This window comes from Schistocerca americana, chromosome 2 (assembly GCF_021461395.2).
Source record: "Schistocerca americana isolate TAMUIC-IGC-003095 chromosome 2, iqSchAmer2.1, whole genome shotgun sequence".
Taxonomy (NCBI): Eukaryota; Metazoa; Arthropoda; class Insecta; order Orthoptera; family Acrididae; genus Schistocerca; species Schistocerca americana.
The window spans coordinates 437,572,446-437,716,624 of NC_060120.1; the positions used below are offsets into that span (position 1 = coordinate 437,572,446).

The 144,179-nt window shown below is 40.7% G+C and overlaps 1 long non-coding RNA gene across 1 annotated transcript; it reads left to right on the top strand.

Moving 5' to 3' along the window:
• Positions 1-54,274: 54,274 nt before the first annotated feature.
• On the top strand, positions 54,275-117,683 carry LOC124592723. The gene is made up of 3 exons (XR_006977607.1): positions 54,275-54,342; positions 97,797-97,910; positions 117,634-117,683. It is a non-coding gene; the product is annotated as an uncharacterized LOC124592723 (long non-coding RNA).
• The last annotated feature ends 26,496 nt before the right edge of the window (positions 117,684-144,179 follow it).

The window sequence follows — 144,179 nt, forward strand, 5'->3', positions numbered from 1 at the left end:
GCTGACTAGCGCATTTGGCCCCGGCGACTGTTGCGAGGGATGCGGGTTGTGTTTACGTCTCCGCTGCTGGGAGCCGTGTGGTGTTGGTGAGTTTAACGCCGTTGAGCGTTCATAACTTATTGCCACAAATCAAACAGCATTTTTGATGGCAGAACCTGTAAGGAAGGACACTTTGAAGTTTATGTTTGACAATACCTATGCACGACCTAAGCCGTTTGTGGTACAGGACTTCATGGAAGAAGCAGTTTACAGTTGAGGATATAGGTTCGAATCCTGCCTCGGGAATGGATGTGCGCGATGTCCTTACGTTAGTTAGGTTTAAGTAGTTCTAGGGGACTGATGACCTCAGAAGTTAAGTCCCATACTGGTCAGAGCCATTTTTTTCTTTGTTCGACCAGTAGTAGACTGTCTATCTTAAGCTAAAGAATCCCAAAAAATGTGATCTAATTGTGGAATTATACACTATGTGATCAAAAGTATCCGGACACCTGGCTGAAAATGACCTACACGTTCGTGGCGCACTTCATCGGTAATGCTGGAATTCAGTATGGTGTTGGCCCACCCTTAGCCTTGATGACAGCTTCCACTCCCACAGGCATACGTTCAATCAGGTGCTGGAAGGCTTCTTGGGGAATGGCAACCCATTTTTCACGGAGTGCTGCACTGAGAAGAGGTATCGATGTCAATCGGCGAGGCCTGGCACGAAGTCGGTTTTCCAAAACATCCCAAAGCTGTTTTATAGAATTCAGGTCAGGACTCTGTGCAGGCCAGTCCATTACAGGGATGTCGTGTAATCACTCCGCCACAGGCCTTGCATTATGAACAGGTGCTCGACCGTGTTGAAAGATGCAATCGCCATCCCCGAATTGCTCTTCAATAGTGAGAAGCAAGAAGTTGCTTAAAACAACAATGTAGGCCTCTGCTGTGATAGTGGCACGCAAAACAACAAGAGGTACTAGCCCTCTCCATGAAAAATACGACCATACCATAACACTACCGCCTCTGAATTTTACTGATGGCACTACACAAGTTGGCAGATGACGGTCACCGGGCATTCGCCATAACCACAGTCTGCCATCGGATCGCCACATTGTTTACTCTGATTCATCACTCCAACGTTTTTCGACAGTTCAATCGTCCAATGTTTACCCTCCTTGCACCAAGGGAGGCGTCGTTTGGCATTTACTGGCGTGATGTGTGTTCAAATGGTTCAAATGGCTCTGAGCACTATGGGACTTAACATCTGTGGTCATCAGTCCCCTAGAACTTAGAACTACTTAAACCTAACTAACCGAAGGACATCACACACATCCATGCCCGAGGCAGGATTCGAACCTGCGACCGTAGCGGTCACGCGGTTCCAAACTGAAGCGCCTAGAACCGCACCGATGTGTGTCTTATGAGCAGCCGCTAGACCATGAAATTCATGTTTTCTCACCTCCCGCCTAACTGTCATAGTGCTTGCAGTGGATCCTGATGCAGTTTGGAATTCCTGTGGATAGATGTCTGCCTATTACACATTCAACTGTCGGCGGTCTCTGTCAGTCAACAGACGAGATCGGCCTGTACGCTTTTGTGCAGTGCGTGCCCCTTCACGTTTCCATATTACTATCACATTGGAAACAGTGGACCTACGGATGTTTAGGAGTGTGGAAATCTCGTTTACAGTGACATCCAATCACCCGCCCTCGTTCGAAGTCCGTGAGTTCAGCGGAGCGGCCCATTCTCGCCTCTCACGATGTCTAATGACTACTGAGGTCACTTATATGGAGTACCTGGCAGTAGGTGGCAGCACAATGCACCTAATATGAAAAACGTATGTTTTTGGGGGTATCAGGATACTTTTGATCACATAGGGTTGCTGAAATTCATCCGTCGACCAGTAGTAGTCCGTCTATCTTGTGATAAAGAATCTCGAAAAATGTGACCTAATTGTGGAATTATACTGAACATTCTGTCGGCAATGTCAGTGATGTAACTGTTATGAAAACAAGACTTAGAATGTTTCCTCACGTATAATCGTCTGTGGATATACGGCTATTGATATTTATGAGGGGCAGCCCACAGCATGCACTGGATGTGGTTCCACGCGGCATGTACCCTTTCAGTGTCCGGAGCGCCGAGTGACACAACTACGGACGAGGGAGGCAGCTGTCCCACCCACTATGTCGCAACTACCAACTACTGATAACGTACGTCCCAGCAGTTCCTGGAACCCTAGCTAAGACATCAGAGGAAGTTACTGATGACTCTGCGGGCCACGTCGAAGAGGACACACGAATGGAAAAGACCAATGCAGAAAATGCAGACATGCGACCCCACGACAATGAACGAGGCAGTGGTGCAGATATTGCGCACAACAGCGCAAGCGACGACGACGTGACCACAGCTCCAAATACTCAACAGAAGTCCGCACATGAGACTGTATCACAGATGACAAACGACGAAACGACAGAAAGCTCCACCACAGAAAACAAAAAAACGGAGGATTGCCCATCACGGAATTGAAAAAACTGCGCCCACCTGAGAGGAAAAGCGAAGCAAGCACTACAGAAACTACATGACACACCACCGGAAAGCCAATAAGATCATCAATAAATGGCGAAGAAATCATGGGTGGCAGAACTGTCAGACCGTGAAATAGGAAAATTAGAGAAATACAAAAACACCATAAAAATTTTAAAAAAAGTTTAGCAAATATGAACAACCAACCTACGGAGGCACGAAATGAGAAAAAAGGAACACGGAAAGCCAACCATCCACAGGCATCGGAAGACGATAAGGAAGAAGGTGTTCAAAACTAAGCAATGGTGGCGACTCTAGAAGACGACGCACGAAGAATCGGAAAAAATTTCTGAAGAAAGGATTCGTAATAAATCCCAAAGGAAAGAATGCCAGATGGCTCGCGTAGAACACAGGGACGTATCGAAAATCTCACTCCGTACAGCAAGGACTTGTCTGCAACATTACACGACAACACGCCTAGGCAACACACGGCGGCGGACGCGATAGAGGGACGCTTGGTGGCATCGATGCAGACATGGAAGACAACTTCTATTAACGCACAGCTGTGAATCGAGGACTGACCGAAATGAGTACTGGCACTGATTTACAATCATATAGAACAGTTTATAAGACATGAGTTTCTCCTGGCGTATACAATTTTCGTATAACTTCCGGGATTTCAGCCAGGTACCACATTCAGCGACCGTCGACATTTCGGCGGGAGAACACCCTGCCATTTTCAAGGCAAACTGCAACGGACAGGCGACGTACATGCAAATTATGTTATATAATAACACAGAGATATTGACATGCACGTCCAGCTATTGGGACAGTGTTATTAAGGAGGCAGTTGAGATTAAATTAGCGAGCAACCTCGGTAACAGGGATGGAGGTTTTTGTTTAAACTCTGTTTGGAATCCGGCTCTCTCCCTTGTCAAAAAACAGAGGGACAGAGTTAATGCTACCTCACCTGCGAGTTCGTAGTCTCACTATCGACAACTCTGACTTTGATCATCTTTGGTGGCACCAGTGTTCAGTGTGTGTGTTATCTTTCCTGCATCAGGCCGAGAACCGAGGTTTTAAATTTGCATGTACGTCGCCTGTCCGTTGCAGTTTGCCTTGAAAATGGCGGGGTGTTCTCCCGCCGAAATATCGGCGGTCGCTGAAAGTGTTACGTGGATGAATTCCCGGAAGTTATTTGAAATATAGAAAAGCTACCGTTAACATTAACAGAATCTCTAATCTGACTAAAATAGAGTGAATACGAGATTTTATTTATACTTTCGGTAAGACAGTCATGTTGCACGAAGTGTGAGTAAACAGGGTGGGACATATCGCGATATACAATGCTATCCTCAATAGAGGACCTAAAAGCGGTACCCCCACGTTATTCAAGGATGGAACTGTACCTAGACGTGTTAAAAAGTTAGGAAGTGGACGAGGAATTTCTGCCGAAACAGACACAGCTCGGTTCGCAAGCCACACTGGCTAAAACTATCTTCTTTCAGGAAAGCATAGTTCAATTAATCAATCCTGCGAAACAAAACTCCAACCTTGCTGGAGATTTCAACTGTGTTCTTTCCGCCGCCGACAAATCACCCGATCCCAACATAGGATTAGAATGGTTCAAATGGCTCTGAACACTATGGGACTTAACATCTGAGGTCATCAGTCCCCTAGAACTCAGAACTACTTAAACCTAACTAACCTAAGGACATCACACACATCCATGCCCGAGGCAGGATTCGAACCTGCGACCGCAGCGGTCGCGCGGTTCCAGACTGTAGCGCCTAGAACCGCTCGGCCAACCCGGCCGGCTAGGATTAGATCTGGGAGACTTAGTGAAGGGATTGCACCTCGTTGACATCTTGCACAGCTAGCCAAGAGGGAACCCAGGGTTCACCTATATTACTAGCCACTCTATGAGCAGAATAGACCAAATCTACGCCTCTAGTACCCTGAAAGTGCATTCAACGCAGAAACTTGTCCTGTCAGTTTTTCTGCCCATTTGGCAGTTGTGTCTAATATTAACATGCCAAGGCAAAGGACATTTAGGGGTAGGAGTGTGTGGAAATTCAATATCTCACACCTGATGGACACGGCTTGAGCACGAGTTAAATTGAGGTTGGTAAATGTGCTTAAGGAACATACGGCGCTGCAGAACTAAGCTGGAATGGTGGGTAACACACACAAGACCTAATACACGAAATTTACTAAAAAGTTATGCTTTTGAAAAGAAATGATGGGAAACACACACAATGGAATTCTACTTCCGGTGTCTAAGAGAATTACATGGAGATGCTGCAAATATGCCACGTCACATCATGAAAATAAAACGGGTCAAAGCCAAATTTACGCTGTGAAACGTCAACAAATATAGGGAGTTAAAATAAGATCGAGAGACAAAAGCGACGTCGAGCACGAAATGGTGATTGATGACAACTTATCCACCTACAGTACATCAAAAATTTTGTTCAACGAGACTGTATTCTGCAGAAAACACTGACGACAACGACAATTTTGAGGGTTTTTTAAACTGCACTGAACCGACTATAACGGAAGCAGAAAATGCAGATCTGGACTTTCAGGTTACTGAAGAGAACTGTACGAAGCGTTGAAAGGAACCCCGGGAAACAAACACGCTCAACCTGATGGATTACGGGTAGGGTTTTACTTAAAGTACTGGAATTTGATCGGCAGTATATTGACTGCAGTGCTCAATGAAAAATGTACGTCTGCCGCCGGCCGTAGTGGCCGAGCGGTTCTAGGCGCTACAGTCTGGAACCGCGCGACCGCTACGATCGCAGGTTCGAATCCTGCCTCGGGCATGGATGTGTGTGATGTCCTTAGGTTAGCTGGGTTTCATTAGTTCTAAGTTCTAAGGGGCTGATGACCTCAGAAGTTAAGTCCCATAGTGCTCAGAGTCATTTTGTACGTCTGCCACACTTCCTCGTGAGTTTTTAGAGGAGCTCATAATGTTGATCCCTAAAGAGAACTGCGCTAATGATTTGCAAAACACTCGTCCTAAATCGCTACTAAGCGCTGACTACGAAACTAGCTGTTATCGTATTGCTTCATCGACTGAACACCATTGTTGGTCTCCTCATAGATCAGTATCAGACGCGTACCGTCCCTAGGAGGACAATACAGCAAGCGCTATAGCAATACCGTGATCTAACGGCTGTCGCTTCGGCATCCAACTGCAGAGTGACCATCATGTTGTTAGACATAGATAAAGCGTTTGACAGGGTCCATCACAACTAACTTCTACGTGTCATGTCGAAAATGAGATTGAAGCCATTTTTTGTAAATCAGGAGATTATACATTCATGTAACTTCAAGAATTCTTGTAAATGGACAATTAACATAAAGAATTCCCATTCTAGCATCGATACGACAAGGCTGCCCCCTCTCGATGCTACAGATCTCAATATCAGTCGAGCAAGTTCTACGACCACTATCTGAGAAGCTTAATGGAAATGAAAATGGAGGCAACAAATATCTTTGTAGATGTTACAGTGATGACCTGGCCGTGTACATGTCTGATCCAACCGATGTTATGAAGATACAAGACGTGATTCAAATATGTAGTTACTATTCTGGAGCTAAAGTCAATGTAAGGAAATCCAGCATTTTGCAGTTAGGTCGAGGGATATGATTCATTGAAACTGGACCAGTAGAAAAGCAGATAGCATCAAACTTCTAGGGATGTGGTTCAGCGAATGCCCTACCAATAGCCGCATCCGGTAGGCGCACGGTCTACGGCGTCTTGTCACGGTCTGCGAGACTCTCCCCGTCGGAAATTCGAGTCCTTCCTCCGGCATGGGTGTGTGTTGTCCTTAGTGTAAGTTAGATTAAGTAGTGCGTAAGCTTAGGGACCGATGACCTCAGCAATTTGGTCCCATAAAACCTTACCACAAATTTCCAATTTCCTACCAAGCCTTGAATTTGAAAATGAAGCTCAGTAACATCTGAGCGATATTAAGAAAGAATTCCACTCGTCTTCTAGTAATAATAGAAAAAAATCACGCTGATAAATCATTCTATGCTACCTAAGGTGTAGCTCCCTCGCAAGTATTTTCCCCTTGCCTCCAACAATACAGAAACGCAATGAATCTGTTCCAGCGTAGTTCATATGGACATGGTGTGTCCTTATGGCTAATTACCAAACCATGAATCTACCTGAAACAAATGGTGGCTTAAGGCTAACCAACGTTGGAGATAAATGCAGAACTCTGTTGATATTTAGGACAGCAAATGTCCCAGCAACAGGTGACGGAAATTCCACAGCAGACGTTGTGAATGTTGCGTCTCCTCCAGATAGCAGGTTTCCAGCTATGGTCGGCCATATTAGTTATAGGTTGTTGCATATTAAAACATATATTATAGAGAATAGCTACGTCAGATAAAGGGTAAGGAACTGAACAAGCAAGGAAGTCTATAAAGTGCTGGCAGAAGATAAGTGTATAAGCAAATTAGCAAAGAACTTCCCCACAATCACTTAGAGTAAAGTTTGGCAAAATATTCATGTTACAACCTTACTGTCGCATGTATGAGCTACGTGATTCAAATGGTTCTAAGCACTATGGGACTTAACATTTGAAGTCATCAGTCCCATAGACTTAGAACTACTTAAACCATCACACACATCCATGCCCGAGGCATGATTCGAACCTGCAAGCATAGCAGCAGTGTGGTTCCAGGCTGAATTGCCTAGAACCGCTAGACCACAGTGGCCGGCAACTACATGGTATTGCGCTTTATACAACACCACAAGCACAAATGAGCGTCTATTCAGGATCGGCTTGTCAAATACTGGACTGTCAGAACACTGATACACTCCTCCACCGTTTTATTTGCAGTGCTGCTAACGAGATATGGAAATGGACATGACATAAACTTGCCATTATGATCTGTACGACTGACAATAAGATATGTGCTGGCTTAAGCTGTCGCTAGCGCACCAAGTGGCAAACAGGTTGCGAGAAGATCGATAGTAGGCACAACCAATGCACCTTTGAAGAGAGAGGCCAAAAACAGACTCGCAGGCGACGCGCCGCCAACGGCCTCTCGGCCGCCAGTATTTAGATAGCCGCTGTAGACCAGAGGGCCTGGTCAATCCTGGGCAGTCATCCAGTGAGTCAACGAGTCGAGTAATCAGTCGCAGCCCAAAGGGAATTGCATTCGCAGTTAGCTCAGCCTCTAACTCAGAGTCAGTCAGTACTTAGTGACCAGGGTAGTGTGCATAGCGGGACGTGTACTTCACCAGCAGTGAGGCTAACGTGGACTATTACACAAGAACTGGTACCACAACACCTGGAGACACCGAGCGAGGTGGCGCAGTGGTTAGACACTGGACTCGCATTCGGGAGGACGACGGTTCAATCCCGCGTCCGGCCATCCTGATTTAGGTTTTCCGTGATTTCCCTAAATCACTCCAGGCAAATGCCGGGATGGTTCCTCTGAAAGGGCACGGCCGACATCCTTCCCCATCCTTCCCTAATCCGATGAGACCGATGACCACGCTGTCTGGTCTCCTTCCCCAAAACAACCAACCAACCACAACACCTGGACTGTCTTAAGTAACTTCTTGTTCTTATGAATAAAGAACCTTGTTAATACAAGCGTGCAGTTTGTGTTATAGAAGAAGATACCGGCCACCAAACAACATTGTCTCCTAGCTTCCCAGGGTACAAGCCTACAGTGACAACGAGTCGACACAAAAACTGGCGACGAGTGTAATTCAGTGCAGATTTACTTGCTTTTCTTGTGTTTTTACTTGTAGGACTGCTCGTATTCAAGTATTGCTAATCTCTTATTGTATTCTTACATGTAGTCCAGGAGGGGAGCCGCAGAACTAATCAAATTTCTCTTTTCAGAGGCTTTGATTGCTTTTTTGGTATAACATATTTGTGTAAGCCATGGTTACCCCACCCCTTCTACCCCAGCCCCAGCGCCTCAGCCGCAGACGGCCAGTACGATGGATCTAACACAAGCTTTTCAGTTTCAGAACCAACAAATTGCTGCTTTGATGACGACAGCACAACAACTTGTGGCTGTACAAGCCACGTCGGCCACACAACAGCAACCGACCGATTGACTAGCGCAACAAGTGCCGCTGCCCAGCATACCGGCGTTTCGGCAATTTAACGACACGGAAGAGGAATGGCTCGAATACCTGGTACAGTTCCAAGCACATTATCAATTTCATAGTGTAGAAGGTGCTGTATAGCTACCTACAATACTTTCTTCTGATTGAGGGGTCCCCATTGGTCAGGTTAATACAAAAACTATTCCCAACTGTATCTCCCTCTAGCACAGGCTCATCCAAGAATTGCGCCCGGCGGGCGCGCCCGCGCCCCGCGGGCGCACGGCAGTGTAGTTCAGCGACCCGGCCGCGACCGTGTGTCGCTAGTGTCGGCATAGGAGCGAGAGAGAGAGAGAGAGAGAGAGAGAGAGAGAGCTGCTGAGCGAGTGAGACTGCACAGCACTGCTCTGCGGTGGACTGTCCCGCGGTCAGATCCAAAGAAAACAGAATAACAGAGGAAGCGCACCTCTGTAAAAGAGGCCGATGAGCAGTAAAACAAGCAAACCATTTACCGTTTAGGTAACAACTAGTGATCGTGTGGCAGAGTTACTACGCAAAGCTTTAGAAAACAATATGCAAAACAACAATCTAAGAACATCTTTGTTGTTTTCTGACCCTCAGAATCATTCTATTAGTACTGCACATGTACACTCGTCATATGTACAATAGGCGTCTTGTGAAAAGTTTATCAGTTTCTTAAATGAACTAGAGTCATAAATATTCTATTTTAGAAATAATTTTACGTAAGGGATATAGTCTTATTCTTACTGTTAGCAGTTACAAGTAAATATTTTTTATTATACTTCGAGCTACATCTTTTTGTATCCCTTTTCAGAGTTTAGAAATCGGATCCTTAATTTGCTGTTTTCTACGAAATAATTTTAGCCGACCTAGTTTGAAAACTTATTACAAAATAGGATTAAGGTTATAAAGCTCTTTAATTCTTACAGTCAACATTGTTAAAGAAGACAATTAACGTTTTACACTTTTTTCTTTGTCGAGGAAACGATTTTGTCTATGTTTGGTACAATATTCCGTGAGACTGATAACGTCAAGTCAAATTTTTATCGCCAAGTAATGAACGGTTCTTAGTTTTAGCAAGTTTTAAAAGAGAGAAAAAGCGCTCACAGATATATGTGGAACCAAACATTGGGAGAACTTCGACCGCGTGCTTCTGCAAAAGAGGATATTTCTCCCCTGGAAGACAATTGTAAAAGTCATCCAAAGTTTGACACATAAGAAAGCGGTCCTTCAGGCGAATATCGCACTGCAGGTCAATCAGCTCTAGTTGAAGCACTTGTGAGACGTCGTCAGCCCGAAGGGAAATTGGGCGAACAAATATATCTAAGGCCGGTTGATGCTCACCTATCTCCAAAAATCTGTTTTCAAACTGTTCTTGTAATTCGCAAATGATTAGAACATAATCTGAAAAATCCACATCTTCTTTAACGCTGTCTAGTGCACGAAAGTGTCCACAATTCTCGCGCATTTGTTTTTCCCACAAAATAAGTTTTTTGTCTGAAATGCTTGACTCGTCTGCACTAAACTTTTTTAAACACATCAGGTTCCGATGACTTACTAAACATTTGGCACGATTTTCGACAGCAGTACACAGGAAATTAATTTCCCTCTCAGATTTAAATAGTGTGGATGCGCCGTTCCTTTTTCTTTTTGTCTGCTGGTGTTGACTATTCATCTCGATCCACTGCAGCCTTGCGTCTGTTGACTAACGGCTTTGTGTCGCTGTTGACGGCTGCTGGTGCAGCGGTTCGTCGTCTGTACGAAGCGCGCGTACAGCGGCATGGCGAGGCTCGGCGGGCGGCCCGCACAGCCAGCTAAGCGGCACGACTCGGCCACTGCGACAACACACGAATTCGCCCGGGGCGCTGGCCGCGGGCGATCGCGGGCGCTGGCGCCCCAGGGGCACAGTTTGGACGAGGCTGCTCTAGCTCTACAGAAGAAATTTGATTTAATACGAGCATTCTTATCTTAAAAGAAAGATATGAATCCTTAATATTGTATTGTATGTTAACCGGGGGTCTAGAAACGACGGAGGGGCTCCGTCCCCGCCGCAGCCGCAGTGGTCCACAACCCCACAACGACCACTGCAGTCCACTTCACCCCTCCGCCGCCCCACACCGAACCACTCTTTCAGGGTTACTGTGCGGTTCGGCCCCCGGTGGACCCCTCCCCCCATTGAACGTCTCACATCAGACGAGTGTGTAACCCCTATGTTTGCGTGGTAGAGTAATGGTGGTGTATGCGTATGTGGAGAACTTGCTGGCACAGCGATTGCAGACATAGTGTAACTGAGATGGAATAAGGGGAACCAGCCTGCATTCTCCGAGACAGATGGGAATCCGCCTAAAAACCGTCCACAGACTGGCCAGCTCACCGGACCTCGACACAAGTCTGCCAGGCGGATTTGTGCCGGGGACCAGACACTCCTTCCCAGTCTGGAAAGCCGTGGGGTCTACCGACGCACGGCTAACCGGGCGGGCATCCTTAGCATTCTTTTATATACACATAAGGAATATGTTTAAATTTTCAGGAAGTCTGTTCATTTATGGATGCATAACTCACTGTAAGTGTACTTAGAACATGTTTTATTTTTCGAGGAATGTAAGAATGCATTTCAGCTCTAAGGCAACAGAGATACCTGAAACCACGATTTCTGTTTGATTGTTGTAGTATCATCTGAGTTTATTTCTCTGTCGAAGGCCACATATGAAAAAAAAAGAAAAAAAAGTTCTAGCAGAGATCTTCATCATTATCAGCGGGAACGAAGATGGAAATGTGCACCTCCTGGCGAGTGGCGCGCTCCATGTTAGGAGAAGTGGGATTAGTAAACAAAGAAAGACTAGTCCTTCACGCATGTCAATTAATTGTACTTGAAAACAAGTGCATTGAAGCCAGGTGTGTGTGTGTGTGTGTGTGTGTGTGTGTGTGTGTGTGTGTGTGTGTGTGTGTGTGCGTGTGTATGTGTATAAAGTGTGGTATAATGGTTAGCACTCTGAATCCAAAGGAAACAAAAGTCGGTAGAGCACATGCCTGCAAAAGGCAACGGTTCCGATTCGATTATCAGTCTGGCATACAGTTTTAACCTGCCAAGAAGTTTCATATCAGCGTACACTCCGATGCTGTATGAAAATTTCATCTTGGAAACATCCTACAAGCTATGGTTAAGCCGTAACTCCGCAGTATTCTTTTTTCCACGATGCTAGTCATGCATGTTTCGCAGTAGAGCTTCTATGAACTTTGGAAAGTAGGAAATGAGGTATCTCCGCAAGCAAAGCTGTGAGAAGGGGTCGTGAATTGGGTAGCTCAACTCCAAGAAAACAAGACTAGATCCCTCAACTGCTTCCAAAGAGTGCAGTTTATAAATATGTATGTTCTTAGTAGAAAGTGTTACCGAAACCCACTGACACTGCTCACAAGCTTCTTGTTGCTATATATATATATATATATATATTTTTTTTTTTTTTTGATAAAAAATATCTTCAAAACTCCAGTTCAGATAAACCGCAATCGCGATAGGCTACAATCCGTCCTTTATCAAAGTCGGAAACGTGATGGTACGCATTTCTCCTCCTTGCATGAGGCATCACAACAACGCTTCACCAGACAACGTCGGTCAACTGCTGTTGGAAACGTTCCTCATGTCAGCACGTTGTAGGCGTCGCCACCGGCGCCAACCTTGTGTCAATGCTCTGAAAAGCAAATCATTTGCATATCACAGTATCTTCTTCCTGTCGGTTAAATTTCGCGTCTGTAGCACGTCGTCTTCATGGTGTAGCAATTTTAATGGCCAGTAGTGTATAAGGATGAACGCACTCAGCGTCTTGCGGTCTTCATACTTAGAACATCCAAAATAATCGGCAGCAACCAGACTGGGATATACGAGAGACTATTCACCTCCTTAATACCTCAGGATGTGACGCCGCCAATCAACGTTGGGCACACCAACCAAAGGCTGGGATACGTCAGCGTCTACCTCACGGAAACCAACTGCCTGCACCTGTCACCTCATCATTTTAGTACCTCTACACCTTACTTTGAACTAACAAAGAGACAACAACGAACTCCGATCGAAAAGAAAAACCCGGGTAGAACACGGAAACGTATATAGGCGAACATCACCAACCCCGTTCGTATGTCGGTCATAGCTGCTGTATGGTATGACATTGTAAATAAAAAGATCTCTACAGGCGAAAAATGCATAAAATTAAACTACGCCCTACACCATACTGTAACCAGTGTCAGTTTATAGACACAATGGCTCACACCTTCATTTGTGGAGAGAACATCGTGATATGGAACTAGATGAGGAAAAAGTTATCGATTATTAACAGGACGACAGAGAATGCGATCACTGTGGACGATGTGTTACACCCGGACTAGCACTTGTTCCCTGCCGCGAAGAACAATAGTTATACCTGGCCCCGGACAACGTGCGTTCTACATTGTCACCCAACAGCATGCACGCCTCAAAGCATTCATTTTGTAAGTTCAGGAGCAACATCGTAATTTGAAAAAACATTCTAAGTATAAACAGTTGTTCCAAAACTTTTTTATTTGCGTTTTACCTCAAAACTGACAGTCATTCCACATTGTATTACTTCATGTTCGGAAAAGTAACTTACACATAGCTGACGAGCGCAAGCCTGACTAAGTCACATGTACACACGCCATTCGAGGAAACTGTAAATAGTCAAACGAGAAATGTTATTCAATTTGCTGGATAAATCTTTTTTTTTTTGCTTTTATTTTCTTTGTTTTAAACTAACGGTTACATATTGTTGCGAAGTAAATTTCATTTCCAAATGGTGAGAAGCTACCACCACAGGAGAAGCAACTTTCCTTCCGTTTCTTTACGTTTATTTGTTGTGAATAGCATTTATCCACAACATTCATTTGGATATTAAGAGAAGAAACCCATTACATGAACGTGATACCCTCCTCATATCCTGATGCGCCGAAGCTGGGAGAAAAGATCTTTCAGAGTGTGACGCTGAGAGTTCAGAGAAGATAAACAGAGAAATCCAAACTCGGGAAACCAGAGTGTGGATACATACCTGCCACGAAATGGAAAACCAAGAAACTACCCTTCGAGAAGACCAACTTGAAGCAGTCACTGAGCTGGGATTTCTCGTGCAGCGAAAGCGAGCGTAGACGGCTGCGGCTACACTTCACGCGGATACAACATTCACCAGTCCGCCACAAAAAAAACTGAGTGAACGGATCAACGAACAACCTGAACGGGTGTCATGAGACGTCCGCCCTGAACGTATACAACGAACAAACACAACAAAATGAGGTCAACAAAAGAAAAAAAAAAAGTGGTCAGCACGATACAATGTCAATCCTAAGGGCCCGGGTTCGATTCCCGGCGGGGTCGGTGATTTTCTCCGCTCAGGGACTGGGTGTTGTGTTATAATAATTTCATCCCCATCGACGCGTAAGTCGCCGAAGTGGCGTCAATTCGAAAGACTTGCACCCGGCGAACGGTCTACCCGACGGGAGGCCCCAGCCACACTTATTTAACACCCACCTGGTCGACGGCTGTCCTTGGTAAGAAGAAGCCTGAAGCTGTACGTCTCCTGCAGCGATATTACAATGAAATAATGAAATGAATGCTGAATGTCATGTACGTCTTTAAAAGTGTAGTCAGTCTGCTGTTGGCCACTCTTGAACGACCTTCACTTCCAGGGGAGTTGGAACGCCCTATCCCGATAATGTTAAATTTATTGACTTGGTTTCCCTGTATTTAAGGAACTACTGTAGCCATTGGCATGAAGCTTTTACAGGGGATTAAACTGTATGTTCTGTGTCTACTGATCTACAATAATTGCATTTCAGCAACTGCTTTCGGAAATACAATTTTTTAATTACACAGTTAGAATTTTGTGTACTTTTTTGTATGTTATCCTAAATAATTTTAATTATACATAACATTATGTTCTTCTTTTAGTTCAGTGGACTCGGGATATGTATCTTATTACTCCCTGAAAATTTGAAAACTCTACTCGAAGTGGTATCTGAGATTTAAGGAAAATGCAACAGAAACTGTAAATTTTCACGAACGGCTTCTAAAGTTTCAAAAGACTGTAACTCACTTAATATATGCTTGATTTTTTATTTTTAGTCACTCAGAAGCACCCTACACCATACTGTATATCATCCTCTTGATCTTTTTCCAAGTTTTTTTCTTCTTTCTGGACTCCTCAGTGGCCAATTGTGCTGCGTACTCTGCTTTATCAATGCGAGCCTTGTCCATCCGTTCAAGTTCTCTGATACAGTTTGCTCCAGGATTAATTCCCATATGCTGTAGCACTTTCACCCTACCAATGTTGCCATCGTTAAAAGCAATAGCAGCATCTCTGACCCCCACGTTAGTGTCTTCATTCCAACAAAAACATTTTTTGGTAAGCGAGTCCATGTAAGATTATTGAACGACTCATTGGGATTTTGAGTCTGACAATGCAGACACTTCTTCAGCAATTCAGGATTTGCTAGGTCTCTGTAAATAGGTTTTATGATATCCATGACTGGTGTTGGAATGGAATGTTTACGGCTCTATGAACTTTTTAAGTACTGGGAATTGCGGTAATTGCACCATGAATTAGGTCCTGGAGGGTTTTTCATCAGTTGACAGTCTGTGGAAGACGGTAGCCCATACTGCCTGATTCATTTTCAACAAATCCTCAGTATTATTTCTGATGGTCATCCCATAATATTGCTGTAGTTCGTCAATCATTTTGTCTGTTAGCCTGTCTCTTATGGTTTTACGATCAGAAAGGTTCTTGTCTCTCAAACTTTGTTTCAACTTCCTCAACCTGGTGCCCATCCTGTTCTGGACATGACCAACACATTGCAGCCTTCTATATAAAAAATTAGCGATTTTATTAAATCTTGAAGTAATGCATGTAAAAATTTTAACATTTTCAACCAGTGTAGATTATATTTCAAAAAATAAAATAAAAGACTTCCCATGTGAGTTTATATATATATATATATATATATATATATATATATATATATATATATATATATAAGCTCTGTGATATCGTTGGTGAAAAAAAAAATGCCCTCAGAAAGTAAAGGTCCCGAGTTTGATTTTCGGTCTGCCACGCAGTTTTAGTCTGCCAGGAAGTTTCATACCCATGCACGCTCCGCCGCAAAGTGAAAATTTCGTTCTGGAAAGTGATTTATTTATTTTTATGTTATCTTACACTTGTGGTTCATCAGGACCAAACTGAGGAGCAAATCTCCGTGGTTATGGAACGTGTCAGTACATGAAATTAACATCAGAAACGTAAATAACAGTTAACGTTTACACGAAGTGTATGCAACTGACAAACTGATGAGTAAAAACTGGCATAATCAACAATATAACACATGAATTCCCGTCACATTAGAAGGAGGGAGCTATGACAAAATTCTTCATGGTGGCTTATTTAAAATGAATGCACTATAATACTGCACGCCTTTCTTCACAAAGAGGAAAGAAGGTGTGAGTAAAATGCAGGCTGGATTTCTGCCTAGTATTAACTGAGGGAAAGCTGCTACTTCTAGAGAATAAGCTCATGTTGTTAACAGGGAACAAAATTAAAGAAAACTTATACTGATAGGCCTGTCTCAGAATTCCAAGACTCTTGAACGGGGGCCGAGAAGAGGTTCGCGAAGGTATATCACATTTTGCTCGAACTCCCCATTTCTGAACCAAAAATACACTTTGAAAATGGAAAGAGTTATCCAAGAGTATAATACGATATGCATAAGCGAATGAAACTAAACAAAGTTGACTAATTCCTATGTTGGTCTATCACTTAGCTCAGATACTGTTCCAATGGTGGTAAATATAGCAGCATTACGTTTTTGAACAAGATCTTGAAAAGAATTCCATGACAGTTTACCAACTATCGGAATATCTAGGAATTTGGACTGTTCAAATTCATAAATCATATGCTCATCCTGTATAATCAAAATAGCAATTTTAGTTGAATTCTGTGTTGGAAACAGTGAAATCTGGGTCTTATTGTGATTTAGCAACAATTTTCTTTCTACAAGCCACGAATTGTACTGTTTGGTACTTTGCCTATGCTGCACTCGATATCTTTCACTACCGAGTTAACAGTAATGTTTCAGAGTCACCTGTCATATTAAAAAGTATAACATTTATACATACAAGAAGCGGGAACGGTCCCATCACCGAAGCCTGAGACTCCCTCCATAGCCGTCTCTCAGTCAGGCTCCACGTCTTAGCCGTTCTCATTACTGTGGATGTATGACCTTCCGCTGTATATTCTGAAAGTATGAGTGGAACCAATTGCGTGTTACTGGTCTTATTCCAACTTCTCCAGTAATATTTTGTGACCAACACAATCGAACACCTTAGTTAAATCAAAGAAAACACCTAGTGCCCACGAGTTTTTGTTTAATCCAAGTGACTCACAGAGAAAAAAAAGAATACATTATTTTCAGTTATTAAACCACTTCTAAACCCAAGCTCATCTTTTTACAGCAAATTATGTGAACTGAAATGATTAATTATCGTTATGTATACAGCTTTTTCCATAACTTTAGCTAACACCAATGGTATAGGATTACATCTGAAACTGTCTACGTTATCCCTTTCTCCTTTTTTATATACCTGTCTCACCACTGAGTACTTTAATCGTTCAAGAAACTGACCATTCCTAAAGGAAAAGTTCTAAATGTGGCTAAGTACTGAGTTAATATATGCAGCACAGTGCTTTAGTATTCTCCACGTAACCCATCATATCCATGAGAGCCCTAAGTCTCCAACGATTTAATTATTGACTCAGCCTCCGCCTTGTCGGTATCACGGAAGTATATTTCAGAGAATAGTCTTCGAAAGTCATTTTCTAAGAGAGTTATGTGAGTCTCCTTGGAAACTAAGGTATTATTTAACTCACCTTCTATAGTGGGAAAGTGATTGTGAAATATTGTAGCTAAATCTGACTTATCAGTAACGGAATCTGTATTAAATACTGATTTTATGTCCTTGGCATTGTGCTGCCGACCAGACACTTCCTTCAATACTGACCGTAAGGTTTTAATTTTATCCCGGGAATTAACTATTCTATTAGCATATCACATGCTTTTTGCCTTCCCAATAACATTTTAAAGTACTTTGCAGTACTGTTTGTAATGGGCTACTGCAATTCTATTGTGAATATTTCTAACGTTATATAATTCCCACTGCGTTCTACAAGATATCCTTATCTCACTAATCAGCTACCTCGAAATCCTGTTAGTGCTAATATCCGTATTATATTTACTTGTCGGCGATGTTATCAGCTCTACAGGGTGTTACAAAAAGGTACGGCCAAGCTCTCAGGAAACATTCCTCACACACAAATAAAGAAGTTATGAGGACATGTGTCCGGAAACGCTTAATTTCCATGTTAGAGCTCATTTTAGTTTCGTTCTTCCACCTACGCTCAATGGAGCACGTGATCATGATTTCATACGGGATACTCTACCTGTGATGTTAGAACATGTGCCTTTACAAGTACGACACAACATGTGGTTCATGCACGATGGAGCTCCTGCACATTTCAGTCGAAGTGTTCGTACGCTTCTCAGCAACAGATTCGGTGACCGATGGATTGGTGGAGGCGGACCAATTCCATGGCCTCCACGCTCTCCTGACCTCAACCCTCTTGACTTTCATTTATGGGGGCATTTGAAAACTCTTGTCTACGCAACCCCGGTACCAAATGTAGAGACTCTTCGTGCTCGTATTGTGGACGACTGTGATACAATACGCCATTCTCCAGGGCTGCATCAGCGAATCAGGGATTCCATGCGACGGAGGGTGGATGCATGTATCCTCGCTAACGGAGGACATTTTGAACATTTCCTGTAACAAAGTGTTTGAAGTCACGCTGATAAGTTCTGTTGCTGTGTGTTTCCATTCCATGATTAATGTGATTTGAAGAGAAGTAATAAAAATGAGCTCTAACATGAAAAGTAAGCGTTTCCGAACACATGTCCACATAACATATTTTCTTTCTTTGTGTGTGAGGAATGTTTCCTGAAAGTTTAGCCTTACCTTTTTGTAGCACCCTGTGTAAACGTCCTGCCACTTTTGTTCTTTAATGAAGTTAGAAAAAGTCTCTGTTGCCGCTGGATTAGCTTTTCTAAATGCTTTGCGATTATATTTAACATTTGTGTATGCACAAATATTATCTGTGGTTGTGCTACCGTACCCTGCACTCTGGTCAGAAAGAACATAATCAATGTCAGATGACATGAATTTAACAGATCTTTCAACATTGTTTTTATTGTACAGTCACTTGTAAAATTAATGTTAAAGTCGCCACATAAACTAATTTTTGGTACTTTATGTAAAGTGAGCCGAGAACCCTCTCTAGCTTGAACGGAAATTTCCTGAAATCCGAATTAGGGGACCTATAAATAATTAAAGTTTAACGTTAAGTTTCAATAAATTCAGCTACTCCTGCACAACAGTCGAAGACCTATACAGTGCAGTGCTTTGCTCCGTCAGTAGATTCAAATGGAATATCGTTTTTCATGTACATAGCCACTCCCCCACTCCGAAAAGAGCTCCTTGAAAAACAGACGGGTAACCTGTATCGTGGTAAAGGTAGCCTCTGAAATGTCACATAGCCGGCCATTGGGGCGGAGCGGTTCTAGGCGCTTCAGTCCGGAACCGCGCTGCCGCTACGGTCGCAGGTACGAATGCTGCCTCGGGCATGGATGAGTGTGCTGTCCTTAGGTTAGTCATGTTTAAGTAGTTCTAAGTCTAGGTGACTGATGACTTCAGATGTCAAGTCCCATAGAGCTCAGAGCAAATTGTAGTGCCCTGATATACCAACAATGTCTGAGTCAACATTTATAAGCAGCTCACTCACTATGTTTAGGCCTACATGAGGCTCTCAAATCCGGATTTCGTAGACCGATTTTACAATTCCATTTCAGGCTGATCATATAAACACTTCAAAATTTAGTTTTCAGAGGAGAAAACAAGTGTGATGGGCAGAGTATGTGCTCATCACAGGTAAACACCACAGCTCAAGCCTTGTTCGGTCCAGGTGCCTGCGCATTGCTTTCTTGCAGTGATACACATAACATACACTGCACACTATGGGGGCCAGGCCTAGATTCACAAAAGTCGTATATAGCAGCGTGATGAGCTCCTTTGTTCGTGCAGTCTTGATTTTACAAGCAGTACCATCCGGGCAAAACACATTTCAAAAGAACTGTGTTTTCTGCCGACGGTTCACCTTCTGATAATGCTGTGCAAGCCGAAGTCAGTAACAGACGGAGATTTCTGTGTTCCTTGAAAAGCGACTTAGCTGTATTGTGTTCAGGAATTATTTTTCCTTTGGGAACTGTTGGGCCAAATTTTCGGCGCCGGTTAACATGTGAGCACACTCCTGTCTATAAAGTTTTAAGAGAGCTCCTCTCTGGTTAATCTCAACAAAACAGTAGAGAGATTGGGAAATCAGGACGCCAATTTCCGCGAAATGTGAAAGTGGACACTAGCGTATTGGCTGAGGTGGAAAACTTAGGTGAAGAGTTGGAATTGTGTATGAACTGAGCAATTAGTACTGAAACGATTGGTTTACATTGTAAAACCTTTTGCTATGCGGGGAGATAGTTGTGATCTTAAAAAAAATTACATTGGTTGCATTTAGTAGAGCCTTTTCCATTGGTATGTTGCAATTGCGCAGACTTGTAGGGTGGAAGGAGAAGTCTGTAGAGAATACGTTCTACGGCAAAAGGCAAACGACGTACCACGAAGGAATTATCTGAATGGGACGGAAATCGGTAGACACGATGTACATGTACAAACAAACAAACGATTACTATTTGAGAAAAACTGGATGATTTATTCAAAAGAAAGGAAGAGCTCCACAAACTGAGCAAGTTAATAAAGTGTCGGTCCCTCTCTGACCCTTACACTAGCATTCATTCAGGTTAGCATTGATGGATGTCCTTCTGAGGGATATTGTACCAAATTGTGCCCAATTTGCACATTAGATTGTCAAAATCCGGAGATGGTGGGAGGGCTCTGCCCATAACCCTCCAAACATTTTCAGTTGGGGATAGATCCGGCAAGCTCGAACACAAGTGGTACAAACATCGTGTGGTCAGGCATCATCATGCTGAAATGCACCCCAGGATGGCCTGCCACGAAGGATAACAAAACGGGGCGTAGAATATCGTCGAAGTACCGGTATACTATAAGGATGTCGCGGAAGACAACCAAAGAAGTCCTCCTATAGGATGAAATGGGACACCAGACCATCACTCTTGGTATATGAAGATGGTATCTGTTCTTTCGGACATGTCCGAAAGAACAGATACCATCTTCATATAGTTAAGGCTAACTGGCCATTGATCTTCTTCTGTGCAGATGCCCCAGCGGAGGTTCGAGTCCTCCCTCGGGCATGGGTGTGTGTTTGTCCTTAAGATAATTTAGGTTAAGTAGTGTGTAAGCTTAGGGACTGATGACCTTAGCAGTTAAGTCCCATAAGATTTCACACACATTTGAACATTTTTTTGTGCAGATGCACACGCATTGCCCGAACTCTTACGAGCCTCGGTAAGATTGTCTGTCGCGACTAATGAGTGTAATGAGCAGGGGCACTATGAATGTAGTGTGTGGACATTAAGTTGGGAATATGGGTCTCACGGAGAGTGTGCAAGGGATAAATCCCTGCAGTCGCTTTATCCTCTGCGCTCTTGGTGGCTCAGGTGGATAGAGCGTCTGCCATGTAAGCAGGAGATCCCAGTTTCGAGCGCTGGTTGGGCCACACATTTTCAACTGCCCCCGTTGATGTATATCAACGCCTGTCGGCAGCTTAGGATCTTGATTTCATTATCATTTCATTACTCTTGGTTGTCGAGCTGTATCGCGGGCACACTCAGATTGGTATCCCACGGACGTCTTTGCCGGTCATCGGGGTTCAATTCTAAGCAGTTCTCGTCACTGAAACAATTCCACTCTGGTGAGTGAGATTCCAGACCAAATGTGCCAGACACCACTGCAAACGGGCTTGCTGATGTGCAGAGGTCAATGGTAGTCAGCGCAAAGAGCGCCACAAACTCAGCTGCCTTTCTGTGAATCGCCTATTTATGATACCTGTGGTCACTGAATTACTGGTTGCACGTCGAATCGATGATAATAATGACTTCGAGGCTCTGAGTGCTTCTCTGATGATTGTTCCATCCTCGCATTCTGTCGCCTCTCTAGGTCGATCGCTTACTTCTTGATGCTATATTCGCCACGATTCAACCAATTCTGCCAACATCGTCAAATAGAGGCATCACTCTTACTGAAATGTCGAGTGATTCGCCAATCACTCCAACCGGCTTCTTTGAGCCCAACTAAACATCCCATCTCAGGTGGTGACATCTGTGTATATTGTTCTCGCCCCTGTCTGCGAGGCATAGTTGCTATCCAACTGAGTACTCGGAATGACATTCGCAAAGACTTTATATCCTGGTTTTGTCATGCTCCCTGTTTACTATACGTGCCAGCAGCGTGGTGAAATTGCATTGCCCCGTCACATATTCTTCCATCGGCTGCCAGAGCTTACGATTTTGCATTCTCCGTCGATATCTGTACGGATATCTATTGGCGACCAATTTGCACAACTCCTTCGTGGAGCATTTTTTATTAATTTATTTTTTTCGTAGAGAGTATGTGCTCAATCGGTCGCGAAAGCGTTGCTGCGCGCTTAGCTCCCCAGGTTTGGTGTATCGTGAGACATAACAACAGATCGCGGGAAACAGTTTGAAAGCCAACTTTTCCACGAACTTCTCCTACTGTGCGGCTGCAATCACCTCCGCGCTACAAGCTACCATCCGGCGAACAATGAAATGGTAGAGCGATTCCACCTTACACTCAAAATGGGCCTTACGTGCAGTTCATCATCATGGTCAGAAGCATTGCCACTGGTTCTACTCGGTTTGAGAAAGGCAGTGAAGGAGGGACATCCAATGCTCACTAGTAGAAATGACCTACGGTGAGCGGTTGAGGATTCCAGGATAGCAGATCTCACCACCATCCGCACAGCCTCTCGTTGTGGAGATATGCATCCAGTTTGCACAGCAACTCAGTATTAGAATGAAGTCTATTCAACGTAGCCCTTTCGTCAAACACGGAGGCCGACAGGTGTTTCTGCATAAAGATTTAGGAAAAACAACTGACGTGTGGTTCAGGGATGATACAAGTCGCTACAAGTCGCTAGCAATCGCAGTTTAGTCAATAATCAGCCGCCTTTAGTGAATTAGCAGTCTAGTTAAAAGTTGATTAACTCTCTTCAGTAAATTGATTCCTTAGGATGGATAGGATGTGTGACTGCTGTGCACGGACGCAGGAGGAGCTGGCCACTGTTCGCGAACAGCTGAACGTGTTGATGGCCGCTGTCAGCCGTCTTCAGGCTGCTGCCTCGGAGTGTAGCGGCAGTAGGGAGTCTGGTGCGTCGCGTGGTACACCCCAAGTGTTACATGCTTCATCCACTGTCCCTGCTGTCGAGACATCTTCGCGGGTACCGGGCGCGGTTGGGCCACCCTCTCCCCAAGGGGAGTGGCGGGTTCAGCGGCGTTCGCGGCGCACGAGGCGGAGGGTAAATGTGGAGGCTGGCCGTGTGGCATCGCCCGCTCTGCCTGTGAGTGGACATGTGGCTGCTCCTTCAGCAAGGTCCTAGCAGGCACACGGGGGGAGGGGTTTATTAGTTATTGGGAGCTCCAACGTTAGGCGGGTGATGGAGCCCCTTAGGGAAATAGCGGAAAGGTCGGGGAAGAAGGCCAGTGTTCATTCTGTCTGCTTGCCAGGGGGTCTCATCCGAGATGTGGAGGAGGCCCTACCGGCGGCGAAGAGAGCACTGGGTGCACCCGACTGCAAATTGTTGCTCATGTCGGCACCAATGACTCCTGCCGTCTGGGTTCAGAGGTCATCCTCAGTTCGTACAGGCGGTTGGCGAAATTGGTGAAGGCGAAAAGCCTTGCTCGCGGGGTGGAATCAGAGCTAACTATTTGTAGTATCGTTCCCAGGACCGATCGCGGTCCTCTGGTTTGGAGCCGAGTGGAAGGCTTAAACCAGAGGCTCAGACGATTCTGCGGAGATCTGGGGTGCAATTTTCTCGACCTCCGCTATCGGGTGGAGAAATGTAGGGTCCCCCTGAATAGGTCAGGCGTGCACTACACGCCGGAAGCGGCTACAAGGGTAGCGGAGTACGTGTGGACTGCACATGGTTTTTTTTTTAGGTTAGATACTTCCCTCCCTAGGCCCGACAAGACGCCTCCAGAGACGCGGCAAGGTAGGAGTAGGCAAAATGCAACAGGGAATAACAATATTAATGTGCTAGTAGTAAACTGCAGGAGCGTCTATAGAAAGGTCCCAGAACTGCTCTCATTAATAAACGGTCACAACGCCCATATTGTACTAGGGACAGAAAGTTGGCTGAAACCAGACGTAAACAGTAATGAAATCCTAAACTCAGATTGGAATGTATACCGCAGAGACAGGCTGGACAGTGAAGGGGGAGGCGTGTTTATGGCGATAAGAAGCGCAATAGTATCGAAGGAAATTGACGGAGATCCGAAATGTGAATTGATTTGGGTGAAGGTCACGGTTAAAGCAGGCTCAGACATGGTAACTGGATGTCTCTATAGGCCCCCTGGCACAGCAGCTGTTGTGGCTGAGCACCTGAAGGATAATTTGGAAAATATTTCGAGTAGATTTCCCCACCATGTTATAGTTCTGGGTGGAGATTTTAATCTGCCGGATATAGACTGGGAGACTCAAACGTTCATAACGGGTGGCAGGGACAAAAAATCCAGTGAATTTTTTTAAAGTGCTTTATCTGAAAACTACCTTGAGCAGTTAAACAGAGAACCGACTCGTGGCGATAACATATTAGACCTTCTGGTGACAAACAGTCCCGAACTATTTGAAACAGTTAACGCTGAACAGGGAATCAGCGATCATAAAGCGGTTACGGCATCGATGACTTCAGCCGTAAATAGAAATATTAAAAAAGGTAGGAAGATTTTTCTGTTTAGCAAAAGCGACAAAAAGCAGATTACAGAGTACCTGACGGCTCAACACAAAAGTTTTGTCTCAAGTACAGATAGTGTTGAGGATCAGTGGACAAAGTTCAAAACCATCGTACAATATGCGTTAGATGAGTATGTGCCAAGCAAGATCGTAAGAGATGGAAAAGAGCCACCGTGGTACAACAACCGAGTTAGAAAACTGCTGCGGAAGCAAAGGGAACTTCACAGCAAACATAAACATAGCCAAAGCCTTGCAGACAAACAAAAAGTACGCGAAGCGAAATGAAGTGTGAGGAGGGAGGGCTATGCGAGAGGCGTTCAATGAATTCGAAAGTAAAGTTCTATGTACTGACTTGGCAGAAAATCCCAAGAAATTTTGGCCTTATGTCAAAGCGGTAGGTGGACCAAAACAAAATGTCCAGACACTCTGTGACCAAAATGATACTGAAACAGAGGACAGACTAAAGGCCGAAATACTAAACGTCTTTTTCCAAAGCTGTTTCACAGAGGAAGACTGCACTGTAGTTCCTTCTCAAGATTGTCGCACAGATGACAAAATGGTAGATATTAAATAGACGACAGAGGGATAGAGAAACAATTAAAATCGCTCAAAAGAGGAAAGGCCGCTTGACCTGATGGGATACCAGTTCGATTTTACACAGAGTACGCGAAAGAACTTGCCCCCCTTCTTGCAGCGGTGTACCGTAGGTCTCTAGAAGAGCGTAGCGTTCCAAAGGATTGGAAAAGGGCACAGGTCATCCCCGTTTTCAAGAAGGGACGTCGAACAGATGTGCAGAACTATAGGCCTATATCTCTAACGTCGATCAGTTGTAGAATTTTGGAACACGTATTATGTTCGGGTATAATGACTTTTCTGGAGACTAGAAATCTACTCTGTAGGAATCAGCATGGGTTTCGAAGAGGACGGTCGTGTGAAACCCAGCTCGCGCTATTCGTCCACGAGACTCAGAGGGCCATAGACACCGGTTCACAGGTAGATGACCGAGCGAGGTGGCGCAGTGGTTAGACACTGGACTCGCATTCGGGAGGACGACGGTTCAATCCCGCGTCCGGCCATCCTGATTTAGGTTTTCCGTGATTTCCCTAAATCACTCCAGGCAAATGCCGGGATGGTTCCTCTGAAAGGGCACGGCCGACTTCCTTCCCCATCCTTCCCTAATCCGATGAGGCCGATGACCACGCTGTCTGGTCTCCTTCCCCAAAAACAACCAACCAACCAACAGGTAGATGCCGTGTTTCTTGACTTCTGCAAGGCGTTCGATACAGTTCCCCACAGTCGTTTAATGAACAAAGTAAGAGCATATGGACTATCAGACCAATTGTGTGATTGGATTGAGGAGTTCCTAGATAACAGAACGCAGCATGTCATTCTCAATGGAGAGAAGTCTTCCGAAGTAAGAGTGATTTCAGGTGTGCCGCAGGGGAGTGTCATAGGACCGTTGCTATTCACAATATACATAAATGACTTGGTGGATGACATCGGAAGTTCACTGAGATGCTGTGGTGTATCGAGAGGTTGTAAAAATGGAAAATTGTACTGAAATGCAGGAGGATCTGCAGCGAATTGACGCATGGTGCAGGGAATGGCAATTGAATCTCAATGTAGACAAGTGTAATGTGCTGCGAATACATAGAAAGATAGATCCCTTATCATTTAGCTACAAAATAGCAGGTCAGCAACTGGAAGCAGTTAATTCCATAAATTATCTGGGAGTACGCATTAGAAGTGATTTAAAATGGAATGACCATATAAAGTTGATCGTCGGTAAAGCAGATGCCAGACTGAGATTCATTGGAGGAATCCTAAGGAAATGCAATCCGAAAACAAAGGAAGTAGGTGACTGTACGCTTGTTCGCCCACTGCTTGAATACTGCTCAGCAGTGTGGGATCCGTACCAGATAGGGTTGATAGAAGAGATAGAGAAGATCCAACGGAAAGCAGCGCGCTTCGTTACAGGATCATTTAGTAATCGCGAAAGCGTTACGGAGATGTTAGATAAGCTCCAGTGGAAGACTCTGCAGGAGAGACGCTCAGTAGCTCGGTACGGCCTTTTGTTAAAGTTTCGAGAACATACCTTCACCGAAGAGTCAAGCAGTATATTGCTCGCGAAGAGACCATGAGGACAAAATCAGAGAGATCAGAGCCCACACAGATGCATACCGACAATCCTTCTTTCCACGAACAATACGAGACTGGAATAGAAGGGAGAACCGATAGAGGTACTCAGGGTACCCTCCGCCACGCACCGTCAGGTGGCTTGCGGAGTATGGATGTAGATGTAGATCCCCTCGTTTCGCGATATTCAGGACCATAAACAGTAATCACATGTGGAAGCCACACTTTTAAGATTGAAAAAGAAGGTAAATAGAGCGACACAAGCCTGCCTGTACCAACGAAGGTACGTCTCCTTGGCATACCACAACATCGCGCTCCAGTGATGAGACAAGGCCTTTGGGTCTAGCTAGCAGAAGACTCCGAAGCATCAACCTTGGAACAGGAGTAGGCATAATCTTCACCTACACCAGTCATCTTTTCGAGGACCGCTAAAAAATTGGTGCTGCGAAAGAGGGGGGGGGGGGGGATGTGGTGACATCACATTAAAAAGTTCATTATCTAATACTGAACAACATTTATTGTGAATGCGAGAGTAAGATATAGTTCCAATAAGTGAAACTATCGTAGGAATCGCGCCGGAAGGATAACAAAATGAAAAAGATTTATATGTGCAAACCAGATAGAATTGGAGGTTTTGATTAATTTATCCGCAGCTCGAGCCACTTTCGTTCGTTATTAATTGGAATGCTTAACAAATTGAGGCGTTCAGTCTCATGTGGTGTGCATTGGGTGGTCACCTTCAGACGGCGTAAATAATTTTATTTTTATGAGAGAGGGATGTGATATGTTCAGTATCTACTCCTGCAAGGCATATAGATATTTCAATTCGTGTGGACATAAAGTCATGTATTTCTCTCTGTCTTGTATTAATTCCGAAGAAGTTGAATCTCACGGGGTGAACTACCTGTTGTTTTCGTGTCAGCAGTACCAACAGACGATGCACTGGAAATTAAATGACGTTCATCGTTTTGAGCAGTGTTGTGCATTACGCAAAAAATCCAGGACAGACTGCTTCTCTGGATTTAGGTGACGAAGTGTACACTTTTCAACGTTTCACTCGTTGATTTTTGTCCCAAACTGTAGATCAAAAGGCGGGTACCAAGGATTCTAGACATTCCATTTTCGACTTTCGATAGCTTTCGATGCCATGTAAAATTGAAAACAAGGGATTTTGGTTGAATGTAAACACACAAAATCCGAAGAAAATTAACAGAAATTTTGTCGGTCAAGCGCAGGAAAGTGGTGTGTCCTAATTTTGTGTTAAACATTTGTGAGAGGGCGATTACACGTAAGAAGGATTAGCTCGAGGGCTAAATTCTAGTGTCCGATACCACCCGTCGGCTTTGACCAATGACGTCATACGTAAGGCAAAGATGCTGCAATGGACAATCTATGAATGGAACGGATTATACTCGTAAAGAAACGAATGTAGCATGCCATAAAATAATACGTTTAACGCGACTATTATTTACGCGCGAATTTCATTTAATCGAGTTGAAGATGACTGAAATAAATAAGAACACGAGAACAACTACGAGTGCATATACTATATTATATTTTCCATACGTACTGCAAAAACGATGTGAATAATGAACCTTCGAATAGTTGGAATCGGTAACTAGAAGCGACCTATGTAGGAGGTATTTTCTAGTTACCGATTCCAATATTACTGTTTGTTGCGCAAAAATCTTATAACATATCAGAAACGTGCTTAAAAAATGATCTTGTTAGGGAACTACAGAATACGACTAGACTTTCAAAAAATGAAAACCTTTACACACATTACCGCACACTCAAAGAAATAAAACGCAAAAAAGACCAAACCTTGCAACCGAAAATTATACTATACGAAACTCACACTATCTACAGTAGCTCCAAATAACACTCACAAGGGGTGGCCGCCAATTGTGAAATTCAGATTCAAATGCATACTGCGCATGATAAAAGCTCATGGCCAGAGGTGTAATGTGGCAAAGCACCAAGATGCACCTCTCAGCCGTTGTCGAGAAAATCGACAGTTAAAATAAACGGTTCCGGTGAAATACTCTCAACGATTAATAATTATCGACAGCGTCGTGGCGCAGCTGTAAGCGCTCGGGTTCGTAATCCGAAGGTCGCCGGATCGAATCTCGCGCCATGCAATTTTTTTTTTTTTGTATTTGTTTTTTGTTATTCAAATGTGTCCATACACACACACACACACACACACACACACATATATATATATATATATATATATATATATATATATATATATATATAATTCCCGGTAATCAGTTGCAACAATTATGCATATAATAAGCTGTTGAAGGTCGTTTGTCGTGGAAAAACTGGCGACTTCGAACATCATTATGTTTTCCGCAAACAAAGTTGTATTTCGCAAATGTTATTAATTGTCTTCATAATGTTAACCACGTATAGTTAACGGAAGACGTAGAAACGATATTCCGAAACGAATACGTATAGCGTAAGTCAAACGTTCGCATTAGAATAGAAACCCCACGAACACAAATTTGCTGTGGCAGGTATGAAATACAAGCTCCGTTACTTGCTCGTTACACTTGAAGCACAGATGTTGAATGGGCCGAAACGAGCCGCCGCATAAAAGCGTAGTTGCCTGCTAACTTCGAAAGAAGGTAGATGCGGTCCCTAGCGCAACTTCGAAAATCAGTGCGGACATGAGAGCTTTGGTACACCCTGTTAAACAAACGGAAAAATGGAGGCGGTACAATTGGAGATCGATCCGCCTTCACCAAAATGCATAAGCAATTCATTAATAGTTATATATATATTATTTGAATTACAAAAAACTAATAATAAAAAATGTTGCATGGCGCGAGATTCGATCCGGCCACCGATCTTCCGATTACAAACCCGAGCGCTTACCGCTGTGCCACGACGCTGTATAAAACTATTAACCGTAGAGAGCGTTTCACCGCAACGGTTTCTTTTAACTGTCGATTTTCTCGACAACGGCTGAGAAGTGCATCTTGGTGCTTTGCCACATTACACCTCTGGCCATGAGCTTTTATTATGCGCAGTATGAATCGAACCTGAATTTCACAATTGGCGGCCTCCCCTTGTCAGTAAAGTCAATATACCAGGAGTGACAGTAAAAATAAGAAAAGTGTAGCAGAAACATCGAAAAGGAAAACATAAAAGTGGCTAGATAAAAGGAAACTTACCGCATATGAACTTCCAAAGGAGTCAAAGATCGAGACTGACAAGAGCGAAATAAGCCTACCAAGAAATAATAATGCTTGAACGTCAAACTGTAACGAAAGTGGCAAAATCCAGAATAACTAATGAAAAAAATAATAAGAACCACAAACTGCCAGGCACGAATGAGGTACTATTCAAATCAGTTCTTACCTACCACCCGCCCTCAATCGGACGCAAAATTTAAAATAATAAAAAAAATGAAACCACGAGTCAATCACATAAACCCTCCCGCAAAGACACAGCAATACCCCTCGGCGCACCATTGTAACCGGAAAATATTAAAATGACAGAGAAACCTACCTCCAAAGAAACCACTTGTGCACTTGCACAATACAGTAACATAAAAAAAAACGCAACGTAAAACAAGAAAAAAATTTCAGACCCACCAACACCTAACTAATAAAACGAGGCTTGTACATTTTGCTTACTACTTTCATAAATGCAAGAAATAAACAATAACCTTTAGGAATACTCTTCCTCCAACAGTATTCATCTAAATGGCATTACAACACTGAAATCCTTCTCTTTCCCCGCCAGACAACAGATTTTACAGCCCCTCCCCCCCCCCCCCCCCCCACCTCCAATACCCCTCGATAGTATCAGTACATGCTCCCGTTTTATAATCTGTAAACTGAATATTGTGATTCACGGCCAAATGATGATAACCCCTTTCACCCAACCCCTTGTACGAAGCAAACCCATCCGACATGACTACAGAACCTTCTTCCAAATAATCTTCTACTAAAGATGTCAAGACTTCCTTTGCCCGATTTGGTACAACCCTAAATGCAACGTCAGCACAATCTCGTCCAGAAATTACTACTCCAAAAACCCTAAGTCCAACAACCTCATGCCCCCTTTCGTACTTTCTCCTTTCAAAATGTGACTCATCTACTTCAATTATAACCCCTGCCCCCCCCCCCCCCCCCCCTCCCCCAGTCCAATTGACCGCCTATACTTTATAAATTCCCCGCAGACTTCTCTACAAAACGAGACCCAGTCGACTGCAGTGCCGCACGAAACCCCTGCTTCATGCATGACAGATTTGCAAAAATAATCATAGCAAAAATAGTAGGTTAGCATGACAATTACTTCTAAATTCAACCCCGATCTTTCGAACCACGTCTCCCTGCGTATGGATGTCCATATGTTATTTTTGCTGCACTTGATAACGCAACCTTCGTCAAAACCATATAATTTCCACAGACACTGCACTTGCAAAATTCAGCAATGACGCCCAATGATTGCAAGAGTTTTATAGTTGATTTCCTGTCAATCAGTAAAAACAACTGACTCATCCATAACGAACAGCGTGAGAAATCAAGACCTTATAAATCACGACTACTTTCATTAACAAAAGATGACGAAAACAAATTACTAATGAAAAGAAAACAATCTACATTGAATTTTCAATATACGCACGTAACGAGGAAATCCAGAGAAATCATTTAACGTTCATCGACAGCAATCTGCGGCACAAAGAAAATAACATCACACATTACGTCATTGGTCAAAGCCGACGGCTGGTATCGGACACTAGAATTGACCCAGCTTGAGCGCACCCCCGCAATATTTACGTTGGCAATTGTTAGTTTTGTCGTAATGATAAGTGATTGTATATATTGTGTGTAATTTGTTTATCAACATGAGCCTGAATTAGTGACAAATTCAGGTCGAAACTATTAAATATTGTTATTGCGAAATATGCGTGATGATAGGCCCTCCACATTTTGGTTTTTGGTGTTGGGTAGTTTATGATTCTGTGTTATTCACAGATTAGACCCAAGATGCACAACAAATGTTTTAGCTATGTGTAGACAAAGTGTTCGTTGTCATAATTTTGAATAGTGTGATTTTATATGACATCATTTGATCGCCTAGCTGCCTTAATATTGTGAGGAATGTAATGAAGAATTTTTCAAACCTAGTTAAGTAGTAGAAGAAAAGAATTTAGTGTTATAGTGTGATGATTTATAGTTATTTTTATACCTTCTGTGTTTCTGACAGCACAACTATAGTTATTTGGGTCAGTGTGTACATCTTTCTTACTCAGGCATTGGTTTCTGTAGTTGGCATGTTGCATAGACTTTTTTTTTTCTTTATTGTGATTTCATGCCCCTGCCCCATATGGGCAGGGGAGGGCTGTCAGCAGCACAATCCGCCGCTCTTCAGCCAAGTGACATGATAGCTAAAACAAGAATAAATTAATACATACATAAGGAGATAAAAAAGGGGAACATAAAACAGAGTAAGGGGAGAAAATGGAGGTAAAAATACACTGTCATGTAGAAGTTCATTGGGAACAGTTAAAAAAGTCACCAGAAAGTTAAAAAACACAGTTGGCGATTCTTAAAACACAGAGAAGACACTGGACGTGCATGCACAGGTTAAAAGTTGGCCACAGTATTAAAAACACTCCGAAACAACCCACTTAAAACCCACTTGGAGCACACACGACGAAGAATAAAACTACCAGGCGGGACCTGCCGAGGGAAAGGTCAGAGGGGATGGAAAAGGAGGGGAGAGCATGGGGCAGCTGGGGAAGCGGCGGGATGAAGAGAGGAGGGGCAACCGTGGGTTCACGAAGAGGCAGGAGACACATGGGGCGGGAGAGGAAAAGGGAAGACAGGGCAGGAGGGAGCGCAGAGACACTGAACGAAGGCACAAGAGATAGACGGGGAGTAGGAGGGGAAATCCGCTCAGAAGGAGGGAGGGGGAGGAGAGGGAGCCCTGAGGAGGAGGCAGGAGGAAGGTGGGGTTAGAGTTGGTAGGAAGGGTAGATGTCAGGGCGAAGCTCATCATCCGGGAGTGGTAGACGGTGGAAGTTGTGTTGGGAAATGAGATGGAGGGTGTGGAGATGGAGAGAGGGAGGGACACAACGGTAAAGGCGCGGCAACTGGTTGGGAGTGGAGAGGAAGGGAGACACCAGGGGGTGAGGGGGATCAAGGCGGCGGACAATATATAGTGTGCGGATGAGTTCAAGGAAAAGGAGAAGGTGGGGGAAGGGGATGAGGTCATAGAGGATGCGCGTGGGGGACGGAAGGCAGATGCGGAAGGCGAGGCGGAGTGCATGGCGTTCGAGGATTTGGAGGGCTTTGTAGAACCGGGGAGGGGCGGAAATCCAAGCGATGCTGGCATAACAAAGGATGGGGCAGATCATGGATTTGTAGGTGTGAAGGATGGTGGAAGGATTGCATAGACAGTACTTATAAAAATATATAAAAACCGTACTGTATACAAAATATTTGAGTAAACTGTACCTACTGATACACAGCATTAGGACAGTTGACAAATACAGGGTGTCCAGAAAAGGGCTCCCTGATTTCAAAATTAAATCTCGAAAACAATGATCGATAGAGGAATGCAGTAAACGGTATGTTTATTGTGAAAGCTGTAAGAAGTTTATACAGCAGTTTGAAATAATAGTTACAAAAGCTGCTAACAGATGGCGCTGTACGGTGTACAGCTCATATCAGCATACGTAAGTGAAATAATCGTATGAAAAACAATCTTTGCAAACAATCACATCAAAATGTTTTCCAAATGTTCACCATTGGCACTACAGAGGTGGCGCCAACGAAGTATGAAATTCGCCATCACATTTCGTAGTGTCTCAACCGAAATGGATTCACATGCCACAGAGATCGCCGATTCAAGCGTGGCGGGGTGCTTCCGGTAGACCATGTCTTTCACTGTGCCCCACAAGAAAAAGTCACAGGGAGTCAAATCCGGCGAATATGGAGGCCAATCCATGTCTGCACCAGTAAATTTGGGATATTCCAAAGCAATGACTCGATTCCCGAAGTATTCATCAAGAAAGCGAAACACTTGTTCGGTCCGATGTGGTCGGGCTCCATCTCGCATAAACCATTCAGTACCTGGTCGATCCTCTAACGCTTGCTGTGTGGCGACAAATTGTTCCAAAATTGCAACGTTACGTGCACCAGTGACCGTTTCTCGAATGAAAAAAAGGGCCAATAATGCCTCTGCTGTATACTGCAGCCCACACAGTAACTTTAGGAGAATACAGGGGATTCGCTTCATACCAATATGGCTCTTCGGAACCCCAAAATCGCCAGTTCTGCTTATTCACGTATCCATTCAGGTGGAAGTGTGCTTCATCTGTAAACCAGATGCAGCCAACATCAAATCCTTCACTATCAATCATTGTGAGCATCTGATTAGCAAAGGCAACCCTTTGTTGCACAGCTCATACGGGTATGGCCTGGTGCGTTTGAATGGAAACATGTGTAGGCTCTTTCTCAGTATTTTCTGCGTGCTGGAACGCTTCAAACCAGTTTCAGATGCAATTCTACGGACGGATGACATTGGATTTCGCTGAATAATTCCAGAAACTGTAGCGACATTTTCAGGCGTAATTGCGGTTTGCTTGCGGCCAACATGCCCCACTAGATCATCTGTTACGCTGCCTGTTCGTTGAAATTTTGCGAAGAGCGTACTACGAATGTTTTTCGCATCGGGTCCTCTTGGAACATTAAATCGTGCTTGAAAACTTCGCCTTGTTGCCGTAGGACTCCCTTCTAACCTGTGGTACTCTAGCACCAGAAAAACGCGTTGTTCAATGGACTACATGGTTTTAATCTCTTCCTTCGGTACGCTAACCTCCTTTCACGTTTCAATAGTGGAACTGATCTCTCTGGGCTTCGGATCGCTATTTATACTAGGCATTACGTATGGCGAATACAGCGCCATCTGTTAGCAGCTTTTGTAACTATTATTTCAAACTGCTGTATAAACTTCTTACAGCTTTCACAATAAACATACCGCTTACTGCATTCCTCTATTGATCTTTGTTTTCGAGATATTTAATTTTGAAATCAGGGAGTCCTTTTCTGGACACCCTGTATCTTATTTACTCATGCATTTAGCCTGGTGAGTTATAAATTCACACCAGGCACAATACACTGCCTTAGCATTATATAATTTCTATATTAGATATGTTGCATTGTCTGCCTTAGTCTGAATTTATGTCTCCCATAGATTATTGTAACACATTATTTTTACATTGTAAGATACCTGAGTGAGCTGCATAAGTTATCTAGAAATATGTTTTTCTCAGCACCAGCGGCATGGTAGAAACACCAAAAATAACTTGCCTGCAATTGTGTATGATTCCTGTAATTTCAAAATGTTTCTCCATCCATTCCCAACTAAACTCAAGTGTCCTTAAGTTAATGTCATTGGAAATGTGTATTTAACAGTACTACCATTATGATAGTGAGACCCGCATGAATGATTTTTGTATTTATAACCCTCTGGTATACAGTATTCCTTTTATGGTAATGTTTCTTCCAAGATTTAAGCTTTACCATCAAGCCTCTGAACTTTTAATCCCTAGGTTTTTGTGAATCACAACACTTTGATATAAGCAATTCTAAATCAGTTAACTTTCACAATGCACTGATAAGTTGTTCAATTCTGTTCTTGATTCTTCACCTGAATTACATGATTCATATACATCCACAGTGTTCAGTTCCATACCATTATGCGTCTCCTTGCATTTCTAACAGTCTGCCAGTTATTGGCAAGGCTCCTTGTTTCTTTGAAGTTCAACAGAGATGTTGACTGAACCTACTGATATCAGACTCCAGCATTGACCTGTGACATAATGATGTTGTGGCATTTTACATCATACATACGCAAACAGAAAGAGGACAGAATACTGATAATATTTATTTTGTATCTACATTAATTTTTGGAATATAAATTGTGATGACAGACTGACTCGTAGCAGCCCGAGGTCTAGATTGGGTTGAAAACTGACAGTTTGGTTGTGAGTTGGTAAAGTCAACGAATGTGGATACGAATCATTAGTTACAGTGACTTTCTGATCTGTAGCCTTGTATTGTATTGTATTGAACAGGGGACCTAGAAACGGCGGAGAGGCTTCATCCCTGCTGTAGTCGCAGTGGTACACAACCCCATAACAGGTTACAGCAGTCCTCTCACCCCTCCACTGCCCCACACTGAACCCAGGGTTATGCCGAGGACCGGCACGCCTTCGCACCTGGAAGGCAGTGCATTAGACTGCACGGCTAACCGGGTGGGTTGATCTGTAGCATCATCAGAGGCCAATGTTGGACTGAAAAGAGACAGTTGGTCTATGAGTTAGTGAAATGGCACAAAAAGCTACAATTAATCACATCGATGAGTCATGCAATCTGGTTGGCTAACTTCAGCTTTCTTTTTCTGTTTAAGTGAAGTTTCTGCCTGGTATGTTTTTCACAGTTCATTTTAGCTATATGTAGTAACTACTCACAACTAAATCTTTTATGCAGTTTCAGTGAGTCAGAATTTAGTGCTGAGTTTCTGTATTACTTTATGGCCACTAGGTGGATCATTTTGCACCGGTTAAATTCATTATTGTATCGTTTGTCTGATATACACTCCTGGAAATTGAAATAAGAACACCGTGAATTCATTGTCCCAGGAAGGGGAAACTTTATTGACACATTCCTGGGGTCAGATACATCACATGATCACACTGACAGAACCACAGGCACATAGACACAGGCAACAGAGCATGCACAATGTCGGCACTAGTACAGTGTATATCCACCTTTCGCAGTAATGCAGGCTGCTATTCTCCCATGGAGACGATCGTAGAGATGCTGGATGTAGTCCTGTCGAACGGCTTGCCATGCCATTTCCACCTGGCGCCTCAGTTGGACCAGCGTTCGTGCTGGACGTGCAGACCGCGTGAGACGACGCTTCATCCAGTCCCAAACATGCTCAATGGGGGACAGATCCGGAGATCTTGCTGGCCAGGGTAGTTGACTTACACCTTCTAGAGCACGTTGGGTGGCACGGGATACATGCGGACGTGCATTGTCCTGTTGGAACAGCAAGTTCCCTTGCCGGTCTAGAAATGGTAGAGCGATGGGTTCGATGACGGTTTGGATGTACCGTGCACTATTCAGTGTCCCCTCGACGATCACCAGTGGTGTACGGCCAGTGTAGGAGATCGCTCCCCACACCATGATGCCGGGTGTTGGCCCTGTGTGCCTTGGTCGTATGTAGTCCTGATTGTGGCGCTCACCTGCACGGCGCCAAACACGCATACGACCATCATTGGCACCAAGGCAGTAGCGACTCTCATCGCTGAAGATGACACGTCTCCATTCGTCCCTCCATTCACGCCTGTCGCGACACCACTGGAGGCGGGCTGCACGATGTTGGGGCATGAGCGGAAGACGGCCTAACGGTGTGTGGGACCGTAGCCCAGCTTCATGGAGACGGTTGCGAATGGTCCTCGCCGATACCCCAGAAGCAACAGTGTCCCTAATTTGCTGGGAAGTGGCGGTGCGGTCCCCTACGGCACTGCGTAGGATCCTACGGTCTTGGCGTGCATCCGTGCATCGCTGCGGTCCGGTCCCAGGTTGACGGGCACGTGCACCTTCCGCCGACCACTGGCGACAACATCGATGTACTGTGGAGACCTCACGCCCCACGTGTTGAGCAATTCGGCGGTACGTCCACCCGGCCTCCCGCATGCCCACTATACGCCCTCGCTCAAAGTCCGTCAACTGCACATACGGTTCACGTCCATGCTGTCGCGGCATGCTACCAGTGTTAAAGACTGCGATGGAGCTCCGTATGCCACGGCAAACTGGCTGACACTGACGGCGGCGGTGCACAAATGCTGCACAGCTAGCGCCATTCGACGGCCAACACCGTGGTTCCTGGTGTGTCCGCTGTGCCGTGCGTGTGATCATTGCTTGTACAGCCCTCTCGCAGTGTCCGGAGCAAGTATGGTGGGTCTGACACACAGGTGTCAATGTGTTCTTTTTTCCATTTCCAGGAGTGTAGTTTTGGCAATAATGTCCTGTCACCTCTAAAGTGCAGACTCACTCTTATTTTTTGTCAACATTGTTGGCACTGCCTATGATTACATCTTTTTCTGGTGGTTTTTTTCTTTGTTTAGGTTTTCAACTGCAGTACTTGACATAGCTCCAGTTTCAATATGGTGAAAACAGTGTAGATAATATTTGTGTAAAATATCATGAATTGGTCCTGACAGGCTTCCACACTGCCTGCCTACATAAAGTAAACACGTTTTGTCTTTCCGTACTCTAGACTCACCCTATGAAGGCTGTATACAATACCAGTGAAACCATTCATAGTTTTGTTGCATATGACACAATCACACATCAGGAAGCATTTTACTGAAACAAAATCATTTTGTTTCAGTCTTTATTGGATTTGTAGTTTGTTTCATCTTCACTATTTGCTTTTTCTTTCTGAAAATCTAGTGATATAGACTTATTCAGTGACACTGGAATGAGAACAAAATTTCCTTGTTTAGCTGGTTCAAATGTTTCTATGGTTTCTACCATTTTCACTGAGATGAAAGGTCACTGTCAAAGGTTAGGCGATGTCCACAGTCAAAGGACTTTATTGATATTTGTAACTGACTGGTACTGTGTTGTTGTTTGATACACATGCTATATTTTTTTATATCTTGGTTACGATAATTGTTTCACTTTACTGTTGTAGTAGTTTACTCATACTCCTATTCTGTTGTTCTCTGTTAGTCCTACTCCTGTGTAACACCTAATGATTTTTCAAAATTTATTGTAATTGGATATTGGAAGGATCAATCTGTATTTGCCTTGAAGAAACTTTTAATAGCCAAGATTGCATTCAATTCTGTTTGTTCCTGACTATTGGTTTCAACACTTAAGACTGTCATCTTCAAAAACTTGTTGTTATAGATCCTATTACATTACGATTCTATCATACATGCCACATTGACATTACAGTGGATGGTATGTAGCACATTCCACACAGGTTTTTTTTAAAAGTAATCATAATTTTAAACCTTTTCTAAGCTTTTTCACTTGCATGCTTATATCATATATTTAACACGATAACTCATTTGTAAAGTAATGAGATGTTTGAAGCTGTTTGGTATATGGGAGTTTGATTCCATAAAGAATCGGATTTACCAGTTAATTATGACACACACTGTATACAGACATGTGAATATACACAAGTATTTTATCATAGAGTGGACAGGTGGTTGGCTGTGGTCTTATTGAAGGAATCCTGGAGTTCACCTAAAGTTGTTTAGGTACACCTAAATCAGGATCACAGCATAGAGCACGGACTACCGACTGATGTGAGCTCATTCAGTTCCTTTTAACATACAGAAGGGAGAACTGATAGAGGTACTCAAGGTACCCTCTGCCATACACCGTCAGGTGGCTTGCGGATTATGGATGTAAATGTAGATGTAGATTTGTTCATACTGTACATATTTTGATTATTTTGGGCAAATTAGTCCAATAACATAAAATGTAATACACCCCATCAGCTCAAAAAGTTTTGAGACTAGATTAATAAAAAATAGAGAAAGATTAAGATGGTGGTGTTAATGCCTCAGGTATTCTGCATAGTCGCCCCCCCCCCCCCCCCCCCCCCCAAACACACACACACACAAAGAATTGAGTGCAATGTACAGAACGTTCATACAACCATATATAAGTGCCAGAAAAGTCTTTCTGTCAGATCTTTCACTCATGTGTTATGGCTTGATCTGTGGTGTCAGAGCATTATGAATTCTATGAATTCTTGCACTTTGTCATTTTGTGGTATGTTCATATTGATAATGCCAAGTTTCATCATGTGTGATGATTTTCCCAGAACAAAATTGTCCACATTTTGCATTTCAATCAAGTCATGACAAATGTCCGTACATTGTTGTTTATGATTGGGTGTCGAGGTGGGCACATACTTTGCACACTATTTTCTCCTGTTCAAAACATTCTGGAGAATACCCATAACACCTGATTTAGAGAAGTTCAGCTGTTACTCTATTGTTATTTGTGATACAAAAATGTTGACGGGCTATGGCCACATGTCCACTACTTATCACTGTCTGCTCATAACTGACAGCTCACATATCACAACTCTTGTTCACAGTCACTATAGTTGCTGTGCTGATAGCGCTTGTATGCTAGGAATAACATCAGTGTCATAACTTTTTGAATGGACAATTTATAATATTTGTTGTCAACAAAAACATGCATTACACTGATGTAATATTGTACAATATTTATTACTTTTCAAGCTAATTTTCATCTGTTATGCCACCATCAGTTACAAACATAAATATGTGTAGCTGTGAAATTTTTGTGGGTCAGTGATTTGAAACTAATGCATCTACAGAGTAGCTCAGTTGATTTTTGAAACAGACAACTTTTTATGTGCACATCAGTACTAGACACCTTTTGCCCTATGGCAAAGATGGCTCTTCAACTTTGGAAGAGAGTAGTACATACAGAATCACTTGTAATTGTCACGAATACTAGACAGGACAGTCTGGCAGCACAATTTCCATCCAATTGATGGGACACCATAAAAGTTGAAGACTTGGAAAAGGGGACTCTACCTTTGCAGTCGACCTGTGTAAAGAAGGCCACAAGTTACAAGTGCAACATGAGGTGATACATAACAAATGAGGGAAGATAATGTACCTTGAAATTATGGAAATTAATGAGCATATAACTATTTTCCCAAGGTTAGTACAGAATAATCAGATTCCTTACTCACCATTCTAACTGCAGTACTGCTAATAATCTCATCCAGACCACTTTGCAAAATTACCCCTGCCACTCCTAAGTTCCATTTTTCCTTTATGTCCTTTATTTGAGTTCCTGTAGTTTCACTTGACCCCTTAAAAAGAACACTACCTAGTATGAGTACAGTTGTTTTGCTTACATGTTGAGTCTCACTTATATTAAACATTGTAAAATCCAGGATGGAATGGGACAATGTTATGAAATTATGTATCATAATATATTACCTGTTTGTAATAATGGACCAATTAAGGGCACAATTACGTTGTTCAGTCACCCCCTTGGAACATGTTATGAAAGCTTAGTATTTATTACTCAACTTGCTTTTCTTTTCAGAACAGTTGTTGTAATTTGTCATTGAGTTCTTTATTTAATGTATCTCGTAGATCTTTGAAAACTGAGTTACTCTGTGAGATGCCCAAGTTTAAAGTCTTTGGTCCCATAGAACCTTCACAGCAATGTATACTTAATTTTGTATCTGACAACGGCACAACAACCAAAAATAATAAGTATGGTATAATATTACACCCATGTTGCATGTTTCTTTCATTCATAATGTATAAAATATTCTACTAAGGATCAACAAAACAATCAATTAATGCACTATACTGCTCATGTAGTTTGTCAATGCTTTTCATTGCACACAGTCATACATACTTGCAGATGACTTTAGGAGCATGAGCAAGCCAGTACATGCCTTTTGTATGCCCATGTAGTCCTTTCTGCCTATCTGAAAAACTGATGCAACATCTCCATTTGATGAGTTACATGTTGAATTCAGTAAAGTTGTAAGATTGTTGTTGTTGTTTCATGCAGCTCTCCATACTGCCCTATCCTGTGCAAACTTCTTCATCTCTAAGTACCTACTACAACCTACAGCCTTCTGAATCTGCTTAGTGTATTCATCTCTTTGTCTCCCTCTACGATTTTTACCCTCCACACTTCCTTTCAATACTAAATTGATGATCCCTTGATACCTCAGACCATGTACTACCAACTGATCCCTTCCTCTAGTCAAGTTGTGTCACAGATTCCTCTTATCCTGAATTCAGTTCAGAACTTCCTCATTAGTTACGTGATCTATCCATGTAATCTTCAGCATTGTTCTGTAGCATCACATTTTGAAAGTCTCTATTCCCTTCTTGTCCAAACTATTTATCGTTCACGTTTCACTTCCATACAAAGCTACACTCCATACAAATACATTCAGAAAAGACCTCCTGACACTGAAACCTATACTCGACGTTAACAAATTTCTCTTCTTCAGGAACGCTTTCCTTGCTATTGCCAGTCTACATTTTACACCCTCTCTATTTAGACTATCATCAGTTATTGTGCTCCCCAAGTAGCAAAACTCATTTACTACTTTAAGTGTCTTATTTTCTAATCTAATTCCCTCAGCATCACCTGATTTAATTTGACTACATTCCATTATCCTCATTTTGCTTTTGTTGATGTTCATCTTATATCCTCCTTTCAATACACTGTTCATACCGTGCAACTTTTCTTCCAGGTCCTTTGCTGTCTCTGACAGAATTACAGTGACATCGGCAAACCTCAGAGTTTTGATTTCTTCTCCATGGATTTAAAGTCCTACTCGAAATTTTTCTTTTGTTTCCTGTACTGAGTGCTCAATATACGGATTGAATGACATCAGGGGGAGGCTACAACCCTGTCTCACTCCCTTCCCAACCACTGCTTCCCTTTCATGCCCCTCGACTCTTATAACTGCCATCTGGTTTCTGTACAACTTGAAAATAGTCTTTCGCTCCCTGTATTTAACCCCTGCCACCTTCAGAATTTGAAAGAGAGTTTTACAGTCGACATTGTCAAAAGCTTTTTCTAAGTCTACAAATGCTAGAAACGTAGGTTTGCCTTTCCTTAATCTATTTTCTAAGACAGTCATAGGGGCAGTATTGTCTCACATGTTCCAACGTTTCTACCGAATCCAAACCGATCTTCCCCGAGGTTGGTTTCTACCAGTTTTTCCATTCGTCTGTAAAGAATTCATGTTAGTATTTTGCAGCCGTGGGTTATTAAACTGATAGTTCAGTAATTTTCATATCTGTCAACACCTGCTTTCTTTGGGATAGGAATTATTACATTATTCTTGAAGTCTGAGGGTATTTCACCTGTCTCATACATCTTGCTCACCAGATGATATAGCTGTTTAAGGGTTGGCTCTTCCAAGGCTATCAGTAGTTGTAATGGAATGTTGTCTACTTCTGGGGCCTTGTTTTGACTCAGGTCTTTCAGTGCTCTGTCAAACTCTTCACGCAGTATCATATCTCCCATTCCATATTCATCTACATCCTCTTCCATTTCCATAATATTGTCCTCAAGAACATCTCCCTTGTATAGGCCCTGTATATACTCCTTCCACCTCTCTGCTTTCCCTTCTTTGCTTAGAACTGGGTTTTCATCTGAGCTCTTGATATTCATGCAAGTGGTTCTCTTTTCTCCAAAAGTCTCTCTAATTTTCCTGTAGGCAGTATCTATCTTACCACTAGTGATATATGCCTCTACATCGTTACATTTGTCCTCTAGCCATCCCTGCTTAGCCAATTTTCACTTCCTGTCAATCTCATTTTTGAAATGTTTGTATTCCTTTTTGCCTGCTTCATTTACTGCATTTTTGTATTTTCTTCTTTCATCATTGAAATTCAATATCTCTTCTGTTACTCAAGGATTTCTATTAGCCCTTGTCTTTTTTACGTACTTGATCCTCTGCTGCCTTCACTATTTCATCTCACAAAGCTACCCATTCTTCTTCTGCTGTATTTCTTTCCCCCATTCTTGTCAGTTGTTCCATAATTCTCTCCCTGAAACTCTCTACAACCTCTGGTTCTGTCAGTTTATCCAGGTCCCATCTCCTTAAATTCCCACCATTTTGCAGTTTCTTCAGTTTTAATCTACAGTTCATAATCAATAGATTGTGGTCAGAGTCCACATCTGCCCCTGGAAATGTCTTACAATTTGAAACCTGGTTCCTAAATCTCTGTTTTACCATTATATAATCGATCTGAGACCTTCCAGTATCTCCAGGCTTCTTCCATGTATAAAACCTTCTTTCATGATTCTTGAACCAAGTGTTAGCTATGATTATGTTATGCTCTGTGCAAAATTCTACCAGGCGGCTTCCTCTTTCATTTCTTACCCCCATTCCATATTCACCTACTATGTTTCCTTCTCTTCCTTTGGCTACTATCGAATTTCAGGCACCCATGACTATTAAATTTTCGTCTCCCTTCACTATCTGAATAATTTCTCTTATCTCATCGTACATTTCATCAATCTCTTCGTTATCTTGTGGAGCTAGTTGACATATAAACTTGTACTAATGTGGCAGGCATAGACTTTTTGTCTATTTTGGCTACAATAATGCATTCACTATGCTGTTCATAGTAGCTTAACCGTGCTCCTATCGTTTTACTCATTATGAAACCTACTCCTGTATTACCCCTACAACTTTGTATTTATAACCCTGTATTCACGTGACCAGAAGTCTTGTTCCACCTGCCACCGAACGTCACTAATTCCCACTATATCTAACTTTAACCTATCCATTTCCCTTTTTAAATTTTCTATCCTACCTGCCCTATTAAGCTATCTGACATTCCATGCTGTGATCCGTAGAATGCCAGTTTTGTTTCTCCTGATAACGACATTCTCCTGGGTAGTCCCCCGTTCAGAGATCCGAGTGGAGGACTATTTTACCTCTGGAATATTTTACCCAAGAGAACACAATCATCATTTAATCAGACAGTAAAGCTGCATGCCCTCGGGAATAATTACGGCTGTTGCCCTGCAACTACTGAAAAGCTGCTGCCCCTCTTCAGGAACCACTCATTTGTCTGACCTCTCAACAAATACCTCTCCATTGTGGTTGCACCTACAGTACGGCTATCTGTTTCGCTGAGGCACACAAGCCTCCTCACCAATTGTCAGGTCCATGGTTCAAGGGGGGTGGGAGGGTTGTGAGATTATTAGTCTTCAATATTAACAATAACCTTTTAAAGTTTTTAGCATTATCCTTAGTTGTTCAAGTAATCTTTAATGTGAAATATTTTCTTAATGAGCTATTCAGTTGCTGTTCGAGAACAACTAGATGCCTGGAAGTTTCATGAGTATACTAACAACTGATGAAGGAATGAAAATACTTGAAGCTGTGTCATGTAAGGTTATACACAACGAATTTGCTTTTCTGCAGCACTAAAAACATTTTATGGATCCGTGTTCCAAATGTTCAGATAATTTACAGAATTAGTGATGAACAAACATTTCTTTGATTTTGATATAAATGTTTGAAAGATTTACATTTTGCATTCCTGCAAACCACTGTGAAGTGCATGGAAGAGGAAACGTTATGCCGTAACACGTGTTAGGGTTTTCTAAAATTCCGATTACACCTGGGGCATGAGAAAAATTACTATTTAAATATCTCTGAGCATTCTGTACTTACTTTAATCTTGTCTTCACAGTTTCTGTGGGAGTGATACACAGAGAGCTGAACATTGGCTCTATAGATTCTTCCAGAAACATTACAGCTCAGTTTCTCAGTAAATATGGCATCTATCTTCAAGAGTCTGCCAATTCAGATTTTTTAACATTTTTGTGGCATGCTGCTTTGAGTCAACAACCTGTGAAAATTTATGCTGCCCTTATTTGTATACTTTCAGGATCCCATTTTAGCCTTATTTTGTACTTGAGGAATATTCCGGGATGGGTCACTTGAGAGTTTTGTGAGAAAAATCATTTATACACATATTGCATCTTTCACCAAAATTCTACCAGTGAACAGATGTCTGCCAAATGCTTTACCTATGACAGAACCGATGTGATCATTCAATTTCATACCCTTAGAAATTGTTACACCCTGGTGTTTGCATAAGATCACTGCTTCCAGCTCTGACTCACTGATGTTGTGGTCATAGAATATAACTTTTTTGGTTTGTTTAGTGAAATGCACAATTTTACATTTCTGAACACTGAAAACTAGTTGCCAATCTTAACACCACTTTGAGCTCTGATTATCTTGCTCTATATATAAGGGCAACTTATAAAAAATCTACATATTATAAAAAATTTGTAGACAGAAAATGATTTGAATAAACTTAAACTTTGTCAAGTACAGATTGAATCTGTGTGTGTATGTGAAACAAGGTTTCAACAATTGGTTTAATTGTCAACTCCCATGCAATAACTGTGCATGTTTTGAAGCTCCAGTCAAACAAAATAAAAGATTTGGAACTAGTCACCCACTTTTTTGTAGTGCATGGTTTACCTGCTGTTAGTTATTTGTTGTTTGTTTTGTGTTAATTTTTTTAAATTTTTTCCCCCAGGAGATGGAATCAGAACAACATCAAAGCTTTGTCTGTGGTGTGACTACCATCAAACAAGAGTCAGTAAGTAATGTTAATATGAGCAATTATGTTTTTGTTTTTTGTTTTTTAAGATTGTAGCAGTATCTCAAAAATAAAACCAAAGATAGGGAAACAAATAAGACTATTTAAAATGGGTTATTGTCCAGCACAATCACACAAAATTTCAAATGGAAATTACTGGTTTGTGCAATCATTGACCAAGTTCAGATCTTTTGTTACCCAATTGTTTCCACAGCTATGAGCCACCTTCAGTGGGTCTTGCATTTCTATAAATTTAGTACAAGTTTGGCAGGTTTTGTGTATTGTTATTTTTATGTCTAAAACCGTAATAAGTGCATCAATCTTTGAAGTGATATCTCACTTTAAAGTGCATTACTTATGACTCAGATTCAACTATTTGGCATGTTGTACATTTATGGACTGTCAGCTTGTAATATTTTTTATCTTACGATGCTTTCTTATGTAGAGAATGTATTTACTTTATTTTTTGCAGCATCCCTGCTATCTTATTTTGTATGATTGCAACAAAAAATCAGCAGACTGGTTCTCCCTGTCAACACATTTATTTTTTTTATTATTTCACACCCCCAGAAATCTTTGACACGTACGAGTGTCAGAGCTGTTGATGTTACTCAGATGTTCTGGTTACATCTGGAACAAGACAGTACACAAAATAAACAGTTTTTTTTTTAAAAAAAAGGTGTATAATAATTTAAGAAGTGGTAGTAATCATCAAAACAAGAAAACAGATCCTATAAAGGAGCTTGTGGAATCACATACTTTCTTAGATCTCAATTCTTGTTTACAGGAGGGGCTCAGTGTTATTACTAACCACAACACCCTTTGTTCTCCAGGATTAGGAATCACACACTCCTTTGAAACTAAATCCATTATTTCTTCAGTTGCTGCCATAAGTGAAAGTATTGATGATTGAGGTGTGGGGTACCAGGAGAGGGGGGCCTTCCCAACCAAACCAGTGGTGGTCCTGAAATGTCAGTGCTAGACATTCTACAACACTGCTGCAAGAATGTGCCGGTGTGCCGTTGTACATCAACCTTATCTGTAGTCTTCACTGACACAACTCGTCCTTGATCAGTATTAATGAGAAATTCTGATAATGAGCACTGTTTAATCTCTGTGGCCCTATTAATCTTTGCCCAAAAACACCTGCCTTTTTGTTGTTTGAGAAACAGTGCTTATCCTGTCTTAGTGCAGGTGGATGAGGTTTTCATCAGCCCACACAGGCTCATATTGGAAATTTATGACACAAATTGATGTAAGCTGTGCACCTTATCTGTAAGTGAAATGTTAGATACAAACAAAGGATCTGCACTACACACTTACTTTCGCCATCGCTAGAACTGCAAGTCACCAATTGTGATCTTATTGCCTTGATGTCTGGTTGTGATGGTATGGATACAGAAATTGTGTATGAAGTACTGTCTACAAATGGGTAGGAACCACACAGCCCACTAATTGTCACACATTTTATAGAATTTTTGTCCGCTAAGGATGGCATGTTCCATCCGTAACAGGTGTATGGAATGGACAAGGCTATCGACTGTTTACCCTTTGGGTTGCCAAAGAACCTGTGTAACTAGGATTGTGGAAATGTTTGGCAAACAGTTTATTAGGTGCTACTCTGAGGTACAGATATTTTTCAGCATGAAGTTCACATACTTGAAAGTTATTTACATTTGCTACTCTGCAACATAAAATCATATTTGCCATATCATTTGTGGAGTAGTAGGTTTCCATTGTTGGAGAGAAAAGAAAATGCACTGGACCATTTGTACTTAAAAACAGTATGAAAGTAATCTGTATAAATAGCTACACCATCTTTACTGTACAGTTACATCGACTAACAAAACAAGCTATGCTACAACACAACTCTAGCCACATAACTGACTACTGACCACATCAGAGTGATGTGTACTGTTGACACACTTCATGAAGCACCAAGTGGTTACTGTGCTCACATCAGCAACCAATAGTCTTTCAGCCCCTCATGCAGGTTTCAGACAGTATGCCTCTCTTGGCACATATTAATTGGACTTGTTTTACTTGTTTTGATGACTAACATCACTTCTCAATCTATTTGGCACTTTGTTTGTAATGCTCTGTAAATATCAATACACAGGATACAAATGCCAAAAGGTACAGCAATCATACCAGAAAATATTAGTAATAAACTTGACAAGGTGTGGTATCTCCAACTTCATTCTTTATTTATGTCCTTTGATTGAAATAAATGTTGTCACACATGACTATCAGTGGAGATGATGCAGTATTATCTTAAGAATTATGTAAAATAAGGAAACAAGGAAAAGGAATGTGGATGTAGAGAGTGGCATCTCGATAAACAGGCCTGTCTATGGAGGATATAGGAAAGGGTACGTCCATTAATTGTGTGAGGGGTTTTTAAGAAAATTTGGACCCACCTTCCTCCCTAGATGAGATGTGGTGAAACCCCTCCCTTTCCCTCAATTGAAGTTTACCGTATAATTTTGTAAATAATTAAATTTATTTGATATGTTCATGTTTTTGCTTTATACCACCAAAAATACCTAATGCAATGCTCAAAATTATTTTTATAAGACTTACTGTCATGTATTATGATAACAGATATTCCCTGAATATTCTCCACCATTTGGCAGCTTTCAAGAAAGTTAAATCAATTGAAATTGTTGTTTTCCATTGTAAATTGTAAATTGTAAATTTTGCAGAAAAAAATGTTGTACATACATTTAGAAAGTGTATTAAATAGTATCTTTAACTCGTGATTAAAAACATTTTAAAACACTTATTTTAAACATTCCAGCTCTGAGGAGTATCCAGATGGACAGACAAGAGTCAGACAGATGAAAAGGCTCTGCAAATATAGTATTCATAGTTTTGATGAATAGGTAAAAAACTAGTATTATATTGATATATTTTATACAATACATTAAATCTCGTTGAACCTTTACTTACTTTGCGAATGAAAGACGACATTGTTTGTACTTTCCTTTGAACTGTGTGATTACTTAGCTTTTCTCTCACTTCATTTGTATGATCACTAGAGAGGTCACGTTGGTGCACTTCATCTTAGCAGCCGCCCATGAATGCTTAACGTCTTGCTGGCATGATAGCATTGAATTCAGAGGTTGATGGACACTTTAATATTGTTATACAGGAGAGTACCATATTTACTTGAATCTAAGCCGCACTCGAATCTAAGCCGCACCTGAAAAATGAGACTCGAAATAAAGGGAAAAAAAAAAATTTCCCGAATCTAAGCCACATCTGAAATTTGAGACTCGAAATTCAAGGGGAGAGAAAAGTTTTAGGCCGCACCTCCAAATCAAAACAAAGTTGATCCATTGTAATATGAGACACAATTTAGGTCGAATGAATGATGATACAGCTACAGTAGTTCGGTTCGAGTCGTAAGCTTAGCAGTTAAGCTGTACCAGGTAGCCAATGCTATGCGTCAGGTGCTCCGTCCGTATTTATACGGGTACCCTTCCTTTTTCACGTGCTTTGTCTGGTTTGAATCGATTTCCTTATTTTGCTTTGATCTGATAAGTGCTGTTTTCTTTGTTATAGGTGTTTACGTCACTCTAAGCTGAAAATGCGTTACTGTACTGTGTCATGAATTGTTTGTCGCATTCTGATCGTGCATGTTTACGGCCTGTCACCGCTCGCGGCATGGCTTGCTTTAAAAAAAAAAAAAAAAAGGAGAGAGAGAGAGAGAGAGAGAGAGAGAGGAATCGTTGCTAAAAAAAAAAAAAAAAAAAAAAAAAGAAAGAGAGAGAGAGAGGAATCGTCTCATCAGTGAAACAATGGCAAGAGACTGCTATTTGTTGTTACTTACACCGCTGCTTTCTTTGATAATGATCAACAAGAACCAAATGATAGAGGATGTTCTGAATGAGAGTTCAGCGAAAATTTTTCTCCATTTGAAAATCTTTGTGGCCGCTTCTTTAGTACATCAAATTCTGCACAGAAATTAGTCATCTTAGATTTAAAAATCTAGTCAGTTACCGTACTTCATTTCTGACAGTATCACTATTACGCATAAGAATAATACGAATATAAACATGACACGATACGTATATTCTTCCACATTTGCTGTTGTCTCACTCTAGTTTCGTAGTTTATTGGGCAGACAGGATTTAAATAAGATAGCAGCAAACACGAAAGAATACATGGCAAAATGTTTATATTCGTATTATTCTTATGGTGAAGAGAATACTGCATGTGATTCACATTTCATCAGGTTCCTATTAGCAACCACCTCTTCTCACAGGTAGGAAAAAATTCTGAACGTAGAGTTGGCCATATTGACAAACATCCCAAACAGTCTTACCAGTTGGATTTTCATAGTAAATTGAAATTCTGCTACATTCGAAAATGAACAATACGAAATTTGTATTTTCTTCATTGGATAATGTATGAAAATGCAGTGGTCGAAACTCGGGGTGGAGAAAAAAAAGCTCGTCTTCCACTTTTTTTTTAAATTTATTTACTGACGCAGAGGTTTTGGTGCCAGTATTTATCTTTGAGCCTACAAAGCCTGCCTGTGTAGTGCTACATATATTCGACGGGAGAAGTTAGTTGTGGCGGCACCTACCAACATTTTTAAGAACCTCCGCTTGCTTTGCACTCGATTGTAAGCCGCAGGCAGTTTTTTGGGTTACAAAAACCGGAAAAAAAGTGCGGCTTGGATTCGAGTAGATACGGTAATTTTGTAAATTAAAATGTTATCCACTATAATAATGTATATTCTTTCCATTAACAAACTGATGTGAGGTTTCATTGCCCTCCCCTCCACCATTAAATGAGATTTGGTGAGGTTTTGAGTTTAGCTAGTTAATGGACATCCCAAAGCATGTATACTGTTAAGACAGGTACCTCAGAGTCCAGAATGTGATAAGGTGGAAAAATAGTCCTGTACATAAAACCTTTCTGATATTCACACATTAATTCCTGATCCAGGATGTAATGGAGCTTGCATTTGAAGTTGCATTTCTGGCTCAGATAGTTTTGAAAATGCAAGTTTTACTGAAGGTGAAGGCTCAAAATTTGAACTTGAAACTTCCAAAAGTAAAATTATCAAGTAGTGACATCGGTATTATCAGTTCTGTACTGTGGACAGTTGAGCGCCATTGTGAGCTTGGCCCTACACAGAGGAATGCTGCGGTATACAAATTGCCATCATTAATTACATAAGTAATTTACAATAAAACCAATTTTATCAGGTAAATGAGTAAATTAACAGTCTTAGACCATTTCAGAAATGATAATGAAGTGAATACCACCTTCAACTTGAGTTCTGAGAAAACCAACTCCATTACATCCGTAGTGAGTGTAGTCCCCAGAAAATAATTGCCTAACTTGTGATTGGCCATGGTGATAATGAAAGGATGGAATTGTTAGTTTGAATATTTTCAATGTTACGAGACATATGTGGGTATTATTGGACTTTAAAAATAATATAGTTGTACTGTAAAGTACTGTTACATATGGTTTCATATGTTTTAGTTGAAAGTAGTTCCCTCCATTAATGCTATAAAACTGTGGTCCTTTGTGGTGAAACTTGAGGTACTCTTATAAGGCACTGAGATGGAATTTCAGTACAAGTGCCACTCCAAAATGAAAGATTCTTCCAGGAATCAACTTGCAGTCTTTGGATGAGCTAATCCCCGTAATATTGTTTCACCTAGGAGTGCTAACTCAATAGAGGGTTAGAGGAGAACCTGTACACAGTCTTGGAAAACTGGAAGCAACTGCCAAGTTGAAGTTGGGTGTTGTGTTCAGACATGCAAAGTCTGGGATTGGCTCCAGATTGGGCACAAGTATTCTCATAGTCACAAAGGTCACCTCAGTATGGTTTGAGTAAATGGTAGGCAGACCACAGTGGTGCCCCGGTGTGAATGGTCTACTCTTCTTTTGTTGTACAGCCGTACAGTATCCCTGTAAGCCAACTCCCTGTAACCTGCGTACAACCTGATTCCAGATATTCAACCTGCAGCTGCACAGTGAGGTGCCTAATACAGCGGGTACTGAACACTTCTTATGCTTGTGTTGCAGGAGCTGTGTGTATATTATGTAACTGAAATGAGTTAAAAGAGCAGAAATGAGTGGAGAGATCGGTACAGATGAAATTAGTGTATATAGAGTAACATGAATTGTGCCAGTGAAAACTTTCAGGATATGCTGAACCTACAATGTGAAATATGTCGAAGGTATGCGAGTTTGTTTTGATGGGTAACAGTCTGTGGTGTGCATACTGTAAGACCTTCGGTACACACACCATCAGATTATTTGACTTGTCGCTCTAACAAAGTAGGCGAGTGTCAGCAATATGTCTCGTGGTCTTATCGTGGCGTGTTCATCTTCTGCCGTTAGGTCAGATGATAGAAATGCCACTTGCATGCTTAGAGTAGCAGACTGACGGTGACCAACTTTAAACAGAACTTGATTAATTTTCACACACATTTATTAAAATAATAAAAATCATAGAAATTACTTAATTTGATTCTGGACGCTGTTTACAATTGACAATCTGAAGTTCCTTTGGTCTTGGTACATTAATCTTACTCTCACATATCTCATATATTTGACAAAGTGTCTATTCATTTATCTTCATGGCTCTGTACAGGAATATGATAATCTTATTAGGCACAGACTGAAACTTGACTATAGACTAATGCAGACTAATGCAGACTGACTAATCGGAGGTCTGTACACTTGTTATAATACCTCGAGCGTTCAGGTATCACTGTGTGAGTGTGATCCATGAAGTGCAAAGGTTCTACGTTAGCAGCGATCTCATTGGCTGTGAGACATATTAATACGCGTATCGACGGAAGCAGAATTTGGTCCATCTCTAAGACAGTGCCATCTCGTAGTGTGGAGACGGATGAGCGCTGTGCCTGCGCTGTTGTGCTTAGTGGGGTGCACTCTAGTGGGAAAGTTGTGTACGCGCTGACTACACAGAACTATGTACACAACAGTCTCTTCAGTTTATGTCACTGTACGGTATTGATAAGTTTAATTTGTCATTTTCGTACTAAAAAAATTCAGACAAAACCATTACAGATTTACTTTTATTGTATGGATTATGGAAATAGTAGCTATGTGGTTGATTGTATCACATGCAAAAAGCAGTTATAGCAAAATTATATTTCCTTTTTCTAATTACAGTATAGAATAAAAAAAAAAAAAAGATTCCAAAATAATAGTTTCACTTCACAGAATTAGCTTTCAGAACCTTAAATTATTGCCAAGATTAGCACAATGATGGACTAATGACCACAGATGTTAAGTCCCATAGTGCTCAGAGCCATTTGAGTCAAAGCACAATGACTACTTGTTAACTTATGTAAGAATTTATACTGTTACATATGGTTTTTACTCTGTGTTTTGGAATGAGATGTTGTTACATTATGGTAGTTGTTCACTGGGTAGCAGGCATGATGGTAATAATATGGCCAGCAGTATGTGAAGTGGTAACTTGAGTAGAGTGGAAACACATTCTGAGTGGTAGAGTGGAAACACATTCTGAATGGTATGTCTTCAAAAAAATATAAACAAACCCAAGAATGAGTAAAATTGCATATTGGATTTAACTCAGAAATCACCAATTCCACATTTGATGCATACAAAATAGCAAAATCCAGTGCTTTAAGTAAATAATGGAATGACTAAAATCAACAATAGATGAGAACATTGATCCATAAAGATGAGTAAAGCAAAGGATATGCTATCTGCTCTTGAATAATTTTAAATTTGTTGTAAATTTTTTGTTGAGTAAACTGCATGTACAGCTAAATTCAACATATATACAATCTCATTGATTCCCTCAAAGTAGGAGTGTTTGAAATATGATGCATTGATTTCATCTGTAATGACCCAGTTATTTAATATCGCAGCATTTAACTAACTTCATGTACATCCTTTGTGTGATGCTAAGCCACAGTGGTCCACCGATTCTGTTCCCCTAGAGCTGCTGTTGTGTTCTGTACCATACATGTCATGGTTGCAGAACCTCAGGAAAAAGGATTGTGAAATTGTAGGAGGGAACATCAGTGACAAATGAAAGTTTGAATCAGGCTAGGATGGTTTGTCAGACAATCTGACTATTGTGGCAATTTTGTCTAGGTTCAAGTCCCAGTCTGTCACAGACTTTCAGTTGTCATGAAATATTCATTTATGTTGTTTAGACCCATTTTTTCCGTATTTTTGTAGCCTGTGTTGCACCTGTACCTCTCATTTATTTTCATTCAGATTGAAACTGACCCATCCACATCTCCAAATCAAGAGATTGAAGACATATTCATTAAGGAAGAAACTTTGGTAAGTATCAAAATTCATCTGTCTTTACATTGTCTGCAAACCAATGTGCACAGCATGATGGAAGGTGACTTGTGTGGATATTAACTCCTCGTCTTGTTATTTCACTCATAGGTGATCCGCAAGGAATGTTACCGGCCGCCACACGCATCCTAGGCTTGTACCTTATTTGTAAGCTTCTGGTGTGTCTTGTGTGATAGAGATACAGGAATTGGGTTTCAGTCTATCTGAACTGCTGGTTTCTGAACTGGATTGAGTGAGGTAGAACACTGGTTAAGACACTGGAGGACCGGAGTTGAGAGTCCTGTACGACCACCCATATTTAAATTTTTTGGAGTTTCCCTGATTTGGATAGGCCAAATGCAGGACAGTTCCTTTGAAAAGGTTGCATCTGATTTTCTTTCCCATCCTTTCCCTGTAAAGATCTTGACACCTGCAAGATGTTGAGCCCTAATCTGTCTCGCTTCCTTCCCTCGATCTCCTTCAGTCTGGCATGCTGAGGTAAAAGGAACTATAAATCAAATATCCAGAAGTATTATTGATTATTTGTCAGTAAATGGTATATTGCTCGACGTACTCTTTATGAATCACAGTTCATCCTGTACAGTGCAAGGCAAATAGGTCACTATCAATATAAGGACATCACAGGAGAAAGGAAAGATGTAAAACTGACTGTTCAGTGTTCCTGGGTAGCAAAGTGCATCAGAATTTTTATTGAATATGATATATCTTCTGAAACCCTTGGGTTCAGTGTTGTCCACTGTACATGACATTTGGTACTGGAAAGCATTGCAAAATTAGCTTACTTTACATGCTTCCATCCACTGATGTCAAATGGAGTAACATTCTGGGTCATTTCTGGATGTACACATAAAGTATCCATCATACAGAAAAGAACTGTGCAAGTAAGTGCCCATCCTCAAACTTCATGTACACATATGTTTAAAAAATTATGCATAGTAACAACAGCCTCATGTATGTTTAGTATTTTATGACCTTTTGTTGTGAAGAGTTAGTCACATTATTTGAAAATAGCAGCACCCTTAAATAGGCACAAAAATGTCCTCCACTATCTCCAATATTACCTTAACTCTTGCACAGAAAGTTGCAAAGTGTGCTACAACAAAATATTTGATCACCTTTATGAATTAAAGTTGCTGGTAAATAATGAAAGTTTTAAAAACCAATTGAAAGCCTTTCCATTTGACAACTATGAATTTCTGAATGTGCTTGGGTTACATTTGTCAAATTTTATTATTATTATTCACGTTTGGGCCCTACTGGACCACGCGAAGTACAATCACGGGGCATTCAGTTATTTTCTTTTAGACTTTCTCTCTGCCCAAATTGTTTTCATTCTCTCGAAATGAGCTCTTTTCCTTTCATCAGACCATGTGGTTCCAGTTTTCTTTGGTTTTTCAGCTTGACCAACTACCCAGTCATGAATTTTTTGCCCAAATAATTTTCTGTCTTGAATTTCATCTTGTTTTATATCTGCCTCTTTCATGTCCTCTTTTATAGCAGCAATCCATTTTATTGTTTCAAATTTAGCTTTACTTCGATTTTCGTAGAATTCCACTACTTGTTTAGTTAGTCTGGTAGCATCCATTCTTTTAATATGCCCATAAAATTTTAATCTGCGTTTTTTCATATCCGAATATATGCTGGTGTATTGTTGAATTTCACTATTTGCTCTTAGCCTGTATGTTCCTTCTTCAGTATATTTTGGACCTAGAATTTTTCTGATTACTTTTCTTTCTCTTTTTTGGATTTCTTGAATGTCCTTTTTTCTGTTTAAAATTAGCGTTTCAGCCCCATAAAGGCACTCTGGTTTTATGACCGTGTTGTAATGTCTCAATTTAGAGTACCTCGAGAGACATTTTTTGTTGTAGATGTCTTTTGTAAGTCTAAAAGCTGTCTCCATCTTTTGACAACGAATTTCATTTCCAATTTTTTCTAGACCAGTCTCTGAGATTGTTTCACCTAAATATTTGAATTGCGAAACTCTTTTGATTTTTCCATACTTAGTTTCCAAAAGTTTGGGTGCCAGTTTGTTGCTAGTCATATACTGTGTTTTTTCAAATGGGATTTGGAGACCTACTCTTTCTGCTGTTTCTTTAAGAATTTCTATTTGTTTCTGAGCAATTTGGATGTCCTGCGTTAGAATAACCAAGTCGTCTGCAAAGGCCAAACAGTCTATTCGAATATTTGTTCGTCCTAATTTCACTGGTTGGTCAATTTTGAACTCCAATTTTCGTTCGCGCCACTCTTGTATTACTTTTTCTAGAATGCAGTTAAATAGCAACGGAGAGAGTCCATCACCTTGCCTCACACCTGTTTTTATTTCAAAGGATTCTGAAATTTCTCCTCTGAACTTTACTTTTGATTTTGTACCAGTTAGCGTGTCTCTGATAATTGCCGTGGTTTTAGGATCCAGGCCTTGTTCTTTCACAATTTGGAAAAGAGATTCACGATCCACTGAGTCATAAGCCTTTCTAAAATCTACAAAGGTACAAACTAGTTTTTTATTGTAAATTTTTTGATGTCTGAGAATTAGTTTGAGGACTAAAATCTGTCTATTGATCTATTTGGCCTGAAACCTGCTTGATATTCGCCAATTTTCCATTCAAGTTGTTGTTGTGCTCGGTTCAGAAGACATTGAGAGAGGATTTTGTATGTGACTGGAAGAAGAGAAATTCCTCTGTAATTATTAACATCAGTTTTGTCTCCCTTCTTATGAAGTGGGTGAATCAAGGCGGTTTTCCATTCATCAGGAATTTTTTCAGTTTGCCAAATGTTTTGCATGATTGAAGTAATTTCTTTAACGGTTTTTGGACCAGCTGCCTTTAAAAGTTCTGCAACAATTCCATCTTCACCAGATGCTTTGTTGTTTTTCAACCTATGAATTTCTTTAATGATTTCCTCTTCATTTGGTGCAAGTGAAACTGGATTGCATTGTTGGGGAATTTTTGGTGGAAATCTTTCTGTGGGCTCGGGGCAATTTAGAAGATTCTTAAAATATTTAGAAAGTTCTTTGCAATTTTCTTGGTTGTTAAGAGCCAACTGTCCATTTTCCTTTCTGAAGCAAAGATTCTGGGGTTGGTACCCCTTTATTTTGGTTTTAAAAGTTTTATAAAAATTTCTGGTATTGTATTTCTGAAAATCTTCTTCAATTTCTAAGAGTTGACTATTCTCATATTGTCTTTTTGTTTGTCTAATTAGTTTTGAAGTGTCTTTTCTAGTTGTCAGGAATGTATCATATGTGTCTTCTGTCTTGTTGCTATTCCATGCTTTAAATGTCTCTTGTCTGGCTTTGATTTCATGATCACAGTTTTCATTCCACCAAGCATGTTTCTTGTGTTTTCGTAAAGGAATTTGATCTTGAGCTGTTTTGATAATCTTGTGTTTGAGTTGTTCCCAATTTTGTGCACTTGTTTTGTCAAATTCATCTGCTAATAATGATGGTTGGATTTTACTGGTGTCAAATTTGGGGATTAATGGTGTCCTTTTGTTGAAATTTTGGGGTTTTAGCTTTAGTTTCACACGGGTTAAGTAATGGTCTGAGTCAATATTGGCGCCTTTACGAACTTGAACATTTAAAATTTCTTTGTGACATGGATACGAGATTGCAATATGGTCAATTTGGAATTCACCTATGTCCTTGTTAGGTGATCGCCATGTCTTTTGTTTTGAAGGTTTTTTCTTAAAATGACTTGACATAATTTTGAGATTGAAATTTCTGCAAAATTCTACCAGCCTCTTTCCATTTTGATTGGTCCATTTATGTGCAGGGAATTCACCGACCGTTTTTCTAAATTTTCCCTCTTTCCCTAACTGTGCATTAAAATCACCCATTAAAATCTTTACATAATTTTGAGGAATTTTGGAGACTGTATTCTCTAACACTTCCCATGACTTATTTACTTTTTCTGGATTTGTTTTATTCTCCTGGTTGATAGGCATGTGTGCGTTAATTAAACAGTACATTTTATTTGCACATTTCATGGAAATTGTCATTAATCTGTTGTTTACTGGATTTACTTCGATTACGGAGCCAAGAATGTCTTGCGAAATTGCGAATGCAACACCCAGATGCGGAGTGTTTTTAAGAATTCTTTTGTCTGTTTTACTTTTAAACAATCGGTAGTTTCCAAAATCCATGGTATTCTCATCAGGCAACCTTGTTTCTTGCAGGGCTAAAATTTTGATATTTTGTTCTTTTAGTGTGTCTCCTAATTTATAGAGTTTTCCTGGTGTCAAGAGAGAGTTAATATTGATAGTTCCAAAAAATGTTTCGACCTTGGGCATGAGTCGGTCAAAAGACTTCGATTTCCTCTGGTTTGGGATATAGCGTTTCAGCCTAGTCTCCCCAGAATCCGATAGACTAGTTGCGCCACTGATGGCGGAGGATTTGTTACCACCTGGGGTAATTTTGTAATTACTAAAACGCTCCATAATAGTACTTAGAATCAAAGGGTTGAGCTCAGAAAAGCTCAGTGGTTAAGACTGGAGTGGTTAGTTCCAGAATTTGTATTACGGCCGCACCTCTGGTGAACAGACGCCGACCACAGTGCCGCTTGTTACAAGTCAGACGCAAGGTGGATTTATTGTATTATTTGTCAAATTTTGTTGTATATTAAGATAAAAAATCTGGATACATAAATGGTCATAATGTAGCAGTGTTTCAACACAGAAAATGTATCTTATTTGGAAACTATTGATGCTTTCCAGATCACAGTTGAGTTGTGAATGTGATTCATAGATCACGCAGAAAGTAAAGTAAACTACAAAGGATGTTCTGAAAACACGTTCTGTTTGAAAAACAATGATGAAACTTGATTGCCAAAATCAAATACACCATGGCATCCAAAACTATACATCTTGCACTATTTTTCGACATAGTCACCACCAATATTAAGACATTTGTCATAGCGTGCAATCAGTTTGAAGAAACCACTCTGGTAAAACTTGGTGCCTCAGGATGCAAGAAAATTTTGCACAGCCTGCTGCACTTCATCATTGGTTTAGAAGTGACATCCCGAGACTAGATGGGGTAGTCTGTAGGCGTTCACACACTAGTCCCCATGTACCCATTCGCACCAGATAACAGCACATGTTTCCATTGGTGACCATATTGTCAGTGCACATCTGTCTGCCATCATGATAGGTGCTCTAATGACCTTAGTTACGCCAGTTTACTGCTATTCTCTCTCTTTTCTGGTGCTCTGTGCATACTCATTCTTCTTCCACTGGCACCCCTTCTCTTTCTAAACTAGAAATGGATGTCAATTCGTATGGCACTTGTTTGTGTCACCTGGTGTACCACGTTCTCTTTCAAAAACAATGACAAAATTTGCCTTTGCAATGTCCCTTGTATATCTATATACTAAGATGGCAAGGTATTTTGTAGGCAGTTCTTTAACAGTTCCACTCATAGATGAAGCTTGCAAGAATGATTACTTGCATGCCTTTCTCCATGCCCTGCTGTAAGTTTTTATTTCTGCAGTCTCTTCAGCAGATATATGTGGTGTTCAAAAGGTATGTGAAGATTTTGTCCTGATAACTGAGTCTTATATTTTTGTAAATATGTTTCATGGGATTTTGTTATCCTATCAGTATACTTTACCCGTAATTTCCATTACCATCTTCCACAGAACAGACAGGTGTGTAACCATTTCTGCTATCCCTTTCTTTTGCACAAGTTTGATGGTCCCTGTTAGTCCAACCAGTTTTGGATTAAGCTGTACTCTAATGTATGGCATAAGCAGTCTCCTTCACAGCCAAACTGAAAATCCCTGGTGGCCAATCGATGGATTAAATCTTGCTATTTGTTTTACCTAAGACTAAGATTATCTAGTAGTTCAACTTCTTATCTCTACAATTTGTTTACGCTCAGACACTGGTAGGACAGGTCTGACTTTTGATGTGACTCATTAACCCCGTAGTGCAACATTACTGCATTTGTTTGTTTGAAAACCAGCTGGACATTCCTACAATTCTTTATTGAATGACTGTTTGTCATAGATACATCATTTGCTAAAAGCTGAGCCTGCAAATAATACTATATGCTAAGCAATTAATGTATAACATGAACAGTAATGAGCCTATTACACATCCATGAGGATTCCAGGTATGAAATTCAGTAACTGTAGATGCTTCTTTATCCATTCATGACATATTATGACTGTCACATTCATGACTAGGTCTCCAAAAAAACATACTGAGTCAAAAACTTCTGAAAAGTGTCATAATACCAAATCCAAGTCATATCCATAACTCTCACAAGGAAAGTAACCCAGCTGACATGGCTTAACCCAAATAAAAATAGTTTTTAAGTTCTCTGCCATTCATCAGTGTCATTTATCTGTGAAACTGTGCATTTGTGCACAATCAATGATCAAAGGTTAACAAATTTGAATACTCCAGAAGCAAAAGTCACAGAAGGTTCATAAGAATCATAAGTGATTTGGCAAAAAATTTAACACATGCAATATTTAATATTATATTTCTCAAAATAGAACTTCGATTTTGGGGTATTTCAATCATCTCCTTGAATCTTCACAGCCACATTTCAGTTACTAATAGGGGAAGATTGTACAGAAACCCAGCAGCATCTATTTTGGGAAATATGAGTCTTCAGGTAGTGCATGCTTTTTCAAGCAAATATTTAGCTTTTTCCATATGATATCTAATTTATGAAATGTATGCTTCTGTAGTCATTGATTCGTTAACCTTTGAACATTGGTAGTGTTAAAATATTAAGGTTTATGGATAAATAACCTTTATGGGTGATAGACCATACATATCTCCTTATTTTAAACTAATTTTTATTCAGTGTTACTCATCCAAGCTACTGTGGTTCCATTGTAGGAGTATCACGTATGAAGAGTACAGGATAGGTTTCACATCGCTGACTGTTTAGGGAACCCAGACTCATTGCTGTAGAGAAGGTCACTTTGTCTTGAATAGGCCATTTGTAGCAATTCTATGGATCAGTTCTGCTGCTTATTTATTTATTTATTCATTTATTACAAATGGTGTGAACTATGTTCAACAAATAATGGTTAGTAGTAATTCACTTGTGGATTTTATGTAGGACCCAACAGGGATTAATCAATAAGTTTTCACGACTGCAAATGTTTCATTTATAAAATTATCTCATCTATTATGTTGAGGTGGAATGTATTTTCTGGTCTTTGGAGAATGTTCGGGAGCTGTGGCCCTTTCAGTTTACCAACCACTGTGGCTCAGTGCTGACTCATTTGGTGTACATATGCACTCTAGTGTAGTATCACATGTTTGTCACTATAATGCAGTGGACAGTGCAGTTGAAATAATAAAGAATGCGAGTAAGAGTGTGACAGGAGAGTGGAAGGGCTGGTTGATTAAGTGGTTTATACTTAACAACCTTTATTAAAACAAATTAATTAGAACTAAACTTAATCATCTCCATGGGTTCAATTAAAAAACACATTGAAGGTAGTTTAGGAGCTATGGCTGCTTAAGAAAACAGGAAAAATAGCAGTTGTCCCCAACTATCAAAATTATAACAAAAACCTTTAAGAATTTGGCACAACAATACTGAAATTAAAAACTTACATTAAACTGCCGTTGGCACCAATATAAAACAGAGAAACAATTTAACATTCAAATTTGATCAGTCATTTTACAGATATGCAGATTGAGAGATTGCCTTCACCACCACATTCTACAGAAACTCTTCAGATATCCTCTTGAGTAGCTGGGAGTTAAATTAGGATGCCTGTTGACATGACGACATAGGTTGGTCCCATCACATTCAGCAAGACTTCCAAAATCATCCAGGGTAAAGCTTTTGCTCTATATCAGCAGCCTGGTTGCTTGTCCAGTGTCAGTGTCCCATCAGTTCCGCCACAGCAATCATTCTGTCTGCCAGTCAAGTATTCTCATGGCCGGATGTCACTCTGTGTGGCCACTGAAAAATTAAAAACTTGCGCAACTGGAAGCTACAGAATGGTGCTTGTGTCCATCACAGCACATACTCCCATCCCCAAAATGTCTAGATGAGGTAGGAGCTTCCTAGTGAGGGAACTCGAGAAGACAATATTAGTGCCACCACTGCACGGGATACTACAGTTAAATTAAATTGCTAAAGGTAATTTTCTTTAGTGTTGTTACGTCTCCAATTAAGGATAAATTGGAAGATAGCAGGAGTAGAGGTAGTGAAGATCTACCCACGCCTTGCTTAAAAGTACAGTTTGTAATGTACATACATAATATACATAGGAGATGATGATTTGCTCACAGCTGCACCAGTTCATTGAACACTATTACTGAACATTGGTCATCAAAACAGTTGCTCCCCTTCTTTATACAGGCTTAAATTCATACATATCACTTATTACATTTTCTTACATCATTAGTATTGGGTTTAACTTGGGATAAATATACCCAAAAAAATTCAATTACAATGTGGGTTTTTGATGTGAAGGGTAACTGGAGTTGCAAACAGGAAGAGTTGTACCATCACTTTCAATCTGGGCAACAACTTCATCATTATTTTATCTTTCACTTTACTGACTGCCTGAAAGCTCTGCACTCAGACTCTGTCACCCTGTTTGAGGTGAGTAGGACATCTCCCCTTGTTATAATTCTGGGCTTCTTGCTCTTCAAATTAACTCTTGTCCTCTTCCAGTAGTCTCAGGTCAGCATTGTATCACTTTTCTCAGTTAACAGTGGGTTGATTTATCACACATTTTCTAGTGGCATGTTGGGCTTACATGTGAACATAAGCCTAGTGGGATCTGTTTCTGAGACTCCTGTACCATCATGTTGAAGGCAAAAGCTAACCGTTGAAGTGAATAGACCCAACAGGAAAGGTCTTCATGTTAGTGTGCTATGTGTGCAGAACACAAATTGCCGTTGACTCACTCCCCAAATGATGGGTTAGGACAGTAAGGCATTGTAGCAGTATGTGCAGTCCCCCTTTTGAATCAGGAACCCTGAAACAGTCTCGACTTGAACGATGCAGCATTATCAGAGACTAAATATTGCAATTGCCCAAGGGTACCAAATAAGGACTTTAAGCAATTTATAGCGCCATGTGCAGTCATATCACAGCTCAGAAATAACCAGCAAAAGCTGGTAAAGTTATCCACACAAATTAATATGAACCTATTCCTGACTTGCTACTGCAGAAGATTGTCTACATAATTTATGTATAATATCTGCGCGGGTGACGTCACTATTTCAGAAGCTAGCAGTCACTCTGTGCCGTGTACTCATCATTTGGTTACTCATTGCACAGACTTTGCAAAACTGTACCCACCCCGTAATTCCCTTGTCTGTGATCTGCCATATGAAATTTTCCTGAATTTTCAGTTGTTTTAAATATTCCTAAATGGCTACTGAGTAACAACTCTCGGTAATATTTACATAGTAAAGATACTACTCAAGGAGTGACAGATGAAGCTATTTTGTCCTGTTTACTTCCCCTGACTGGACAGCTCAAAACATTTACAGTTAAACAGTAGGGCTTAACCTTTTCTCCTCCCTTTATCATCTCTTTAATTTCTTGTAACCTAACATTGGAATCCTGATGTTCTGCACTGTCTACAAACAACCGCAGGAGATAGGTGAGGATAGCCACAAAGAAGTCTGCTTTGTGCTTACTGCCTCCTTGAAAGGTCCACTCACTGTATGATTCAATATCCCCTTTCCCGAACATAAAATTATGTTTGTCAGCAACAGCTTTATACCCTCCACCTATATGACACACTCTAAACTGGAAGCAGAGATCCGAATTGCTTCTCTTGCAGTATACCCCATCCACCTCGATAGTCCCCGTACCGAATAAGGGCACGGTTATCACATTCAACAACGAATGGACGGTGCTCCCGGGATGTACGGATTTTCTGCAAAGCAAACAATACAGCCAACCTTTCCAGTCTGTAAACTGAATATAAAATTTCTAATCTTGGAAAACTGAGAGAGGTGTACCCTATCGGTCTTCTCCTTGACTAGTGTTCTAATAAAAGAAGAGGTGCTACACCTGATATAGAAGCATCCAGGGGATAATCCACCCTGAGAAAACCCTGACCCTTCCCCCTCCTCTTCTCTTGACTGTTTGTCCTGCTAACTGATTTATGACACCTCCTGCAGATAATCCACTCTTCTGAGAAATCCCCACCCTTCCCCCTCCCCCTCCTCCACTCCTCTGTGGACCACATTCAAATTTCCTTCCTTTCTTTCTCATTTAACTCCCAAGGGGAGGCCACCAATTGTGAAATTCAGATTTGATTCGTACTGCGCATAATAAAAGCTCATGGCTAGAGGTGTAATGTGGCAAAGCACGAAGATGCACTTCTCAGCCGTTGTCGAGAAAATCGACAGTTGAAAGAAACCGTTGCGGTGAAATACTCTCTATGATTAATCAGTTTCTACAGCGTTGTGGCGCAGTGGTAAGTGCTCGGGTTCGTAATCCGAAGGTCGCCGGATCGAATCTCGCGCCATGCAACTTTTTTTTTTTTTTTAGTATTTGTTTTTTGTAATTCAAGTGTGTGTATATATACACACACACACACACTATACATATATATATATATTCCCGGCAATCAGTTGCAACAATTATGCATATAATAAGTTGTTGAAAGTCGTTTGTCGTGGAAAAACTGGCGACTTCGAACATCATTATGTTTTCCGCAAACAAAGTTGTATTTCACAAATGTTATTAATTGTCTTCATAATGTTAACTACGTATAGTTAACGGAAGACGTAGAAACGATATTCCGAAACGAATACGTATAGCGTAAGTCAAACGTTCAAATTAGAATAGAGACCCCACGAACACAAATTTGCTGTGGCAGGTATGAAATATAAACTCCGTTACTCGCTCATTACACTTGAAGGACAGATGTTGAATGGGCCGAAACGAGCCGCCGCATAACAGCGTAGTAGACTGCTAACTTCGAAAGAAGGTAGATGCGGTCCCTAACGCAACTTATAACATCGTCGAAAATCAGTGCGGACGTGAGAGCTTTGGTACACCCCGTTAAACAAACCGAAAAATGGAGGCGGTACAATTGGAGAGCGATCCGCCTTCACCAACATGCATAAGCAATTCATTAATAGTTTATATATATATATATATATATATAATAGAAGGAAACATTCCACGTGGGAAAAATTATATATAATTATATATAAAATCAAAGATGAGGTGACTTACCGAACGAAAGCGCTGGCAGGTCGATAGACACACAAACAAACACAAACATACACACAAAATTCAAGCTTTCGCAACAAACTGTTGCCTCATCAGGAAAGAGGGAAGGAGAGGGGAAGACGAAAGGAAGTGGGTTTTAAGGGAGAGGGTAAGGAGTCATTCCAATCCCGGGAGTGGAAAGACTTACCTTAGGGGGAAAAAAGGACAGGTATACACTCGCACACACGCACATATCCATCCACACATACAGACACAAGCAGACATATTTAAAGACAAAGAGTTTGGGCAGAGATGTCAGTCGAGGCAGAAGTGTAGAGGCAAAGAAGTTGTTGAAAGACAGGTGAGGTATGAGTGGCGGCAACTTGAAATTAGCGGAGATTGAGGCCTGGCGGATGACGAGAAGAGAGGATATACTGAAGGGCAAGTTCCCATCTCCGGAGTTCGGATAGGTTGGTGTTGGTGGGAAGTATCCAGATAACCCGGACGGTGTAACACTGTGCCAAGATGTGCTGGCTGTGCACCAAGGCATATTTAGCCACAGGGTGATCCTCATTACCAACAAACACTGTCTGCCTGTGTCCATTCATGCGAATGGACAGTTTGTTGCTGGTCATTCCCACATAGAATGCATCACAGTGTAGGCAGGTCAGTTGGTAAATCACGTGGGTGCTTTCACACGTGGCTCTGCCTTTGATCGTGTACACCTTCCGGGTTACAGGACTGGAGTAGGTGGTGGTGGGAGGGTGCATGGGACAGGTTTTGCATCGGGGGCGGTTACAAGGATAGGAGCCAGAGGGTAGGGAAGGTGGTTTGGGGATTTCATAGGGATGAACTAACAGGTTACGAAGGTTAGGTGGACGGCGGAAAGACACCCTTGGCAGAGTGGGGAGGATTTCATGAAGGATGGATCTCATTTCAGGGCAGGATTTGAGGAAGTCGTATCCCTGCTGGAGAGCCACATTCAGAGTCTGGTCCAGTCCCGGAAAGTATCCTGTCACAAGTGGGGCACTTTTGTGTTTTTTCTGTGGGGGATTCTGGGTTTGAGGGGACGAGGAAGTGGCTCTGGTTATTTGCTTCTGTACCAGGTCGGGAGAGTAGTTGCGGGATGCGAAAGCTGTTTTCAGGTTGTTGGTGTACTGATTCAGGGATTCTGGACTGGAGCAGATTTGTTTGCCACGAAGACCTAGGCTGTAGGGAAGGGACCGTTTGATGTGGAATGGGTGGCAGCTGTCATAATGGAGGTACTGTTGCTTGTTGGTGGGTTTGATGTGGACGGACGTGTGAAGTTGGCCACCCTCCACCTCAAAAAACTATCCAATCTCCTGGTTTCCCACCTCCGGAAAGGCAACTCACTCACCCTTCACAACCTTTCCAGCAAACCTCCACCTCCTCTCATTGCACACAAACCCAGTCTCTCCCATCTACTCAATCTCCCACTTCCAGCTCCACTCCCTCCAAAACCTCAAAATTCCAATCAACACAATCTGGAAACACAACACCCTAATTCAGTAGTTAACCTTTCCTCCAAACCTCTCTCCCAATCTGAAACCTCTGTCCTATCCAAAGGCCTCACCTTCAGCCCCACTCCCAGATTCAACCAAACAGCCCTCATCAAAGATTTACTGTCCTACACCCGTACTCTCTGCTGGAAGTATCACTTTGCCACGAAGAAAAATGATCCTAATCCTACTCCTAATGATCCGACTTCTCAAGACACCATCCAAATTGAACCCTGCCTGGAACAGTTCCGTCCTCCGTCACAGTGGGACCCACCTCCTCTTCCTCAAAATCACCCTCTCCAAACCTTCCAGGAATTTCTGACTTCCAGCCTTGCATCTCAATCCTTCTTAAAAAACCTTAATCCTACACCCAACATCACCACTGCTGAAGCCCAGGCTATCCGTGATCTTAAGGCTGACCGATCCATTGTCATTCTTCCAGCGGACAAGGGTTCCACAACCGTGGTACTTGATCGTCGGGAGTATGTGGCTGAGGGACTGCGTCAGCTTTCAGACAACACCACATACAAAGTTTGCCAAGGTAACCCCATTCCCGATGTCCAGGCGGAGCTTCAAGGAATCCTCAGAACCTTAGGCCCCCTGCAAAACCTTTCACCTGACTCCATCAACCTCCTGACCCCACCGACACCCCGCACCGCTACCTTCTACCTTCTTCCTAAAATCCACAAACCCAATCATCCCGGCCGCCCCATTGTAGCTGGTTACCAAGCCCCCACAGAACGTATCTCTGCCTACGTAGATCAACACCTTCAACCCATTACATGCAGTCTCCCATCCTTCATCAAAGACACCAACCACTTTCTTGAACGCCTGGAATCCTTACCCAATCTGTTACCCCCGGAAACCATCCTTGTAACCATTGATGCCACGTCCTTATACACAAATATTCCGCACGTCCAGGGCCTTGCTGCGATGGAGCATTTCCTTTCACGCCGATCACCTACCACCCTGCCTAAAACCTCTTTCCTCATTACCTTAGCCAGCTTCATCCTGACCCACAACTTCTTCACTTTTGAAGGCCAGACATACCAACAATTAAAGGGAACAGCCATGGGTACCAGGATGGCCCCCTCATATGCCAACCTATTCATGGGTCGCTTAGAGGAAGCCTTCTTGGTTACCCAAGTCTGCCAACCCAAAGTTTGGTACAGATTTATTGATGACATCTTTATGATCTGGACTCACAGTGAAGAAGAACTCCAGAATTTCCTCTCCAACCTCAACTCCTTTGGTTCCATCAGATTCACCTGTTCCTATTCCAAATCCCATGCCACTTTCCTTGACGTTGACCTCCACCTGTCCAATGGCCAACTTCACACGTCCGTCCACATCAAACCCACCAACAAGCAACAGTACCTCCATTATGACAGCTGCCACCCATTCCACATCAAACGGTCCCTTCCCTACAGCCTAGGTCTTCGTGGCAAACAAATCTGCTCCAGTCCGGAATCCCTGAATCAGTACACCAACAACCTGAAAACAGCTTTCGCATCCCGCAACTACCCTCCCGACCTGGTACAGAAGCAAATAACCAGAGCCACTTCCTCGTCCCCTCAAACCCAGAATCCCCCACAGAAAAAACACAAAAGTGCCCCACTTGTGACAGGATACTTTCCAGGACTGGACCAGACTCTGAATGTGGCTCTCCAGCAGGGATACGACTTCCTCAAATCCTGCCCTGAAATGAGATCCATCCTTCATGAAATCCTCCCCACTCCGCCAAGGGTGTCTTTCCGCCGTCCACCTAACCTTCGTAACCTGTTAGTTCATCCCTATGAAATCCCCAAACCACCTAACCTACCCTCTGGCTCCTATCCTTGTAACCGCCCCCGATGCAAAACCTGTCCCATGCACCCTCCCACCACCACCTACTCCAGTCCTGTAACCCGGAAGGTGTACACGATCAAAGGCAGAGCCACGTGTGAAAGCACCCACGTGATTTACCAACTGACCTGCCTACACTGTGATGCATTCTATGTGGGAATGACCAGCAACAAACTGTCCATTCGCATGAATGGACACAGGCAGACAGTGTTTGTTGGTAATGAGGATCACCCTGTGGCTAAACATGCCTTGGTGCACAGCCAGCACATCTTGGCACAGTGTTACACCGTCCGGGTTATCTGGATACTTCCCACCAACACCAACCTATCCGAACTCCGGAGATGGGAACTTGCCCTTCAGTATATCCTCTCTTCTCGTCATCCGCCAGGCCTCAATCTCCGCTAATTTCAAGTTGCCGCCACTCATACCTCACCTGTCTTTCAACAACTTCTTTGCCTCTACACTTCTGCCTCGACTGACATCTCTGCCCAAACTCTTTGTCTTTAAATATGTCTGCTTGTGTCTGTATGTGTGGATGGATATGTGCGTGTGTGCGAGTGTATACCTGTCCTTTTTTCCCCCTAAGGTAAGTCTTTCCGCTCCCGGGATTGGAATGACTCCTTACCCTCTCCCTTAAAACCCACTTCCTTTCGTCTTCCCCTCTCCTTCCCTCTTTCCTGATGAGGCAACAGTTTGTTGCGAAAGCTTGAATTTTGTGTGTATGTTTGTGTTTGTTTGTGTGTCTATCGACCTGCCAGCGCTTTCGTTCGGTAAGTCACCTCATCTTTGATTTTTCTTTATATATATATATATATATATATATATATATATATATATATACACACAAAATTCAAGCTTTCGCATATATATATATGAATTACAAAAAACTAATAATAAAAAAAGTTACAAGGCGCGAGATTCGATCCGGCGACCTTCGGATTACGAACCCGAGCGCTTACCGCTGCGCCACGACGCTGTAGAATACTATTAAGCGTAGAGAGTATTTCACTGCAATGGTTTCTTTTAACTCGATTTTCTCGACAATGGCTGAGAAGTGCATCTTGGTGCTTTGCCACATTACACCTTTGGCCATGAGCTTTTATTATGCGCAGTATGAATCGAATCTTAATTTCACAATTGGCGGTCTCCCCTTGTCAGTGGACTAGCGATCTGGGCAAAGTTAAGTGTGAATTTCTGGAAAAAATTAATCATGCCAATGAACCTTGCCATAGCCTTGGGACTCTTAGGTGTCAAACAGTTGTGCACAGTCTTAAAGCAGCTTTGGTCAACAATAATACCCTGGGGAGAAACTGTGTGTGCCAAAAATGACATCTGTGATTGTGCAAACTTTACCTTAGAAGGTTTGACTGTGAGCCACTGTCTTATTACACACTGAGGGTCTACTCCTTAACCTCGCTTCCATTAATGGCCTCTAACCAGTCATAATTCTCACTTTTCTTTCGCTGGATGCCTGGACAGTCTCATTTGAAATGGTCAGGACTACCTTTGAATCCTGTATCTCTGTCTCGGCCTTTAGATTATAAATGAGATTAGATTAATTATTCATTCCATAGACCCATAAAAGAGGGAATCCTCCTGGGTGTGGAACATGTCAGATAAACACATTACAGTCAATAAACAGTAAAATTATGTACATGAATTAAATTTAAACTTCTAATATTTACAGGTTTAATACTTACATCTGCTTTCATTAAATCCATAATTCTGACTTTTTCTAGTTTCTTGGCTATTACAACCAAGTATTGTCAAAAATTAAAGTATAATAAATTTTCATTAAAATGGTCTACTGCACTTGTTGAGAAACTCATGGATGGAATAGAAGGAGTTGGCCACCAAAAATTCTTTTGAATTATGTTTAAATTGTGCCTTGTCTGAAACTAAACTCTTAATGGTTGCTGGTAACTAATTAAAAATATGCCTTGCTGAATGCTGGACTCCTTTCTGGGCAAGAGTAAGTGATTTTAAATCTTTATGTATATTGTTCTTATTCCTAATATTGATACTGTGTACTAAGCAGTTAGTTGGAAAAAGAGATGTATTATTTACAAAAAACTTCATTAAGGAATAAATATACTGAGAAGCTGTGGTTAATATGCCCAATTCTTTGAATAGGTTTTGACATGATGTTCTTGGATTTACACTACTCATTACTCTTACTATACGCTTCTGTACTCTAAAAAATTTTTCTCTGTTTGTGGAGTTACCCTAAAATATGATACCATATGACATAATGGAGTGAAAATAAGCAAAATATGCCAGTTTTTTTTTATATTTATATCTCCTATGTCTGACATCATTCACATTGAAAACACAGACTTGTTTAGGCACTTTAGCAGTTCATTAGTATGTTGCTCCCAACTGAATATATTATCAAGTTGTAATCCCAAGAATTTTACACTCTCAACCTCTCCTATTTCAATGTCATCATATTTTATACACAAACCAGAAGGAAATCTGTTGGAAGTTCTGAACTGCATATAGTAGGTCTTTTCAAAGTTTAATGACAGTGAATTGGCTATGAACCACTTATTAATGTCAGTAAAAATTTGATTAGCTGCCCTTTCTAAATTTATATTTGATTTACTATTTATTGCAATGTTTGTATCATCTGCAAATAAGGCAAACTTGGCATCTGGTAATGTAATAGATGACAGGTCATTAATATACACAAGAAACAGTAGTGGACCTAGTACTGGACCTTGGGGAACACCACATGTAATTTCTTCCCAGTCAGTTGATGTCTGATTTTCTACTGCTGAAGTGTTACGTAATGACACCTTTTGTTTTCTATTAGTAATATATGGCTGAAACCACTTTTCAGTACTACCAGTGATGCCATAATCTTTTAATTTACTTAAAAGAATGCTGTGATTCACACAGTCAAATGCCTTTGACAGGTCACTGAATATGACAGTTGCCTCTAATTTAAATCCAATGAATTAAGGACATTTTCACTGTAAGTGTAAATAGCTTTCTCAATATCAGAACCCTTAAGAAACCCAAATTGTGACTTTGACAGTATGTTATTTTCACTAAGGTGCTTAAGTAGATGCTTGAAAATAACCTTTTCAAAGATTTTTGAAAAAGTTGGCCAAAGTGAGATCGGTTGGTAATTTGATGTCATTTCTTTGTCCCCTTTCTTGTGGAGAGGTATAACTTCAGCATATTTAAGCCAGTCTGGGAATGTTCCTGTGACAAGTGATTGATTACACAAATAACTTAAGATATGACTAAGCTCACATGAACACTCTTTTATTAACTTTGTTGATATGTTATCATAACCACTAGAATGATTTGATTTCAAGGACTTTATGATGGATTCTATTTCTTTGGGTGAAGTAAGTGTCAATTCCATTTTACTGAGATTGCTTGTATGCACTGGTCTCAGATATTCCATTGCATTATTTACTGAACCTGACAACCCCATGCTATCAGCAACAGAGACAAAATACTTGTTTAAATGGTTTGCAACACAACATGCGTTTGTTACCAGGATTTCATTTATTTTTAGAGCTAATTGTTCCTCCTCATTTCTGGTCCTACCTGTCTCTGACTTAACTATATCCCATATTGTTTTTATTTTATTGCTGGATGTATTTAACTTCTTCTCATAATGCAGGTGTTTAGATTTCTGGATAACCTTCTTCAGTATTTTGCTGTAATTCTTGTAATGAGCTGTAATGCTAGTATCGAAGGTGTCCCTATGTATCAGATGAAGTTTACTTTTTGTCTCACATGATATCTTTCAGATTCATATCTGTGTAATGGATCGTGTACACACATGTCTGCCTTGTAAATCCATGAATGAGTTGGCCTTTCCACAAACAACAACCTACTCCTATCCTCTGGACTTATCCCTTCAACCTCTGCTTCACTCTGTGGTAAATATAATGCCTTTACTACGTGCCTAATATCCCACATGTACCGTGCTAACAGCTCCCTGTTTTCTTATACCCACTAGTAGTCCCTTTGCACTAATTCCTACAGCATCTACAGAGAAAGTATCAGTTTCATACACAAATGGCCCCAAAATTCACTAAGGCTACACTGTGCTATTCTAGCTGTATTATCAGAACACATTAACTGCTCTGCATGCTTTGGATATAGCAACTTATAAAAGTGTTGTCCTGTCAATCCACAGTTTTCACCTTGTTCTGTAACTCATCTAGCGACCACAATAGGTGCTGAATTTGGCCTAAAGTGTTGACTGACAATTTTCTACACTTGTAACAACCCAAGTGAAAAATTAGGTAAATTACCAAAAAAATTAAGGCACCATCAGTCTGCTGTATTGTCTCGATATATACTGCAGAATAAGGGATGTGGCTGGAGTTACATGTGATAATCACTGATGGCCCTTGTCAAAGATAAAACTTATTTATTAATTGTCGTCTTGAAACTGCCTGGCAGATTAAAACTATGTGCCGGACCGAGACTCAAATTCGGGATCTTTACCTTTCGCGGGCAAGTGCTCTACCAACTGAGCTACCTCAGCACGACTCATGCCCGTCCTCACAGCTTTACTTCTGCCAGTACCTCGTCTCCTACCTTCCAAACTTTGCAGAAGCTCTCCTGCGAACCTTGGAGAACCAGCACTCCTGAAAGAAAGGATATTGCGGAGACAGTTGGTAGAGCACTTGCCCGCGAAAGGCAAAGGTCCCAAGTTCGAGTCTCGGGCCGGCACACAGTTTTAATCTGCCAGGCAGTTCCATATCAGTGCACACTCCACTGCAGAGTGAAAATCTCTTTCTGGAAACATCCCCCAGGCTGTGGCTAAGCCATGTCTCTGCAATATCCTTTCATTCAGGAGTGCTAGTTCTGTAAGGTTCGCAGGAGAGCTTCTGCAAAGTTTGGAAGGTAGGAGATGAGGTACTGGCAGAAGTAAAGCTGTGAGGGCAGGTGTGAGTCATGCTTGGGTCACTCAGTTGGGTAGGGCACTTGTCCGCGAAAGGCAAAGGTCCCGAGTTCGAGTCTCGATCTGGCACACAGTTTTAATCTGCCAGGCAGTTTCATATCAGCGCACGCTCTGCTGCAGAGTGAAAATCTCATTCTGGGATTGTCATCTTGTCAAAAACAAAAACTGTTTGGCGAGTGTGCAGAGTTACTGTCCAAATGTCGCCAAGTTTCATGGTCTCTGCTTTCTTATTTCAATTTTGCCTATGTTTATGTATTTCAATGGCTTCTCTACATAGCCGTGGATAATAGTTCATTGTTGTAGATAAAATGTTTGTTTCAGAAAACTTCACTTTGTGACTTCCTGGCTGAAGAGCATGTCCTGCTAAAGCCATTTGACTATTTTCTCTAATTGGCAAAGACTTTTGGGTTCCTTTACCCATGTATTCACACTTCTCTTGGTTGCTCCAATATAAATTTTACCACATGTACACAAAATTTTATACATGCCACATGCCAATAGAGGAGGGTGTTTACCCACAGATCAGAGTGCTTGACCTATTTTCTTTGTTGGTGTAAAAACCAGTCTGATGCCCTGTTTCTGTAAAATCTTTTCGATCTGATCTATTAATTTTTTAACAAAAGGCAGAGAAACTGTATTTTTCCATGCTTGTCCTTCGACCTTCCATTATTTAGTCATAGAATTCTGGTTACTTCTTTCCCTGAGTAGACATTTTTCTTGAAAGCCTGCTGTAGATTTTTTTAATTTAGTGTACAGGCATTCCAGCGTGCAGATCCTTTTGGCTGCATTGGCTGCTGCCAGTTTTCACATGAACCATGTGCCAAACAACATGTAACCCACCATGTGGTCCATGGTGGTGTCAGTCTCTTGAACATGTTGATATGATTACCCACATTCATCTCATCATATCTTAGTACACACTGCTTCTATGCTTCACTTAAATTTTATCTTGCTTTCTCATTAGGTGCAGTGCATCAGTCCAAATGCCAGGATGATAGCAGATAGACGACTGTACATTGTGTTGGTACCTTTACTGCCTCCATATTTGGTATTAATATTAATAATTTATTCATCTAAGAATCATTTTACTCTGTTGATTTGCTGCTGTTCTGCTGCTCCCCTTTTTTTCATAATCATATCTCTGAAACTGTTACTAAAATAAATGGTGAGACATCATAATTGTTGTATTACTTGATCTCGGAGCACTGAACTTCTCCATGTCTGACATCTCCATCATGTGTCACATTGCAGTTAAGCAAACAGTTTCAGTTGGTCTGTATGTGGTTAGAGTGTATTTACCTATTTCTGTTTATTAATGTTGTCCCTAACTGTGAAAGAACTGTAAGTAAAATACATAACAGATCAACATAAATACATAGCGATATTTCGTCAGTTGACTGCCTCATAACCAGAATAATTCTGTTCTGACTCGCTGATCTTTCAAAGTGCCACCAGGCAGTTATGCGTGTCCTCTACATGTGGCGCTGTCTGCCAGCGATGCAACAGGCACGCCACCTAAGCGGCCAGCGAGCCAGCGGCCGCTAGACTTGGACTCAGTGCTGATTTGACTGTTACAGTGTACACACATCTTACTTTATTTACTTGATCTGTGACTTACATGTATTGTGTCATCCTAGAAATATATTTGTTCAACTTGATGTTATAACAATTCATGATGAGGTAGTGAATTTTTCTTTTTTTCATCGTTGACCCACAGGTTTCCATGGCTACTTTAGAGCAACTATTGCAAGGTCTCATTGAACAGCAAACGCTTCTCACATCTGCAATTCGTGATTTTGTTGCGGTATCCAATGCGGGGCGTCTCTCATCGTTGTCTCTACCTCCTTTTCCTCCTTACGACGAGATGGTGGAAGAATGGTCTGATTACGAAAAACGTCTTCGACAGCACTTCTTGGCATTTCATGTCGCGGATGACCAAACATGGAAGTCTCTGTTCCTTTCATGGATTTCACTTCAAATGTATAGGTTGTTGTCTCAATTGGCTCCTTTGAAAGATCCTGTGTCTTTGTCCTTTGCTGAAATGTGCTCTCTTCTGGCCGTCTGTTTTCAAAAGCATACGCATGTGGTAGCCTCTCGTGTTGCCTTTTATCGTTGTCAAAAATAACCGAATCAATCCTATCGCACTTGGGCTGCTGAAATTCATGGCCTCAGTCGAAAGCGTCAATTTGTTACTGACGTTCACAAAGAATCCTACGCCAACTGGATGGTATGGGATGCTATTATCCGGTCAGTGCCCGACAAAGAAGTTAGGCAACGTGCCCTTCAGTTGACAAATCCAACTCTAGATGAAGTCCTATCCATCGCTCAGTCTTTTAAAATTTCTCACGCCGCTGGAGTGCAAATAGAGGCATGGGGTGACGTCGGGGAAGTACAACCTCTGTGCGCTGTTGTCGAAGCATGCGGCATGTCCCCGCCAGCCAAAGTGGCCACAGTACGCTCCCAAGTGCAGCTTTGGCCTAATGATAAACAAACCTCTAAGAAACTGCAGCAAAACCCACCACAACTTCCTTCATGTCTGCGGTGTTTTACGAAACATTCATGGGAGGATTGTCCACAACGTTGGGCCGTGTGTTACACATGCAATAAGAAGGGTCATGTGTCATCCGTTTGCAAATCTGACCGCATACCTGACGTTCATGAATGTGACACTGATTCGCTTCTGTGTTGTTTGTCAATGGTACTTCTTCCCTTTCAGGGAAGTTGTTCCTCACTGTCCAAATCCTTGGTCAGGATGTTGGCATGCAGGTGGATTCTGGTTCTGCTGCCACCATCATCAATTCTCAGACGTGTCTTCAGTTGGGTTCTCCAATCCTATCACCTGTCACTGGGCAGTTATGGACGTACAATAAACAGAAGATTTCTCTCTTGGGACAATTTAATTCTGAGGTATCTTACAAATCCATTGTTCGCACTGTTCCCATATTAGTGGTTGACCATAGTAATGTGGAGAATCTTTTTGGTTTCGATGCCTTTTGTGCTTTTTGGTTCTTCATAAATGACTCTGTCAATATTGTCTCTGATGCTACTCCTTATGCTCAATTGGATTCCTTGTCGACGACATTTTCATCCCTTTTTTCTCCTGGGTTAGGCTGTGCAAATGACTTTGAAGCTCATATCATGCTCAAACCCACTGCTCGGCCTAAGTTTTTTCAGGCTTGGCCCATTCCTGTGGCCCTTCGTGATCAGGTCAAATGGGAGCTGGATCGTCTCACTGCTTCAGGGGTCTTGCTTCCTGTCACTTCCAGTGAGTGGTCCTCTCCTGTCCTCGTCGTTGCTAAGCCCAATGGTGATATTCATCTCTGTGGCGATTTCAAAGCCACTGTAAATGCTCAATGCCTCATCGACATTTACCCTATGCCCCGACTTGCTGGAGGCCAGTATTTTTCTAAACTTGACCTGTCAGAAGCTTATCATCAACTTCCTCTCGACTCTGCTTCCCGGCAGTTCCTGGTCCTTAACACTCCTTTCGGCCTCTATCAATACCAACGATTGCCATTCGGGGTTGCCAGCGCCCCTGCTCTCGTTCAGCGATTCTTGGAACAATTATTGCTCCCTGTCCCTGTATGTATCAATTACATGGACGACATTGTTGTCACTGGCTCCACCACTGAAGAACATCTTCAGAATCTCCGCACACTTTTTCATGTTTTACAGACTGCCGTCAGGCATCTATCACGTACTTGGGGTTTAAACTCTCTTGGGGTGGTATTGGTCCGCTTCAGCAAGCTGTCGCTGCGATCGATGCTCTTCTTCGCCCTACATCTGTTAAGGAACTGCAGGCCTTCTTGGGGACAATAGCATACTATCACAGGTTTTTACTGTCTGCGGCTTCGGTGGCTCAGCCATTAAATCGCCTGTTGCATAAAAACGTGCCCTTTCACTGGTCCACGTCATGCGATGTAGCTTTCCAGAAATTGAAGACTATGCTGAAACAGGCCCCGTGCCCGACTACTTATCAACCTGGCTAACATCTTGTTCTTCCCACAGATGCCTCTCAATATGGGGTTGGTGCAGTCCTTGTGTACCGTTTTCCTGACGGTTCTGAACAACCCATTGCTTATGCCTCCAAAACGCTCATGGATGCCCAACAAAAATATTCTCAAATTGAAAAAGAAGCTTTGGCCATTATTTATGCTCTTCATTAGTTTGGTGTTTTTCTCTATGGATCCAAATTTCATCTTGTTACGGACCACAAACCACTTGTTTCCTTGTTTCATCCATCAACGTCGCTTCCCGACAAGGCTGCACACCGCCTCCAGCATTGGGCTCTTTACTTGTCTAGTTTAAATTATGAGATTCATTTCTGGCCAACCGCTCAACATGCAAATGCTGATGCACTGTTTCGCCTTCCCATGGATCCTGATCTGGCATTCGATAGGGATGAACTTTTGTGTTTCCACCTGGATGTTGCCGAGCAGCGGGTTGTGGATGGGTTCCCCATCACTGGGGACCGGCTGGTGGCTGCTACAGGTTCTGACCCTACCCTCTCCTGTGTTTTACGCTGTGTTCAGAAGGGTTGGCCAGATCGTCTGTGCGCTAAGACTTTTGATCCATTGCAGAACTACTACGCTTTGCGTTACCGCCTCATGGCTATGGATGGTGTTATCCTCCTTTCCACTGACAATGCTTTGCCACGTGTTGTTGTACCTGCATCTTTGCATGCTTCGGTTTTGCACCTCCTTCACCAAGGGCACTAGAGTGTCTCTTGCACAAAATCTCTGGCGTGCCGTCATGTGTACTGGCCTGGCATCGACTCTGAAATCGCACACATGGTCGCTGCCTGCGGCCCTTGTGCTTCACAGGCCGCCGCCCTGTAGTCATCTTCGTCACCGTGGCCTTCGCCTGAGAAGCCCTAGGAGCGTATTCATGCTGACTTTGTGGGACCTTTTTTAGGTACTGATTGGCTCCTCGTTATTGAAGCCTATTCTAACTTTCCTTTCATTGTCCGTTGCGCGTCACCTACCACCGTGGCAACCACCAATGCTCTAGCTCATATTTTCTCTTTGGAAAGCCTTCCCTCTACTCTTGTTACTGATAATGTTCAGGACCAAACAGCCAATTGGGGTTAAGTTTGGTGTCGAGTTAACAAATCTGTTTCGACATGTGCTGACTCCCACTTTCTTTTTATTCAATGGTCAGTACTACGAACAGACTGATGGAGTTGCAATGGCAAGCCCGTTGTCACCTAATGTGGCCAATTTGTTTGTGGAGGATTTTGAGGAATGTGCATTGGAGTCAGCGACTTTGAAGCCTGTGTGTTTTTTCAGATATGTAGATGATACTTTTGTTGTTTGGCCTCATGGTAGTGAGAATTTAAATCGGTTTTTGGAACACCTGAATTCAATCCACCCTAATATTCAGTTCACTATGGAGGTGGAAAAGAATGAATGCCTTCCCTTCTTTGATATGTTGGTCAAAAGGAAGACTGATGGTACATTGGGACATTCTGTTTATAGGAAGCCTACTCATACTGACTTGTATCTGCGTGCTGATAGTTGTCACCGTCCTGCTCAGCATGAAGGAATACTTCATACCTTGGTTCACAGGGCCCACGTTATCTCAGACCCTGAAAGTTTGGCAGCTGAGCTATCACATCTTGAAGTCTCCTTCCGTCAGAATGGTTATCGTGAGAGGCAGATCAAACGTGCATTGTGCTATCAGCCTTCTGTGCAACGGGTGAGTGATGATAGCAACGAAGTGCCACCTAAGTCTATGGCCTTTTGCCTTACACAGGAATCATTTCCAACAGGATTGGTCGTATTTTGTGGAAACATGATGTGAAATGTGTTTTTCGACCACCTTCCAAGATTAAGGCCCTGTTGGCATCTGTAAAAGATGATCTTGGTTTGCGTAAGGCTGGGGTCTATCATATTCCTTGCAGTTGTGGCATGTCATATATTGGTCAGACAATCAGGACTGTGGAAGACCGGTGTATTGAACATAAGCATCAGACACTCTTACAACAGCAGAGCAAATCTGCTATTGCAGAACACTGCCTTGACACTGGTCATCCTATGGAATACAACAACACGGAGATTCTGGCTTGCATGTCCAGCTATTGGGATGGTGTTATTGAGGAAGCTGTTGAAATCAAACTATCAGGCAACCTTATTAACAGAGATGGTGGATTTTGTTTAAATGCTGCTTGGAATCCGGCTCTGTCTCTCATCAAAAAACAGAGGGACAGAATTAGTGCTACCTCACCTGTTGATTAGTCACTATCGATATTTCTGGTGTTGGTCATCTTTGTTTGTGTTGACACTTGTTCTGTGTGTGGCATCTTCCTTGTTTCTCCTCTGTGAACTGAGGTATTAAATTTCCTTGCACATTTCTTCCTCCTTACATTTGTGCCTTGAGAATGGCAGGGTGTGCTCCTGTCGAAATATCAGCGGTGGTCGATGACGTCACCCGGCAGCAAACCCGTAAGTTGTTCGAATATTTTCTTTTTGCCTTAGTCACACTTTGTTTGTTGTCTTACAACAACATGGCAGAGACTAAGTAAGAGTATTTTTTGCTGGAACACTCAGACAGCTACAGCTTGATGTCCAGGTAAGGCAGAGTCGATTATATGGCTCTGGAAGAAATATTATACTAAAACTTAGTTTTTTCAGTGGGAATACCAAGTATACTAATTGCCGAGGGCACGAGATTATGTAGAGCCAACTCTGCATTTGTAATTTGGTGCAAATTATAGATAAAACATTTTGATGGTGGTCTTGACATGACTTGTGCATGAATGCACACTTGGGAGTAACTCCTATTCAATTTTTAAACAAATGGGAGTTTCCTGACAGTCTCAGTAGTGCACAGGACTTCTGAAGCATCAAAAAAGAGGTGAGTGTGTCACATTGAAACTAAGAGTTTACCTCGGTTTCAGTTGTAACTTGCCAGTTAATGTGATTGCTGTAGGGTTCTTCCTGGTGCACCTAGATCACATGCTTGCTCGTTTATTGTGTGATGTGTGTTGACTTGAGATGGCAATATAACAGCAGCAGAGGGTGTTTTGTGTTCTTCATCTCAACAGATACAGTTTAGTACAACTATGACATAAGGTTCTCACGTTGTGCCTCTGACTTCCAAGATCTCCTGATCGCACAGTATAATATTTATTTTTGTGGGGTTTTTTGTAAGACTCCAACTATGTACCTTTGCTTCCAATGACTTTGGATGAACTGCGACACTGTCTAGCAACGGCATTGAATGCTGGAACTCCAGACTTGCTTGCAAAACTGTGGGACAAGTACGACTATTATCTTGATGTTTGTCATGCTTCTGCTGGAGGGCATATGGAATATTTGTGGTAGTAATGAAAAGTTTCATAAATAAACTTAATTTTAAAAAGTATTCAGAGATTTTATGCACACACATGTAGAAGACAAAACCTTGCAAAATTACAAATTGGTCTGAAAACAAAACTTTTGTAACCTGATGCAAGTTAAAATTCACCTTAAGTTTCCACCTTCATTCATGTAGAAGATATGGTCTTGTGAAATCTGATGACTCTTTTGAAATGTTAACATATTTTTATTTTTCAGAAGTGATTTTGCTGCTATTATATGTCTGCACTTTATATCCTCTCATCTTCTTTTGTTATCAGTTATTATGCTGCCCAAATAGCAAAAGTTATCTACTACTTTTTGCCTCTTGGTCCTATTCTAATTCCCTCAGCATCAGCTGACTTAATTCAGCTACACTCCATTATCGTTGTTTCACGTATGTTGATGTTCATCTTATAAAATCTTTTCTAGATGTTATCTTCTCTGGTAATTTAATCTTCCAAACTCTTTGATATCTCATACAAAATTGCAACATCATCAGCAAACTTTCATGTTTTTAGTTCTGGTCACTTAATTTTAATTTATTGAATTTATCCCTTGTTTTATCCAAAAATTAAATTTCTCATTGGCTTCCGTTACTACTTGCTTAGTGTAAGTTGGAATAACTTGGAGTATGGCATACATCCCAGTCTCACTACATATTCAGTTGCTGGCCTCCTTTCATGTCTGGTTTTTGTTCAAGTTGTAGATATAATGTGGCTTCCAGAATTTTATTTGTGATAAGTTCAGAATTCCAAAGAGTGTGTTCAAGACAATATTGGCAAAAGCTTTTTCTTAACCTAAATGTGCCTTTCTTACCTCTACCTTCAAGGACAAGTCACAGAGCCAGCGTTGCCTGTCATATTCATACATTTCTCCAGAACTCAAATTCATCCGCTCCAGTATAATCTCCTACCAGTTGTTCCATTCTTGTGTGCATAAAATGTGTTACCGTGAGTAACAGGTTTTATGATTCAGTAATTCTCACACATGTTAGCAACTGCCAAAGTCAGCATTTAACATAATGTGCTCATCAAATGTAACATAAGATGACACAGTAATTTTTCTTAGCCCTGTCACAGGTATCACCAAACTTAACATACAACTGGTAGACAAAAATTATAAAACACCAAAAACACAACACACTACCATGCCAAATACGATGTAGAAAAAACAGTTGCATTCAAAACAGCTTCCATTTGTCTCAGTATGGATAAATCCAGGTTCTGTAAGGTTTTTACGGGAATCTTATACCATTTTTTGTGCAACTAGTTTCACTAATTTAGGCAGTGACAATGTGGATGGATAGTGATCATGAAGGCTCAATAATATTGAGATATGATGACCTTGGTGGCCAGGGGAGATGCAACAATTCATCTTTGTGTTGTCAAAACGAGTCCTGGATGATGTGAGCTCTGTGAACAAGGGCCCTGTTGTCTTGTAACACAGTGTCACCACTGGGGAACATTGTACCATGATATGGACCTGGTCAGCCAAAATGATCACATAATCCGTGGCAGGAACACAACATTGCAGAGTCACCATGGGGCCCATGGAGTACTGTTTTATGGCTGCCCAAATCATCATCGAACCCCCTCCGTGTTTCAGACTTGGAGCATAAACTTGGCCAGAAATTGGAAACCTATGAAACAAGAGTCATCCAACTGGGTCAGAGAGGTTACTTCTTTCGAAGAGAGTAGCAATGTGTGTTGGACAATCTGACTATGTACTTGGTTTGAAAAGGGTGGAAGCTGGCCTGCCATATAGCGGAGGCAGAATTATTTAAAAAGGATTTTAAGTAATATGTCTTGAGAAAAATTTTTGGGGAAATGAGATGATTCAAAATGCAGGAATGACAAAGCCAATTTTTAAGGTAATCCATTTTTTTAATTATTTGTGACTATAGATTCTTATTGTTGGGATGCTGTATATGGTTAAAGTTTGCTGTAGAAATTTTATAGTGGATCACATGGACTTGTCTGATAGTTGAACAATCAATTGTACACAAGAGAGTTATTAAGAAATACTTTTGGTGCTTAAAGTGTGAGAATTTTATAAAACAGGTGTATTGCTGTTATGGTTTAATGAAGCATAGTTTTACTTTCAATCTTTGTTCTCATTTATAAGTTGTTCAAGTTTATTTCCTTATTTTTTATTCATTACTTTCATGACTGTTTGCATACTTGCATTGCACTTCGTCAGTTCTGTACTGAGAAGCATTTTATGACAGATGGTGAGATACCATCTCACAATGCACATCACATGTATGGAAAATTAAATTTGATTTTTGACAATCTCGATATATTCCTCATAGGAATGTGTTTCAGACCAGATGAGTGTTCCGTGCACACAGGTATGCCAATAAATTTAATTATCATCTAAGTTCGTGTCCACTGTAAGGTATAGTGAGTGTTAGAGTGATTTGTTAAAATAATGTATCAGTTCCCAGGCTTAATACGAGTAGAAGATTTCCATAAAATGCTATCTTGTGAATTTTCAAGCAGTTTGACCAGAAAGTCAGAGGCATTAATTTTATGTTCATTTGCTCAGTAATTACAGTAACAGTTCTGATACACTTATTGTTTGCAAGACTAAGTATAAAGATTAGGAATGTTCAGGTCGAACATTTTAATCTGAATCATTTTGTTTTGCAGTCAGATGGTACATCTACATCTACATCTACATTTATACTCCGCAAGCCACCCAACGGTGTGTGGCGGAGGGCACTTTACGTGCCACTGTCATTACCTCCCTTTCCTGTTCCAGTCGCGTATGGTTCGCGGGAAGAACGACTGTCTGAAAGCCTCCGTGCGTGCTCTAATCTCTCTAATTTTACATTCGTGATCTCCTCGGGAGGTATTCATTGGAAATGAATTGTTTCCTTGCAGATGAACTGTTTGATGCACCGGCAAGTCTGGATTTCCCATGGTGTAATGTGAACTCCCAACATTTCTGTTCAGAATTAAATTTTCTCGTAGTTATGTTGCCCAGCATCAAAATTTATACATTTTGATATCAAAATAAATTGTATAAATCTCTCAGATACCAACTAGACACTTACAAAGACAAGTTCAGAATTATTACAAGAAGCTTTCAGTCTGATTACACCATTTTCCCCCCCAGCTGGTTCTCATCTCACAGTACTGTGAACTGGTTTAGAATCTCTCTTTTCCTGTTGGTGTGAATGCTTAATTATTCCTCTCCCCCACCACAAGTTTTCTGCTTCTATATAACAATGTAATATAACAATGTAATGCAGGAGCATGAAGCAGATGAGGAAGCTGGTTACAGCTGCAATAATGTATACAGAATGAGAGAGCCATTATGTGAAATTCATCAGAGGGACACTCATTTGCTGATGCACTGTTTACCCACTATATAGTATCACTGCTCTGGTTGATAGACTGTTAGTCACATGATTAGGCTGATGGTTGTTGTCCTGTATAAGCAGAGGGGAAAAGTCTCCAATCTCGTCAATGCATATTGTTTTGCTGAATTTACTCTTAGTCTCCAAAAGTCTGTCATGACAGTTACAGAGTAGGTAGTTTATGGCCTTAGATAAGAACACTATTGAGAATTTGCAAATGAATATGTAGACATTTATGCAACTCAATTATTAATTTGAAGAAGAAAATCACTAACATTATTAATAATTATTCTTGCTATCAGTAAACAGTTATCACTGTCAGTTGTGACATCCCTGTTCTTAATGATATTGCGAGAATAAATTAAATAATATTCATTATTTCCAGCCTACGATTACCATGTGCTAATGGAAAAAGTGAAGAGCTTGATCTGCCTCTCCTCGTTGATGATACTCTATCCACTTTGGTATCATCCTTGGTACCTTCTTGGCTATCGACTGTACAGTCTTTTCTCCCTGTCTTGTGGCTCTACGTCAGTGGTTACTGCATGGAGATCTTTGTGACTTTTTGAGGATATTGTCACTTCCTCGTCATCACTTAATGGACCAGTTATTACAGTGGTCTCTTCAAAGAGCCAACTGGCAATTATATACTTCTGCTGTACTTTCACCACCCCTCTGTCAAATTGCCCTGAAGAGGTTGTAGGATATGTCTCCAGTGTGATCATCTGCACTGCAAGATCTGCTTTCCCCATTTATTTCAGCCAACCCCATGCTGGCCGGTGCCATTGCATACTAAAAACATTCCAAGAACTATTCAGGCTCATCAAAGGAGCATACAGTATCTCAAGCTACATCCTTCACAGGCCACCCTCTATCTATATTACCCTTTAAGTGACAAGAGGTTTTTCCCAGCCTAACAATTCAATACATATCGGTGGGTACTCTGGTAATGCCAATGAATACACCTACACAGTTTTATACTTATTCTCAAGTGTAGCATGAGTTAGCGGTAGTAAATATTCATACCAATAAATCAGGAAAAAAATTATACATTGTAATTCTAGTCGTTTACCAGTGGTATATATAGTTACCAGTGTCATTGAAAGAGTTAAGCACAGTAAGAGGGAATGCTGGGATCATTATGTCCCCTTAGGAATATATGCCTCTTTATCCCACATGTATCTCAAGCTGCATAGTCTACTGTCCAGGGTTTCCTCGTTAATGGTGGTATTTCTACCATACATTGATTCTTGCTGAACACCCCATGACCCACATTGTGACAGCATCTGCATGGTCTTCTTACCTGCCTGCCACTCGAATGGCATAAAAGCAAGTTGAGGACATCCCCATGTCCTTTAACTCTCATCATGCCAAATTATACAATGAACATTTCACTAACTGAAGCTGCTTCAGGCTGTTGACTCACCATACACTGTGGCCCCAGGCCCTGACTTGGTACATAATCGGCTGATCCAACATCCAAATGTTACTCAAAGGACTCTACCTACTCAAGGTCTTTGACTGCATTTGGCTAGAAGATGTCTTCCCTTTGCAATGGAAAGATGTATCAAACCAGTCAAAAAACCATCATCCATCTGTAGCTAGTGACCGATTAGCATCACCAACATGCTCTGCAAACTGCTTGAAAGGGTGGTAACCTAGTTATATGCTGTGTTCTCAAATTACAGGACCATCTTTCCCCCTATCAGTGTGTTTTCTGGGAAGGACAATCCACAACCAACCATCTAGTTAGGTTGGAAAAAATAATCTGCCAGGATTTTTCAAAATGCCAACTCCTCTTTCCAGTGTGCCTACACTTACATAAGAAATATGACACCACTGTGCTTCATTACATTTTACTTATCCTCCACAACTAGGGCTTTGGAGGCTCCCTACTAATTTTTATTCATCAATTTTTATCATGTCAGTTGTTTCAGGACTGTACTGATAATTCACTGAGCTCTCCTTAGGCCCAGGAGAACAATGTTCTTTGGGTCTCTGCACTGAGCAGCACGCTCTTCCACATCACCATCACTAGGCTTGTGACCTCTGCCAGGCCACTGGTCACTTCTGCACTATATGTTGTCATGTGCCCATTGCTTTTGGGGAGATGCCAAACCTACAAGTTACATATGTCCTCCCAGAGTATCACACACTTTTTGTAGATTTGATTTGTTTGCTGATATCTTCTGGATACTACAGTCGTCTATAAATGGTCTTGCTGTTCAGTCTCAGCTAATAATTTTCTTCACAATGCTCAGATCCTCTTCCCTGAACATTTAATGAATTGACTGGGATGAGAGCTCATTTCTCTCCTCAAATAACATAAAGCATTCATAACCAGAGTTCTATCATTTCAACGATATATTGTCAAATTAACCATTAATACAATGTTCTCTACAATGAGCACGAGGCTGCTCCTTCTCTCTGGTCTGTATACAATGTTATTGTTGTGGTCTTAAGTCTGAAGACTGGTTTGATGCAGCTCTCGATGCTACTCTATTCTGTGCAAGCCTCTTCATCTTCGAGTAACTTCTGCAACCTACATGCTTCTGAATCTGCTTACTGTATTCATCTCTTGGTCTCCCACTACAGTTTGTGTCCCCCACACTTCCTGCCATTACCAAATTGATGTGTCAGAACATGTCCTACCAACCGATCCACTCTTTTAGCCAAGTTGTACCACAGATTTCTCCTCTCCCCAATTATATTTAGGACCAAATCACTATTTATGTGATACTCATTTAATCTTCAACATTCTTCTGGAGGACCACATTTCAAAAGCTTCTGTTCTCTTCTTGTCTAAATTGTGTATCATCCGTGTTTCACTTCCAAATGTGGCAACACTCCATACAAATACATTCAGAAAAGACATCCTTACACTTAAATTTGAACTTGATGTTAGCAAATTGCTCTGTTTCAGAAAAGCTTTCATTGCCATTACCAGTGTACATTTTATATCCTCTGTACTTCAGCCATCATCAGTCATATTGCTACCCAAATAGCAACACTCATCTGTTACTTTCAGTGTGTCATTTCCTAATCTAATTCCCTCAGCATCACCTGATTTAATTTGACTACATTCATTATCCTTGTTTTGCTTTTGTTGATGTTCATTGTATATCATCCTTCCAGGACACTGTCCATGCTGTTCAACTGCTCTTCCAAGACCTTTGCTGTCTCTTAACAGAAATACAGTGTCAATGGCAAACCTCAGAGTTTTTATTTCTTCTCCCTTGCTTTTAATTCCTGCTCCAAATTTTTCTTTCGTTTCCTTTACTGCTTGCTCAATGTAAGGATTAAATAACAGTGTAGATTGGCTACAACCCTGTCTCACTCCATTCTCAACCACTGCTTCCCTTTCATTCCTCTCTACTTTTATATCTACCACCTGGTTTCTGTACAAGTTGTAAATAGCCTTTTGCTCCCCGCATTTTATCCCTGCTACTTTCAGAATTTCAAAGAGAGTATTCCTGTCAACATTGTCAAAAGCTTTTTCTAATTCTACAAATGCTATAAATGTAGGTTTCGTTTCCTCAACCCATCTTCTATCAGAAGTCATAGTGTCAGTATTGCCCACATTTCTTCAGAGTCCAAACTGACTTTCCCCGGGTTGGCTTCTATCAGTTTCTCCGTTCTTGTGTAAAGAATTCGTGTTTGTATTTGACAGCCATGACTTATTAAATTCATAGTTCGTTAATTTTCACATCTGTCAGCACCTGCTTTCTTTGAAATTGGAATTATTATATTCTTCTTGAAGTCGGAGAGCATTTAGCCAGTCTCATACATCTTGCTCACCAGATGAAAGAGTTTTGTCATGGCTGGCTCTCCCAAGGCTGTTGGTAGTTCTAATAGAATGTTGTCTATTCCTGGGGCCTTGTTTCAACTTAGGTCTTTCAGTGCTCTGTCTAATTTTTCACACAGTATCTTATCTCCTATATCATCTTCTTCTATGTCCTCTTCCATTTCTATAATACTGCTCTAAAGTACATCTCCCTTGTATAGACCTCTATATACTCCAGCCACCTTCCAGCTTTTCCTTCTTTGCTTAGGGCCAGTTTTCCATCTGAGCTCTTGGTATTCGTGCAAGTGGTTCTCTTTTCTCCAGAGGTCTCTCTAATTTCCCATAGTGACAGGGTATGTCAAATCATTAGGTTTTACACAACATTAATTGGTAATACAGGCTCTTTGGTTATTGTTTGGCAAGCCACCATAACACCTTCCATCAGCAGCTGCACAAAATAACTATCCACAACAGCAAGTGACGACATCTATGCACCACTCATGCCCAAGGGAGAGGCAACTGCTTATATTGTTGGCTCTAGGTAAACAGAAGCCTAGCAAAAATGTTTTGCTTCACTCTAGCTCGGTTAACGTAAAGTAACAGTTCTTCTTCATATTCACGTATAGTCTTCCATTTCTCAAAGGGCCTAAGAGTGTACCATGGCATTTCCTAATGAAATGTCATGGTATACAACAATCTCAAAGAATTTTGCATGTAGTGTAGCTCGCAGTCTGTAAACTTGGCTGAATCCCTGGTAGCTGAATGGTCAGTGTGACAGAATGTCATACCTAACGATCTGCGTTAGATTCCCAGCTAGGTCTGAGATTTTCTCCACTCAGGGACTTGGTGTTGCGTTGTCTGTATTGTCATCATTTCATCCCCATCGACATGCAAGTTGCTGAAGTGGCATCAACTCGAAAGACTTGCACCAGGCGATCAGTCTACCCGATGGGAAGCCCTAACCACACAGAATTTCCATTTACCTTGGCTGAATGCTAGCTCCAACATGCCATCCAAATGGCTCCTGCTCAGATCCTTTCCCATGGGTTGTAATTCTGTCTGGTGAAAGCACAAGTCATGCCTTTCTGTTGTCATACAACAGTCCATTTAACTTAGAGCTGTACTTGGGTGTCTACTGTTGGGGTGTTGTCACACAGTCCTAATTTTTAAAACCCTTCTTTGATAAAAAGTGGATATGCTGTCCAATATTCAACTAAAAACTAGCTTCATGGGAAAGATTAATGAGCTCTGCATCTTTACCCATAACTCTTTGGGTGCAAATCACACCACTCTACTCTCTATTTATCGAGCTCTGGTCTCATTTCGATTGGGCTACAGTTGCTGGACTTATGGCTCAGCTGCAACTTCAGTTTTGAGTTTGTGGGAGTCAGTTCATCATCATGAAGTGAGTGGCTATTGGTGCTTTCTGGACTAGTCTGTTAAAAAGTCTCTTTGCCACAATGGAAATTTTCCATCTTCAATTGATTGCTAGCAGCCCTTGCTCACTTCTGCAATCACCATCCAAAAACTTCCCAGTTATCCAAATTCTTAAAGTCTTTTTGCATAGAAGGGGTGTTGACCCCAAGACATTGACTCTCAGGTGGCATTACCAGTGGAAATGTGGTTCAAAGCCATTTCTGCAATTCCTCTCCTTTCGCCCCCCCTCCTTCCACCCTTCCTTGGTTAGTATCCAGACAATGAATTGGAACTGATCTATTTTCTGTTCCATAAGTTTGTTGCCCCCATGACCCTTCAGTGCCTGTTCCTCTTGTTGCTTCAGGAGTAGTAGGGTCCTACCATCATTTACCCTGACAGCTGCGAAGCCATGGATACATCTCCAAGTGGTCAGGAACAACATTTGTTTGCTGGATCAGATAGTCTTTATTATGACAGAGCTGATGGTCTTTGACAGAACCCTACATTATATTAAACAGATCTCCCTTGAATGTCTTTTAACTTGTATTGTCTCAGTGAGCAATCTCGAGGCTATTGATCGATGTTACTCTTGTCACCCAGTGATATCTGATGTTGCTGGCTTTCTCTTGGGCCTCAGTCATACTGCCTGCTAAGTTGTTTTTCTCTGGATCCCAGGTCATATGGGTATCCCAGAGACTGAACTGGCTTTCCATTTGACAAGATGCAATTACTTCTCGTATATTTGCTTTGATGATTGCAGGAACAGAGTTGCATATGCAGATAAGACCTGTCCTCACTTGAAGTTGGAACATCTGGTGGATTGCTGCCTCTTTTAATAAACTCTGCACCATCAAGGAGACTACTGCAGCATGACACTCATACTCCTATTCCTTGTCCTATGTTTTCACCACATTGATACTTTTATTTTATTTAACGAAGCACCACCACATTATGGTTGCAGAACCTTACAGACAGTAGCTCACATCCTCATGGTATGACTCCTCCTTCTCACTCTCTGTGCCAAGCATTGTCTTCCAGATCCTTTGCCACTAACATTGTGAGACAATTCATGGAAAGCTGATCTGTTTCTGTGTTTTCTATATGAAAGTGGTTTTTATTCTCGGATATAACATTTTAAACTACTGCTGGGGTGGGGACAGTGTGAATGGGATTGGGTCATCTCCCACTGCTTGCTGGGCCTGGGGACCCTCAACCCTGTGTCCTTTACCATCTACCTTTGTCATTCCTCTTTTACTCAATTTTAATCATATTTCAATGGGGTTAGCTCTTCTCACTGCTGCATCCCATGTAACTTTATAAGGGTAGCACTCTGACAAACACAGCCTTTAAGGGTTTCTTATTCTTGATGTTATTTTATGAGGAAAGACAGTTGAGCTGGTTTTTATGTTCCCTTCAGAATAGTTGTTATTATTCATGTCTTTAACACTTTTGCTATAACGGAGCTGGGGTAGGACAACTATGGGTGGGACGGGCCCCATTATATGCTTAGTCCCAGGAAACATTCACCTGGCCCCATCCACATACTGACCTGAATATTTCCCTCGCCTTATTTTATCATTGTCCAACTGATGTTCTGTGCAGTTTTAGACGTATCACTTGTATTATTATGAATTTCCATGCTAGAATGCATTCCTTACTCCATAACTGTTATAGCCCTTAATTGATTGGTGGAGGTCGGGTGCAAGTGAGGTTTCTCTAACCACAGATGAATGCTCGAGCCATCCTCATCTACTCATTGAGCTGCATATTGGCCTTACAAATTTACATCTCTTTAAATTACATCTTAGCGCAAGCCTCAATATTGTTTCAGTGACTCGATTTTACCATTCCTACATACTTTCATAATTCAGTCAAATTTCTGTCCGCTGTTACAACTCTAGATGACCTGTCTCTTTACTGTAGGGCTGATGATCTCATTGTTTAGTCTCTTAATCCTCCAACCAACCAACCAACACTCCAGAAAATCCACTCCATGGCCAGCAGTACTTCCCCGTCCATTATACTGATGAGATCTCACACCACTGATTTCCATGTAATTGGATCCACCATAGAAGCAAACAACACAAAGAAATTCCATTCCAAAGAAGAGGTACACCACTTGGTGAACAATTGGTTGCTAGAATCTCAAATAATTTTTTTCCACAGGCTGTGAACAGAAACAACATTAGTAGGTTTAGAAAAAACTTATGGCAGTGTTGTCTGTGTACACTCAATGGAGTTATAATGTTATCTGGGATAAACTGCAGGGAGTAAAAGGTTGTCTACAACATATTTGACAACCATACTGCAGCCCTGAATCAAAACATGTGAATGGGAAGCAGTAGTTGAGAAAGGCGTGAGACAGGGTTGTAGCATGTCTTCCAGGTTATTTGATATGACTTGGAGCAAGCAATAAAGGAAACCAGGGAGAAATACGGAAAAGAAATTAAATTTGTGGGTTTGGGATTTGTCACTGACATTGCAATTCTGTCAAAGACAGTGGAGAACTTTGAAGATCAGTAGTTAAATTAAATCAGTTGATATTGACGGAATGAAATTAGGAAATGAAATGCTAAAAGTTGTTGCATTGCAGAAAGATATGCTGGGTGAATATATAATTCTTTAAAAGTTTTTCGCAGCCAGCACTGATCCAGGCCAAGACAGGCTTGAGCTCAGTATCACAACAGGAATGTCAGGAATATCAAACTGGCAGGAGAACCAGAACTGCAAATATTGTGACTCACAGCCGAGGTCATTGCCACACATTGGTCGAACAAGATGTCAGAATTGGCAGTTCGGCAGTATGACTTTGCTTTGGAGGTAACATAATGTCATTCTGACAGAACTTCAAGGTGAAGTAACTATATGTAATCTTACACAAAAATGCCTTTCAACCTGCTGACATTGGAGAAGGTGCCAAGCTGAAGCGCTGCAAGCCACAGTTGAGACTTAGAAGAGTGGTTAAGAATGCTGATGAGCCCAGAAAACTGTGCCACATTCAGTCATCCTCGCCGACGGATAATGTCATTACCTCCAACAGCCACTTATACTTGGCCTCCCGAGCCTCTCTCTATTCCAGTTGCAGTGAGCCAGCACAGAGGCAGGACCAGTGACTCTCATGCTGACACCATTTGCAACTACTACCATCGAGACTGCAGCCAGCCCCGTCTGTTGAACTTAACTGTTATGAACTGCTCACCTCTTCTCTGCTGATGTGAAGACTCGGAGTCTTCTACCACCAGCTTGCTAGGGGGCAAACTGATGGTGTTTGGCACACTGTCAAACTGTCACTGTATTGGGGAGGTGTGATAGCTGCTGCTACCCCCACTTGCATTTGTAAGTGGACACTGGCATCCACTGCCCTGGTGAATTGACACTACCACCACCGTCATACCGCACAGAGCTACTAGAAGCTTTCTAGAATGCTCATTAGCTATCCACGAGTGTGCCCTAGTAAACTGTGTCATCAAGCTGTAGGGCACCACCACCGGACAAACGATGCCAGCTGCCAGTTAGGAAAGTGGCCTGCGTGACATCACTTCTGCTGTGCTAGCAGCCTTGACCTCACTGACCGCCTCAAGACTGCTGATATGGATGCGTCAGTGCATTCCAATTCTGCATGCCGCCTCCACTGGCCTCGCTGGTGTCAAGGAGATGATTATTCGATTGTAAATAATAACTGTCTAAACTGCTAATTCTGTCTCTCTCATTAGCAGTCAGTGTATGTGACAGGTGCTCACTACTGTGCTCCACACTTCATCTTCCAGCATCTGTAAAGGTGACAACCCACCGACTCTTACAGAGTTATAGATGAGTTTTCCTACTTGGGCAGCAAAATGAATGACAGAAAAGAGGACATAAAATGCAGATTTGCAGTAGCCAGAAAAGCGTTCTTGAAAAAGAAAAAACTGTTAATATCTAATATATATTAGTGTTATAAAGTCTTTTCTGAAAGTATTAGTCAAAAGTGCAATATTATATGGAGGTGAAATGTGGAAAATAAACAGCATATTTAAGAAGAGAACAGAAGCTTATTAAATGAGATATTACAGAAGAATGTTTAAGATTGGGTGGGTAGATAGAGTAAGTATTGTTGAGGTACTGCATAGATTCGGGGAGAGTAAAAGTTTGTGGTGTAGCTTGACTAGAAGAACATATTGGTTGTTAGGACGTGTCCAAAGGCTTGAAGCAAAAGTTAATTTGTATGTGACAGCTAAGAATTTTAGACAAATTCTGAGGTTTGACAGTAGTAAGTGAATTCAGATGGATGTAGGTTTCAATAGATATACTGATTTAGAGAGTCATGCACAGGGTAGGCTAACATAGAGCTGCTGCTTCTTTATTATTTTATTTGTTTGTTTATTTCATACAATTTTATGTTTTTGCTATGATTGTTCTCTCATAATAACCACACTACCTGAAAGCAAAGAATTATTTTGCCACTTCTGTGAGTTGTAGCAATCCTATAGTTAATGCAGGTGGAGGTTGAGCCGTTACAACAGTGCACATGTAATATTAGTTTATTTTACTATTTTCCGTGATTTCCGTAAACTGTTCCAGGCAAATGCCAGAATGGTTGGTTTGAAAGGGCACAGCCGACTTCCTTCCCCATCCTTCCCTAATCCAATGAGACCGATGACCTCACTGTTTGTTCCCCTCTCCCATATCAACCAACTAACTTAGATGCATTAGGTGTTGACTTGAATGACAATATATGTTTGTAGTTGGTGCAGAGTACAAAAAGAACTGTTTATATATGACTGCTATACACTGACTATAGCCTGATTTAAAGTAGTTGTCACTTGAAGTTTGCGCTGCGAAGTTGCGGCGTTGTCACGTCAAGCATTGGCTGGAGGCAGCCGTCTCAGCGCATCGCTACCCCTGGCAATAGAAAATCGTTTAAAGCCTGTATCTTCTACAAAAAGTAAGTAAAAAATTTCAAACCCACATATGATGTATATCTCTACAATATCTCTCAAACTGTCAAATACCTATTCTTAATTTTAATTAGGACAAGAGTTACGTTAATTTGTTTGATACTATTTAAATTCTCGATTTCGCAAACAGCTTCTAACTTATCACATCATTACTGAAAAACTATTGACATCACAGCAAAATATTTTTTTCCTTTCATTACCAAAATAATGCACTCGGCAAGTTTTTGTACAGCATTACGTTTCCCATATATAAATTTCCAAAGACAGTGTTTTTAAGCAACCCTATCAGTACTGAACTCGAAACAAGTATGACGTTTAAAATCTCTATCTCCTATAAATATTATGTAAATATTTTGAAATTTACATACAGTATCGGTCTCAGTGGTATCTATAAGCGTATCAAATATCTTCTCTTAGTTTTAATTAGGGGCCGTTGTTACATTAACTATTGAAGTGTGAGAAATTTTCGCGTCCGGAAAAAGTTTTCTTCTTTAGATTGCAAATCTCAAAAACTATTACACACATTGAATAACATCTTAGTGTGTATACAAAATGAAATAGAATTAAAATTCAGTCTAACTTACTGTAAGGAGATGACAAGAGCTGGTCAAACAGTATTTCTTATTCTCACAACAAGAATAAGAATTAATCGAAATAAATTCACAAACACAATATTTGATGGCAGTAAGTACACTACACACTAATCAGACAATGTGAAAACACCGCTTAATTCAGAGTCAGAGTCAGTGGAACTATCCATGTCAATGCTCGTATTGACAGATATAATCAAGTCTTCGACACTTTGTTGTAAGATACCTTCACTGTTCCATGCATCCTGTATCACCCCTTTCACGTGATGTACTACCTTCTGCCAGTCTTCTGATGTCACAATTTCAACTGCCTCTTTCAAAAGGCGTTCCACTTCGGTTAATGTGAATTTCTTATTTTCTGCAGCAATACGCCATTTAACCTGAGCCCAAGTCAGCTCTATTGCGTTGAAATGGCAATGGTAAGGAGGCAATCTGAGCACTTTACGCCCGTATTTTTTTGCTACTTCATCCACAACGTAAGTTGGCTTCTTTGGCTTGCGTTGGGATACAAGTTCTAATAATTCTGCCCTTATCAAATTACTGTCGAACTGTACGTTATGTTTCTGTAACCAGCTAACAATGTCGTTTTTCTTCGTTGCGTTTGTGGGTGATTTATCTTGTATTCCTGAGTGATAAGGAGCGGTATCCATAACAATGATAGAAGTTTTTTGTTATGTTCTGGAGCACACAGTCTTCAAACCATTTCACAAAAGTATTGTGGTTCATCTCTTCGTGGTAGTCGGAGGTCTTATTTGAACTGAATAGTAGCAGACATTTTGGAATGAAACCTTTTGAATTTACTGCATGTGCTACAATTATCCTTTTTCCTCTGCTGATCAGAGCTGCCATACTACCGCTGATGGTACCGTCTGTCCAGCCTGTTTTTAAACTGTGTCCTGCATTCACCCACGTTTCATCAAGCCAAACGATATCACCAAAATTTGTCCCCACTAATTCTCTAAGAAAGCGGCATCGCCAGGCTGCAATATCTTTGCATTCCATTAATAACTTTCTGCCAGAGATGGATTTATATCGGAATCCTAACATTTTCACGACTCGTAACAAAGACGATTTACTACCCTGAAACAGATCAGCCGCTGTAAGGGTAGCATGTAGTTTTTTGAGTGTCGGATACTCCTTCCTTGAATAAAATGTGTATATTTGATGACGAATGCCATCTTCCTGAAAAGAGTCAAGTTTTGTGACCCTCTTCTCTAGTCGCCTCTTTTTCCCAGGTGTCTCCAATTTAGATGATTCACTTGAGCCTTCTTTCATGAATTTCTCCTTGCAGATTCTTACTACTGTTCATTCGCTAACTTGCAGAGCAGCTGCAGTTCGCTCCACCACCTTATCCAAAGGAATGAGAGGCCCTCCTGTATCCCTCTCTCTCTCAAAATACTCCCTTAAGGAACACATGTATTCACACACCTGACTGCGTATAACGACGCCATGCCTGCCACTTTTTGGAGGTTTCTGAGGAGTGTGCAGCCTCGGTCTCCCTCTCTTGCGGTTGCTTCCATCAGACGACGTAAACATGCGAAGCTATAAGTCACTCAAATCTCTCAACCGCACGTCTACAACGGCTCGCTGAGGACTGGCTGGCTGGCACAATGCCTTGCCTTAGTCAGCTCAACAGAGCGAAGTGGAAATGCAGTGGCTGCCGCCAGCGCCGGCTGCCATTGGTTTATTGGTGGCGGGATCCCTGCAGCCCATTGCCTGTCAAGTGACAACTACTTTAAATCAGACTATAATGATACTGGCACAGCTGTAAGAAAACTGTGTTATTGTGGGGACTTTGTGAAAAGCCATCTAGATTGTTTAACGTATTTCTTTACTTATAATGCTGTATTGACTGATGCCATGATATGGTCAAAACTTGGAAATTGTAAAATAATGTCCAGTATCCATTCCAGTAAAACATTTGCGTAAGTGGGATGTTATTGAATGTGACATTGAAAATTGTTTTTCAAATTTCAAAGTTTTGACCTGACGAGAGCAGTAACCAAAATTAAATTAAAATAATGAAATATGATAAGCGATCTAAACGAGTGTTTTCTCAAAACAGTTTTCCTTGACCATTAAACTGTGTCAGCATTGCCAGTTCCTAAATGTTGATACTACATTCCAACTATTTATAAGACAGGCTACCCATTGTATGCTCAGTTTCCCTGTTGAGTGTCATGCTGAGTGATGGGGTGCACATTCACATTCTTTCTACTGTGGATATAGCACCATTTGACATTCCATTGAGGTCCAGGTGATTTGCCATTGACGTCCAGGTGATTTGGTGATAATCCAACGTTAATGGCTTATCTTTAATGTGTTTGAACAGCTGTGTTATCTGACTGTATTGTACTTATGACACAGTATAAATTTTGTGCGTGATACTTGTGTGGTACCACATTCATAGCTATGATCACTTCCACAAACACATTTATTAAAAGAAAACAAAAGGAAGTGAGCTGATCATTTCTTTGTGCTTTTGCTGGAAAGTTTGTTATTTCCTGTCCCTCTGCTTATGTAGCATTTTCTAACTGTTTCAGGAATATTCACCTTCAGATGATTTTCCAGGGCCTAGCACTCAGGATAGTGGGAAAATGGAGGATGAGGAATGTGAGGAGGATATGGAGGATGCAATGAGTGAGGGCGATGGTGAGGTGAGTTATGTTCCGTGTGACCTGTCCACTGTTGGTGTATTGGTGGCAGCCATGTGATACTAGTAAGGTCAAATTGCTGCCTGTGGAATGTTGGATTTGCTTGTGAATGTTATGGACAAAAGTGATTTGATGGGGAGGAAAAGATTTTACAGCCAATGCTGTTTAGTTCTTATATTGATGTGTACAGAGTGTCTAGAAAGGACAACTTTCTCACAGGAGGTAGTGCTGGGCATAACTATAAAAACAGTTCTGTTAACAGGTGTGCAAAAGCAGAAACTTGTGTAGGTATGGGCCATCTCACTCCTGCTGAGAAAGCCAGTACTTAGTGGTGTAGGAAATCCTCCAGTTGACTTACAGTGCTCATTCTGTATTGGTTGTGTTTGTCTCTATACGTAATGCTGTCAGACAATCCATTCTATATTAGTCAGTTTGATGTTATGCTAGCATCAGAACAGTATTACTGATCCTGTGAAGTGTGAACAAGATGAAGAGTGACATGGAATCCTATTATTGCATGGCAGACATGATATTCTGCTGCAGTTTAACCAGTGGCATTAAATGACAAGCAATTGTTACATAGAGTGAACATCATACTTGGTGCCCTATTCTGTTTAGAAAATGTTCAGCAGACTTCCAGAAATGGGTGCATTTGCAATAAGAATGAGGGACTGTAGTAGACCTCACGCAGTTTGCATACCCTTTATGGAGCATTGCAATGGCTGATTTTTGTAGGATAAGTATGCAAAAATTGGCGCTACTGAACACATAAACCACACTTTCATGTGGTCAGTGCTGTGCAAGTGCAACTTGCGCTTTATTTAAGGTTGAGACAAGATTCACACTGAGATAATAGCACAATAACCACATGTAAATAGAAGAAAATTATCAAGCAATCGTGGAAGCAAGGGATCAAGTTCACTTTAGCGTCAATATGTAGTCAGGAATTGTAGGTGACAGACTCATAGCACCATAAACTTTACCAGACAAATTACAAATTAACAGGTGCTGTCTATCAGCAATTTGTGTGTACCAAATACCCATACTATTGGAGAATGTTATTTATCCTGTAGATAAGAATAACTATTTCTCTTTTATGACTGAGTTTCGATTATTTTTCCAACAAAACACATTTCACCTAGTTGTAGCAGGCACCTTCAGTGATTTACAAACATATAAAAGAGGTACTTATTTAACACAATTTATTGCCTTCTTTTGTCTCTACTATTATCTTAATCCATTTGCTGTTGTATTAGAACTTCCTGACTTGAATCTGATTGATAAGTTTTAAAGCAATTGCATTTCACAACTGTGCTGTTGACTGCATTTAACCTTGCTGCTGCAGCTACAGATAGGCATGAAATACCTATGGTTTAACAGCTCCTGCACACCACAGGCCTCAATATGGTATTGAGCGCAACGTGAGCAGTAACATGAAATTTGACTTACACTGAATGAGTATATACGATGGATGGCAAGTCAACAAGCACCCACAGCAACAGGCTATTGCTCTGTTTAAAATTTCACAATTTCATGGAATATGGGAGAATATAGTATTAAATCTTCCCACTGACTTACACAGTCAGCAAACTCATTGCATTTGAATGAACTTGTGGTAAGGATTCTTATGTGGTATGTGTTCAGTGATGTTCCTTCTTTTCTCTTCCTGGTGTATGCAGAACAGTAAATTAATTGTAGTAATATACATAATGGATGATGAGTTGTGCCATCTGGGATTATTTTATTTCACAATCTGATAATGCTTCTTTTATCTAATAAATAATTTCCTCCATTGTTGTATTCATGTCATTTAACTGTAATGTTAATACCAGATATTTTATAATGTGTGAAATTGAAGGATGTATACAATTCAGTTCTTGATAGCAAACAAATAGACTTACTTTGCTGGTTTTGTACAAGCAAAATAATATTTCCAAAGACTGGAAAAGCAGTGGAAGAGTCTATATCGAACTGTTGCTGGCAATATAGTATTCTTGAACACTAATAATGCCCAAGATTTGTGCCTAAAATTTGATTTTTTATTCCATTGTGTTTGACATCTATTTGTTTCTCTTTCTGTTATTGAAAAATTGTCTGCTGAAATTTACACTCAACATACAAGTGACAGTTCAGATGCTTCCTGATGACAACATACATTTATGTTGTTTGATTAATATTTTTATTTCAGAATTTCTAATTATGATGAAATATATTTCATTTGGAGGTCATAGTTTTCAGCATACACTGTTAGCTTTATTTCCAATCACTCACTATGACTGTGCCAACAATGACAGGGATATTTCAAAATGGAAGATTTTTGTGTAACTACGTGCCAAAAAAATTAACCATTCTATCACATATATGAACCATGGACCTTGCTGTTGGTGGGGAGGCTTGGGTGCCACAGTGATACAGATAGCTGTACCGTAGGTGCAACAACAATGGAGGGGTATCTGATGAGAGGCCAGACAAACGTGTGGTTCCTGAAGTGGGGCAGCAGCCTTTTCAGTAATTGTGGGGTCATCAGTCTGGATGATTGACTGATCTGGCCTTGTAACACTAACCAAAATGGCCTTGCTGTGCTGGTACTGCGAATGGCTGAAATCAAGGGGAAACTACAGCCGTAATTTTTCCCGAGGGCATGCAGCTTTACTGTGTGATTAAATGATGATTGTGTTCTCTTGGGTAAAATATTCCAGAGGTAAAATAGTCCCCCACTCGGATCTCTGGACGGGGGACTATCCAGGAGAATGTCGTTATCAGGAGAAACAAAACTGATATTCTACGGGTTGGAGTGTGGAATGTCAGATCCCTTAATCAGGTAGGTAGGTTAGAACATTTAAAAAGGGAAATGGATGGGTCAAAGTTAGATATAGTGGGAATTAGTGAAGTTTGGTGGCAGGTGGAACAATACTTCTGGTCAGGTGAATAAAGGGTTATAAATACAAAATCAAATAGGGGTAATGCAGGAATAGGTTTAATAATGAATAAAAAATTAGGAATGCAGGTGAGCTACTACAAACATGAATGCATTATTGTGGCCAAGATAGATACAAAACCCACACCTACCACAGTAGTGCAAGTTTATATGCCAACTAGCTCCACAAGATGATGAAGAGATTGATGAAATGTATGATGAGATAAGAGAAATTATTCAGATAGTGAAGGAAGACAAAAATTTAATAGTCATGGGTGCCTGAAATTCGATAGTAGCAAAAGGAAGAGAAGGAAACATAGTAGGTGAATATGGAATGGGGGTAAGAAATGAAAGAGGAAGCCGCCTGGTAGAATTTTGCACAGAGCATAACTTAATCATAGCTAACACTTGGTTCAAGAATAATGAAAGAAGGTTTTATACATGGAAGAAGCCTGGAGATGCTGGAAGGTCTCAGATCGATTATATAATGGTAAAACAGAGATTTAGGAACCAGGTTTCAAATTGTAAGACATTTCCAGGGGCAGATGTGGACTCTGACCACAATCTATTGATTATGAACTGTAGATTAAAACTGAAGAAACTGCAAAATGGTGGGAATTTAAGGAGATGGGACCTGGATAAACTGACAGAACCAGAGGTTGTAGAGAGTTTGATGGAGAGAATTATGGAACAACTGACAAGAATGGGGGAAAGAAATACAGTAGAAGAAGAATGGGTAGCTTTGTGAGATGAAATAGTGAAGGTAGCAGAGGATCAAGTAGGTAAAAAAGACAAGGGCTAATAGAAATCCTTGAGTAACAGAAGAGATATTGAATTTCAATGATGAAAGGAGAAAATACAAAAATGCAGTAAATGAAGCAGGCAAAAAGGAATACAAACATTTCAAAAATGAGATTGACAGGAAGTGAAAATTGGCTAAGCAGGGATGGCTAGAGGATAAATGTAATGATGTAGAGGCATATATCACTAGGGGTAAGATAGATACTGCCTACAAGGAAATTAGAGAGACTTTTGGAGAAAAGAGAACCACTTGCATGAATATCATGAGCTCAGATGGAAACCCAGTTCTAAGCAAAGAAGAGAAAGCAGAAAGGTGGAAGGAGTATAGAGGGTCTATACAAGAGAGATGTTCTTGAGGACAATATTATGGAAATGGAAGAGGATGTAGATGAATATGGAATGGGAGATATGATACTGCGTGAAGAGTTTGACAGAGCACTGAAAGACCTAAGTCGAAACAAGGCCCCAGGAGTAGACAACATTCCATTAGAACTACTGATAGCCTTGGGAGTCAGCCCTTACACAACTCTACCATCTGGTGAGCAAGATGTATGAGACAGGCAAAATACCCTCAGACTTCAAGACTAATATAATAATACCAAATCCCAAAGAAAGCAGGTGTTGACAGATATGAAAATTACCAAACTATCAGTTTAATAACCCACGGCTGCAAAATACTAAGACGAATTCTTTACAGAAGAATGGAAAAACTGGTAGAAGCCAACCTCGGGGAAGATCAGTTTGGATTCCGTAGAAATGTTGGAACACGTGAGGCAATACTGACCCTACGACTTATCTTAGAAAATAGATTAAGGAAAGGCAAACCTACATTTCTAGCATTTGTAGACTTAGAAAAAGCTCTTGACAATGTTGACTGGAATACTCTCTTTCAAATTCTGAAGGTGACAGGGGTAAAATACAGGGAGCGAAATGCTATTTACAGGTTGTACAGAACCAGATGGCAGTTATAAGAAGTCGAGGGGCATGAAAGGGAAGCAGTGGTTGGGAAGGGAGTGAGACAGGGTTGTAGCCTCTCCCTGATGTTATTCAATCTGTATATAGAGCAAGCAGTAAAGGAAACAAAAGAAAAATTTGGAGTAGGAATTAAAATCCACGGAGAAGAAATAAAAACTTTGAGACAGCAAAGGACCTGGCAGAGCAGCTGAACGGAATGGACAGTGTCTTGATAGGTGGATATAAGACGAACGTCAACAAAAGCAAAATGAGGATAATGGAATGTAGTTGAATTAAATTGGGTGATGCAGAGAGAATTAGATTTAGAAATGAGGCTCTTAAAGTAGTAACTGAGTTTTGCTATGACGGTCAATGTAGAGAGGATATAAAATGTAGACTGGCAATGGCAAGGAAAGCGTTTCTGAAGAAGAGGAATTTGTTAACATCGAGTATAGATTTAAGTGTCAGGAAGTCATTTCTGAAAGTATTTGTATGGAAGTGAAACATGGACGATAAATAGTTTAGAGAAGAAGAGAATAGAAGCTTTCGAAATGTGATGCTACAGAAGAATGCTGAAGATTAGATGGGTAGATCACATAACTAATGAAGAGGTAGTGAATAGAATTTGGGAGAAGAGAAATTTGTGGCACAACTTGATTAGAAGAAGAGATTGGTTGGGAGGACATATTCTGAGGCATCAAGGGATCACCAATTTAGTATTGGAGGGCAGAGTGGAAGGTAAAAATCATAGAGGGAGACCAAGAGATGAATACACTAAACAGATTCAGAAGGATGTAGGTTGCAGTAGGTACTGGGAGATGAAGAAGCTTGTACAGAATAGAGTAGCATGGAGAGCTGCATCAAACCAGCCTCTGGACTGAAGACCACAACAGCAACATCACATATATAAATATTCATGGAGAGATTCACATAAAGCAGACATTCAGAGACAAAAGTGTTGCCCTAAGAAATGTATTATGTGAGTCTGAACTCAGTACAAGTAGAAATAATATTTTATTTGATTAATAGCAAGCATCCAGTATATGTTCCAGTGCCGCTCACAGGAAGAAAGTGTTTGTCCCTAAATTCTGCTATTCTAGTGCTTTTGGGGACATGGTATTCTTTGTTTTTCCATCTGTTGCATACACAAATAAATCAAAATGTTTACCAGTGTGTCAGCAGATCACATTCAGCTGTCCATATGAGAAACATGCATTTGCCAAATTTGGTCCACACACTTTTAGCAGTTGTCCCTGTGCTTTGTGGACAGTCATTACAAATGTAAGTCTTAATGGAAACTGCAAACTGCTGAAGACAAATGTCCCTAAGCCATCACATTAAGCCTTTAATTGTTCTAATAGGTTAGCATTACTGCTGTCAAATTGAACCTTAAGATAAGTTTTTAATTCGTCACACAGAGCTTTTAAATCTGTCTGTAAATCTGCTTTTCATTCAGAATTTAACTTCTCACCATGAACCTTCATATTCACCTTTAAGTCTGCAGTTATTTATGCACTAAGGAAGCAAACAAATCCTTTAATTTCTCCTTTGTGCTTTTTGTTAAGTTACCACTGGTGTACAGTATTTAAGATGATATGTTTATAAGTAGTATTCTCCCACCAGTAACTGTTTAAAGGGTGGGTGACTTTGTTACAGACTTTTTTGAATAACAAAATCAATTTCATCTGTGCAAAACACACTCCATCACAAAATGAAATTAAAAAATAATAACAACTTGGCTTCAATGCAGCTCATCAAACTAAGTTGCACAGCCCGTCATGTTGTGATATTAGCTGGAACCACATCACAGCAACTCAGTGAGGTTGGATGGTCATGGTTGTCTATATGTACAGCGATACTCCCCAGTCCACCTTATGGCAAATACCAGAGGCTACCCTGTACCAATACTAGTAATTTCCTTTCCTATTCTGCTTGCAAATAGAGTGAGGGAAAAATGACTGTCAATATGCCTCTGCATGAGCCCTAATTTCTTGTATCTTATTTACGTAGTTCTTATGCACAGTGTATGGTGGAGGCAACAGAATGGTTTGGCAATCAGCTTCAAACACTGGTTCTATACATTTTAAGTGGCTACTGCATAGTCGATGAATACTGTTGTTGCACTCAATAGTTGTTGATCACCACTCTTCCATCTCACAATGTGACTTTTGCCGGTTACTGTGACCATTACTTATTGGAAAAATTATTCCTTTTTAATGTTTAATGTTCAGTGAACATGTTGTTAGCTATGCATTTCTCCTTGAATTTTGTCAGTTGTCAAGGACAACAGCAACAACTTTCCACTCAATCTCAGATTAAAATTTAAACAATGGAAAATCCAGGAAAGAATGTAACAATATTATGAGAAGCTAACTTGCTACTCACCATATAGTGGAGATGCTGAGTTGCAGATAGCCACAACAAAAAGACTCTCACAATTAAAGCTTTTGGCCATTGGCCTTTGTCAACAGTTGATGCGCACACGCACATGCACGCGTGCACCCACCCACCCACCCACCTACCCACGCACCCACCCACACACACACACACCCACCCACCCACCCACACACACACACACACACACCCACCCACCCACCCACCCACCCACCCACCCACCCACACCCACACACACACACACACACACACACACACACACACACACACACACACACACACAACTCAAGCATACTACTGCAGTCACACACTCTCATGCAAATGCAACTCAAACGCATGACTGCAGTTGTATGTGTGAGTCGTGTTTGCGTATGTGTGTGTGTGTGTGTGTGTGTGTGTGTGTGTGTCTATTGTTGATGAAAACCAATGACCGAAAGCTTAAATTGTGAGGGTCTTTTCGTTGTGCTCATTTGTGACTCAGCATCTCCGCTATATGGTGAGTAGCTGCTTTCCTTCTCATAATATTGTACGATTAAAATTTTTATTTCTTCTTGATTAACTCCCATGTTTTAGTTAGTATTAACATTCTTTATCAGTTTGATCCAGTTACAGCATTAATTTTTATGGGGACTTTCACCAGGGTGTCAGAATCCAATGTTCCCGTATGTATGTGAGAACGATTTTTGAGTTTCTTGACTCGCAGTTATCAATCTATGTACCTGAAATATGTTTATGTGAGACAATTATGCTGCTGGTCTTCAAACTTTGTCACCATTGCACTCTTAAGTGTGCTAGAAATTAAATGTTTCAGCTCTCAGAAATAGACATGAAGAATCCTTCAGCAATGATTTCTTACATTGTTTCACAAAATACAGACACTTATTTTATCAACAACTTTACAATGTAGATAACAAGACTGTGTCTGTCGTTTTGGCAACTTGAAACTTTACGATAGAATTAATACATATTTCAAAATTGACCTTTTGTTTGCGTGTATAGATTTTTTCCTATTGTCATCTGTGGCCAGTGTTCCAGTGCTTATGCACTAGTAAGACATGGGGTGGTGATACATGGATTGCGCACAAATGTCCCCATTGGCACTGCCACTTGCATAGTTAATGATACATCAAGTGGGTACAGGTGCCCCTGCAGATACTGCTACTTGCATAGTTAATGCCATTGTTGTTCCAGCTTGAAGACATGCATCACCCCTCCAGATTACTTGCCATGTACAAATACACATAAAAAATTGTGCACAGCAGTTGCACTCTCCTATTTATTAGATAATTAGCTGCATACCTGGTAGTGCCCAGATACGCATTTATTCTAATTCTGTTAGTCCATCTCCTCCTTTCCCATCCCTCTGCCTGTCTCCTCCACCCCTTTCCTTCCATCTCTTTCTCCTCCTCTCTGTTCCCCTCTTTCACCCTCACACTCTTACCCATCTCCCCCTCCCCCTCTCTCAGCCCATCTTCTATCTCTTTTCTCTGTCCAATTCCTCTTCCCCAGCTCCCTCTCCATCTCATCCTCCACCCTCTCTGTATCCATCTCCTCCCTCCCCAAAATCTTTATCCGCATCGTCCATGCCCTCTCCCTCTGTCAATCTCTTCCTCCCCTCATTCTCTGTCCATGTATCAACCCTATTCCGTCTCCCCCCATCCACCCCTGCATAGGAGGTGTGTACCAAGTTTGATTGAAATCAGTCCAGAGGTTTATTCCGTCTCCCCCCATCCACCCCTGCATAGGAGGTGTGTACCAAGTTTGATTGAAATCAGTCCAGAGGTTTTGGGAGTATATTTTTACTCATGACTTTCCCCACAAACCTACATCACATATATTGCACATATGTCTAACATATTTCACACATATCTGTACACATATTTTACCTGTATCTCTAGCAGACTTTGCTCTGCAGCTTCATTTCCATGCAGCCCAATGTCATATTCCCTGAACTGTGTGTCATACGTCGACATAATTTTGTAGGTACTTTCAGTAATGTAATTCAATACTGTCTGTGAAATGTGCTGTGAATAGCATTAGTTGCAAAAAAGAAATAAATGCAGCAGTTTTTCACACATTTCAGTGTTTATGACTTAATATCACTTGAATTATCTGTCATAGAATGACATAATTTTGCGAATACAATCAGTGGTATATGTTAATAATGTCTGCAAAGTGCGTCACCAATACATTTTGAAGTAAAGAACTAATAAATTAAAATGTTGTGCCTCATGTGGCTGTTTTACTGAATGAAAAGTGAAAATGTACAAGGTGTACAACTTTGCTTCCACTGTTTGCCGATAGGTGGTGACAACGGTAAATAGCGGTCGAATGAAATAGATCGCAGACATCAGGCAGTTAGCTTGGACCTCAGTCAACATAACCTCATTCATACATTAGTCGATTTGTGTCTGCATCATAAGTGGTTTCAACACTTCAAGAATAGCGGTTTTAACGTCGTAGACCGGCATAGTGGTGGAAGAGAGAATGTTTTCAAAGATGCAGAATTGGGGACATTGTGTCAAACTCAAGAAGAATTGGCATGATTAGTGGGAGTGACACAGCAAGCCATTTCAAAATGTCTCAAGGCTATGGGCATGATTCAGAAAGAAGAAACTTGGGTTCCACATGAGCTGAAACCAAGAGATGTTGAATGGCATTTGTGTGTTTGTGAACAGTTGCTTCAAAGGCAAAAACAGAAGGGATTTATGCATTGTATTGTGACCGGGGTCAAAAAAAGGCTTCATTGCAATAACCCTATATGCAAAAAAATCATGGGGATATCCCGGCCGTCCTTCCACGTCGACGGCCAAACCAAATATTCATGGCTCCAAGATCATGCTCTGCATTTGGTGGGACCAGCTTGGCATTGTGTACTATGAGGTGTTAAAACCAAGTGACACAATCACAGGTGCTCATTATCGAAAGCAATTAATGCATTTGAGCTGAGGATTAAAAGACAAATGCCCACAGTACAGCGAGAGACACCATAAAGTGATTTTGCAGCATGACAATGTTTGACCCCACGTTGCAAAATAGGTCAAAACATACTTGGAAATGTTAAAATGGGAAGTCTTACCCCACCCTACCTCCTACATATGGACATTGCTCCCTCTGACTATCACCTGTTTAGATCAATAGCACATGGCCTGGCTGATCAACACTTCTGATCTCATGAAGAAGTCACAAATTGGATCAATTCATGGATCGCTTCAAAAGATGAACAATTTTTTTGCCGCAGGATTTGTACACTGCCCGAAAGGTGGGAGAAAATAATGGCCAGCGATGGAAAATATTTTGAATGATACATGTGTAACCAATTAGTTTTATTAAAGCCCGTCGTGCTTGGGTAGCTCAGTTGGTAGAGTACTTGCCCGCGAAAGGCAAAGGTCCCGAGTTCAAGTCTCGGCCCGGCACACAGTTTTAATCTGCCAGGAAGTTTCATATCAGCCCACACTCCACTGCAGAGTGAAAATCTCATTCAAGAAAAGTTATGCCTGTGCCTCTGAGTGCATCAAGGAAATTCAGTTCACTCCTTTGCTTGTAATTGCATTCATAATTCTGTCATATGCTAAGTGTTGTTTTCTAACCAATTTTGGAAGATTCGTTGAACAAACGTGCCTAATCTGTCAACATCAGAGTGTGTTTGTCTTTGCAAATCACATGCGAGCAGGCACAACCATTCCCAATTTTACCCGTGCCAAACATGTCTTCAATTGAAACAAATGCTTCATAATAAAAAATTAGTATAAATTGAATATCTATATTTTGATTTGTAGCTTGTGTTATTCCCAAAGATCTTTTGGATTGGCTCAGAAGCATATTGTTGATATAATTGCAAATAACATATGTATTTGCTGTGGTTGAGCAGTATTTGATGCATCAGCATGCGAACTGTCCAAATGTGCATCAGTCTCAAGGTTTAACTCTTGCAGGCTTCACGATAAGTGCCACATACTTGACTGTCTCCTGTTCTCAGTTCTTGGAAGGATATTGGTCCATGTACATTAATTAATAGTAAATGCAAGTTAAAACATTATTCATTGTTTGAGTGAATAGTGTACACATGGACTAACACATTGGTCAAATATAAATTGGGATATTCTGCAGCTGTTTTACCTCACTTACGATAATGGAAATTGTCAGCTATTGCATTCCATGCTTAGTATGTTGGCACTTCAGAATGAAGTAACTCCCTAGTAAGCATATCATCTGTGCACAATGAGAAAATTGCAGTTAATGTACTTGACCAATTTTATCAAACTGGTAATACTCAATTTTGATGTGTTCTCTGTGTATTTTTTTAGAGTAATGGTGAATATGATACAACCCAACAAGTATCGACTTCAGCGCCATAGTTTTTTTTTTTTTTTTTTTTTTTTCTTTTTTTCATCTGATAAATTTGCTGTTGTCTTTGGTTGATCATAGACAGTAGAGTGGATGCCCAGCAATAGTCCCAACAAAGAAGTCTCTTGTGTATTGTTCCATGTATTTCATACCGAACGTGTATGATGGATTATTGTTTAGTAAATCACATGGACTATGAATCGTGTTTTTGGTGATGACTTCAAATAAGTGCAAAATGGTATCAGCATCTGGTATTTCTGCTAAGATGACTTGATCAATTTGATGTGATGTGACGTTTTTGATCAACCAAATAAAAATGTGTGCATGTGCAGTTCTCTATTTTGCCATTCAGTGGAATACATCCAACAGTGTGTCTGCTCAAAAACATGTTGCTTGACTTTGAAATCCTTTAAAGATTTTAGTTTTTGTTTGAATGTAGGCACAGAAATATCATGATGATCTGTTGATAATGTTGATTGACTACAGTTTGTAACACAGTGACAGTTGATTTGTTTATCAATTTTTCCCATGAAATAAATTAAAAAAAAATTGTGAGTGTGTTTGGCAGTGGTGGTAGTGATCCTGCATGATTATAAATTTTTTCTTGTATTTTGACTGCTATCGTTTAATTCTTGCATATGATATTTACTGCACTGAACAGTCTTATTAGGAATCATGAACTGTACTTGCATATATTTGCCAAGAAATATTTCGATTGGCTCATGTCACCTGACACCAGTGTTGATAATGGTTCAGATAATTAACATAATTCTGGCAAATTTTGCTTTCCACCTGCGCAGCACATTCTTGGTGTATCATTATTAAATTTTAGGGCACTGGAACACACAAATAATGCACCCATTTTCCTAAAAACAAACTCAGATGAAGACTGTAATCATAATTAACATCGTAATGCGGTGCACCATGGTGCAAATCAGCATGCAGTGTTTGTATGGATTGAGCTGTGTATTAGAATGGTTTCCAAACTTGAACCCACATTGCTTATCTGTTTCTGAAGCTCATGATGCCTTTTTCTTTTGTGCTTTCTGAGACAAAAGGCAACAGGCAATAAACCAATATGTGGCCATAAAAGCCTCAACATTTTTATACTTGGCTGAGTTTTTGCACCTGTCTCTATTGTTCATAGCCCAAAACATGGCTGAAATTTCTTTAATTTCTTCTAAAATGGTTAATAAAAGCCTGTGCTATGGTTTTTCATGAAGTTGTGACCTGTCAAATCTAATTGCTCTTTCTTGTACATTGTCTCAATGTTCCTAATAATTTTATGTTCTTTTTATGCTGTTGTATTCTTCAATTCTTCTTCATTTTTATTAGCATGCCATATTTTTCAGGCCTTTAGTTTTTCTGTTATTCCCTTGTCACACTCCATTGTCCACCACAGGTGTTTTGTATTCTTTTCTCTGGGATTTTTTGTTTTGCTTCATGATGTAATTTCTCTTCTACTTCTTCCCCATTCCCCGAATCTAATTTTCTCATGCTTCTGTTTAACTATATATTATCTTCTTTAAGTTTTAATTTGTAAATTTAAAAATCTTTTGAGAATTTGATTATTGCATATTGTGGACCAGAAGTCTTACTTTTGTTATGCGGGTGATTCATGGAGATATGTAAATATTTTAATATGTTATTCTACAAGTAAAACTAAAGCAAAAAGTTCATATAAACATAGGTCTGCAAATGTTTAGTTACGGCTAATAAAAGATTTTGCCTGAAATTTAGTGACTTCGCTAATATGAAGCCATTGCAAACCTGTACAGGGTTAAAGTAAAGCTTGATTTACATTTGTTTTGTTGTTACTGGACTAGTGAATTTAATAAAACGTGTCCCAGACATGTACCTGCAGCAGTTTTACAGAACATCCAGAGGAAGAGAGATTATTATACAAATAAATTTGTTTACTTTCCATTAAGAATGTAGGAACTTTTATGTCATTGTTGGTAACCGATAGTGAGTTGTTTCGGTCATTTCCAAACCTTGAAACGAGTGAGTTTTCTGTATTTTTCAGTGAAAGAACATAACAACAACTGTGTATTTAAGTGAAACCACATAGTAACTGTTGTAGTTTGCAGATTATTTATGAAATAGGGATATCTTTCAAATTTACCACAGAGGAATTTTTCCAAAATTAAATTCTCTACAACTTCTGTTGAAAACTTTGTGCAGTTGTCTAGAATTTAAAAAAACAACTTGGGCCAAGTAGTTAATAAATTAAAAATTTTACAAAAGTACTTCTTTCTTTCTGTGGATATTCTGGAAAACTACTGCAGCTATGTGCCTGGGACATCTTTTATTAGATTCACCAGATTAATAACAATATAATAAATGGAAATCGTGCTACACTTTATCCTTGTACAGTTTTGTGATGGTTTTATATTAGCGAAGTTGCTGAATTTCAGGTAAAATATCTTATTAGCCATAACTAAACATTTGTGGACCTATGTCTATATGAACTTTTGTCTATAGTTTTGCTTGTAGAATAACATATCTCCATGAATCACCCTGTATATTGAAAGGAACACTTTAATGTCCCATGACAACTAAATTGCTTAATGCATTTTAAATAATGTGGGACAATTAGACCTTAAGAACACCTGAGGATGTAAGTGCATGGTGCCAGTACTGAGCAACTGCAATAAAACGGCTAATGTGGCAAATTTGACTCTCAGTCAGTTTTAAGCAGCATTTCAACATCTCAATATATTTTAATTTGTTTGAGTGTTCCTTTCATTATGCATAATTATTTTAGCTGTAGATACTCTAATTATAGGAGTGTTTGCTTACTTTTGTTGAAAAAAATGATCAGTTTCTTTATTGAATCCTTTTTTTTTATTTTTCACTTTCATTATCCCTTTGGAATTCCACTCAGTTGTTGCAACATGATCTACCTGAAATTCTCTAATCATGTTATTGGTTGATAATGTTTTTAGGTAACTTTATGAATTTTGTTAGTGCTATTTTCATGTGAAAATTTTCACACAGATGTATGAGTCTTTTCTATTTATATTCATTTATGTGCAAACAGAATAATTACAAATAATTTTTCCAAATAGATTTTCTTAACCAGTCTGAGCATTAAAATCTCCTAATAAAATGTATACATTTTTACATGGCACTTTATCTAACTTTGTACCATTGTTCCCAGAACTCCTGTAGTTTCTCTGGGTTATTTTTTTCTTGTCATTATTGGTTGATGCATATGCATTAATTAATGTGTATCTCTTATTCCCATACTGTACTGTGAGAAGAGGGAATCTTTCTGAAGGTATTGAAAAATTTAGCACTGAATCTGTTAATGATTTGTTAATTATGAATGTAGTACCTAGTGAGGTTTTTCCTGGTTTCTCTTTGCACATACTATAATTATCTTAAACTGGTGTTTCTTCATGTGTAAATCTGGTTTGTTGTAATGATGATATTTTACTTTGTAGTGAATTGAGCATATTTGCCAGTTCTTTGGGTTTATTACCTTTTATCAGTGCTAGAATATTTAGAGGCTACTGTATAAATGGCACTCTCTGGAGATCAATGTTGATCTTACAAGGAGACAGTACAAGTTGCTCAAGATTTGATGATTTCCAAGAACTGATGAGTACAAAACATTTCAAAAACCATAACAGAGCCATCGGTAGCTGAGAGTATAGTGTAAAAGTCTTGTAAATAGCAAAGTTGGAGGTACGAATCTGATTTTAGCAACCTTTTTAAAAAAATTATTTCAAATTTTTTTTTTTTATCAAATGGATATATTAATTACCACACAAGCAAATACTGAATTATGATTTTTGTGAATAATATACATTTATTTTTCGTTACCATCCATAAGAAAGTAATAAAAATTTGATAAAGAAATGTGAAATGTGTTACTGTTAAAAGAAAAGTATGTAAAGCAGTATTCAGAAGGTCATGCACAAATTGAAGGATTTAACATACAACAATATTGGAGTAGGAATTTATGATATTGGAAGTAGTTCTGTGAATGCTTTGGACTGTTGGAACAACAAGGACAAACAGTGCACATGTACCTTAAGTTTAGCAGAGATGATGTTCTGTTTACTCAGCTGTGACTACCATGTTCAATACAACCATAACTACATCACACAGAATTCTGACACACACTACCAAGCATATAAGGCAACCACAAACATCGTCAGACACTGTAAGTGTACTATTACATTTTGCAAAGTACTGTACATGCCCCAAACATTGCATTTGTCTTTGGGAATGCTGCAGTGCACATTACCAATCCATAGAAGTACTGCAATAACAACCCACATTTGTCAAAGAGCACAGATTCCTTCTCATCCCATCTAGGAAGTCTCTCGTGACCTGGGGTTCTGGGCAACTGTTCTGAACTCTCACCATTTCCTAAATTTCAGTAGTCCTTTTCCTTCACCCCTCTTCATTCCCCTTCAACCCTTCTGCCAGAAGGAGGAGGCACTGGCTCTGAAAGCATGCAAATTTCAGTGCATTTTTATGTGTGTGGTCTCCTGCTACCTCTTGGTGAATAGATTTTTCATCTATCCAGTTACATTTACTGACATGAATATAATAGAGGGAAAAATTCCACATGAGAAAAATATATCTAAAAACATAGATGCTGTAACTTTCCGCTCCCGGGATTGAAATGACTCCTTACCCTCTCCCTTAAAACCCACATCCTTTCGTCTTTCCCTTTGCTTCCCTCTTTCCTGATGAAGCAACCGTGGGTTGCAAAAGCTTGAAATTTGTGTGTGTGTTTGTGTTTGTTATTGTGTCTATCAGCATACCAATGTTTCATTTGGTAAGTTACAGCATCTTTGTTTTTAGATATACAGTTACATTTACTTTCAGAAATAAATTAGTTCCAATGACAAATGGTAATCAGATATATGTACACTTCAACTTATACATGAGACCTTAACAGCATGACAACAAATGGAATTTGTTTGAATGACAAGAAGTTTTGTGTATGCATGAATGGTACATTATCTGTGCTGAAGTTGCGGTGTATGTGCATTGATTATCCTTGGTGTTCTTGACATTCATAAGCTTTCACTGGCTGAGGATTACTTCCAAGACCATAAGCTCCTATTCTAAAGTTGTTGTATTTTGACTTTTCAGTCAGCTCCTTAAGTCTGTATGCAACTTTTAGATTGAACCTGTATGTCAATAATATTGTTCAGAGATTAGAAATAAATGTGATGTTTTGCATTTTTGTGCAGAGTTTTATTTTGTTGTGAATACTTGCATTTCATGTCATTAGTAATAAAAAAATGGTGAAATGTTATTTTTTAATCCTGTATTTATTAATTAAAATTACCATTTGCTAATAAATATTGAATAAAAAAATAGGTAAATAAATAAATAAAAATAAAAAAAGAGAATTCCTTTAAGCGGGATTGAAACCAGTAACTTTGCAATTACTAGATTTCGGTGCTGTGCACTCATTTACTACCAGTTCTGTTACATTACATGAAATGTTTTGTACTTAACAGCACGTGTAAATCTTCAAAGTCAATTTTTTCGAATATTTTTGAGAATTGTGTCATACTGCTATTGTAAACTGGTGTCTGGCCACTGATCTCCAGAACCTGTAAGTATGAAGGAAACTGTTCAGGCCCAGCATGTGAGTTCCCCTTTGTATTCAGAAAATGAATGCAGCTCATGAATTATGTTGTGTAACACTGGACATAGACCAACTGAATGAGACATGCTTGGCAACACCTCTAAATCAACCATTGACATGATTATTGCTTTTTGACTGCAGGAATTAATCTTACATCATAGATACAGAATGTTTATTATTCTATGTTTCATTTTGTAAAGATGGAGTAAGATAAGTAGATGAAGCCTTTCAAGCTTCTTAAAGAAACTTCTCCACAGCTAAAAAATGTAGAAATAGATATCTGCAAAACAAATGAAAAGAAACAGTTGTACTGGTAAAGGAGGTGGCCAACAAACACAGTTAGGCGTGTACAAGAAGATAACTCAGTAATTTGTTCATTTTCACTGTGTACATTAGGAGTTGAGATATATGTAACTTGAACTGTTGTAGGTTCTTCTGTGGTGCTGAGAGAATAAAGTTCTTGATTGTAACAAATATTCTTGAATGCTGATACACTTACTTAAGTCTCTGACACACAGTAGTGTTTAGTAGTGTCATTCTAAGTTGACATATTGTCCTCACTGCAGTCTTTTGTACTAATGTTGATAAGTCTGTCAATGCACTAAACCTCAGTGTGAAACGCTGAGCATGGTTGCTTAAAAAGATGGCCAATCAGTGTTGCATGTAGTTAGATCACATCAGCTCTGGTGGCAGTATGCTTGGCGCCACCCAATGGAGAACAGCAAGTGACGGATAGTGAGCTTGCCCTGATGGCAGGTTTAAAAGTGCTCTCTCTCTTGCATAGCTGAGAGCAGCTCATGGTACACCAGATGTGGTCAATGAAGATGCCAATCAATACTGCAGAAACTGTATAATTCTCAGCACTAAGGTTCTTGGACATGGAGTACTGGCCATCACAGTGGCCCTTAATGCTAGGAAAAAGCATGTTTCATTGTCCTTTGGTATGGTTTCAAAACATAGAGTTGTCATTGTTATCTTTGTAACCAATATTCTAGAGAATATACCATTTCACAGTTGATAATTTTTGGCCGCCTACCATTTTCCATTAGGAGGCACATCCAGCTGCACTGTGAACATAAACTGTAGATGACTGTGGCATCGTGTTATACTTTCAGCATTTGCTGAACGTGCTTTTTAATACTTAGGAGGTATTAAAGCCACTGTTGCTCATTGCTAAAGAAATTATTAACACAGAGCACACATTTATGTTGTTTGCTGCCTACTAAAAGGTTGGTCTTACAACTACAGTGGTTCATTGATATGATAATTGCCTTTCTCAGACATTTGATATCCAGCTATTTGGGGACCTACAGTTTAATACGTACAATGATGCAGTGCATTGCAGCTTGCTGTTTTGCAGATTAACCAGCATTGTCAGAGGTGTGTGTGTGTGTGTGTGGGAGAGGGGGGGGGGGGGGAGGGGGGGGGGGGGGGTTTGACCTACATTCACAAACTGCTGTACCATTGGCACTTTAGTTCAGCATGTAATCACTAAGCTTCCAAGACAACTTCATTCTGTAATTGGCCTGTAAACATGACCTTAATAATTGTCTTACACGTTCATACTATTTCTGTTCATTAATTGATGTGCAGTTGCCACAGCAGATTAAGCACTTGTTCGATAGATTAAAAGTTAATACGACATGTGAAGTTACTGCTGTTCAAGCTTAGAGTCTTTTTTGTAATAGATGTTCAGTCATTATTGAATGTAGTCGATCTCCATAAACTTAACTGTTTGCTGCAAATAGTTTGAATTTCCCAGTCATACTTTCCGTTAAGAATTTTTATTGGAGCAATTAACTGTAGTCATTATCTACATCACCATTATTCTCTTGGACAAAACTTTATAAATCCAAAAAATCATTTCTAAGATCATCAGTGTGGGAGTGTTAACAGCACTTTATTTTATATTTACCTTCAGCTTGTACTTGAGTTAAACAAAATCTACTCTTTTATAGTTTCACTAGATTGTTACATAATGACTGCAACTGAACTTGATTCTGTTTGCAAAATGTTGCTAGTTACTGTTGATCCTAGTTTGCAGTGAAGCAATCACAGAGTAAACGTTTATGCAATGCAGGTTTCCAAGGCAAGCTAGATCAAAGTTCTTTTTTGTGCATGTCTAGAATCAACTACTTTGTACAGTCAGCTCTTAATGTTCCAGGCCAATGGTTTATTCTGGGTTTTAATTTTGTGATTGTATTTACAACAGTGATCCGAATCGTCCTTGCGTGTTGTTTTGGGCTCCCCAAAACCAAAACGCACAGATGTGTGACTTGTTGTATTGATGGTTTTACCTTGTTACTTATCACCTGCAGCAGTTACATCTGTTGGGGATATTGTCAGCATGCTTAATTGCTTTAGGAACACTTTGCTGTGACGATACTGAAATAACTTCTTAGGTTGTGGGCTCCAAAGTTGACTACTCAGCTGCATCTATAACGTGGTGCAGGTGCTGCTGAACACTGACACCAACATGTCATAGAGACGTGATCTATGGATGGCAGTTTTGGTCCACCCAAGATATCTTTTTTTCTCTGATACCCTCCATACCTGATCAATATTTCTCCATCTTATATCTGGGGACGTGCCTGATGGAAGAATGGCAACTCCACACAGGTGTTGTTGTGATTATTGTTATTATTATTGTTATTTATTATTATTACAGATGTTCTCCATCCTTCTTTCAGGAGCTCAAGGATGAAGCTAAGTTGACACATAATCACAGTACAGCAGAAAGGTATTGTACAGTTTTTTTGTATCGTAAATTTTTGATTTTGTGTACTGTGTTTGCAGCTTAACATTATAAACAGCACAGCTGAAAATATGGCAATACGCACATATGCACACGATTTGATGAATACTGTTGATCAGTATTTGTGGTTTCCACATGCTTTTCTGCTGTGACACACTCAGCCATAGGCTCCTATTCAACTAACAGCTAGCGTTCCTGCAACTGAGTAATGTCTACATTTATTTTTCTTTCTATTTGTACCCCAGTTGTACGAAGTTTATGATATGACAACGTTTTCCAGCTTCATTATAATTAATATTTCTTTTCCGCAAAGTTGGGGAGAAGGCACACTTAAAAATAGCTCACACTAAGCTTTGATAAAATTGTTCGTCTGTTGAGACAAGAGAAAACATAAGTAAAATTGGACTGCACTAAATTGATATCCTCTAATCACCTTGCCTGATGAATAGAGTTTTGCAGTATGCAAATGTCATGTCTTGATATGGGTAGCCCACATAATTCCTGTCCACCTGGCAAACAGTGGACACTCATTGATGAATACAATCATCATGACATAATAAGAAACGAATGTTTGCCCACCCATGAAAAAGTATCATTTGGCATACACTTTTTATAACATTGACATTTCTCATGAGGGATCAAGTGTGCTCACATCTCTTATAAACTGTCCTCAATTGTGAATCTCTGCAACACGACACACTTATTTGAAAAGTGAAGAAAAAAGAAGTAGAATATGTGTATCAGATAACTTGATATAATATCCTTCAGCATGGTCGGTTGGTGGGTTTGGAGTATAAAGAGACCAAACAACAATCCTCCAGCATGACTGTGACTTTATTGTTTGTGAAGCACAAGCTGTTGACATGTGCAGGTATAGGCATATTCCAACACCTGCTATTCTTCAGCCGTAACTGCTACTTGCAACACTTACAGTGCTGACATTGTCACATGAAAATATTTTATTTTTTTAAATTTTGAAAAAAAAAAAAGGATCGTAATGAGATACTTAGAAAACTGGGCTATGCATAGCTCTGTTTAAAAAAAATGGCTCAATAAATTCGCAGGGGCGACCGTTTAGATCTTCTGTCATGCCCTGCTCCTAAACTCGCTACAAATAATAACATGTACCTGTGATCTTGCTGTCAAATTGTGAATGCATCAGTTAGAAGTATGAATTAATAAAATAATCAAAAATATTAAATAAAAGATAATAAATAATTAGTAAAATGGTTTTATTCTAATGTCTGAAATTTTTGAAGATGACACCAGAGAATTACATTAAATAATGTTTATTCCAGTAACTAATCTCAAATAAATGGTAAGTGGTCCTACAATTACAAGTTATACAACAGTCAGAAAGATAACCTTATTAAAATGCAATGAAGGTAATTGTGTTACAAGAATGGTATCAGAATCCTCAAGGTAAGTAGTCACCCAAGAAATGCATAAAACTTCAGTTCATTTTGTGATCACAGTAAATGAAATAGTCATTAGCTCAAAATAATTCACAATTCTGCGTGACGGTTTATGCATAAACACACAAGAGATAAGGAATAGATACTAATACTGTGTCTAGTTTTAATTCCATAATACAGGGAGTGCAGTAGCCACCAGAAAGATTGCGGGAGGTGCACATCGGCATGGCGCGTCACGGACAGTAGTTGCTGCAAGTAAAGTCCCGTCCACCAGAGGGCATGCGAGAATTTGGCCGCACCCTGTGCTGGCAGAACAACAACAACTCAGGCAGCACGGGCCATGCCCAGTCAGTTCACACGGGCATGCCTAGCAGACAGTTCCCGGTCTACGCTATGTGAAGTGTGACGGAAAACGTGAATCGTGTTACTACACAAGTGGCAATGAATAGGGTAGTTCTTTCGCATGTTGCGTCATTGTTCCGGTTTCGCAGCTTATCCACGGCATGGAGGTTTTAGTGCGGGCTTTGGTTGAGCAGCAGACGGAGCTCTTGGCAACCATGAAACAAGTGCTTCCCGCGTTGCTCTCCACGCAGTCTGCTCCAGCGCCGTTCCCTCCTCCCTTTCCCCCGTATGACGAGACGGCGGAGGATTGGGATGCATATGTTCATCGCCTTTGGCAGCATTTCCAGGCATTTCATATTGCCGATGGGGAGGTATGTCGTGCTCTTTTCTTGTCTTGAATATCTCAAGTTTTGTGGCAGCTAGCGCCGTTGCAGGAACCCTCGTCCTTGTCTTTTGATGCCTTATGTTCCTTGCTGTCTTCATATTATCGCTGCCTCACGCATGTTGTGGTGGCTAGGTTCAAGTTCTATCAATGCAAGAAACAGCCCCATCAGTCTTACTGGACATGGGCCGCTACCCTGCACGGTCTTAGTCACAAGTGTCATTTTGTCACGGAGCAGTCGTGAGAGTCGTATGCCCACGTTATGGTGCGCGATGTCATAGTTCGTTCTGCCCATGATAGGGAGGTCTGGCATTGGGCCCTGCAGTTGGAAGACCCTTCCCTTGAGGAAGTCATGTCCATTGCTCAATCGTATGAAGTCTCTCACACCGCAGGTCAACAGTTGGAAGCGTGGTGCGACGTCGCGGCAGTTGAGGGCAGCGTGGCCGCATCCACTATGTCCGGGGTGGACGACGTGCGAGCGGTACAATCCGGCCGCTACAGCCGCTCCCGAATGGTGCGTAAACAGAGTACTGGCCACCGGCCCCTGTTACCTTCCTGTGCGTTGTGCTATATACATCATGATCGGTCAGAGTGCCCCCAGCGTTGGGCCGTTTGTTGCAAATGTAATAAAAAGGGACACATTGCTAAAGTTTGTCGTTCAGCCTCAAAAGAATTGAAGGAAGCAGGTACAGAGGACATGGACGTTGACATTCAGGAAGTTTCTTCAGGCTGGGCTCACGATACATCGGCACACAAACTCTTTATCGAGGTGGCAGTTTGGTTGCGCCGATTACAACTGCAAGTAGATACAGGCGTGAAGAAGATGTCAGTGCTAGGAAAACGGGACGCTAATGTGTAAACAATTCCCGTATCGTGTTCGCAGCTGGTGGGAAGACTAGCAAGAAAAACTTACTCTGACCTTGGGTTGCTCCCTTTGGCGCCTGTTTATCAGTGTCTACGCGGTAATGGTAAACAGTTCATTCTCCCACTGGGGCAATTCACTAGCGACATTACTTACAAATCAGTCACTCAGCCTCTTACTTTTATTGTTGTCAGTGATGTGAGCTCCGCTAACCTTTTTGGATTGGATGCCTTTCAAGCTTTTGGTTTTTCTATCACAGACACTGTACAGTTGGTCTCCGAAGACATTCCCTATCAATCATTGAAATCTTTGATCTCTGACTTTAAGGATATCTTTGAGGAGGGCCTGGGGCGTGTTTCAGACTTTGAAGCTCACTTAACATTGAAGGCGTTGGCTCGCCCGCGTTTTCTACGTGCGAGGCAGATCCCCTTGGCTCTCTGCCCTCAGGTAAAAGCAGAGCTAGACCGGCTGACAGCCCTAGGGGTCGATCTTCCCATTTCTTCTAGTGAGTGGGCTTCGCCCCTCGTTATTGTCAGGAAACGCTCGGGAAAATTACGTCTTTGTGGCAATTTCAAGGCCACCATTAATTCCCAATTGGTGGTGGACACCTGTCCATTGCCTCATTCTGATGAATTGTTCTCCACCGTGGCCTTCAGAATATCCAGTGCCCCGGCGATATTCCAGCGTTATCTTGAGCACGTCACATCGACAATCCCTCATTGTATTAATTACCTGTATGACATAATTGTCACAGGCCACAGCATGAAGGAACACTTGCACAACCTTCGAACCCTCTTTCTCAAATTCAGGTCCGTGGGCCTGCGTTGCAAACTGCGTATGTCGAACTTCTTCCATCCGTCCATTGAGTATGTGGGCTACACCATCTCTCGGCACGGTGTCCAGCCGCTAGGAAGTTCGGTCCAAGGTATCGTCGACCTTCTGCGGCCCGATTCGCTGAAGGAGTTACAAGCTTTTTTAGGCAAGATAGCCTATTACCACCGGTTCATTCCCAGGGCTTCCACCATAGCCCGCCCCCTTTACTGCCTTCTGCGCAAGGGAGTTCCTTTTGATTGGTCGCCTGCATGCGAGTGAGCGTTCACCTTGTTGAAGGGTCTCCTCACGTCAGCGCCTTATTTGGCTACTTTTGACCCCAAAAAGCTGTTGGTCCTGGCTACAGATGCTTCGCAGTATGGGGTGGGGGCGGTCCTGGCCCATCACAATGCGGATGGCTCTGAGCAGCCACTGGCGTTTGCGTCTAAAACTCTTAGTCCCCTGCAGGCCCATTACTCCCAGGTGGAAAAGAGGCTTCAGCAATTGTCTATGCAGTTACCAAGTTTCACCCTTTCTTGTACGGCACGAAGTTTCAGTTAATCACCGACCATAAGCCATTAATATCGTTATTTGGCCCCGCCTCTCAGATTCCAGATAGAGCGGCTCACAGACTGCAGTGCTGGGCCTTGTTCCTCTCTAAGTACCATTATGACATTCATTTTTGCCCTACCGGACAGCATGCCAACGTCGACGCTCTTTCCCATCTTCTGGTGGGCCCAGATCCTAAGTTCGATCGGGAGGAGACTATATGTTTTCTTTTGGATGTGGCGTCCCACCAAGTGGTTGATGGCTTCCTGATCACTAGTTCTAGAGCGCCAGGGAAATGGCAGCTGACCCGGTTCTCCGGCAAGTAGTTCGCCTCGTTCAGCAGGGGTGGTCGTACCGACCTCCAGGCCAGGCCTCGGACCCTTTTCGTAATTATTTTGTTCTACGAGACCACCTCAGTCTTGGAAGGAGTTCTCCTTCTGGCTACCGATGATACAGCTCCTCATGTGGTTGTTCCTGCAAGTTTGCGAAGGGAGGTCCTCACATTATTACATGAGGGGCACTGGGGTGTTTCCCATACTAAAACCTTGGCTCGCATACATGTGTACTGGCCCAGTATTGACAGAGAAATTGAGCACTTGGTGGCCGCCTGTTACCAGTGTGTGAGCCAACAGGCGTCTCCTAGGTCAGCGTTCTCTTCATGGCCACCTGTAACCCAGGCATGGGAATGAGTTCACATAGATTTAGCGGACCCGCTTCTCAATGGCTTTTGGCTCATTTGTCATTGATGCTTATTCCCCATTCCCATATGTGGTTCACTGCTCCTCAACCACTTCAGAAGTTGCAATCCAGGCACTAGCAAAAATCTTTTCTGTGGAAGGTCTGCCAGTCACCCTGGTATCGGACAATGGACCTCAGTTTATTTCGCAGACCTTCCAGGATTTTTGTAGGCACTTCGGTATTCGGCACGTTTGCTCTCCTCCCTTTAATCCACAATCGAATGGGAAAGCCGAGCTCATGGTGTGCACATTTAAGACACAGATGAAAAAGCATGTGCACGAATTTCCTGCGGAGGAGGTGTTGACGTTTTTCCTGACGGCATACTTGACCACACCGATGGGAGAACACAGCTCCGCAGAGCTCCTCCACGGGCGCCAATCTAAGACTCTGCCGCACCTCCTCCTGCCTGGTCCTCAATAGTCTTCGGAAAACGGGGGTACCTGGCTTTCCACCGGGTATGTCAGTCCAGGCACGTGGGTTTGGTTGCAATCCACGTTGGATACCGGTGGTGGTCCTGCGCTGCAATGGCCGCCGGCTCTATACCTTGCACAGGGGGGGGGGGGGGGGGGGGGGGGTACCGGGAGTTGCATTGTCACCAAAATCAGCTACATCCACGTTTGGGCACCCACCCTCTGATCCCTCAGGCGCCAGCTTCCCCTTTGCTGACACCCGTGTTGTTTTCTCAGGGGACGCTACCGCCCCTCCCCCCTGTGACTCCCACACTTCTATGGTTCTCAGTCGTGGTGGCCTCCAGTAGCTCCAGCACCGTCATTGCCAGCGTTAGAGATGGCCCGGTGAGAGCCGGCCCTCCCCGCAGGCCCGGTTTGTCAGGAGGCTGGTTCACCTGTGATTGTCCCTTCACCATCGTCCCTGCCACTGGGTCTTGCCCCTCCCGAGGTGGCCCGGAATCTGGAGTTCAACGGCTTGTCGCCTGTTCTGTCCCAGGCTCCGGTGGTGGGATGATGGGGGCCTCTTCGTGTGGGTCACTTCCAACCATATTCGAAGGTTCTGGCTTGAGGGTTAGCAGATCCCACCGACTCCAGCCTTCCGATGGACATGGAGGTCATCGCTACTGCACAACGCTCCACTTTCCGATGCAGTGGATCACAGTGGCTTCACCCCCCCCCCCCCCCCCCCCCCCCAACCCCGCCGAAGGAGAAGGAGTGCAGTAGCCACCAGAAAGAACGCGGGAGGTGCACATCGGCATGGCGCATCACGGACAGTAGTTGCTGCAAGTAAAGTCCCACCCACCAGAGGGCACGCGAGAATTCGGCCGCGCCCTCTGCCGGCGGAACAACAACTCAGGCAGCACCGGCCGTGCCCTGTCAGTTCACACGGGCATGCCTAGCAGACAGTTCCCGGTCTACACTATGTGAAGTGCGACGGAAAATGTGAATCATGTTACTACAGGGAGAAAAAGTCTGAGTTCTGAACTGGGGCCTCTTCCGACTTTAAGAAAGTTAAAGTCCCATTGCAAGTTAAAGCAGTCTAGCAGACATTTATAGCCCAGAATTTATCAACTACACAAAAGTATCTTATGGTACCTCAGGCAGGTCAGCCTTCTTCCACATCTCAATGTAAAAGTCCTTAATCGCTCCCTTGAGAGCACCACTCAAAAAGAGCCCATCCTCACTTGATTCCAGTACTGTACCGCCACTAACTAATTCTCATTGGCTGAAAGCCACATTCACCAAAAATATTTATTGCCTGACTCCTCCTGAAAAGTGCTGTCCCGAAATTTCTATTGTAAATCTCTCCATGATGCACAATGCCTCTCTTTTAACATCTGCCAGTGGAGTTTGTTTAGTTCTCTCACCAGCTAAACAATCCCGTGATGAAACACACCTCTCCTCGTTTGATCTTCTCTATCTCCTCTATCAGTCCAATCTGATAGGAATCACGGATAGATGAACAATATTCAAGAATTGGGCAAACAAGTGCCTTATAAGCCACTTTTTTCGTGGATGAGTTACATTTCCTTAAGATTGTTCTGATGAATCTGAGTGTGGTCTCTGTTTTTCCCACTATCTGTTTTGTGTGGCCATTCCACTTAAGATCACTCTGGATAGTTATGCATGGATATTTTATGGCAGTCGCTGTCTGCAGCTGTTTGTCATCAATAGTTTAGCTGTACAATAGCGGGTTTTTTCCTATGTATGCACAATATGTTATATTTATTTATGTTCAGGATCAACTGCCAGAGCCTGCACAATTCATCAATTCTCTGCAGGTTGTTCTGAAAATTCTTATTGTCTTGTGGCGTTGATACTTTGCTATAGACAATTGCGTCATCTGCGAATAGCCTTAAAAAGCAACCGACACTTTCTACTAGATCATTTATATATTTGATAAACATCAATGGTCCTTTTGCATTTCCCTGTGGTACTCCAGATATTACCTTTATATTTGTCGATTTTGTTCCATTAAGAGTGATGTGTTAAGTTCTATCTGAAAGAAAGTCTTGAATCCAATCAAATGTCTGCTCTGATACTCCGTAAGCTTGTATTTTTTTTTATTAAACGGCAATGTGGGACGGTTTTGAATGCCTCCCTGAAATCTAGGAACACGGTAACAGCCTGAGCGCCATTGTCCACTGCGCTATGGATCTCATGGAGGAACAGAGCAAGCTGAGTTTTGCAGGATCTCTGTTTGTGGAATCCATGTTGATTTTTGTACAGAAGACATTCATTTTCCAAAAACGTCATAATTATTGAGCATAAAACATGTTCCATAATTCTACAACAGATTGATGTCAACAATATGGATCTATCATTGGGTGGATTTGCCTTATGGCATTTATTAAAAACAATATGTCCTGCACTTTTTTCCAATTGTTAGGTACCTTTCCTTGCTTTATCTACGATAAATTACCGTTAGAATGGGAGCAAGTTCTTTCACATAATCTTTATAGAATCTTATAGGTATTTCATCTGGTCCTGACACCATTCCACTACTAAGCAATTGTAGCTGCTTTTCAATTCTGCAATTGGTTATCTCAATATCTGCCATCTGCCATTTCAACATTCGTACAATGATTGAAAGGAGGGACAGTGTTACGATCTTCCACAGTGAAACAGCTTCGGAAGGCTGAATCCAGTATTTTGGCCTTCTTTCTGTTACCTTCCATTTTGGTGCCAGTGTGGTCGCTGAGAGAATCAATAGATGATTTTGACCCACTTATTGATTTCACATATGAACAAAATCTTGTAGGGTTTTTATTCAGGTCAGTTGACAACATCTTACATTCAAAATCATTGAACACTTCTCTCATTGCTCTCCTTAGGCTCATTTTTGCTTCATTCAGCTTCTGTTTGTCAGCTAGGATTTTACTCCTCTTGAATCTGAAATGAAATGCTCTTTGTTTATGTAGCACCTTTCTAACACGGCTATTAAAACCCATGGTGGATCTTTCCCATCCCTTAAAATCTTACTCGGAACATACTTGTCTAGGACATATTAAACAAAGCCTTTGAATTTTTTCCACTTGTTCTTCACATCTTCATCCTCATCACCAAACATCTGATGTAAACTGCTGAGATATTCTGAAATTTGTATCCTGTCACCCTTGCTGAGCAAATATAGGGTGAGTCAGGTGGAAAGGTACATGCTTTGAGGGGTGATAATATTAGTGATTCTGAACAAAAAACTATGTGGACATACGCCTACTCCAAATGGTTTCTGAGATAGAACACATTTAATATCACTCTTGTACGTTTTTCTTGAATAACTCGAAAACTGCACCCTCCAGCGAAACAGTGTCACAGTACAAAATTAAACTAATTTAAATTTCCTATAAAAAAAGGTCCTATTCATTTTTTTCTCAATAATAAATTGTTTGTGTGAAGAGCATGCGAGAATGTTGAAAAACTCACTCAACGTGCATGCGCTGTAGCTTACGTAGATTTTGTAGGCCAATTTGAGGTAGCATATTGACGTAGCAACTTGAGACAAACAGGACACTTGTGCTCCACCAAGTCAGGAAACTTTTTAAGAGACAGTCTCCATTCCTTCTGATCTGATCACGTAAGCATAGAAAAGACGTGGAGTGATTTCAAAGAGATAGTATCAATGGCAGTTGAGAGATATATACCACATAAATTAGTAAGTGATGGTACTGATCCCCCATGGTTCACAGAATGGGTCAGATTGCTGTTGCAGAAGCAACAAAAAAAGCATGCCAAATTTAAAACAACACAAAGTCCCCAAGATTGGCAAAGTTGTTTTAAATTTTGTACTGATCCCCCATGGTTCACAGAATGGGTCAGATTGCTGTTGCAGAAGTAACAAAAAAAGCATGCCAAATTTAAAACAATGCAAAATCCCCAAGATTGGCGAAGTTTTGCAGAAGTTTGAAATATAGCGTGTGCTTCAATGCAAGATGCTTTTTATAATTTCCACAACAAAACTCTGCCTCAGAATCTGGCAGAAAACCCAAAGAGATTCTGGTCATATATAAAGCACACCAGTGGCAAGACGCAATCAATACCTTCACTGCGCGATAACAGTGGTGAATTCACTGATGATAGTGACACTAGAGTAGAGTTATTAAACACGGTTTTCTAAAACTCCTTCACCAATGAAGACACAGTAAATATTCTCAGATTCCAATCAAGAACAACTACCAAGATGTGGAACATAGAAATAGATATCCTCACTGTAGCAAAGCAGCTTAAATTACTTAATAAAGGTAAGGCTTCTGGTCCAGATTGTATGCCAGTCACGTTCCTTTCAGAGTATGCTGATGCAATTGGTCCATGTTTAGCAATTACATACAACCACTCGCCACAGAAAGTTCCATACCTAAAGACTGGAAAATTGCTCAAGTCACACCTATACCAAACCAGGGAAATAAGAGTGACAGCTGAATTGCTGGCCCATATCGCTAACATCTATTTGCAGCAGGGTTTTGGGACATATACTATGTTCGAACATTATGAATTAGCTAGAAGAAAACGATTTATTGATACATAGTCAGCATGGATTCAGGAAACATTGTTCTTGTGAAACACAAGTAGCTCTTCATATTCATGAAGTAATGAGTGCTATCAACAGGGGATGTCAAATCGATTCCATATTTTTAGATTTCCAGAAGGCTTTTGACACCGTTCCTCACCAGCACCTTCTAACCAAACTGTGTGCCTATGGAATGTCACCTCAGCTGTGTCAGAAAGGTCACAGTTCATAGTAATAGGCAGAAAGTCATCGAGTAAAACAGAAGCAGTATCCGGCATTCCCCAAGGAAGTGTTATAGGCCCTCTGTTGTTCCTGATCTATAATAACAACACAGGAGACAATCTGAGTAGCCCTCTTACATTATTTGCAGATGATGCTGTCATTTACCGTCTTGTTAAGTCACCAGATGACCAAAACAAACTGAAAAATGATTTAGATAAGATATCTGTGTGGTGCGAAAAGTGGAAATTGACCCAGAATAAAGAAAAGTGTGAAGCTATTCACATGAGTACTAAAAGAAATCCACTAAATTTCGATTATGCAACATCTCACACAAATCTGAAAGCTGTAAATTCAACTAAATACTTAAGAATTACAATTACAAATAACCTAAATTGGAGCAATCACATAGATAATGCTGTGGGTAGAGCATATCGAAGACTGTGATTTATTGGCAGAACACTTAAAGTTGCAACAGATCTACTAAAGAGACTACTTGCACTACACTTGCCCACCCTATTCTGGAGTATTGCTGTGGGGTGTGAGATCCACATCAGGTGGGACTGAGGGATGATGTTGAAAAAGTTCAGGGAAGGGTGACTTGTTTTGTATTGTCGTGAAATAGGGGAGATAATATCACAGACATGATACGTGAATTGGAGTGGCAATCATTAAAACCAAGGCAGTTTCTCCTCCAATTGTGAAAACATTATGTTGGCACTCACCTACATAGAGAGAAATGATCATCACGATAAAATAAGAGAAATCACGGCTTGCACAGAAAAATTTAAGTGCTCGTTTTTCCCGCATCCCATTTGAGAGTGGAACAATACAGAGACAGCTTGACAGTGGTTCATTGAACACACTGCCAGGCACTTAATTGTGAATAACAGAGTAATCATGTAGATGTAGATGTAGAACAACGAGGAATTGCTGCTACTCCTTGAATTGCAGTGTCCCCTTGTTTTCTACCTCCATGTTACAAAATTGTGTCCCTGTGACTGGTTTGACCTCTCACATTTTCTTACAGTTCATTTTGACCTTCCCCCTGAGGATGGCATTTCATCTCATGGGGGAGTCATGCTTCTCGTCTGGGATGACTTTCATAGTCAAACCATCTCACTGAACACCTGGCTGCTGCAAGCTGTTGCAGTCCACATTTTCCTTCCTTGCTCCACCTTTTCTCTTTGTACTGTCTGCATCTGTCCATGATTCGGTGTCACAAAGGAGGACTTCCTCCAGCTAATTGGTCAACTCCTTCACCCCTTCCTGCTGCTCGGTGACTTTAATGCACACCATCCCCTCTGCGGTTCTTCCAGAACCTGTCCAAAAAATGTCCTCTTGGCTGACTATCTCAATCAGTTCAACCTCATCTGCCTTAACGCTGGAGCACCCGTGTTTCTTTCAGACTTCATGCAAACATGTTTCCATTTGAACCTGTCATTCTGCACTGCCAGCTTGCTTGTTGTCTTGATTTATCTCTTGTCTCTGACATGTACTCAAGCAACCATTTCCTGTGTGCTATCCATTTGCTAACTCCTGCCCCACCTATGTGTAAACCCAATTGGCAGCTTTCTAAGGCTGAATGGAGGCTGTACTCCTCTCTGGCCATCTTCACCAAACAGGATTTCCCCAGTTGTGATGACCAGGTATAATACCTTTTAAACATTATTCTTACAACCACAGAATGTTCCATTCCTTGCACTTCATCTTAACCGTGCCATGCCCCTGTCCCTTTGTGGTCTAAGGCATGCCACAATGCAATTTGCATGTGAAGACATGCTCTCCACATTTTTAATCTTCATCCTACAATTGTGGACTATTCGTTATAAACAGTTGCATGCACAGTGTCACCGCATTCTTCAGGACAGTAAAAAAGCTTGCTGGATTTCATTTCTTTTAACAGTTCAACTCCCTCTTCTGTCATGTGGGCCTAGCTACTCCTACTGTGGCTCTTTGAGTCCAAGGTCCATTCCTCAATTTCCAGGCTGACTAGCAGATGATGTCATTGTAGACTGCATTCCTGTCTCCAACATCTTAGGCTGCCGTTCTGCAGAGATTTCGAGCCCTACCCACTATCACTCTGTCTTCTTCCATTGGAAATGAATGGAGGAGGCTCGGGTGATACCCTTCTCCTCTCAGTGGGAGTATGTGTATCTGATCACAGTATTGGTTGCTGAGCCTCATAGTGTTATTTTAAAGATAAGAACAGTTGTAACGTATGTGAAGTATTGGATTCTGAGAGCCCAGAATTTTAATTTTCTGTCTCACTGTCTCATCTTACATTAGGATTATGTAGCATAAGTTGGTGAAGTGGCAAAATGTTTGTCGTGCTCGTTGTATACAGGCTCTGAGGTGAGGCAAGAGTTTGTTTGGTTTTTATGCAGCATTATCTCCTGATACTTCCTAAAGTCACACACTCTATGATGGCAGAACATGCAATATTCCATTCTTTCACATTAACTAGTCACGCGCATTGGTACAAAATAGGGATATGAAAACTCAGGCGAGCGAACAGATGACAAAAATAATGGTATCAGAAACAAACTGACAGTGAAGGATGTTTTTTGCATTACAAAATAATGTTGAGAATTAAAAATAAAAACAGGCTGATGTTCAGCTGGCCCAATACAAAGGTTTTTGTAACATTTAGTTAGTGAATTCTGTTGTGGCTGTTTCCAGAGAAGAAAAATGAAGTGATACACATCGGTAATCCAGTGAGATCTGAACCAGAAACTACCCTTGCATAGCATCATGGGATGAGAATGATGCCATGGAGCAAACATGACACTGATTTAGCTCTCTGCCATTGCTCGGATGATAATCAGTGCAGACAGCTCACAACATGAAATACAAAACCAGGTGAAATTTAAGTGTGGAATTACCTTCCTAGGGTTGAAAAATTGAACTTACAACGTCGATCTCATATGTATGTGATGACTATTCAGATTACTTCATCAGTATGAAAACAGACTGTTATGAGCATTTAGCATAATCGCTTTGCACGGATCCTGAAAATGAGTGAACAGTCATGAGGTGCAAACATCATCAGCAATATTGCCAACTCTCATCTGTACTAGCAATATGAAGATCTTCATGGATTGCCCACAATGTCCTCACTGCTATCCACAGCCTACTTCAGCCAGCCTTCAGTGGAGCTGCACTTCGAGACATCAATCTAAGGGACAACTTCAAACTGATATAAGGTTACACCACTAAAACATACAAATGAGTTGCAGTCATTAACCAATTCGGCTTGTGGCGAAAGCATATTTTAACAAAACTAAAAAGGTGTGCAAAACAACCCTGTCGATAATGTCAGTAAATAGTAAGCTACTATGCACTGTTTACCTCAGATGGACTGTATCTAGTTCTAATCTAGTGTCCAGCACAACTGGAATATTGGGAATACTGCCAAAATGTAGAGATGTTATGGATAACAAACTGAAACATAGATGACACATAGTAATAAATCAAATTGTGGATTCACAGGAAAAATTGAATATGTGACTACGGAAGTAGAAACAAAACAGCTTAATGTGCATTTGTGCACTTTCATATGTTTTTCATCTCTAGATCTACCATAAGTAACACATACTTGCAAGCTTGTTCATAGATTCTATGGTTTGTCCCATCTTGCTTGATACTGAGATGATGAACAAAACACAGATTCGTGTCACTAACGGTTGCTTCGAATCTGTCCAAGAGATTTTCTCCTGTTTTGTTGGTGATCTGAAGAGGTTCCTGCGACATAGATGAGGTTGCCAGGAGACAATGTGAGAAGGAGTGTTAACATTCATGACATCGGTTGTGACAGTTAGCGGGTCAGTTAATGTAGTAGTAACAGGAAGTGATAAGACAAAGCTTTTGCCACAAAAAAATGAGAATAATTTTGAAAGCTGCCACTGTTTTAGAAAGGGAGCACTTTACTTTTACACGGAAAAGGCATTGCTTTAGTGAACACACTTTCATTGCCATAATCGTAGCTGACGTAGATAGCTCGCAATGTGAAAGATGAATGTAGAGGTATCATGTGCACGAAAAGTCCATTTTGGAATCAAAGAATTTTGAAAAGTACAATATCTTAAGTGGGAATTATTCAGAATATTAAGGAAAAGCCAAGGAAATTTAGCAGGTCCAATCAGTCCCTCACTCACAAATCGCTGTTAAGATGACAGCATTACCAGACAATTCCTATGGCATTGGAAAGTCTTGACTATGCTAGCGGGAATGATGCAAGAATGGATCTCGACAATGTCTAGCTCGAGGCACTGTGCTCTCAGATATTTTTTAATTCTGAATCACTGTAGGGAGCAACTAGCATCTTAAAAAATTTGGTGATATACAAAAAACAAAGGGCTTTCTGTGTTAAGTTCTGATAGACAAATTAACAGTTTCCAAAATCAATTAGGCAGGCCGAAATAAGAGAAGTTTGTAATTCATTCAGTAGCCATCAAGATGCAGGGTAAGATAAAGATTAGTCAGAAACTGAGTAGGATAAGTGAAATATAAGATACTGCTAAAATAGGATATATTTTTGAAGTAGATTTAGAATATCCAAAAGAATTACATGATCTACATAAAGATTTATCATTAGCCCCTGAAAATGAAATTGTAACAGGAACTAAAGTAAGCAAGTCTTTGAAAACTCTGAATCATAAAAAAATATGTAGTTCACTATAGAAATCTTGAACAATATTTAGCATTATGGATGAAATTAACAAAAATACATAGAGTTTTAAAATTTAAATAATCAGATTGGTTAAAGTAGTATATAGATTTAAATACAGAAATGAGAACTAAAGCCAAAAATGATTTTCAAAAATATTTCTATAAATTGTTGAATAATTCAGTATTTGGTAAGACAGTGAAAAATATTAGAAATAGAGTTGATGTAAAATTAGTATCAGATGGAGATAAGTGTGATAAAATTATAGCTAAACCAAACTTTAAAGGAAGAACTATATTTAATGAAAATCATTTTGCTATTCACATAATAAATCAAAAATTACATTTAATAAACCAATCTGCGCTGGAATGAGTATAACTGAGTTATCTAAAGAACTTGTGAATGATTTTCACTACAGAATAATGAAACCAAAATATGGAGAAAATAGTGAGTTGTGTTATCCAGATACATACAGCTATATCTACAATCTAAAAACTGAAGATTCCTGTGAAGACATGAAAATGATGACTGAGAAATTTGATACTAGTGAGTATCCTGAAAATAATATTTATGGTATTCCACAAGTAACCAAGAAAGATTTAGGAAAAATGAAAAATGAATGCAATGGAGAAAATAATGGAAGAATTTTGTGGCTTGAGAGCAAAAATGTATGGTTATAAAGTTGGTAATAAAATAGAGAAAAAAATGTAAAGGAGTTAAAAAATGTATTGTTTAACTTAGAATAAGCTTAGAAGATTATAATGATTGTTTGTTTAACAATAGGAAACAGCACAGAAAAATTTATACGATTCGAAATGAAAAACACAAAATATACACAGTTGAAATAAACAAGAAAGTGTCCAGTCCTCATGATGACAAAAGATATGTTTTGGAAAATAAAATAGATACATTTCCATACAGACATTACAAATAACAAAAAATCTAATAAGAATTTTTCTATATAAATGGAGACTAATCAAGAGGCTCAGCAACACAAATGTCTCAAAAGAGATTTAAAAATTAAGTGAGTTAGAGGTAAATGTGTTACACAATATTACTGGATAAGAATATTTAAATACTAGATATGGAAAAAAAATTGTATGGAGCTTAATAATGAGTTTGAGATTATTTTACATGATAGATATTATATTTTGATAATTGATTTGGATTTACAAGTAACTGAAAAAGAACTGATGAAACTGAAATATTAAGGAATGAAGAAACTTAAAAATAGAAATGATGAATTTCATGATCTGGAATTCACTCTGTGAAAACTTTTTTAAAATTTTATTTTTTACTATTAAATTTTATATCCTTTAAATGGACAGTAGCAAACAGCTAAAACAGTGTGGTGACTGTCTAGAGAAAAAGAATGTTCATGAATTTTATAAAGATAAATATCAAATAGATGGATATTTTTGGTTTTTTAAAGAATTTGAAAAATATTATCTGAAAATTAAAGTTACTTGTGAATGTGGTAGAACTGTAAGTAATTGGGTAAGGAATAGATTTCCTACATTGACCATTATTCATTTTATTTATTTTCTTACATTCGCCTTTGATTTAAAAAATAATGAATTTATAATAAGTGAACATGATAATAAAAAATATTTTTATTAATATTCTAAGTAATTTAATATAAGATAGATGTTTTTTAAATGAAAATACGCGAATTTTGACCTAAAATTGGGAGTATAGTAGGATAAAAGTACTGGTCCTGGGTAACTTGGATAAGTTCTACTAATATTTACAAATAACAGTTAGTTGATTCACACTATAACAAATGTACTTTCTGTACGTATCACTTCGCTGACATCACGAGTAATTTCTGCATTGGCACCTCATCCCGCTGGTGGCTCTGAGAGCATCAGATGGCCACCTGTCTCTGCAAGCCAGTGTGGGACCCTACCACTCATTCCTTACTCCATTCATACTGCACCACTGATATATTCACTTCACGTATGTGAAATAACAAAACTGGAAATAAAGTATAATGCGCTCTTCTCTGAAAGTAGGAAGTACCTTACAAATGCTGTGCACTCACCATTTGCTGATTTCTGCTGCATCAGCCACCTTGGTTGCCTGGTAAAGGGAACTCTCCAAGACTGTGAACAAGCCGCACTATCCTGCCATTAGATGTATCACTAAGTTATGTTGTGACATGACTCTTGTCCCTGAAAACACCGTTATACGTAACCAGGGTGGTAATGGAGTGTTATCGCAGGCCAACCCAGTTGCTGGGAAGTTTGAGCACTTTGTGCTAAAGCTATCATTGGCCCTAATCTCTGAATGCCAAGAAAGAGATCCCAGGAAAGCTCTTAGTAGGGTCCTGTATATGGATGCTCATGTGCATGTGTTTGATTCAATGCATGTGGGATCTTCCCACATTCCTCTCCCAAGGGTACAGCTGGCAAAAAGGCATTATTAATGTCCAAAACTACGATGGCATTTCATGTTTTGTATAGTCTGTGGTCACTTATGGCTTGTGAGAGAAAAATTAAACAAAATCCTGAGCATACCAGTAAATGCCAAGTGGATATTTGTAAGTATTATAAACATGATGGTATTGAATGTCCCATAAGCCCTCAGGATATCTGTAAATTTAAGATGCCAAATTCCAATGTATCTACTATTGTACATGTCTTGCAGTAATGTAAGTCATATGATGGTGATGTTATTTTTAAGTGTTTGAATCCTTACTTTATCAAAATCGCTGGTCAGTGTGCATAACATCTCTAAGGATCAGAAGGAGCACTACTTCTGGATCAAAAAACATGTACTGCCTTATATGGGAATGCAGGCTTTCTTGGAAGTCTTGATGATGAAGTTTTCTCGCATTATCAGCTGAGTCAGCACGTCATTTCTGTGGCAAACTTCTGACAAATTTCTGCAGAACGATTCCTTGACTCAGCTGATAGCCCAACAAAACGTTATCATCAGTGGCCTACTTTCTTTGCCCTCAGTTCAGTAAACTCAGTCATGAATGGCATTTTTGCTGTAGGATCCTGAACTGGTTTACTACAAGCAAGCAAATAGAGCATTTGGTGTATTGCTCTACACAGGACCAGATACTTGTACAAATACCCATTGAGGCATATAAATTCCTCAAGTTTAAGGATTCTCTCTACAAGGAGAAAGTACCCTTTGTTGTATATGCTGACTTCGAGTGCATTCTCGCTACTGTGGCAGGCTTTGAGGGTGACCCCACTGCTCCAAAATAAACATTTACTTCTTGTGGCAGTGTATTAAACTGTATGTGCATCTGATTCGAATTGTAATGATTTTCTGTCATACATTGGGGATGATCTTGCAATGTGGTTGGTCTCTGAGCTTGAAAACCTTGCAAAACGGTAGATCACAGTACACGTATACAGTTGATTGCTACAATACACATATACTGTTGATTGCTATACTTGTGGGCAGCCATTAGCTAATAAAGCTGAAACACTGTGAAGGGATCATTGCAATGTAACTGGCAAATAACATGGTACTGCCCACAATTCATGCAGCTTGAATTACCATTTCCCATGAGACATACCTGTTTTCATCAATAATTTAAGTGGGTATAATGTTTACTTCCTTGTGGAGCCCTTGACTTATTTCAGTCTGTACCATGATCAGTTTAGTATCCTGCTAGACAGCACAGAGAAATATGTTTAGTTTTTGAAGAGAATCACCAAGATGATATTGCTGCACTTTCTAGGCTCACTAAGATGGAATAGTGTGTCATGGGGATTTGCATCTCACTCAGGCTAGATTCCCAATAAAGCTAAATTTCAGCGCATAATGAAGAAACAAATACATCCACATGAATATCTGCACTTTGTGGAGAAGTTTAACGAAGCGACACTGACCAACATAACCGAATTCTCCAGCGAACTTTCAGGTACTTCCGTGTCAGATGCAGAGTATTAGCATGTGGTGAGTGATATGTGGAGACTTGATTGAAATACAACATGCAGATAAGAGTTTTCTGGATAGAATCATCACTGGTGATGATGGTCAGTGTTATGTATGCAAATATATCACAAACTAACTAAATACTGAAATTCACAAGGAGGATCAACACTGATGACATAGCCAACTTTCAGAGCAGTGTGAAGTGCAAGTTGAACAACATCCCAAAGAAAGACTTTTCTAACAGTCTCACATTTGTTATGAATGTTATGTGGATTGCACTCAATTGGGGGAAACTAAATAGACTATCTGAACCATTTAAACCACCATCTTAACTTTTCTCACTTGTTCATTAATTGAGTCTCGAAATATTTGGTCTGATGTGGTGCATACAGATTAAATTAAAATAGTTGCCTCACATTGACAGTCATTTTGTGAGCTCTCTAGATATTAGAAGTTCAGCATAACTTTAAACATTAATTAAAATGTAAATCATATTTTTCATAACACAAACGAAGTATGTTAATTTAGTAAACAAAGGTGGCCAGCTTTCTCCACCATCTATAAATATGTGCTTTCATATTATGGAGAGCTTTTACTATTTCAGATTTATTCATGATTTTATTAATGACCATTTGAATAACTGAGAAACCAACTAATAGCTTAAATTTTAAATAGTTGTCATGGGAAATATATCAGGTTAATTCATGTTCTCTGGGAGACTGAATACTAGCACATTGTGGTAGTCATACTGTAATTAAATCAGCTGTAATTTTGATATGGCTAAAATAATTAATGTTTGGTTTCATTATGGTGATAGATGAGATTTCCCTCTTTCAACTCATTTCTAATATATGTTATTGTGATTTAAAAGTGTATGTGGAATTTCAGTTTCACTTTTTCTATAGTAAAATTCTTAACTGTAAAGAAATGAAACAATTTGCATTAACTGCTATACAGTTATAAACTGTTTCATTCTGTGATGTCTCAGCCTCACAATATCCATGGTGAGTTTTATGGTATCATGATGATAGGCTGTGGAACATAATTTTACTGAAATTACTGTAGCCATATTGGAATCAGTACACAGTGTCTGCTTTTGAAGTCCCTTTATCTTCATTTACATTGCCCCCAATGGTTTCTTTCCCATCCACAAGGTGAGACATGACCTTTGTGGCAAGCTGTTTCTTGTAGCTGCTTGCTTTCTTGGCTGCAAGCCATTGCTGGCCCAGTGGCTCTTGCTGTCAAAATAAACTCCATACCTCCCACCACCCCCACTGCTCCTTTGTCTTTGCAAGACATCAGTTCATAATGTTGCAGGTGTGTAGAAGAATGTGAAGTGTATAAAAAGTGTCTAAATCTTTAGGGATTTATTCTTGACATCAAAACACTCAGCGTGCCCATATGATTATGGACCTAAAAATCTCTTGATAGGAAGGTATGTAAGGAATTCCCTGTATTGACGCCCAATAGCGTAATTTGCCTCAGACGTGCATTTTCGGTCATATTCATGTTTACAGTTATTCATGGTATCTGTGTATTTTATCTGTATGTCGCTTGTTCCATTTTAAAGTACTTTCCATCACAATGTTGTATTCAGTGTTTGCAATGTAGGATACACATTGCATGTACAGCCTAGCAGATGGGGATAAGGAGGCAGTACATTAAATTTGTGCTCATTGTTACCATGAGAGGCAGTTATCTCTCACAAGAACTTAAGTACTACTCTAACAAGATTTGCGAGAGGCAGTCTCACATGAAAAGAGAATTGCAAATGGCGGGAGACCATGTGCTATGTGAATGCCTGAGCATGAAGAACAAATTCTTCATACTGTAGATGGAATTCCATTAACAAATATGGGGAGAGTTGCGAGAAGAGAAGGCAGTAATTCAGTGACAGTTGGAGCATTCTGCACGAAAATCTTTATAACCACATCATCTTCAAGGGATTCAAGGTTTAAATGAGTCAGTCTTTCAGCTAATAACTTTCTGTCTACACATAATAGGGCAGTGTGTAGTGTTTCTTCAGCTCTTGGCACATAGATTATTCAATGATGAGCCTAGCTTTCCAAGTGATGATGCTAGCATAATGTTGCAACCACACACACAAGTTGACCTGCTGTGAGGAAAAAAGGAGTTACTACATTTTAAATATGAAAAAGGTCATTATAAAATTAACATGGAAAACCAAAATTCCAAAAGTATAAAACAGAAAAAAATTCTTACCAAAGAAAGAAAACGTATTTTGCTCCGCAAGTGCCTCACTGCCCTGTGGTGCAACAGATGTCCCTTTCTGCAAAATTGTACCCAATGGGAGCGTAATGTTGCAACCACACACACAAGTTGACCTGCTGTGAGGAAAAAACGAGATAGTACATTTCAAGCATGAAAAAGGTCATTTTAAAATCAACATGGAAAACCAAAATCCCAAAAGCATAAAACAGAAAAAAATTCTTACCAAAGAAAGAAAATGTATCGTGACTCATCTTAGAGTCTGTTCTTTGAGCCATTCCTGTGAAACCAGTATTAGATTCCGACGCACCTCTGTAGTTTTAATGTATCCCTTCGACCTTCACATTGACGATGAAACACCGAAATTGCATAGGAATTAAATACAAAAGCCACAACGCCGACTTAAGTACAAGAAGAGTGACTCATCTTAGGGTCTGTGCCGTGAGCCTTTCCTGTGAGAACAGTATTAGAAGCCGATACACCACTGTAGGTTTGATGTATCCCTTGGACCTTCACATTGACGATGAAACGCAGAAATTGCATCGGAATTAAATACGAAAGCCACCATGCCGACTTAAGTACAAGAAGAGTGAGTCATCTTAGAGTCTGTGTTTGAGCCATTCCTGCGAGACCAGTATCAGATTCGGATGCACCACTGCAGGTTTAATGTATCCCTTGGACCTTCACATTGACGATGAAACACAGAAATTGCAACGGAATTAAATACAAAAGAAACAATGACAACTTAAGTACAATAAGAGTGACACATCTTAGAGTCTGTGCTTTGAGCCTTTCCTGTGAGACCAGTATTAGATACCGATGCACCACTGCAGGTCTACTGTATCCCTTGGACCTTCACACTGACGATGAAACACCGAAATTGCATCGGAAATATATACAAACGCCACAATGCCGACTTAAGTACAAGAAGAGTGACACATCTTAGAGTCTGTGTTTTGAGCCTTTCCTGTGAAGCCTGTAATAGATTCCGATGCATCACTGCAGGTTTACTGTATCCCTTGCAACTTCACTTTGACGATGAAACACAGAAATTGCATCCTGTTCTCACAGGAAAGGCTCAAAGCACAGACTCTAAGATGAGTCATTCTTTTCATTCTATAGTCGGCATTGTGGCTTTTGTATTTAATTCCGATGCAATTTCGGTGTTTCATCGTCAATGTGAAGGTCCAAGGGATACGGTAGAATTGCAGTGGTGCATCGGAATCTAATACTGGTCTGACAGAAAAGGCTCAATGCACAGACTGGTAGACGAGTCACTCTTCTTGTACTTAATTGCAATTGAATGCAAAGGACACAATGCCGACTTAAGAACAAGAAGAGTGACTCATCTTCGAGTCTGTGGTTTTAGCCTTTCCTGTGAGACCAGTGTTAGATTCCGAATCACCTCTGCATTTTTAAAGTATCCCTTGGACCTTCACATTGACGCTGAAACAGAGAAATTGCATCGGATTTAAATACATAAGCCACAATGCCGACTTAAGTACATGAAGGTGACTCATTTTAGAGTCTGTGTTTTGAGCCTTTCCTGTGAGACCTGTAGGAAATTCCGATGCACCACTGCAGGTTTACTGCATCCCTTGCAACTTAACATTGACGATGAAATACAGAAATTGCATCGGAATTAAATACAAAGGCCCCAATGCCGACTTAGGTACAAGAAGAGTGACTCATCTTAGAGTCTGAGGTTTGAGCCTTTCCTGTGAGACCAGTATAAGATTCAGATGCACCACTGCAGATTTAATGTATGCCTTCCATCTTGACATTGATGATGAAACACAGATATTGCATCGGAATTAAATACAAAACCCACAATGCCAACTTAAGTACAAGAAGAGTGACTCATCTTCGAGTCTATGCTTTAAGCCTTTCCTGTGAGACCAGTATTAGATTCCGATGCACCACTGCAGGGCTAATGTATCCATTGGAATTTCACATTGACGATGGAACACAGAAATTGAGTCCTAATTAAATTCAAAAGCCACAATGCCGACTTAAGTACATGAAGAGTGACTCATTTTCCAGTCTGTGCATTGAGCCTTTCCTGTGAGACCAGTATTAAATTCCGATGCACCACTGCAAATCTACTGTATCCCTTGGACCGTCACATTCACTATGAAACACAGAAATTGCATCGGAATTAAATAGAAAAGCCACAATGCCGACTCAAATACAAGAAGAGTGACTCATCTTAGAGTCTATGGTTTGAGCCTTTCCTGTGAGACCAGTATTCGATTAGGATGCACCACTGCAGGTTTCATATATCCCTTGCATCTTCACATTGAGGATGAAACACAGAAATTGCATCGGAATTAAATACAAAAGGGCACAATGCTGACCTAAGTCCAAGAAGAGTGACTCATCTTCCAGTCTGTGCATTGAGCCTTTCCTGTAAGACCAGTATTACATTCAGATGCACCACTGCAGGTCTACTGTATCCCTTGGACCATCACATTCACGATGAAACACAGACATTGCATCGGAATTAAATACAAAAGCCACAATGCCGACTTCAGTACAAGAAGATTGACTCATCTTCGAATCTGTGCTTTAAGCCTTCTCTGTGAGACAAGTATCAGATTCTGATGCGCCACTGCAGATTTAATGTGCCCTTGGACCTTCACAATGACGATGAAACACAGAAATTACATCGGAATGAAATACAAAAGCCACAATGCCGACTTAAGCAGAAGGAGAGTGACTCATCTTCCAGTCTGTGCATTGAGCCTTTCCTGGCAGAACAGTATTAGAATTCGATGCACCACCACAGGTCTACTGTATCCCTTGGACCATCACATTGACGATGAAAAACAGATATTGCATCGGAATTAAATACAAAAGCCACAATGCTGACTTCAGTACAAGATAAGTGACTCATCTTCCAGTCAGTGCATAGAGATTTTCCTGTCAGACCACTACTACATTCCGATGCACCACTGCAGGTCTACTGTATCCCTTGGACCTTCACATTGACGATAAACACCGAAATTGCATCGGGATTAAATACAAAAGCCTCAATGCCGACTTAAGTACAAGAAGAGTGACTCTTCTTAGGGTCTGTGCTTTGCGCCTATCCTGTGAGAATAGTATTAGATGCCTATGCACCACTGCAGGTTTAATGTATCCCTTGGACCTTCACATTGACGATGAAACACAAAAATTGCATCGGATTAAATAAAGAACCGCAATGTCGACTTTAGTGCAAGAATAATGACTCATCTTCAAATCTGTGCTTTGAGCCATCTCTGTGAGACAAGTATCTGATTCCGATGCGCCACTACAGGTCTACTGTATTCCTTGTACCTTCACATTGACGATGAAAAACAGAAATTGCATAGGAATTAAATACAAAAACCACAATGGCGATTTAAGTACAAGTAGAGTTACTCATCTTCCAGTCAGTGCATAGAGATTTTCCTGTGAGACCACTACTACATTCCGATGCACCACTGCAGGTCTACTGTATCCCTTGGACCTTCACATTGACGATAAACACCGAAATTGCATCGGATTTAAATACAAAAGCCACAATGCCGACTTAAGTACAAGAAGAGTGACTCTTCTTAGGGTCTGTGGTTTCCGCCTTTCCTGTGAGAACAATATTAGATGCCGATGCACCACTGCAGATTTAATGTACCCCTTGGACCTAAACACTGATGATGAAACACAGATATTGCATCGGAATTAAATAAAAAACCACAATGTCGACTTAAGTACACGAAGCGTGACTCATCTTCAAATCTGTGCCTTGAGTCTTCTCTGTGAGACAAGTATCAGATTCCGATGCGCCACTACAGGTCTACTGTATTCCTTGGACCTTCACATTGACGATGAAAAACAGAAATTGCATAGGAATTAAATACAAAAACCACAATGCCGAATTAAGTACAAGAAGAGTGATTCATCTTCGAGTCTGTGCTTTGAGCCTTTCCTACGAGACCAGTATTAGATTCCGTCGCACCACTGCGTGTCTACTGTATCCCTTGGACCTTCACATTGACGATGAAACACAGAAATTGCATCGGAATTAAATAAAAAACCGCAATGTCGACTTTAGTACAAGAATAATGACTCATCTTCAAATCTGTGCTCTGCGCCTTCTCTGTGAGACAAGTATCAGATTCCGATGCGCCACTACAGGTCTACTGTATGCCTTCGACCTTTACATTGACGATGAAACACCGAAATTGCATCGGAATTAAATACAAAACCCACACTGCCAAATTAAGAACAAGAAGAGTGACTCATCTCCGAGTCTTTGCTTTGAGCCTTTCCTGTGAGACCAGTATTAGATTCCGATGCAGCACTGCAGGACTAATATATCCCTTGGACGTTCACTTTGACGATGAAGCACAGAAATTCCAACGGAATTGAATGCAAAGGACACAATGCCGACTTAAGAACAAGAAGAGTGACTCATCTTCGAGTCTGTGGTTTTAGCCTTTCCTGTGAGACCAGTGTTAGATTCCGAATCACCTCTGCATTTTTAAAGTATCCCTTGGACCTTCACATTGACGCTGAAACAGAGAAATTGCATCGGATTTAAATACATAAGCCACAATGCCGACTTAAGTACATGAAGGTGACTCATTTTAGAGTCTGTGTTTTGAGCCTTTCCTGTGAGACCTGTAGGAAATTCCGATGCACCACTGCAGGTTTACTGCATCCCTTGCAACTTAACATTGACGATGAAATACAGAAATTGCATCGGAATTAAATACAAAGGCCCCAATGCCGACTTAGGTACAAGAAGAGTGACTCATCTTAGAGTCTGAGGTTTGAGCCTCTCCTGTGAGACCAGTATAAGATTCAGATGCACCACTGCAGATTTAATGTATGCCTTCCATCTTGACATTGATGATGAAACACAGATATTGCATCGGAATTAAATACAAAACCCACAATGCCAACTTAAGTACAAGAAGAGTGACTCATCTTCGAGTCTATGCTTTAAGCCTTTCCTGTGAGACCAGTATTAGATTCCGATGCACCACTGCAGGGCTAATGTATCCCTTGGAATTTCACATTGACGATGGAACACAGAAATTGAGTCCTAATTAAATTCAAAAGCCACAATGCCGACTTAAGTACATGAAGAGTGACTCATTTTCCAGTCTGTGCATTGAGCCTTTCCTGTGAGACCAGTATTAAATTCCGATGCACCACTGCAAATCTACTGTATCCCTTGGACCGTCACATTCACTATGAAACACAGAAATTGCATCGGAATTAAATAGAAAAGCCACAATGCCGACTCAAATACAAGAAGAGTGACTCATCTTAGAGTCTATGGTTTGAGCCTTTCCTGTGAGACCAGTATTCGATTAGGATGCACCACTGCAGGTTTCATATATCCCTTGCATCTTCACATTGAGGATGAAACACAGAAATTGCA